The sequence below is a fragment of the Pithys albifrons genome, chromosome Z (genome assembly GCF_047495875.1).
Source record: "Pithys albifrons albifrons isolate INPA30051 chromosome Z, PitAlb_v1, whole genome shotgun sequence".
Taxonomy (NCBI): Eukaryota; Metazoa; Chordata; class Aves; order Passeriformes; family Thamnophilidae; genus Pithys; species Pithys albifrons.
The window spans coordinates 79,582,670-79,726,848 of record NC_092497.1 but is presented as its reverse complement, the minus strand read 5'-3'; the positions used below and the strand labels follow the sequence as shown (position 1 = coordinate 79,726,848).

General features: G+C 38.7%; 1 protein-coding gene across 5 annotated transcripts; it reads left to right on the top strand.

The window, feature by feature from the left end:
- The first annotated feature begins 40,603 nt into the window (after positions 1-40,603).
- Positions 40,604-95,083, top strand: ERCC6L2 (ERCC excision repair 6 like 2). Of its 5 annotated transcripts, XM_071581072.1 has the most exons (19): positions 40,604-40,846; positions 44,106-44,530; positions 48,588-48,707; positions 50,128-50,321; positions 52,625-52,786; positions 53,929-54,136; positions 55,538-55,678; positions 56,523-56,636; positions 58,123-58,242; positions 64,645-64,716; positions 65,854-65,999; positions 70,625-70,720; positions 71,915-72,014; positions 75,412-75,564; positions 76,401-76,481; positions 77,880-79,068; positions 79,766-79,920; positions 92,121-92,308; positions 92,979-95,083. In XM_071581072.1, exons 1-19 carry the CDS (start codon positions 40,825-40,827, stop codon positions 93,922-93,924), a joined length of 4,632 nt encoding a protein of 1,543 aa, XP_071437173.1. In that variant the 5' UTR covers positions 40,604-40,824; the 3' UTR covers positions 93,925-95,083. The 5 variants fall into 5 exon arrangements, with proteins under 5 accessions (XP_071437173.1, XP_071437175.1, XP_071437177.1 ...); XM_071581074.1 differs by lacking the exons at positions 79,766-79,920; positions 92,121-92,308; positions 92,979-95,083 and having other exon boundaries at positions 76,403-76,481; positions 77,880-77,961; XM_071581076.1 differs by lacking the exons at positions 76,401-76,481; positions 77,880-79,068; positions 79,766-79,920; positions 92,121-92,308; positions 92,979-95,083 and having other exon boundaries at positions 75,412-75,570.
- Positions 95,084-144,179: the final 49,096 nt, after the last annotated feature.

Genomic DNA, 144,179 nt, shown 5'->3' with positions numbered 1-144,179 from the left:
AAGTACAATTCCCTCTTGGGAGAAAAATATTAGATGCTTCCTGTCATCCACCCATGTGAAAAATATTGAAGTGGTACTGCTTACTGAGCAGATAACACTCACCTGTATTTATGCTGCACGTTTGTAATCTCTTACACACCATTACAGCTGATGAGCAGTAGCACAGCCTTCATTTGTATTATGACCAGACTGGAACTGAAATGGCAGAGAATTCATTGATCCTCCATTTGCAACCACTGAGTAAGTACTGAGCTAATACTTCAGGGCTATATTGGTCAGCTCTTTGCTGTGAAGATAAAAAAAATAATAACATGCTTCATTTAAGGGTTCATACGGCTTTGTTCAAGAGGTGGGACTCTAGGCCCATTTTACTGCTTTCAATGAGTAGTTCTAGACTGTCCTTTCCTCTATGCTTTCAAATTACTACTGCATTCTTTCCACCCTGACTAAAAAGTTGCATAGCATTTCATGTACTGTTAATCAGCAGCTTTACTCTACCCTATGAACACCTTTATTTCACTGTTAGTAAGTGATCCAACTTGTCAATTTCCCATTCTTGTGGAATTCACTTTATGAATTCTTTGAACACCATCAACTGTATCCACAGGTCAATCTTCTAGGTAAGAACTGCTACTGAATTGTATCTATCAATATTCTTATATTTAAGCTTTTCCTCCTCTCATTTTGTCACACTCCATATGACCACATATTCTTATGACATCATCTAAGAGGAAAATGCCATTTTCTGAGCCAACACTATAGCACAAGGAGTCTGGTACACAGCAGGCATACTAGTAGCTCTGAATTCATTAACTAGGAATGAGTGGTAGACCTCTGACTGTTCCCAGACTTACTTTTATTAAAACTGATTGAAACAAATTCTCAAATAATTTTGCTTTTTTCCTCTTAGTAGGTGTAAAAAAATCCCATGGGTGGCAAAATTAGAAAATAGTTATATGAACTGTGAAACTATCCTCAGTCTAGTTTGTTTTCAGTACAGATGTAAGAAGAAATTTCTTGTGCTAGTAGTCTTGATTGATTGCTTATCCAATCATAGTTAAATATCACAAGCAAGGAAGAAGAAATCAGTCTGGTTTCTTCATTGGAAATGGCAATTCACAAAAAAAAAATAGGGGCATAACAGCTGTCCACTGTTGTTTGCTGACAGGCAGTATTCTGCTGCATGGAAGTTGTAACTGCCCTTGCTTTTGCTTCAAGAAGTAGCAAGAAAGTTAATAACTCTTAAATACTTGTGGTGGTACTCTCAGCATGTTACCTTCACTGTACTGCTTTTATAGCTTGAGTTGGCAAGTTCAAGAGCTTGCTCCTACGAAGCAACCTGCACAGTGCTGAGCCACATTGTGTTGATCAACCAAGCAACTCTGAAGCAGCCAAGAATTCATAATGAATTATACACTGTTTCACATTTCAGGAAACCTAAGTAAGATATTGTATTTTAAAAATGTGACTGAGGAATTCAACTGAAATTTTGAGAAATGGTTGCAGGAAAAGTTCCTATACTTAGGCACTTGGTGAAATCATTGAGTTCCCACTAAGTGAAAGTGTATTAGGGGTTCAGGAAAGCACACAGCAAGACAAAATACAAACTTCTTCCTGTGCTATCAACTTCCTTCCCTGGCAGTGTTTTCACTTCACTTCTTCAAAACAGGTAAGCTTCTGTGGTTAGGAACATGCACTAGTTCTGGTCAGGGTGCAGGTAGCTTTCTTTTGTATTTGTGGCTAAAATTTTTCATAAAACACTAGTGTTTTGATTGTTGCTGAGCAGTGCTACAACAGTATCAAGGCTTTCTCTTTTTTCTTCTCTGTCCTCCCAGCAATAGGCCAAGGCTGGGAAAGAAGTGAGGATGCTGTGGAATCTGGACAGCTAACACAAACTAATCATAGCTTAGCTTAGCTGCTGGCTGTGGTCAACCTACCCCAGAATGCATTTATTTAAATGCATAACTTAACTCTTCTAGCTAGAAGAGATATATAAGAGGAGGTCCTGGTTTTGGCCACTGATGAAAGCATAGCTGAATTTACTTCACAGAAAAAAACGTATGTATTATTTAATCTAGCAGTTACCAGCAACATACTTTAGAGAACACTGAATAATCAAAGCTCTTGTTGTGCTAATTTGTTTAGAATCAGCACATGATACAGGTATTCTATGTTTTTCTCTGAGCTTTTCAGAGACTGGTTACTATTCCAAGGGATCTTTACTTCAGGTATTAATAGGAAATCTAATTTGTGTATGAGAGCTCCCATTGTTCTTGGACTCTGCCAGTTCATCTGATTGTTATTGCTACTGATATTGCAGACTTCTCTAGCTTTTTTTCTGTTTTCAACTGAAGTGCTTAGAAATGTGCTCAGAAAAGCTTTTTTCTTCTCCATGTACACTTTCCCATCGGCATGAGCACAGAAGCAATTCATCTTATGAGTTTTCTTCAAAGCAGTCACATTAGATATCAGAAAAGGGCAGAAGATCTATAGTTTTTATAGATAATTAAAGTACTCACCAAAACTTCAAAGTAACTCTTAATAAGTATTTTGTGTTTTTTTCCATACTTTTAATGTTTTATAAATTTTTGCCTGGGTTAACACATATTACACATTATTTGAGAACAAAAATGGTGTCAGATTTTAATACTAGAAAAAATAGCATTTAGCATAATATTTCAAAGAGATCCTGTAACTTCAAAAATATGAAGATGTTTTTATGAGGAAGACTAAGACAGGTAACTATTTGATAGTGTGGCAATTTTGAAGAAGGCAATTAATTCTCACAGCTCAATTATTAATGAATATTACCAAGCTTGGAAAAAAAAAAAAAAGCTCAGAATTGTGTTGTCATTGGTTGTCCAGTTGGGAGTCTGTAGAGGGAGAGAGGCAGAAGGAGACAGATATGGAAAGAGGACTTGATTGCTCTGATTGCTTATCATCATCTTTAGGTTTTGACTTCCCAGAGTAAAAAGACACTGCCCATATCAAGGGCAGCATCTTCAGAAGGAAAAGCTGATATTTATTTGCAACCCTTTTTGCTTTCTTTGAGAACAGACAGATGTTCATGGAACAGGAATATGCTCTTCTTTCTTCATAAATCTTATGCCCATAAAATATGTTTAGTAAAGCCTATGAGAAGTTTTTTTGAAGTATACTTGTAACAGCATCAGCATCAAAAAAGATGAAGCAGTTGTCTCATGTACAAAGATCCAACTTTTAGGGCTATTAATTTCTAAGTAGTTGGGAATAAATTAAGTAAAAGGTTATATTTCTTGCTGCAATTTTTACTTAAATGACATAGGAAATTGGCTTATTTTATTTAAATGGATGTCAGATGTTTCTAAAAGACAAGAAAACTCAGTCAGGGGAAACAGTTCCTTACTACAGCAGGGTACTCCGAAGGCTTGTCACAACTGCTGGTTAAACATGTAAGTAGTGAAGCATCCAGCCAGTGAACAGACAGAACTTTCAGCTTCCAGCTTTTCTAAAGACCCTTAATGGAGGAATGTCTTACACCTCTTGGTGATTTGTGTAATTTCTGCATAGTGAAGGTCAATGATAAAGTTCTAATGACCTGAATCAGTACTCCTTAGCAGTCAGGACAAAACTATTAGTGAAAAAATCAACATTTAGCAATAGGTCTATATACACATTATACTTCTGTTAACTTCGGACAGGCAACAAATGGCTTTCATTGTAAAGAGTTCTACAAAAACATTTTAAAACTTGATTAATTGTTGAAATTGCTAATTACGAACATGGAAGGCATTTCTCTAGGAAAAAGTTAGTAATATGTCTATGCCAGAAATGTCTGATGTTCAGTAGCAAAAAGCATTATTTTTTATTACAGAATGTAAATTTAGCTCTATGTAGACTTCAGCTATGAGAATTAATAGAAGCAGAACTAGGAGGGGACCTAAAAATGAGGACATGTGAGCTAAATTCATCAAATGGATAGAAGTTCTATTGAAGTGAGCAATATGATTCAACTTCTTGTAGGGGACCAGTGGGTGAGAGGCCATACTGAGCATTCTGTTCACCATAACACACAACAAAATCCATACTTTTAAAATCAAGAAAACCTGAGCCAAACCTAGATCTGTCTCACTTTTAACATTTATAATTATTCTACAGGCCTCTTCTGTTCTCATTTGCCCTTTAAATAGACTCATCTCTGTTCATTTTAGCAATTTGGTTTTTTTCCTATGTACCTCTAGGTTTTCTTTGTTTGTTTGTTTGTTTTTTGTTTAGTTTGGGTTGGGGTTTTTTGTTGGGGTAATGGCCACATATTGAAGTTTCACCCACATGATTTTGGTTCTGACACTGGTAAGAATTTATACTTAATTTTCAGCAGAAGTAATCCCCCATGAACAACCTTGTAGTCTCTGAGACCACTTTTGCAGTTCAATCTACATGTAAGCACTTGCAGAATACATGGTCTTTGAAAACTAGCATGCAGAGCCAGTTGTTCCCTTTTTGAACTGTCCAGCTCAACAAACATTAGTTTATACTCAAAGAGACTTAGTCCACACCACATGAACCCAGCATTTATCTCTTAATAAGAAAAGCATTATTTCTAAAGTACAAAAGCTGGTAAATTTAATTAACCCAAATTCAAAAAGACATTTACTATGAGTCTATATCAGAAATGAAATGATACATGATTAATTTAAGAATTGGAAGATGTGGAAAACACTAAATAGGAGAACACAATGAATTATGCTGAAAGTCCAAGTTCTTGACTAAAATAAAACTGTTCTGTGGAAAGGAATTCTTTCTGGAAATCCATTCTAAGGATAAAATCAATATTTTGTTTTTAGTTATTATAAGATCACCAATAGGTGTACAGCTAAAACCATTTACTGTTGTCCTGGGGAGTCATGTGGGCTGTCAAACATTCAGAAAAGAACCTGAACATGACACAAAAATTAGGGAAGTTTAAGGATAGGAGCCATGGGATGAGCTCAACAGTACAAAAATGTAAAGTCATACATTTAGCATGTGTTAATAAGAATTTCCTCTCTCCCAAAATATCATCTTTTCAAGGAACAGAAGGTCTACTATTTGTTCTGCAGTAAGATTTGAAATGTACTGATCTTTCACAAAGTGCTCCTGCATTCATGAATACAACCCATGTGCCATGCTCATTGCGATTCCTCTCTCTTCTGCTTCCCACTAGCCAGTGCCAAAAAAACTGGGATAAGAGAAGGGAAAAGAGGAGAGAGGACAAGATAGAAGGAGCATTTTCAAATAAATGTTTCATGAGCGTCTTTATTTAGTGTGACCTTAGGAATAAACAGAGCATAGCATGTGTGAACTTGACAGACTCTTGTGTGAGATATTCACTAAAATCAATGGTATTCCACAGAATTTCAGATGTGAATGTGTCTCAGCTGTAGCCAGAGGAGGCTCAATAGTCTTTCACACACAGACAGAAGAAGCAGACAGTTATACTCCACGGCTGGCATGCTCACTTTGTCTCTGATGCTAAACAAAAGATCTCTGTATGAGGTCACTGTATAATGAGCCGTAGTTCATTTTGAAATATATTTTCAAGTTTCCATCCCAGTGCAGAACAAAGAGGAATGCCCCAATTCAGGTCAACACTTTCCAACATCATCATTTGAGGTGAAAAACAATTTTTGTCATCAGTTAACTCAGCATCACTGTTTCATGGGAAGCAGACTTCCTGCTACATTTGATACTGGCATTTGATGTCAAATGCCTGTCATTGCCATCTTTAATCTTAATTGGAGACCTCTTCTTTAAGCTTTGTTGCATTTCTACACACTTAATATTATATGAATGAATCCTGTGTTGATTGTCCTTCAAAATTACACTATTTTGGTTTTCAAATACTTGCTTTCCTGGACTGCTTGCAAATATTTAAAATCTGAGGTATGAAACACCAACAAAAGACATGCTGGGCTAGGAAGATTGGTTTGTGCTTCCATAAGAAGGCAATTTTTGAAACTAGTCTACATAATTCAATCCCCTTTCAGAATGCCAGGTCAACTTTCAGGTCTACAGATTCATAATATAGTGTGTTTTCACTAATACTTTCTATGCAAACCTCATATTTTGAGTTTGAACTTGTCTCAAAGTATTTTTTCTAGTTTCTCAGTTGAAGTTTAGGATTTTAAGTGCAGCATTTTACATTTTAGGTGTGTAAATGCACTATTTTCAGACAGTATGAATAAACATATGGGTACAGAATGCCATAGGATTCCAAAATTAGAGTTGCTTTAATAAACACCATAAAAATCAGAGGAGCATTTTTTCCCTGAAGATTATAGAGGACTTCCTATGGATCATCTAATTAATGGTGTGAACTAGAAATAACAAATTTTAATTTTCAGATGGATATATTTACATCTATCTCACTGTAACTTACAGGCAAAGCAAAATGAAAAGTTATTTTAAAATTATTCAGGTTAGTTCATCACAATGGTGCTTAAAGAGGTCTCTTGCATAAAAAAATCTTAACTCAAAATCTTTGGCAGTTTTTCTTCCTTGAACAGTCCCAGGTCTCTGGCACATCTCAGTTCTGCATTTGCTCTCCACTGTTTTTGTCCCTATATATACCTTGCTCCACAAGTTTTTGGGTAGATGTACAGAAACAAGGGATTTAATGTTACAGTAAGAATTCTACACGCCTTAGTAGTACTTGGGTTTTTTCCTCCTGAAAGTGCTTACTGAATGTTTTATGTGATGCTGGTGTAAGCTTACAGTAGAAGAAAAAAATATTTTCAGGTGCCACATTCCAGTATCAGATAATTCCTTGCAACTATATTTTTTAAATAAAGCACTTGGAAAATACACCCTATTGCGTTCCTAAGTAATGAAACATACAGACAGATTTTCTTGGCAAATTCTAACTAACATACCAGCACATTAACAAGGTACTTTATAGCATTATACAGACAGTCAGGTTACTGTGCAAAGTATGTAGTTTTAGAAACACCAGTAACTTCCATTATAATTCCCGTGCTCCTTCTGTTCTGAGTGTTTTGCATGCTTTCATGTACTCTCCTCCTAGACTTCCAGAACACATGTACATCTTCCCATGGTTTTAATGTTCTAAAACCCCTGTCCTATCTCTGGTGGGAAATTCCCAGTGTCTAATGACTAAGAGTCTTTGGAATTAGTTAGATTTTTCATTCTTTAAACACAGACTTGCATTTGAAGTACACTGTTTAGACCCAGTCATAATGGTAGGGTTTCAAACCTCTCACAAGAGACTACCTCAAAAATGTGCCACCAAGCGAGGCAGAACGTGAAATATTCCTTGAGTAAACAACTCGCTAACCTTTAGCCCTGCTCACTCCTTGCAAATCAATCCGGTCTAGGTGTTCCTCATCTCTGCTTTTTCTGAACTGATAGTTTCTGATATACCAGAGCTTTTTCTAATTACTCAATAGCTCATCAACTGGCATCACATCAAAGAGCAAAAAGTTGCATGGAAGAGGCTGCAATCTGGCTCTTCTGTAGCTGAGCTTGTGTTAGAAAATGGAGGTGAGGAGTTTGGAGAATGGATGCCTTTTTCTCCCTTCCCTCCTCTGGCTGGTCAAAGCAGGGAGGCTTCTGACTTCTGTTTTCAATTGAGATTTTATTTTCTTTAACTATTGTTAAAAACAAAAAGATTCTATGTGGGGAAAACAGCTTTTAAAAAAACATGTTTGTGGCTTTTTCTTCTCTAGCTGGTGACACAGCCTACATGATTGTACTTTGAAAAAGCTTTTTGGGGAGGGGGGGAGGGCAGTGTGGTTGGGAGCCTGGATGTCTCCTGAATGTCTCTCTCCATAATCACAGCATCAGAAACAAGGTAAAATTTAAGGGTTTCAGAGATTTATAAGGACAATTCCTCATGATGCACTGTAGAGTCTAATAAGCTTCTTAGATGTATTGTTGATTCCTCTGAACTCACACTACTGTGAAGAAAATTCCAGTAACCCTCTCTCTTCCATTTACAAATCTACATCCCTTCATTTTCCTTGCCAAGGACTGCAAAAGAGTTTTAACATTTAAGCATAACTGAAAAAAAAGTTTAAGGAAAACTTCAGTCAAAAGGTCTATTTACAAGGGTCTCAGGAACTGCAGTCTTGTCACTGGGTGAACTAAAATCATCTTAATGGAATAAGGTGTAGAATTAAACCTCTCTCTTCAGGACACAGTAACACCAGAGTCGTAGAAGCCCCACACCTTTTCTATTTCTTGTGACTGTTGCTTGATTCCTAATAGAGGATCTCTAAACATCACTGGAACAGAGAAAACAGAGTAACCAGAGCAAAAACAGCCCTGAACTTCCGTGTTTCTGTATTTCTTTCAAGCATGACCTGGAACTGAAAATAGATCAGATTAATGTCTGCCCGATAGCTGCTTTTCACAGACTGTTATATTTATTATTAAACTTATTGAAAGCCTGTTTTCAAGACATTTCTTACTTTACAAACCCAACTAAACATGCAGGAAATATGGATTGGACAAAACACAGTATTTGAAGAGCAACTGAAAAATTATGCTAGAGCCAAAGCAAACAAACAAATACAATACCAAAAGCTTTGGTTTTGTTCTGCTAAATTATAAACTTATTTTGGAAGTTGGTAACTGTTTTGTAATTTTTTTGTTTTCTTGTTATGACAAAGAACAGCATTCACTGGTGATTTAATTCACTTTAACATGCTCTTATGGGATTTTTGTTTTAAAGCTGATAGTGAGAAAACAGCCTCTGCTTTTTAAAATCATTTAAATTTTTCTTTTAATTCTAAGCATTCTTATAGTATTTATTAGGCTTTGATTTGAAAAGAAGAGAAAGGGACAATACACAAACATCCATGGTTTCTAAAACAGATACCATTATTTTTATTTTTTCTTTTGAAAAATACATTGACAAATCCCACTTTCATATCTAAGACATAGTGTCAAAAAACTCCAGTGAAGTCAGTGAACTTTCTCTGGTTTTACAGGTATAACAGACTAGGCTTTACCATTATGTGCTTATGTTTTGTAAAAAGTAGTATACGTTTGAAATATGAATGTATATAAACCCTATAAACAGTGTTATCTAGATACAAAGAGTAAAATCTAATTTATGGCTAGTAAAGAATGACAAATAGAAGGGTCTTGCTCTTCAAAGGAATCTTTTGGTTTTCCTCTGACTTTAGTACTTATGTCTCAGTTTTTATTTTATAATCCTTGTGTTGAAAGGATTATAATTCCCACAAAACTACTAAAAAACCCCTTTAATATATATACAATGTCATCTGGGCTTCATTCTGCAAGATACTGTTTTGGTCCTCAAGAAAAATCCCATTCTACATTTCATCATATATCAAATACTACTCCAATTTTTGGATTACCAATTGATTTCTGACTAATAATATATAAAATCAGAGCAAGGCATTAATGTCTTAACTAAGGCATTAACACATACAGTTGCTTGGTATATTATGCTATTTTTCTATTTAGAGGCATAAAATCACAGAATGGTTTGGACTGAACACGACCTTCAAAGATCATGTAGTTCCAACTCCCCTGCCATCTGCAGGGAGAACTTCCACTAGACCAGGTTGCTCAAAATCCCATCTAACCTGGTCTTGAACACTTCCAGGATGGGGCATCACAGCTTCTCTGGGCAACGTGTCCAACCACTCTTACAGTAAAGAATTTCTTTCTTATGTCCAGTCTAAAGCTACACTCTTTCAGTGTAAAACATTGCCCCTTATCCTATCACTACAAGTCCCTCAGTTGTTCTTGTAAACCCTTTTTACATATTGAAAGGCCACAGCAATGTTTCCCTGGAGCCTTTTTTATTCCAGTCTGAACAACCTCTACTTTCTCAGCCTGACTCCACAGGAGAGGTGTTAGACTCTTACTCCAGACCCCCTCTAATATGTCCATGTCTTCCTTCAGCTGGGGACTCCAGGCATGGAGACCCCAGTACTAGATGCAGCACTCCAGGTGGGGTCTTGACAGAACAGAGCAGAAGGGCAGAATCCCCTCCCTTGACCTGCTGGACACACTGCTTTTGATGAGCCCCAGGATATGGTTGGCTTTCTGGGTCGCAAGAGCATATTGCTGGGCCATATGTAATTTTTCATCTACCATTATCCTAAATCCTTCTATGCAGGGCTGACCTCAATCCACTTATCCCTCCGACAGCAGGGATTGGGTTAGGGTTAGGGTGCAGGACCTTGAACGTGGCCTTGTTGAACTTCATGAGGTTTGCCTTCACAAAACCTTCAAGCCTAACAAAGTTCTTCTGGAGGGCATCCCTCTCTCATCTGCATTAACTGCACATGCAGCTTGGTATCAGTGCAGACTTGGTGAGAGTGCATTTAATTCCACTGCCTATGTCATAAATAAAGATATCAAGCCCACTAATTACTTCTGAGGGACAAGTTCCTGATCTCAATTTGGACATTGAGTCCCTGGTTACAACTCTTCAGATGTTGCTGGCCAATTCCTTAGCCATCAAACAGTCCATCCATCAAACACAGATCCCTCCAATTTAAGGACAAGGATGTTGAGTAGGTTTTACAGAAGTGAAGATAAAATCAGTTGCTTTTCCCTTATCCATCAATATAGTCTTTCTAGTCTAGAAAGCCTCCAAATCAGTCAGGTATGATTTTCCTTTTGTGAACCCATGTTGCCAGTCTTTCTCACCTGTCATCCATGTGCCTTGAAAAAATTTCCAGAAGGATCCCCTTCATTATTTGTACCTATGGGTACAGAGTCAAGGATGACTAGCCAATAGTTCCCAGGGTCCTTCTTTTTATGATTGTTTGATGTTTCCAATTTTATTTTCCATTTTTTCAGACCCTGGGGACTTTACCTGGCTGTCATGACTTTTGACTTTGTACAGGCTATAAGTGTGGTCTGGTTGATACAAGAGTTTTCTAAAATTTCTTCTCTATCTACACCTTACATGGAATTCTAAGAAAATCTTGTGGTTCTCTTCTATTAAAAAAAAAAAGAAAAAAAAACATAACGCAAAAGTTGTCAATGTCAGGCAAGAATAACATTTATGCTTTTTCTCCACTTAGAGCATAAATATTTCTATTCAGGCTTAAAATATTGATTTTAAGCAATACAATTCTTATCTGTGATCTTAACAATAAATATTTTTGCAATAGTTCATACTGAAACTTCAGCATTTGTAGTTATCATTCCCATTCGCTTTCCCTGCAGGTTTTATTTATTTATTTATCTATCTCTTTAAAGGTAAAATTCAGTAGGCAGGATTATACTTTGCTTATAAATGAGACTTTTATTAATATAAAAGCCAAACCTGTTTCTCACACCTTTCAGGAGAAATTCAAGGAACAATTGAACTTTATACCATGTTCCTAAAAATCAGTGAGCTTGGAATACCTCTGGGAACAAAAGGATAAAGAATAAAAACATCATCAAGATATGAAGTTACAAAGAGGAACAATTTCAGAAACTACTGCTCAGACAATACAGAATTTCTAACCTTCATGCAGTAAACTTTATGTGTATGTGAACAATTATGACTGCAACATTGGGTTTCTGAGTAGTTTGCATGTCATGGAAATGGTTTTATATTTTGATCTTGCTGTATCTCTTAAATCAATCTCATCATTCAGTCCTGGTTAAGATGATTGCAGTAAACCAAACAGGAGCTGTTACGATCAAAAGTTTCTATCAGAGATAAAAAATTATTTTTCCAAATGAAAAGGATTATGGAGGTTTTGATCATTAACTCCATGGCAGGGAACTTTGGACAACACATGTTTTAATTTATTTATTCAAAGTAACATGACATACTTCCCCCCACATAATGGGATTATATATTAGTTTAAGAACACTAAATATGCTAAATTATCAGAAGATGTTCCCTTTATAAACAGGAAATCAGTATGCAAGAGAAATCTGCAACAGGGTGAGATATTATGGAAAATGCAGTATTAGAGAGAATGTTTTCATGGTGTTAGAGACACACCTGCAAAGTCATCTACTTGTGCGAGAAAGCAAAGAGTTCATAGCACCAGCAACAGAATTTTTGGCAGTTAAGACAGACATTGGAGACAGATAGTAAGATAAAAACTGAGGCTCAATTCTCCACACTCCATTGATATAAGACAGGGCGGCAGATGATGCAACCTAGTTTTGTTGGAGGGTCTTTTGTGTACTAAAAATGTCAAGGGTGATAGGCCCTTGCTCCTTTCTCTAGATAATTCATCTCTCCTCCTTGCGTCCCTAATTGACTGCATAATGCAGTATGGTCCAAAAGCTGCAACCATAGAAGAACATGTTTAAGAATAAAAAAATAAATGTAAAGGTTTATCTAGATTAAATAATTCTACAGTACTCTTTTGGCACCATTTTAATAATTATATTTGCTATAAAAATGAAAAATAGTAATTTCAGAAACTGTATGCATACAGTAAGTACTTATTTAGTTCAGAAGAAGTAATTCGTTTAAGTATTATATATGATTGCTTGTGAAAATCAGATCAATCATTATTGATATTTCAGCTTTCTTGATGCACTGTATATATGCATTTCTGAAGTTAAAATTAGACCACAGGCCTTAGCTAGTCATGCAGTGTTTTGCTTTTGCAAGTGTAATGGGTAAAAAGCTGTTTTGCAGTCTTCATTAACAAAACTGACATTGCTCTTCTTAGTGCATTCTTTGGTTTAATGCTTACAAGATCTCTGCATTTCACTCTGAATTTCCTTAAGAAATCCACAAATCTCTTTAGGAGAGTCCCATGAAGTCCTATTAATCTTTCCATACAAGGATATGCTAAATTTTGTTTGAAACAAGTTCTCATCTTGGAATAATAATTAAAATTTCATTGATTTTTATTAAATTATTAAAATAATAATTAAAATTGGAGAAATATTAAATTTTAATTCAAGCACTATGAATAGTTTTCCTGTTACTTGCAATTTAATAATCAATGAATAAAACTACAAAACAAAGGCTCTGAAAATGGTTTTTGGGCTACTTCAACATAGGTAGATTAATTGTAAAAAGAAAATTGGATAAGGGACCTTTATCTCTTCTGTGATACACTTCAGTTCTTCACCCCAACCTCCCACTATATTCATTCCCATATTCTACCTTTTCCGGCAAAGTCAGTGTGCTATAAATTGTTACAGGTTTTAAACCAACTTGTCATATTTGGCATTAGTTTAATTAGTTTTGGCAGATGATTTTGAGTGACTCATGAGAGAGTACTTCTGGTCTCTTTACTAACAGATGTACCATTTCCTGTGCTAAAAGCAATGACAACAATGTCACATGGCTATAAAATTGTAGGAATTTGCTACTCATAGTCCAATAAAAACAACCTGATTTAAAAAAAGAAATTGAGCAGATTAGATGGAAAATATACATCAGCAGAAATGTTTGATCATAAAAGATTTAATCCTTGTGTCATTTATCTAAACTTTGTGTGTTGAACTAGAATTCCATATTATACAAATCATTAACTTGGTGGCAACCACTATTTTTTATGACAAAGAACCCCACTGCATTGCACAAAGCTGTCACTTCATGTTACACACATGGAGTAAAATGGAAACATATAAACAATTATAATTTTATTTATCAGCTCTGAAACAAGTAGTAGATGTTCTCCTGTTTATCCTAGCATGCTAAAGTGTTCTCCTAGTTAAAGATTTACCATATGGAAGACAACCTCTGTGTTGGAATACTAGAAGACCAGAGGATGCTTTGCAACAATGTTTAAATTATGATTTATTCACTTGCATGTCCTTACTCTTCTTCTCTACCTAGTATGCAGTACAGAAGCCCCTCAAAGACACAATAATAAGTTAAAGTCTAGCAACTAAGATATGGCAGCTTCTTTTAATGATCCTCCGTAATGAGAAAATGAGAAGCAGCATCCTCATTGTATAGTATATGCATTCAAATTCCAGAGATGGCCCTGGAGAAAGCTACCAGATCTTTTCTAGACTCTCCTCAAGCTTTCACAGAAATGCAATTCAAACTACCAGTAGCTGTAGAGAGGGTTTTTCTGCCACATATCTCACAACTAGTGGTTGAAGTCAAGGCTTTACCTCACAAACATGGACATATATTGCTGAGGAAGCTACCCAGTCTGACCATTCACAAGATTCCCTGGCAGTCACATTCCCAATGCCAGAGACTCACTGCTGGGACCGAAGTCTCTTCACACCATGCAGCTCCAGTGAGCCCACTATGCCCTGCTTCACTCTCTCAAGCAGTCAGATGAGGTTTCCTTAGTGGTTGGACCTGGGTTATCGATGGAAGAGTCTCAGATGTCTCCTTCCATAAAGCTGTTCCATAAAGCCATTTTTTCACCAGACTGGCAGCACCTGTTTTTATGGCCTTTGTTCTCCCAAAGGCTGGCTGTTCACAACTTCTTGGGCTCTTGTCTCTTGTCAATCTGCATTTCAATCTGCATTTCAAATGGCATCTTGGGAGCCCAGCCACCTGCCCCAGATGTATTCCTCAACAATATTTTCTAGTTATCTCAACATGTGCTTGTAAATGCTCTGAGATTTTTGCCTTTTGATTTTTTTTGATTTTTTTTTTTAAGAACAGGAAAATCCTGTGAATCTTTAAGAGACATTTCCATGTGGATGTCTGACTGACTGTTCTAAAGTGTTATCCTACGGAGAATAGACAAACCATGTGGCTTTTGCTCAGCTGTATTACACAAATAGCACTTCGAGGTGTGGAACAGATATCTGGATGCAAGTAGAAGGGAAAGACTCCCCTGCTGGTTTTAAGCTGTGATTTTTAGACCTAGCTGAAACATTTTTCAAAATTGAACAAGTAAAAAAGCGTTAAAGAAATACATTCTGGATTCCTGGAAGTGCTCAAGGCCAGGTTGGATGGGGCTCTGAACAACCTGATTCAATGGAAGGTGTTCCTGCATATGGCAGGGGGTTGGCACTAGATGCTCTTTTAAGGTCTTTTCCAAACTAAATAATTCTGTGATTCTATGAATCTACAATCTTCAATGACTTAATTCCCAAATGCAATTAATCTGTCACTTTTATCAGAGTTGAATTCAGCAAAACAAAACAAAAATGAAGGGAATGTATACATCACATAAATAAAATTAGAGGTTGAGACTTGGACAAACTGCCACAGGGAGATGCAACTTGCATTTCCTAACATCAGCCAATGCTCCTATACCAGAGGGGTCAATTTGTCACTGTAGAGGGGTTTTGTCTGTTTCATGAGAGCTCTGCTGGCAGTAGGCTCCAAGTCAAAACCTCGGTAAGATATCCCAGTCATGCCTCCTTTCTGGACAATCCTACCCACTCCTTCAGCTGTTGCTTCAGCAGCCCAGCGTACTTAGGACCCAATGTTGATATTATTTGTAATTTAACCAGCAACATGAAGCTTTCCCAAACATCAAAAGGTGTGGAGCTGTACTGGTTTGAAGGTAAACCGGTAGGAGAAATGAACCCAGCTCAGGAGAGATTATAAACCAGAGTTACAATTTAATAAAAATGTTGCAATAAATACAATGACACAAAGAGAAATTGGTTTAAACCCACAAACCCAGAGGCATAACCCAGCACCCTGGGGCACAAACACAATGGTGTTCATTAGCCCCTGTGCTGAGCCTCACATGGTTCCCCTGAGTCCAAAATAAAAGGAAGGGAAAAACCTGTTGGTGAGGATGACAGTCACAGTCTGGTTGAGAGTGGTGGTTGCAGTCCTGTCGAGGTTCTGGTCCTCCTCTGGATCTGATGAATGGTCCCAGAAGTTCCCAAACCCCAAGATTATATACCCTCAGGTCTAGGTGGGAATGCCTGTACCTCCCCCAGGGCAGGGAGTTCCACAGTGGGTGATCTAACTCTGAGTCATGGAGTATTTTTGAAATTGTTGATGGCCAATTAGCAGACACACCCCCTCAGGCTGGATGTGGAGGTGCTAACGACTTCCTAGAGGGGAGTTATCACAGGTCTTATCTCACAGGCTTCTTTCACACCCAGCTTTCAGCCTGCAGGGTCAGGTGTGCCCTGGGCAGCTGCTACAAATGGTCCATTGTTAACAGTTCATAAGAAATTACATACAGGGTGGAGAATACACTGGTCCTACCTGCTGAACTAGGACAGGGGGATAAAACTACTCAGCATTAGAAGCAAGACTTCATGTCACAAATATAAGATATCACATGCACTAATTTTTTTAATCATACATGCCTGCATATAATGAGTACAAGAAAGATTTCTTAATGAAAAGGTGGATGTAAAGACAGGACTGAAATTAAAGCTGGAATTGGAATGGTCTCAAATGTGTTTCTGGAATCACCTTCTTTTATGTTTTGGTTTTTATCAGATTCCTTCTTTTCCCTTCCATCTTTTATCATATAAAAAGCAAGTGATGAAAAAACCGTATATCTGCTGTAAGTAAGACCACATCCTGAAATATTTATTCAGGCCTCAGTTAACCAAAGTTTTTATTTCTCACATAACATTTGAATATTTTAATTACATGTTGAACATTTGATAGAATAGCCCCAGGTAACTTTGTAATGTGGAAAATATTTTCAAAATAGAATCACAGAAATTAGATGTTCAATATTAGGGATTTTTTAACACGTCTGTTTCTTTCATATGAAGTTAAGGTTAACCTTGACTTTCTCTTTTTGGAGGCACTGGATGATGTTTAACACAAAAGGAGATATTTTGCTAATAAGGAAAGCTTATTGTGACCTTTAAATTGTCTGTGATAAAAAAAAACCCTCTCCATAGCAGAAAGCAATGTCAGATTTAATTTAAATTCTTGCAATGTGAACTGTCATCAATTATAAGCTCTCCCTCATCAGCAACAGGGGAATACATGTCCTGTAGGTTGGAAAAGCATGAAAACCTTTCATGTTAATAAAAGCAAGTTGAGTATTGATTTCTAGGTTAAAAATTTTGGTTGCATAAACTGAAGATGAGTACGCATGATTTTAATATAACAGTAATATCTCATGTCAAAAGACTTAGGGCAACAAAAAAATTTCAACTGCTAATAATTAATTTCATAGTGCTAGCACAGATCAGCATAATTGCCTTCATTTGGAAGCAGATAAACAGAATGAAGATGTTATTTTCTGAGAGACACTCTCAGATAATTTTCTTGCAGGCGAACTGTTTGGAACTAAGAACCCCTTGTTGATTCCAAAGGAGGCCTGAGTGCCTCATTTAGTGTTAACAGATATTTAGATCAGTATCTAGTGGACTGACTTAAATCTTGGACAATAATTTATTCTCCATTCATGTCATCCCTGTTACCCTCTCAGAAACTCATAGCCAGGGCTGAGAAGATTACTATTGACAAAATTCCTGGCAGTAGTAGACAGTCCATGTTGTCTTCAATGGTCTTACATAAACATTCATTTCATTATGGTCTTATCACTACTTAGCAGAGAAACAAGATTCAAGCAGTTTGTCATCCCCCTGTCAAAAATCTCTATCATAATTCTTACAATTAAAGGTTCAACTTTGTAAATGCACATACTTCATGTATACATGGTTATTAAGGCATTCCTTTCATCAGTCTTTCATATCCTCTCAGTAAATGAAGCAAAGGCTAGTCACAGAAAAAGGATATGTAACTTTAGTTCAAAAATATGACTGGTATTTTCATTACTGCTTAAAAAACACATTAGATTTTATATAAAGTACATAATAAGCTTTTCTTCTTACCAGTTTTTTATATTTTTATAGCACATCTTTTAAATTTTTCTTTAGGAATGGTTTATGTTTCTGACAATACTGAAACTTGTTCAAGATGGCCAACTAATTTTTGTATAAATAGTAAAAATAATCATAAGACATCATGTTGTGAGTCTTAATTACCACCCAATGTGTATGTTATTTTCAGATGTCGTTACTCATGCATTTAGATCTTTTAGATATGCTTTTGGCTTTACTTCCAACTTTAACTACATGACTAAGATTGACTTCCCTGCCATTTTTGTATGCAAACTGAATCAAATTGCAGTCCTTGGCTCTGTCAGAGCATAGAATCATAGAACGGTTTCAATTGGAAGGGACCTTAAAGGAAAGATCATCTTGTTCAGCCCCCCCTGTCGCAGACAGGGGAGTTGGAACGTTCACCTTCCACTAGATCAGGTTGCTCAGAGCTCCATCCAATCTGGCCTTAAACACTTCAAGGTATGGGGCATTCACAACATTTTAGGCAACATTCCATTGCCTCACCTTAACATTTTGAAACTACAGCCTTGTTTCAAATGCCCTTTGGTACCCAAACCTTACTTCTACTGTTTTTAAGCAATACAAACTTGGAGCATTGAGAATGTAGAGCCAATTGACCATTTCTCCATCCCACCGAAAGTCCACCACTGCTAAGAAAATTTCTATAAAGATTTTTGGATTTTGTGTGATAACATAATTTGAGAAAGACAGAACAAGGGTAATGGTGGTAAATTCAATCCAGCAGCATTACTCACCAGTGTAAGAGAAACCAGAATTCACACCAGTTTCCTACTAGGAGTGACATTTTTCATGAGGATGAGGATTGAGTGGACAATCCATTGCAGTATTAGGCACTAGGTAGGAATATTACTGAAACACTATGCTTAATAATGATTACATACTTTAAAAAATTGAATTTGAAAGCTCAGGACAAGATATCATTCTTGATCAATATAAAGGATAAATATTTCCCTTGTATACTCAGTTAATAATGGAGAAATTTACTTTTGTGAAATTTTTGAAAACTATCTTTTTTATTTTTCAGTGTACTGTTGTTAATGGACAGGAAAGAATTTAGTGCTAATAGTCACAGAATAGTATTTTGCTCTTCTTATTGGATGATCAACTAAGTATACATCTATAGTTTTTAAAGAATCACAAATTGGGGAATGTACATTTAAGCATATGAATACATATACAGCATACACAAATCAGAGAAATTTTTCATGGTATATTTCTGTACCCAAGGATCTAGATGTGTTTACTAGGACCATGTAGCAAAAAAAAAAAAAAAAAAAAAAAAAAAAAAAAAATTTCAAAAATCATCATCCTGATAATTGTTCTCATTAATTGTCACTCACCCACATCTGGGATAGGTATGCACAGCACTCTACAATGACACTGAAGATTATAAATGTGTTTTCTGTACTCTCACTCTTGGCAGGTCACTGTGAGAACTTCTTTTTTCTTCCTGACATTTCAGCTTTTACATCTGGCCTCCACTTCTCTTACAGGCTCACATAAAACTCTGTCCCTTGGATACTCTGAATCCAAAATAAGCATAAACCCTAAAACCCTCCCACCACTTTTGGACGCAGATTCGTATTAGAGTCTTCACTGCTGATAGACTCTACAAATGCCTCTATCATGCCCAGGTTTAGGCAAGCTTAAGTTGGTTTTTGGCAACCAAATAAGGAATTATCTCCTATCAAGCTTTACCATTCCACAGGAAGCAATCTTCCTTAGGTTCTGGCAGTCAGCCAGCGCTTCTACTACCACTTTTCCCCTCACATTCTCAAAGAAAAAATCCCAAAACCCAAACAAACAAACAAACCAATTAAATCCCCCCAGTGCTAGGCTTCTCCCTCTGAATCCCCAAAGAAGTGCAGTACTGGTCTAAGCTGCTCCAATGCTAATTAAAACTTTTTGAGGCTCACCATTGTATCCCTTATGCAAGGCTGACAAATCCCACCAGAACTGACTGAATTTTGGAATGTCTAATTCAAGAAAAATAGAGCTGAAATACCTTTTATTTTTCTACAAGATGTTTCTACCAGAAGTGAAAATAAGATCACATAGTCATCCACGGCATGCTCCACAGATTTTGAGGCAAACAATTTCTAGAAGTGTCTTAAAGTGTCCTGATTCCATCTATAAAATATATACTAAAATACTGAGGGAATGTGAAAGAAAGGATGGAGGAATTGGCATTCCAAATACTTCATTGTACCAAGGAAATTACAAAGATAAACTCTACATCTTTCATTGCATGTATCTTCTGTTTCAGATAAAGCTTTTGGGTTTACCTCCCACTTTTCCTTTCTGCTCATTTTCATGTTTTGTTTACCATCTAGTATCTTTTACAAGATTAATGTGGTATGGATCCATTGACAGATTGCTATCAAACCTTTTTTCCTTATCTTCCTGTACTTGGATGCTCTCCATGTTAACTTACTGAGGATAGGAAGGCTTTCTTCTTGAACTTAGGCTTGCGCCTTCAGCACTCCACCTTACAAGTGGGAGTTGGTTATTAAGGAAAAGGAGCTGACATTTCAAACCAAAACTGAGGACTTGCTTGACAAGAAGCAGGAAAGACACACAAGGTCAGATGGTGCACTCTAGCTAAAAGGGTGTTGCCATTTCCTCTCACTCGACACCTGGGTTGCCCTCCCAGATGCTGGTGTTAAATATCAAGCGAGTGTTGAGTGATTTCTCTTGGCTGTTGAATCGGATTCTTCTGGAGGTTATGTGGCACAGAATATGAAAGATGGGTTATTTGATTCAGAAATAATCTATATGGCTGAACTTGAAATCTCAAAACCAAATCTTTGTTTGTAACACTTGGATGAACATCATCATAAACTTACACAGCCAAGTCAGTAACTGTGTATAAATTTTAGTCTAGGGCCTGATAAGGAAACATGTCTAACTGAGATCACTAGAACATGGCCTTAGGACTTCCAGGAAACTTTAGATTAAAGGATCATCCTCAGTTACTGAGGAAGTCATGAAGAACAGGAACAATGTTAATAACAAATGTTATCAATTATCAACTCTTCTCAGGCTGCTTTTAATTTTGTGTTTTAATACCACGGAGCAGCTTCAAGCCCTCTATACTAGGATGTGTATGCGTAGAGATGAGGTGTTAGACCAAAACAGTTTAGGGAACAAAATGTAAGCTGAGACAGACACAAAAGACTACAGTGGTTAGAATTGATTAAGGTAAAAGTCAGACTGTGGTAAATTGGATAAATGACTATGGAAATCATATTAGTTCTGTCTAGCTAAAGAGCGGACACATTCTTTAGTAAACTGAAGGCACTAAGGATGTACTAAGTTTTACAGACGCCAGCAAGGGGGGAAATACTTAATCCTTGGGACTGAATCTGGCACAGCACATTCTTCTCCCTCTTCTGACAGCTACTTTACTTTTGTGGCAGTGTGCCTTTTCACAGCACACAACCTTCTGTCTAGTTTATACACAGTGTAAACTTTACAAGTAGTACCCATAAGAGACTCACATAGCAGCATCTGGATCCTGAGGAAGACTGTAGCCCTTTTCCCCAATCAAAGCAAGAAAAAGTGCACAAAATACACAGAAGCTACAAGCAACCTGACTCATGTTTCAATTCTTCTACTACCCAGTTTAGTACCCTTTCTTTGCATGGCATGCCTCTACTGTCATAGAAGCTTACAGTCATTAATGTATTTCCTACAGGTATTCAGATATAAACTGTGTGGTCTTCGTGTGAACTTGGAAGGTGCATCTCTGATAATTAACAGCACCTCAGGCAGCCATGGGAAGGAAAGGTAGAGCGTTTCCTTCAACATATTCAGGCATTTCTGTAACACAACCCAAAAAGTATTCCTTAATCAAATTGCATTGAACTTTAAAGCCAACATCTCAGTTGTATCATAAACTTTTTCTTCTGGACAGCTTTCAGTTTAACTGGGAGACCAATTTTTTTGGGTTTTTTTTAAGAGCATCCTCAGCATGTCACTGGAGGATAAAATTTTAGTATCATTTATATAGAAGAGGACCCATTATCATCACAATCTGTCTTTCAAGATGTAACATTCAGATTACTTTTTACCATCAAATTGTCCTTGGTTCATAGTCTTGATAATAGCTGTCAGAGAAGGCTGACTGGTCCTGGCTACAGGTGTACAGTCAAAAGAAAAACTGGCTTAAGTCCTGAGGCATGGAATGGAAAACATGAAACAAGTTTTTATTTCTCAGAACTTGAAGTTTTCCAAAGTCATCATTATACAAAGTTATAATATCAGCTGAATCTATCAATGACTACTGGGATTCAGATCTTTTATGATTCAATTCTGAAGAGCTTGTTTAGAAAAGGTAATAGTTTCCATGTTCCGTAGTATTTCTAAGTGTTATTCTATTTAGCATCATGAGCACAAAGCCAATAGATTCATACACCCTGTTAGTTCATAAGTGATCCACTGAGATTCATTTTTGTTACTTTTAGTCACCGGGGGCACTTTGGAGGTCTACCTCACCAGACAAGGAGCACTTCCATTCTTTGAATGGTGCCAGATAAATAGACATTGGCCACAAACAGATTATCTTCTGCAGTAAGACAATTATTTACCATAGGACACAATTCAGGGACTGCAGCTTAACATTATCACCACTACAGATCATAAATTCAGCTAGAAATTATTCTCCCTGCTATTCTGGAGACCCTTTGCCTATATTTTTGACCCATAAGAATCTCTTCTTCATTCCTCTATCTGTTCTCAGTTGCTAGGTAAAATTAGCATTCTCTCAAAATGGACTGCTAGGGCCTCTAGCAGAGGATTTGTTCCCTGTATTTTGCACATAATTAATAAATCAAAGTAGACTACTGGTTAATAGAAGGATGAATAAATCAAATTTTTATTTTGCACATGATGAATACAGCAAAATAGGCTACTGGCTAATGGAAGATAACACTGAGCAAAAGGAGCCTACCTTCTTAGGCAAAGAGGTTTGACATGTGTCATTGTGTTAGGATGCAGTGCCTTGTTTCAGGGCCAAGGAGCCCAGCATCTCTCCCTAGTCTTGAAAACCCACTTGCAGGTGTGGCTAATGTAGGATTGCACTTGACTAAGATGTCCCAGCATATCAGCAAGGAACTTGCAGCTATAAATGCGTGACAAATGAACATGAAATGGATGATAAGAATAATTTTAGGACATATACATCACAAAGTCCCCTCATTCTCTTTTTTTCCTGATCAGTCAGTATGGCTAATTAAAATGCAGTGCTGAAAACTCCAGAAGCTGTGTCTGAAGTATAATATCCTTCAGGGACAGCAAACATCTTCAAGTTGAAATCAATTTCTCATGAACAAAACAAAAATGAAAGTCCCATGATCATATTCTCCCAGGGCTAGAGCTTTATGTGTTTATTAGATGTAGCAATAGAGAATATAAAGGGAGCCAAAAATGTGTTTTGGAGGGCAGAGAACCACTACAAAAGAGCATCCTGTCACGATCATGCTACAAGATTAGACCATTGATTCAGCATGGTCTTTGCTATTACTCTCAGACTACATGGACTAGAATACAACTGCCAAATCTTTCAGCCTCCATTGTCAATTCCAAAATCCCCCAAACTGCAGATATTTCATAGAAAAGGCATTGTTGGTTTTGTCCACACTCAAAATCTACCAATGCAGCTAATTCTGTTCAGATAATTAAATAATTTAGTTACATACATGACTAAGACTTGTCAGGAATATACTGTCCGTAACTGCAGCCACTTCATAGGGGGCCTCTGTCCATGGTGCCAGACCAGGCACTTTCTTATTTATTGTCTGCTAGGTAAGTGGCACAATAAAAGATCAGGAAGCCTGAGAACTTTGGTAAAAAGTATCTGAGGGGTCTGTAAGGCACAATTTAAGATGGCTCTTTAACTCTCTGGAGGACCCCATGGAAAATAAAATTGCAACCATTTGTCCTTTTTCTAAAACAAGGCTTGAGACTGTTATGCACAGAACCCCACATATGGAGAAAATGGCTTTAGTCCCAAAGTCTTCAATATGTCAGATAACAGAAAAGACAAAACAGCAAAAAGCATGCAAGAACAGTAGAACGCTACAGCAGTGTGACTGAGCCCATGTCTTTTTCTGCTTTCTTCAAATATGTTCTTCATTATTTTCTCCTTCTCTTAGCTGCTATGTTAAATAAAGGATTGAGAGAAGGAATAGGCTAAATGCATTAAATGGTTAGAAAGCATTAAATGGTTAGAAAATAAACCTCAGAAATCTCAAAGTTTGGAGTATTTTTGCATAATACACACCCTAGCAGAAGCAGTACCTTTAAAACTAGCCCTTTCTGAAAAATACTTACTCAAGGAAAAGACAAGTAAATTGGAAACACACCATAAGGCATCTAAACAAGAAGCATAGTTGTGAAGATGCCATCACTTTATTGGCTGTAAAAGAAAGCAGGCCCTTAGAAACTGCATTATAGCTCCATCTGTAGGAAGTTTGGATATAAATAATTTTGCAAAAGTCAGAAAATATACATATATATATATATATATATATATATATGTCTTTCAGCTTTAGGATTTCTTGTACTTGTTTTTGAAGGCCTGTAGTCTACAAATCATGTCTCTAATTCTTGCTACCTCCTGGTCCCAGGAATCCTTCCTGAAATCAGAAATAAAACAGGTGAATGGGAAAGTGAGGTAAAAATTCAAACCCAAAAGTGAAATCCTAACCTCTGTCTTCATCCCGGTTCACTGAACAGGTCTATGTTACTCAAAAGTTAGAAAAAGCCTTTCTGTAAGACACAGTTTTGCAATGTGATTGGAATACTTTTCAAAGTTTAGTTCCTAAACCTTGAGAATTTGAACTTTCTCTGAAGTTAGCCCATCTACAAGAAGGGTCAAAAGAAGGACTTGGGGAACTACAGGCGGGTCTGCCTGACCTTGTGCTGGGGAAGGTCAGAAGCAGATTTTCTGGAATGCCATCACATGGCACATGCAGGACAGCAAGGGGTATCAGGCTTAACCAGCATGGCTTTAGGAAAGGCAGGTCCTGTTTGACCAACCTGATCTCCTACTAAGACAAGATGACACACACAGTAAATAAGGGAAGGGCTTTGCGTGTTTTCCACCTGGATTTTAGTAAAGCCTTTGAAACTGTCTCCCACAGCATTCTCCTGGAGAAACCCTCTGCCAACAGCTTGGATGGGGGCATGGTTTGCTGTGCTCAAAGCTGGCTGGATGGCTGGGCCCACAGTGGTGGTGAGTGTGGTTACATCCAGCTGGTCACTAGTGGTGTTCCCTAAGGTTCAGTGTTGGGACCAGCTCTGTTTAATATCTTTATCAATATTCTGGATGAGGATATCGAATGCACCTCAGTCAGTTTGCAGATGACACCAAGTTGTGTTGAAGGGTTGACTGGCTGGAGGGTCAGAAAACTCTAAAGAGGGGTTTGGACAGGCTGTATTGATGGGTCAAGGTTCAACAAAGACAACTGCTGGGTCACGCTCTTTAGCCACAACAACCCAAGGCAGCACTGCAGGCTTGGGCAAAGTGGCTGAAAAGCTGCCCAGGTGAAAAGGACCTCAGAGCACTGGTCAACAGCAGCTGAACATGAGCCAGCAGTGTGCCCAGGTGGCCAAGAAGGCTGGTGGCATCTTGCCTTGTATCAGACATAGTGAGGCCAGAAGGACCAGGGCAGTGATCGTCGCTCTGTACTCAGCAGTGGTGAGGCTCCACCTGAAATCCTGTATTCAGTTCTGGGCCCCTCACTTCAAGAAAGACATTGAAGTGCTGTAGAGTTTCCAGAGAAGGGCAACATACCTGGTGAAGACTCTGGAGCACAAATTCCTATGAGGAATGGCTGAGGGAGCTGCGGTTTTCTACCCTGGAGAAAAAGCAGCCCAAAGGAGACCTCATCACTCTCTGCAGCTACCTGAAAGGAGGTTGTAGTGAGATGGGGATCAGTTTCTTCTTCCAGGTAACAAGTGACAGGATAAGAGGAAATGGCCTCAGGTTGCAGGGGAGTTTTAGATTGGATATTAGATAGAAAATTATATGTAAACTAAGTAAAACAGTACTCCATTTTCTTATTCTTGAGACACACCATTTCAAACAAAGAGTGTAAAGTCAAGTATGGAATAATATAGTATTTTCTGGTTATCTTATGGAAATGGCCACACCCACTTTAGCTGATGTACAAGAATGATTTCTGATTTATACAAGATTATTTTATTGACATGAACAATATTGTTCCACTGCAGATTTGTACATTTTTTTATTTCTGCAGGTAAGCTTGCAGCTTAGTATCTTTTGATTTCTATTTGAAACTAAATTTTTTAGTCAAAAAAACCATATTACAGTAAAAGTTGATCTTAGAATTTCAGTTCAGCAGTGCAAATCTAGAGTTTAGAAATGAGAAACTAAAAATCAAAGGTCACTGTATTCCTGACTACTGTAAAAATTCTTTTTCTTCTGTGGCAAGTGTTTCACTCAACCTAATATTCGATTGCTTAGCTGTGAAGTGCTTTGCTGTCCTCACTAGATGCTGCAATATGTTACTGATCAGGTAGCAGAGATGCTGTGACAGAAAGCATTGCTATTATTAAGTAAAATATTTGAAGAAAATTAATTAGCAACAACTTCACACAGTTTATGCCATATTTGTTTTTCAGATATAGGTTTATCCTTCCACATATTTTGCACAGCATGTTCCAAAGTTAATAATTCAGCAAAGAAGAGAATTGGGTAATCACACAATTGCTTTTATAACATACTGTAGTTTGTTTTGTGTTTACAAGTTACAATGTCTGATGACAATTTGAAAATTCCTCTAGCATTCTCCTCAGTGGCTAGGTTTGCTTCCAATAAGCAACTCAAGTGCACAAGATCTGTTTGGTTTCTCATTGCAACCTGAACAGCACATGATCACCAATCTCAATCCCTGAGAATACTGCCATCTAGATTTACCCTGCAGGAAATCCCATCTGGTGAATAGGATGAAAGCACTTCATTTCTCAGATGTAATAATTCCTCACAATCTATAAAGCAGGATCAGAATGTCAAATATGATGTATGAAGGAAATTGTACGCCAGGGATTTTGACAGACTTGAACAGATCATAACCTTTAAAGACCTCTAATAGCAATGAATTCTGGGGAATATGCAGTGAGAGCTGCATGGTTGTTCACAGAATAAGCTGATATACAGCTATGTGCACTCTGCACTTTGGATCTTTCCTTAGATAATGCACCATATGTATTATAATACTTCAAGTGATTTGACAAAGCAGATGTGATTATATTATCTCCTAGTCTCGTCTAGCTGAAGGGTCAGACAAAGTGTGTCCATGGGCAGGATGGGCTCACTAGCCATCCGGCAACCATCCTAGGAGAAGGACAACTCCAACCCCAAACCCAGGCAGATGGAGCTCGTTTAGCCCTGTAAGGCCATCCATCTAAGAGAAGGATACTCTGACCAAACCTACGTCCTGAGGTATTTGCTGTCACCATCCAAGCTCGCTAGGCCGTGGCAGATGAACTTTAGGAGTAAAGGGTGGGGCCAGTTCTGCACACACTGTGCCTCACCTAAAAAATCCATTGTGCAGGCTCGAAGGGTTCACCCACATTGCAAAGCCCTGTAGCGACAGGTGAGGGTCGAAAACAGCAGGTGATAGGAAGCAGCTGGAAGGTGCAGCCCCAACCCTGCATGCAGGCGGTTCAGGATATTGGTCATTCGAGTCTCCTCTAGTAATTCCCAAATCTTAGGGCCAATTTCAACTCAAAGGAGAAAAATCTTTAAGAAGTCTAGTCAGAAGAAGTTTTGGGTGATCATACATCCAACCTCTTGCTAAAAGCAGGACTAATTTCAAGTTAGAATATCGACATAGAAGCTGGGAGAATTTCAAGTTTGAAACCTGATTTCAAGATAGAAGTCTAATTTCAAGTTAGAAGCTCAGCATTTTTTTCAGTCAAGTTTTAAAAAAAATGTCTAAAAAAGAGATTACCTGTTTCCTTAACAATTTCTTGTTATAATTACATATCTAAATTTTAACAAAATTTGCCTTCTGGGTAGAGAGATTGATATAAGTGTAATTTCAAAGGAAAGGCATATGTAAGGCAGTTAATACACATTTTGCTTGGCTTTGGCTAGTTAGCTACTCAGCTCATAGCTGAAGTTTTTATGGTATAGAGAAACTGGCAAGAAGAAAGGTAGCAAACACAAGGATACAAATTGCTTTGTTAAGTCTCCTGTTTTCAGAGCATCTTGGAAAATAAAGATAACATGGTAAGCAGAATTTTCATTTTTCAATATTTTTTCACCCATGTAATGTAGTTCCATTTCATGAACAGCATTTTCACAGAGATTTAAAAAGCATATACACACAACTGTCTCAGATTAAGAAATTTTATTTGCAGACACCTTTCAAATAAATGCAAGCCATCTAGATGCGTATTAAGTGGAATTCAGTCTATTTTGGAAGGCTGAATTTAGAAGGGCAGGTCTGTTATGTACTGTCTAACCCTGCAATTCTTTCAGTCCATGATTTTACTTCATGTAACAGAGCTTCTCTAGAAATCCAGAATAGTAAGAGAGTACCAAACACTACAGAATGGATATCAGTAGTGTCTCAAATGAGCATGTAACACCCATAGTTCTGTAGATTTGTACAGATGGGGACTAGTAAAATACAGTCAACACTGATGTACTATGACTTGTGTATCTAACTAAACCTTGATTTATGAGAAAATGTCATGGAAGACAAATAGCAAAAAATGGCTATTTGCACTGTTTATGGTTTTCATCAGAAATAAAACATTATAAATATTATATATTCTTATAATATCTTAGTGATTTTAGACTTCTGGACCTCTGAATGTCCCAATAGGGGAAGAAAAAACATCTTTCATTCAGTGGGTGGCTGACAAACCAGTTGTCAGGCATAGAAGATAAAAGTCTTTCTTATGCAGTTTTACGTCAAAATTTTATTGCACTTGATCAGACACATTAATAAAAAACCTCTCTTAAATTATTTTATATAATTTAGTACATTACATCAGCAGCAGTAACACAGTTCAAGACCTTTACAAAGCAAACAACTTAGGCAAAATTTGTTTTTCAGACTGATTTCATTGTTGTTTAAATTGGTAACTAGCCTCTAACACTAAAGAAAAATAGCTTAAAGGGATAAAAATAAATCTCAATTTAGGGTAAAGGCTTACATTTAAACCACCCCAAGAAATTTGTTATACATAAGCATGGCAACTGTGGTTTTTGCATATCACCACTGCATCCAACAGTACTTAGTTATCTAGCAATATATATTCTTCAAAGGGAGAGTGACATCACAACCACTAAGCATTTCAGAGATCCAGTAATACAGACAGATTTCTTCTCATTTTAGATATGGAGGTTTGTTTAACTGACAAATTGAATTTTATTTCCTAGTCTACTATATCTTTCAATGACTGATCATCATTCAGCCCTGAAATAAATGTTACCTGATTAAAGCAGTAAAGGTTAAAACATTTAAAACATATGCTGTAGATCTCAGAAATCAAGTCAAGATGTGTAAGGGTATGAATTATTAGAGGATTTATGAAATCTGTACTGAACAAATTAATTCATCGGTTTAGCCAAAGACTTGTCAATGAATTCAAGAGCTTTTCAAAAAAATGAAACATCTGTTGCATATTTAAAGGTTCTGTTTGTATGTAAATGTAGTAGATTATTCTTTCCAGGGTGGAACACACAGTTTACATAACTGTATTTGGAAGTTAATTAGCAACTGCTCTCATGTTCTTAAGGATCAGGGCAAGTCATGAAGAAGGATTCCAGCAAACACTAGTCCTCAAGCCTTTGGAGTTATTAAGGCAAATTAGATCTTGAGTGAATCTGAAGGATACATTCATAAATCTGAGTAATGACATCATTGTCAAAACAACCAATTACCTCACAAGAGTTAGAAATAGGCTTCTGTTGTAGTTTGGGATTATTATGTAAATTCTCTCCCCTGCCACTAACTGCCCATGCCAGCAGTTAACAAAAGAAGTAGTTAACTGCTGATCACCTGGATGGGGGCAGGTTTGTCTCTTTGTTTTGCGGGACATCTTTCCCTTTTTATCTTGGCGGAACGGGGGAGCGGTGGCTGCCGAGGAGAGAAGTGGCTCTGCTGGCACTGCTGGGGCTTCTGGCTGAGCTGCTGCTTTTCTCCTCGCCGTGGCTGTTTTCTCCTGGTTCCTGCATCTGGGATCCCGGCCTCTGTTCCAGCCTCACCACCGCCTGCACCGTCACACCTGCCCGCCCCAGCTGGGGCAGTGACCCGGGAGAGAGAGGTTTGCAGCTGCTTTTGCAGGACACGTGGTGGTTCCCCACTTTCAGCTTTCTTTCTCCTTCATCTGGGACAAGAGACACAGAGTTCATCTGGGAGCTCACCACTCGTCTGTCTCGCTGGAGAGGGACTGGGACCTACTGGGAACTCACTCTGCAGCCAGCCGGACTGTGACATTGACACTGCTTAAGTATCACTTTCCTCCTGGAGGAAAACCTGATGGGTTTTGTTGTTTTTTTTCTTTCTCTCTTGTGGTGTTGGGGAAGCGGTTTGCACTAGTCTGTTTATATATAGCAGTTAAGAACAGTTATCCTTCTTGTATTAAATTCTTTTTTTCCTTAAATTTTATAAAGAGTGGCGTGATTATTGTGGAGAAGGCCCCTCCCCTGCTTGTGGGTAAACATTTTGGGGTTTTTCCCCTCAAACCAAGACAGCTTCCTTTCTTTTTTCTTTTTTATTTTTCCTTTAAAGGAATCAAGATCGTGTGGCTTTTTAGAAACAAGATGAAATTCTTTCTGAATTCTGCTTTCTTTCTGAGATGATGTAACAACGTAGGCTCTCACTTGTACTACAATTAATTATACAGCAATCTCATCTTGTTTTAGAAAATCATTTGAGATAAGACTTAAGGTCACTCAGCTAAAAGAATCTGTCTTTGTTTTGAAACAATGGTAGTGATCCCAAAATTTGCATTAAGCAAAAGTTTAGGACTTTTGTTTCTTCTGTAAATCCATACAAATACTGTGCTGTAAATGAACACACCAGATTCTGTAGAAAACATATTGGATTGTGAAGAAATCTGTTTAAAATAAAGTAAAAAATTAAAGTTAGGAACCAATCTCAGACTAGGGCTGAATATTTGAGGTTTTTCAGTTTCAGTTTCAAGAGATTTTTATAAAGAAGCCTACTACCTGTCTTTGAGATATATTAAGGCTAGAAAAACCAAATATGTCTTTAACAGTGATTCCTTTTCTAAGATATTTTCTTTCTTTCTGTGGTTTATAAGTAACTTATTCTGAATGTTAAATCTTGAAAAAATGTGGTCTCAACTCAGAATTTATTGGATAAAGTGAATCAGAAGATAACAGTGTACTTCAAAGTAATTGAGAATTTGCTTACAGATGAGGAAGTTACAGATGTTTGACTTGGACATTAATTATGGTGTATGAGTAAAGTTTGAAATTTTGTGATTTAGTTATGTTTTAATTACTAATATTTGCATTTGAACAGCCTTAATTACAAACTAGGAATGATTTTCAGCCTGGTTTTGGGCCACTGACACAGCATAATAAAGATATTACCTTTTACATTGATCAGATACCTAGCAGCAATTTTAAGTTACATTAATACAATAGAAGCTATGAATGGCAACTTACTTTTTAATATAGGTCTCACAATTAATTTAAATTAAAGTAACTTTTAAGATAACTGGCTTGACAAATCCTTTGATGCTCTGAAAATCATATCATGGTATTTCTCCCATCTTAATTTCATCATCTGATTTATTTATAAGCAAATACTTGGAAAAATCTACCAGTAGTTTTACTCCCTCTTACCAAAGGTTTATTTTTTTAACAGAACAGTGGACATTGGACAGGGGCTGAAATTTTTCTCAACTGAAGATACATTTTGCAGTGCAGTTACCAGTATGCTATGGAATGTTTCTGTGATTGGCTTGCTGTCTTAATACATGTTATACTGAGAATTGATTCAGCAGAAATAATCTCTGATATACTGGTCCCAGACCTTTGTGGTTTCTGGCATCAAGAGTAGTTTCCTTCCCCTAGTAAATGAGGTTAAATGACTTTGGAGTTAGGGGAAAATACCCCTAGGGATACAGCAAAAATATCCCTGCTCTCCATACAAACATGCAGCATTCTTACATGCTTTAAGGAAGCTGACTGGTGAATTGTTTGACAAGCCCCCAGTTTAGCCTGTCTCTAGTTTACATCTCTTAACATACTTGTACACAGACAGAGTATTCCCCTAAAAAGTGCCACTTCATTAAGCTACACTACTTTGCTAGACACACTGCATAGACAGAACAAAGAAGAAACATTGAAAATAACTGGTGTAAAGCACTGCATTCTACTCACAGTACCAGAATAGGGTTTTTTGTATTTGAACAGGAGTCTTATATTTAATGGAGCTTCAGTTGTTCCCTAGTATGCTTTTTTGTATGTATGTCTCTGCATGTTTCTTCTATAACACATCAGGTTACAGCTCACAGAATTAATGAGGTAAATTGCTTAAAACAGGTAAAGAAAAACCAATTTTATCTTTAAGAGAATACTACATGGAGTTTTTTTTTATTTTTGGATCATCATAGCAGCCTAGCCATTCACAGCTGGCATCACATTTCCAAGATGACACTCTGTTTTCATTTGGTTAGAGATGTTTTGGCTATGTTTGACCTGATGATAGTCAGATAGCTGATTGTGTATTTCAGGGTTTGTGATTTTAGTTATGAAGGGTGCATGTCCAAGTTTCCCCCACCAGATCACATTTTCATCTCATCTGCTTAGGAGGCCTTAAATGATGACTTTCCTCTTCTCTGGAGATTGGCTTGCCATGTTACTCCCTCCAAAAAAGAAAATAATCTGCCCAGTTTTAGTCTTTTTTTGCTTTCTTTCTGTGTGCACTGCTTTTAATTCTTTTCCCTTCAAACCCTGCTGTCAACCAAAACTCAAAAAAAAGCAAAATCAAACCTGAGGAAGCAAATACTTTTTATTTTTTCCTCAATGAAAAAGGGATTACGGGAATCAAACTCAACGGTAATCTCCATAAACCATTTCTATGACTACTACTTCAAATGGAAAGCTCTGTTCCATTTCTGAAATAATTTTTATTTGTAAAGTGTAATGTGTAACACTTAATAAAAGATCCTCTGAAGAACAATTAGGCTGACTTGGTTTGACCAGAGCCAGAGCATAACTGAGACTGGTTCACAAACCCTTCAAATGTTCACAGATTTTTCTGAAACATTCAAAGTTTCTCTGCACAAATATCTGCTACAAATCCAGTGGGGCTGACAAGTCTCATTATCCAGTTCCCACTCCAGGCAATGAAGAAATCTGAGTGTTGCTGACATGATCCATTTATATACAATATTTATTTAAGAAGAAAACTTTACATTTTCCTCAGGTCACCTTTTAGCCAGACACTCAAAGGAAATGAATCAATATGTCGCAACACTTGTGGAATCAGTCTCTCTGGTTTATTCAAGCTGAGTAACACATCATCTGGCAGACAAACTTTAAAGGACAACTTTGCAGCAGGTTATAAGAATTATACTACTCGGGCTTCTAAGAATAAGATTTAGGACTGGCCAGAAGATTTTTGAGAGAGAATGAATTAACAATACAAAGAGTAGTAGCTAACTCACTGAGTTAAACTCTCAAGGTGTTACTATTATTTTATGTGTTGTGTACATTTAAATGTTATGCAGCATTTCCAGACATCCTTAGTTAGCATTTTCAGGCTTTTATTTTTAAAGTGAGGATACAAAGAGAAGAATGACTTGAATATCTTTAAGATAAGTCCTTAAGAATAACCAGAAACTAGAAATATGCATACAGCTAAGGTAAGATTTGGTACCATGTTTTTTGGCACTGAACTACAGGACAAACCATGTTCTGGTGAAGCAATCTACCTGGTATCTGCAACTCTCAATTTTTAAATAATAGCATCAGCAGTTAGCCAGAACTCAGTTTGACCTACAAAATTCTTCAAAAAATCACAGAATAACTGAGGTTGGAAGGGTCTAGGAAATATTCAGTCCAATCTTCCCTATTCAAAGTAGGGTTACTTCAAGCAGGTTACTCAGACCTGTGTCCAGATGAGCTCTGACTCTCTCCAACGATGTGGATTCTACAAACTCTCTTAGCAAACTGTGGCAGTGTTTGACCACTTCCATAGATGAAGGGTTTTTCCTCAACCTTAAATGGAATTTTGTGTTTCAGTTTCCACCCATTTCCTCTTGTCTTCAGCACAGTTGAGAAAAGTATGGCTCTATCCTCTTTACACCCTCCCATCAGGTGTTTATGCACAGAGAGGATTTCTCCTGAGACTTATCTTATTCAAGCTACACAATCCCAACTCCAGTCTCTTAAACTTCATGGCCCTGGATTTTCTGCAGTACGTCCATATCTTCCTTGTTGTGAGGAGTCATGAACTGGACACAGCACTTCAAATGTGGCATCACCTGGACTTAATTGAGAGGAAGGCTCATCTCCCTTGTCTGCTGGGCAATGCTCTTCCTAGCACAGCCCAAGACACTGTTGGCCTTCTGTGCTGCAGCAGTGTGCTGCTGGTTCATGGCCAACTATCTGTCCACCAGGACACTTAAGTCCTTTTCTGCAAAGTTGCTTTCCAACTAGTTGACTTGCGGTCTATAATGCTGCACAGGGTTATCTGACCCCTGGTGAGGAACTTTGTTAACTTCTTGAGATTGCTACCTGCCTGTTTTTCCAGCCTATCACAGCCTCTCCTGATGGCAGCGCAAGTACCTGGTCTGTAAAGCCCTCCTCCCAACTCTGTAGCATCTCTAAACTTGCTGAGGATGCACTCTGACCCATCATCCAAGTCATTAATGGCCAGTACTAGCCTTGGCATCAGATTCCAGAATACTCCACTAGTAATGGGACTGCAGCTGAACCTTGTGCTGCTCATAACAATCATTTAAGTCCAGAAGTTCAGCCAGTATTCAGTCCATCTCTCTGTCCACTCCACTTCTCTACTCCATACTTCATCAGCCTGTGTACTGAGGATGTTATGGGAGAAAGCAGTGAAATCATTGCTGAAATCAAGATAAACAACGTATATTGGTTTCCCCTAATCCACCAAGTCAGCAAACTCCTGAAGTCCAGGGGCATGACGTTATTTGCCTTTTTCTCTTCTCTCAAGGTCATGGACTACACCACCTCATAATCACTACAGACCAGGCAGAGCTCCACGTATTCCTGCTGCTATCTGACATAAAAGACCAGATCTGCTCCCCACTGTCCTGGCCTGTCCTTCCTAAATGCCACCCGTATCTCCCTGCTCTGTGAGGTATCCTTCCACATCTCTGTGGTGTGATCTCAAGAAGGCTGCAGCCCTGCAGCTGCACACCAGGGCTCTAATGCCTTTTCTTTGTTCCCTGTGGGAGTGCATCAGTTTACAGACACTTCAGAGAAACCAGTCAGGCTCATTTCCATGAAGGAATCTGAGAGCTTCTTGAATACTGTTAATGAGTAATGTGTAAAACACTGTGGTAAATGAAATGCTGGAGAGACAAAGGTCTTCCAAAATGTTAATTTGGTGAATATCACATTAGAGTTCCTTTTTGTAGCACTTTTGATGCTGCCATACTTAATTAATACCAATTAATTGAACCACTTCTTTCTTCTAATATAGCAATAAACAACAGACATTCTAAAAAAATTTAAGTGCCTGTACTGTCTGTGGCTTTCAGTTAAGCTGTCAAATGCTGGATGCATCTGAGAATCACTGGCTTGCTTTGTTTTCAGACATACTGACATGGAGGATGCTGTAAATGTAACTAATCTGCTCTTTTTAGATGTGCATCAGTTAATTTATCTGCTCTCTCTGTCAATGAAGACTGAACAGGAAGGCCACAATGTCATATGTGAAATGCCTTCAGGGATACAGCACATATTTAAAAAGTGCTTATCCCCATTATGGTATTCATTTTAGTTGTTATGCGAGCCTAACACTTCTCTTAAGAAATCTAAACTAAGTCAAATATGAGTGCAGTTCAAATTGTGATATGGAGTTTGGATATACTGAACTTTTCAGTAATGGCAGCAGCTTTTCAAAACTAAATTATTTTATAAATATTTCCCTGAAGAAACACACAGATATTTTTGACATCCCTGCAAATAACTTCTGCTAGAAAGATTCCTGAAAGGACTCTCATATTACTATTCATATTTTAAAGATACATGACAGAGCCAAAGAATTCTCTGGACTTGGAAAACATTTTCATTATGGGTGATGCCATGAATGACCCTCCCCCAAAGCAGGACACCGAGCCACGTTAGTGTAGGGTAAGATAAAAAGTAAAGGTCCTTTAATAACACAGGGCCTACAGCCCACAGGAATACAGGATGACATGCATGTGCCCCAGTTCTTGTTTCCATGGCTTTTATAATAAGATCCCTCCAATCATTGCTTTACACATTTCTCAGTCCAGCCCCAGTCCCACCCCTGGTCCAACCCCTGGAATTGGGTCTGGGGTCGTCAAGACCCTCTGTCTTCATCAGCTCTTCTTCCTCAGGCACACAAAGATCTCTTGGAGTTCATCAAGTTCTGGCTTTTGGGTCACTCTGACCTGTGGTTATGTTTCATTCTGTGGGCCTTCTGATATCCTTCAGCTCTACCTTGGAAAGGAGTCTAAATAAGATTAATTAACTAAAGGAATTTGAGCTCCCTGTTCTGGGACAGGGGTAGTGATAGAAAGGCATTAAACTTAGACTGTTAGAAATATTAACCCTCTAAAAATCTACAACTACTGTGTTCCTAAAATCTACAAAATGTGAAAATCAGAACAAAAACCCTTTCGGCATCATGGACCCAGTCCAAGAAGAGTATCACATGAAAGAAGTCCTAACCTCAGAAGGACAGTTTGTTTTCTAACTTTTTTTTAAAGTGGAGTAGATACAGAAGCTGCTTGTAATTTGCACAAGAAATTTTAACGGCAAAAAGAAAACCACTTGCTGACATCCAGCCAAGCAGTTGTTCCTGTTAGGGGTGCTTTCTTCCCTTTGTTCTCCCTCATGAAGGGAAGAACCTCAAGAGTGTACCTAACTGTAATGGAGACTCATCCACTCATTAGGATTTTCAGGTGCAATTCTGTTTCCAGATAAGCCAGTGAGGTTTTAACACTAACATTAAAAGCACTATAGGATCGCTGGAGCGTATGCAGAGTATTGTCGCATGTTTACTAGAGAAATGGAAGTGTTTAAGAAAGAGTTTAATATGTTTATTATTTTTTCTATTGTGAAGTCCCAATACTGAATTTATGACTGCATCAGAGCTCTTGTTAAGCACAATTGATAAGAATCAAATGCAGCACAGTATTCATTAAAGACTTGGTAGCATAAACAGATACCTTCAAACATGATCCATTTTAAAAACATCCTTAGAATCAGAACCTGTATCCTTGCTCCTTTTTCTAATATGCTCTGAGGGTCAAGGTGTACTAGGTACCTGACATCATGGTACAGTTACACTGTATTTATTTTGACAGATTAAAAAATCTGACATGACACCTATTTAAGTTTTTGGGGTTTTTTTTGTTGTTGTTGTTATAGTTCTTGTCATGTTCCTTTGAAAGAAATGCAGTTAAGCGCATGATTATATTTTTAAAATACCATAATTAACTGGAACTAGTACTAAATTATGTCCTAGTGTTGAACAACTTCACGCAACTTATGTGGTGCTTGATATTCAAGTAGTTGATTGTTGCAGCAACTGTATTAGTGCTTTCATGCTCACTATTTTGCCATTAGTCTAATGTATTAGGCTGAGCAAACAACATCCATCTTTCATTACTTCTTTTAGAAGAAAATTCTGGCTAATAGCAGACAACTTAAAGAAGCAACTTAGAATCATAGAATAGAATCGATTGGGTTGGAAAAGACCTCCAAGATCGTTGAGTCCAACCCTTGGTCCAACTCTAGTCCATTTACCAGATCATGGCACTCAGTGCCACGGCCAGTCTGTGTTTAAAAATCTCTAGGGATGGTGAATTCACCACCTCTCTGGGCAGCCCATTCCAATGCCTGATTACTCTCTCTGGAAAGAATTTTTTTCTGATATCCAACTTAAATTTCCCCTGGCAGAGCTTAAGCCCATCGTGCCCCCTTGTCCTATTGCTGAGTGCCTGGGAGAAGAGACCAACCCCCACCTGGCTATAACTTCCCTTCAGGTAGTTCTAGACAGTGATGAGGTCACCTCTGAGCCTCCTCTTCTCCAGGTTAAACACCCCCAGCTCCCTCAGCCTCTCCCCATAGGGCTTGTGCTCCAGTCCCTTCACCAGCCTTGTTGCTCTTCTCTGGACTTGCTCCAGCACCTCAATATCCTTTCTGAACTGAGGGGCCCAGCACTTAACACAACACTCAAGGTGTGGCCTCACCAACGCAGAGTACAGGGGAAGGATCACTGCCCTGGTCCTGCTGGTCACGCTATTTTTGATACAGGACAGGATCCCATTGGCCTTCTTGGCCACCTGGGCACACTGTTGGCTCATGTTGAGCTTCCTGTCAATTAGTACCCCAAGGTCCCTCTGCCTGGCTGCTCTCCAGCCACTCTGTGCCCAGCCTGGAGCGCTGCAGGGGGTTGTTGTGGCCAAAGTGCAGGACCCGACACTTGGCCTTGTTGAACTTCATCCCATTGGAATCAGCCCATCTCTCAAGTCTATCCAGATCCCTCTGCAGAGCCCTCCTGCCTTCCAGCAGGTCGACACTCCCTCCCAACTTGGTGTCATCAGCAAATTTGCTGATGATGGACTCAATCCCCTCATCTAAATCATCAATAAAGATGTTAAACAGGACTGGACCCAACACAGACCCCTGGGGAACACCACTGGTGACCGGCCGCCAGCTGGATGCAGCTCCATTCACCAGCACTCTCTGGGCCCAGCCCTCCAGCCAGCTCTTAATCCAGGAGAGGGTACACTTGTCCAGGCCATGGGCTACCAGCTTTTTCAGGAGTATATTATGGGAGACAGTGTCAAAGGCCTTGCTGAAGTCCAGATAGACACATCCACAGCCTTCCCCTCACCCACCAGGTGGGTCACCTGATCGTAGAAAGAGATCAGGTTGGTCAGACAGGATTAATGCTGCTTCAGGTCGCACAAATGTTCATTATTCTTAGAGCAGAGAGGTCACTGTCTACAGAAACAGCATGAAGACCCACATATTGGAAAACTTATTGCCTTGCCTTGCTCCTAAAAACACTGTAGGATGGAGAATTACCCAGTCTCACTATCTATCTTTGTTATACACAATTACACAGCATATGCCAAAAGAATCCTGTTTTTACTGCCAATATTTAATCCTTTCTTAAAACTCACCAAAATCATTGAAGATAAATGATAATTACAAACAATGGAAAGATCATCCCAACTTTGTGGTCTTCAGAATTAACAGCAGTCATTTCAAAAATAGGGTTTGCACACTATGACCTACCCTTCAGAAGTGAAACTACTTACTATTGCACTATTAAACACGTGTGATGGTATTTTGTAAAAGTAATAGCAAGGACATGGGAAACTAGGCCCTTCATGTAATACTCTATTGCACTGCTACTGAGATATGGAGTCAATCTGGACAGATTTCTTGATGGGGCCTAATTTTTCTCAGCCAGAGCCACATGGTTGCTACTGACTGCCTTTTGAATCTGCAAAATGTTACTGCACCCAGTTAAGCTATCCTGAAAGTGAAGAGCTGCACCTTCCATTGCACTAGATCTTCTTCTCCCTTCCTCACCTGTCCAATTTTTATAAAGACAGTAATTTTACATTGCTTTCCATCCTTCCACAAAGAATCAGGATGGGCCAGGTTGGCAGGGATCACAGTGGGTCACCTGGTCCAATCCCCCTGTTCAGTCAGGGAGCAGCATATGGTGCAGGATTGCATCCAAGTGATTCCTGAATATCCCCAGTGAGGGAGATTCCACAACCTCTCTGGGTAATCTGTTCAGTGTACAGTCGCCCGCAGAGGAAGTTCTTCCTCATGTTCCAGTGGAACTTGCAGTGCAACAATTTCTGCTCACCCTGTTGCTTGGCACCACCGGGAAGAGCCTGGCTCTGTCCTCTTGTCATCCCCCGTTAGATAATTTATACACATCGATGAGGTCCCCTCTCAGTCATCTCTTCTCAAGGCTGTGCAGGCCGAGCTCCCTCAACCTTTTCTCATAAGAGAGGCGCTCCACGCCCCCCGATCATCCTCGTGGACCCACTCCAGTCCTGCGATGGACCCACTGCAGGAGCTGCACGTCTCTATTGTACAGAGAAGTCCACAGGTGGGCACGGCCCCGCACGGCACAGCACGGCACGGTCCCGCAGAGCACGGCCCCGCACGGCATGGTCCCGCAGAGCACGGCCCCGCACGGCACAGACCCGCATGGCACAGCTCAGCCCAGCACAGCCCCGCAGAGCACGGCCCCGCACGGCACGGTCCCGCAGAGCACGGCCCCGCAGAGCACGGCCCCGCAGAGCACGGTCCCGCAGAACACGGCCCCGCACGGCCCCGCACGGCACGGTCCCGCAGAGCACGGCCCCGGACGGCCCCGCACGGCACGGTCCCGCAGAGCACGGCCCCGCACGGCACGGTCCCGCAGAACACGGCTCCGCACGGCCCCGCACGGCACGGTCCCGCAGAGCACGGCCCCGCACGGCCCCGCACGGCCCTCACAGCTGTTCCCCCCCCCCCTTCCCCCCCCCAGGTCTGTCCGCGGCCGCTCCGTGCAGCACCTCCACCAAACCTCGCGATACTTCCGCCTCGCCGCCATGCCCTTTAAGCACGGGGCCCGGCGTCACCGCAATTCTCGCGATAGCCGCTCGTCCCCTGCGGCTCGGATGCGGATCTCGGACCGGGAGCGGGGCCGGGAGCGGGACCGGGAGCGGGGCCGGGAGCGGGGCCGGGAGCGGCAGCTCCTTCACTGAGCCATCTTCCGGGCTCCCTCGGCGCCGCGACCCCTCGGGCGGAGGGGCGGCGGTGGTTCCAGAGCGGCGGTGCCCGCCTGCCCCGGTGTCTCCTCCCACAGGCCCCGTTTGGGCTTTGCATGAGTGCAGGTTAAAATGTGTGATGATGGTGCCCCAGGTAAGCATCTTCTGTGTGTCTTACTTTACACTGCCCTTGAATTTTGCTTTTACGGTCATATATTGGAGTGTAAAAATACCCCCGCCGCTCTACGTTAAGTGGTCGGCCCTCGACAGTTGGAAGCATTCATGATATTTCGCCTTTTTTCTTGGTACAGGAGTAGTAGTTGAAAGGAGCTAGTGTGTGACAGGAGGCCATTAGTACCATGATTTAGCACAGTTAAAATAGACAATGGCACTTTTTTGGAGCTGTAGTAAAAGTGTAGGCAGGCACCTTAAATACCAGCTTGCTTTATTGGTGGCAGGTGTACTGTACCCATGCCAGGAGGCCATACCAGATAATTTTCTTTACTTTTAAAGACATTATTCCACATAAATTATGGTTCTAGTTCAAATCCCAAGAATTTAGTGAATCAGGCTAGTTAAAGTAGCAGCTCTTGCTTTAGTCTGTAGAGCATTATTTTCTAGGCTTTTGTAGCAATGGTGTTCTTAATACCATTATATTTATTTTTCTTTTTTTTCCTTTTTCTCGTTCCTTTTTTCTCACTAGGCTTGCAGCTTGGTAACACTAGTACTGTTGCCCAGTGTGGTTTATTCTAGTTTGCACCTGGAACTCTAGTTGTGATCAGTCATATGCAACTCGTTGACTTCAAGTAAAAAGAAAGATGCTGTCATCTTAAATCATAGTTTTGACTTGAGACTCTCTAATGTTGCATGTCACGTGAGATATTACTGTAAAGAAAGTAGTTACAGAAATGTTCTCCTGTTTTAGACTTTGGTTTGCATATTTAACAGTGTTCTGTACATAGCTCATTTCAATTTTTCAGTTTTAGTTCCTGTTTTTATGAAATTGTTGAAAGATGCTACTAGGAGAAGTTAATGTACACATCTTTTTGCATGGATTTGAGCATGTGTGAGAGACTAAAAATACCATGAACTGTAAGAATTAGTTATGTGTGATTTGTTGAATGTACTGCTCGTACTTCATCCTTTGCCTCAAAAAGCTATGTTGGAGCTTCAGCTCTCTGAGAAGGTCTGGGAATGAAGGAATGGAGCAGTGTATGTACAGGTCTGAAGGTGTGGGGCTGAACTGCTCATGTGAGGATGACGGGGCGTTAATAAAGAGACCTGCAAAGTGGTGACTCCAACGAGTGGGTTGTGGTTTATAACCCTGTTAGTGTGAGGACTAATGGGCCTTCAGTTTAGTTCTTGGGGTCAAAGTTCATATCAAGCAAGAGCGTGACAGGTATCAAGAACAGACCTGCAATATTTATAGTCAGAAGACACTGAATTCAAGAAATCTGCATATGTTGAAAGGGGAATGGAACTGCTTGGAAGAGAAAAGGCTGCTGGGGCTTGCTAGAGGGACAAATCACACACGGTCTGTGAAGTCTCTGCAGCTAAAGAAATACTTTATGGCCAAAGACTTTTAGAAGAGAGTTCTTTATGCTTGTACTATTTTTATTGTGACTTGGATGTCAACTTACAGCCAGTTCTGGTTACAGAACAGTAACTACATGGATGATTTTGTTTTCTTTTAGTATATATAGTTCAACCAATTTTAAAAAATGAATTGTAGTTATCACCAATTTAACTAATACATTGTGGAGAACAGTCCTGTGAGTGTCTGCTTCCAGGCATTCAGGACGTGGTGAGGAAAACCTGTCTTCTCTGTGGACTTTTTACACAGAAACCTAAAAGTGGGTGGCATTTCTTGCTTTCAGGGCTTCCTCTTTTCCTTACTTCTAAGAAGTCTGGGTGGGTGTGCCCAGAAATGCGTACTAGCACCGCATGAAGTATGAATAGTTGTTCTTGTGCAAGATGAAGTTGTTCTTGTTGGGATGAAGTTCAACAAGGCCAAGTGCAGGTCCTGCACTTTGGCCACAACAACCCCCTGCAGCGCTCCAGGCTGGGGACAGAGTGGCTGGAGAGCAGCCAGGCAGAGGGACCTGGGGGTACTAATTGACAGGAAGCTCAACATGAGCCAACAGTGTGCCCAGGTGGCCAAGAAGGCCAATGGGATCCTGGCCTGTATCAAAAATAGCGTGGCCAGCAGGACCAGGGCAGTGATCCTTCCCCTGTACTCTGCGTTGGTGAGGCCACACCTTGAGTGTTGTGTTCAGTTCTGGGCCCCTCAGTTCAGAAAGGATATTGAGGTGCTGGAGCGGGTCCAGAGAAGAGCAGCAAGGCTGGTGAAGGGACTGGAGCACAAGTCCTATGGGGAGAGCCTGAGGGAGCTGGGGTGGAGAAGAGGAAGCTCAGAGGTGACCTCATCACTGTCTATAACTACCTGAAGGGAAGTTCTGGCCAGGTGGGGGCTGGTCTCTTCTTCCAGGCACTCAGCAATAGGACAAGGGGGCACAGGCTTAAGCTCTGCCAGGGGAAATTTAAGTTGGATATCAGAAAACAATTCTTTCCAGAGAGAGTAATCAGGCATTGGAATGGGCTGCCCAGAGTGGTGGTGGATTCACCATCCCTAGAGATTTTTAAACACAGATTGGCCGTGGCACTGAGTGCCATGATCTGGTAAATGGACTGGAGTTGGACCAAGGGTTGGACTCGATGATCTTGGAGGTCTTTTCCAACCCAATTGATTCTATGATTCTATGATAAGATTCTCTCTGGCTTGCTCTTCCCTGGAAAAACCGTAGGTGCTTCTCAATGCTGTTGATAATAACTTTCTTAGCAAATAAGCACAACTTATTACAGCATATAGGTAAGAAACTATAAAAGTTCTGACATTAGTCATTTATCCCTTTGTGTTGGGATAGCTGATCTGGGGAACAAACTCAAAAGGATCAGTTCAGATTTGGAAAACTTTGTGTGCAAGCATTTTTTACAAGGTCTTTTTTACTGTGATGAGTGAAGGCCTTGTTTTTTCTGATGGAGGTATTTTTTGTGTTTTTCATTGTCAGTGTGACATGGGCTCTTCTGACTGGTATGCACTGCTGTGTTTGCCTGTGTGAAGCCGCTATGTAACAGTGCATCAGAATCTGGCTTTTACTTTTTTTTCATATACAGCTTCTGGTATTTATAAAATAGGAGTGTTAAAGCAAATCATAATTTTATGCCTGGCTCTGGGTTTGGTTATAAACAGGAATTGTTTTCCTCATTCTAGTGCTACCTTCAATACCTATTTTATCTTAAGTTGTTGTATGCATTTTGTCAAATAAATTTACTTGCAATGTTGTAGTAGTGAGGAAATGAATTACTTTGTATGTCAGACCAGTTTATCATTTTGTGTTTGGTTTTTTTTATAGATTGTTGGTCTGTTGGGGAGAAGTGTCTTGCCCCTTGTCTTGAAAATGGAAAACTTCAGGAAGGAGTAATAACTTCACTTGAAAAAGACAAGAATGGAAAATCATGTGCTGTTGTATTATTCTCAGAGACTGAAGAAAGGAAAATACTAGTAACTAAACTTTGCAGAGTCAAAGACAGCCAAAGACCCTGGAAAAGCATAATATTTGATGATGGTGATCTGGAAAAGCCGTATTTCCCTGACCAAAATCTTCCATTTCCTGCAGTTGCTTTTAAGTTATCTGACAACGGTGATATAATCCCATATACCATTAACAGATACCTGCGTGATTACCAAAGGGAAGGAGCCCAGTTTCTGTACAGACACTACGCTAATCAAGAGGGATGTATTCTTGGAGATGATATGGGCCTTGGAAAAACAATACAGGTATTCTGTTTGATTGTTACAATGGGAGAGTAGCATGTCTTCTGAGAACTGTAAACCTTTTAAAAAAATAATGTGTTTATGAGCTTAACCTCCCTTTGCTATTGTGGAGTTGGATGAGGCAGGACATGACCATCCAGGACAGCACTCAGAGTCAGGAGCCATTGCTTATTTAAGATTGACTCCTGACAGGTCATAAAACTGGGATGTGGCCCCTTTTAGTGTAAGCCTGGGTAATTATAGTAGTTAAAATACTATGTCGAATTTGCTTTGAGGATTGCTGTCTGTCCATCATGAAAGAAGTTTGCACAACAGTACACTAAAAGAACTTGAGGCCCTTATCTGACTCTGGCTTTTAAAATGTCTCTTTCCATTTTTCCTGAAAACAAATAATTTCACTGTTCTGGGAGTGCAAAGGAGCAGGCACATTTACTCCCACCTGTGGAAAAGGTGCTTGGGTGTTCCATGCTACTTCCATCACTCTTTTGGGAATGCAACTTGGGTTGATGAGAGGACAAACTATAGCTGGATTTTTTGTTATGCTTTGAGTCCGTGTGGCCCAACTTATATATTTATTTTGCTATAATTAGGTGGTTTTATGTGTGCAAATTCTCTGTAATCTGTCTGGTTTGAAGTCAGCAGCTTGAGTCCAGGGTTATCCAGTCTTTGTCCACCTCTCTTTTCTCTCTCTCCATGTGTGTCAGATGCAAGCTCATTCCTTCATTGACAAATATTATAGGCTGTGGTATCTCTTGCCCTTCCTTTTAGGAGAATGTTGACAAATGCCTTTCAGTGCAAAGAAGTGTTGTCCTGTAGCAAACAGGAGGAGTGGGTAAACTAAACTGACAAACCTCTGCATTGAATATTTAGAGGTACATCATGGATTTATATATATGTAGCTGATGTTGACCTGTTAACAGATGCTTATTAAAACTAAACTGCATCAGTTTTAAGTGTGGCCATGTTTCTTGTCCATAGGAGCTTAAGGACAGGGTAGTTATGGAAGACTGTTTATACACAGAACTGCAAATTAACTGATTTCCTGTGGCAAGAAGTATATACAGAAGATAATAATAAAGTGGGGGGTGGAGAGGGGAAACTGAGTTGTTTTACTTGCATTTCTTTGATTTCTTCAATCTCACAGCTGATTCTTTAGTTATGCTTATGACACAGTGACAGTGTGTTCCTACGTGGAATTCACAACTGATGGGGTTTTTTTAATGTGTGTCAAGTTTGCAGAAGGTAGAAGAATAACAAGAAGCACTTAGGTCAGAAAGGAGAGGACAAGGAGAGCAATCTGAGACAGGCAGCATGTTTTTAGTACCGGCAAATTGTGCCTGACCAATCCAGTGGCCTTCTGTGATGGAATGACAGCAGTGGATCATTTGGGAAGACCGGCAGATCCCATCTACCTAGACGCCTGTGAGGCTTTTGATTATGGTTCCCTATGACATCCCTTGCTCCAAACTGTAGAGGCATGGATTGGATGGATGGATTGGATGGATGGATAGATGGATGGATGGATGGATGGATGGATGGATGGATGGATGGATGGATGGAGCTAGAGAGTTGTGGTCAATGGCTCTGTGTCCAGGTGGAAGCTGGTGATGAGTGAAGTCCCTCAGCGCTCTGTACTGTTGTGTAGTGTTTTCATCAATGACACAGACAGTGAGATCAAGTGCAGCCCCAGAAAGGTTGCAGATGATACAAAGCTGAGCAGTGCAGTTGACACAACAAAAGGATGGGATGCCATCCAGAGGGACCTTGACAAACTTGAGAAGTGGGCCCATGAGAACCTCGTAAGGTTCAACAAGTCCAAGTGCAAGGCGCTGCACCTGGGAATCCCAGACATGAGTACAGACTGGGAGAAAAGGTTGTTGAGAGCAGTGCCGTGGAGAAGAACTTGGGGGTTCTTGTGGATGAAGAGCTGGGCATGAGCCAACAATGTGTTCTTGCAGCCCTGGACCACATCAAAAGCAGTGGCCAGCAGGTCAAAGGAAGTGATTCTGTCCCTCTGCCCTTTTCATACCCCACCTGGAGCATCCAGCTCTGGGGTCATCAGCACCAGCAATATGGAGGGCCACAAAGGTGATCTGAGGGATGGAGCACCTCTCCTACAAAGACAGGCTGAGAGAGTTGGGGCAGTTCAGTCTGGAGAAGGGAAGGCTCTGGGAACACAACATTGCAGATTTCCAGTGCCCTTTATGTTCAAGGCTAGGTTGTATGGAGGCCTGATCTAGCTAATGGCACCCTTGTCCATTGCAGTGATTGGAACTCAATGATCTTAAGATCCCTTTAGGCCCTAACCATTTTATGATTTTGTGATCTTGCGTATTTTTTTAAATACAGCATTTATGGTCAAGTTGAGTATGGAAAAGGCAGTTCAGTGGATATGAAGTAAAAGAGAAGAGTTCACTTTTTAGAAAAGGTTAGTAGATATGAAAAAATACTAGTTAAACTTTGTGAAGTAACTGATGTAGTCTTACAGAAAACTTTTCTTAATATTGTCAGTTGGCTGAACGTTATTGTTTCTGTATTATAGAATGCTTTATGAGATAAAATTTTCTAGAAACTTTCTAGAAAATGTTGTTTACTTCTGAACTAATTTTTGCTTAAATTGGCTTGACTGTAGGACTCTTTCAATTCAAGCTGAAGTTGAGATGGAGGCAAGTAGAATAATGTTGGTTTTTAGTGTGGTTACAGTAAATTAGTTTCCTATCAAGGCCTTTAGTTTGCTTCCTGCTTTATCTGGAAGAGCTGAAGGTTTCTCAGAATGAGTTGCTGTTCTACAGCATTTGCTGTTGTTAGAAATTTGTGATTCAAATTCTTCCAAAAGTGAAGTATCTGGAAGAGCTGTGGAGAATTATTGTTCAGTTGAATTTAATTCTTACTCTCAAAAGGATTAAAAAAATAATGAAGAGTTATTAATTAAGCAACATGTGCACACTTGCTGTTCCTTTTAATCTCAGCTTGTATGAAATATGTATAAAAATGTTTGGGTTACTTTTATTCTGCATATCTCTCTTCCACCCTGCAGATGGATTTCCTCTCTCTTCTGTCCATCTCACTTTACTCGTCCTAGGCAGGTATTTTTTCAGTACTTTTGCCCTCCTTACTGGCTCTTTCTCCCCATCATCACAGGGAGAAAGCTATTTTTTTTGGAAATCAGTGATTGATAGTTTTGCCTCTGCCCTGCTCTGAACAGCTGTGTAGCAGCTGGAAAAGGAAGCGTCTGGAGCTGGCTGCTCTGAACAAAAGGGGTCTGTTGAGTTTTCAAAAGAAGGGCACCTCTCTGATGATGCATCTGGTCCTTGCTGCTGCTTAGCCCCATGGATACTGTTTATCTCGAGTGGATTTTATAGGTTTGCATGTTCTGGCCAGATACCTCTCTGCCTTACTCCTGTTTTGGATTACCGTGGGAGCAGTTTGGAATCGCCCGTGCTGGGATGTTTGTCCTTGTGCCATTGTATTGTAGGAAGTGTCTTCTCATAATCACCTTCACTGGTTTGAGACAGGTGGGAGAATATGGCATAACAGAAAGAAATGGTTTTCATGTTAACAACAAGAATTTGAAGGAATGGAAAATATAGAAAAAGACATATTAGTAAAAAACAAACCTCTAGGCTGAATGTCTTCTTTTTGCAAAAGTAGCATTGGGAGCATAGTTAGTAAATGTTACTTGTGAATTCTCACCTGACATTCAAGCACCCTCAAAATGAGGACAGTTGCAAGGAATGCTTCATCTCTATTTTTTCCTTGCTCATTTGTACTCTATCACTTCTGTATTTTGGGGATTTTTTCCAATTCGAGGATAAAAGAGCAAGGTAGTGCAATTCATTGCTCTTACTGTGATTCAGGAAATTGATGCAAATCCAAGGGAAGGTGGTCCCATTGTAAAAAATGATCTAAAACCAACCAACAAAAAAAGCAACCTTCTCACCTGCCCCACTGCACCCCCAACCGCCTTACTAAGTCCCATCCAGCATTTTGTCCTAAATGTAGGTTTTCAGTGGAATTCATTTATTGTACATATTCACTGAGAATTGTGTCCTTTCTCCAGGTCATTTCATTTTTGGCTGCAGTGTTGCACAAAAAGGGAACACGTGAAGATATTGAAAATAATATGCCAGAATTTTTACTGAGGACAATGAAAAAGGGCTCAAATTGTAACCCCAAGAAGGTACAACTTTTAATGAAACAAGCTTAAGGATTTTGGTAAAATGAAATACTTGGATTTTTTTATTATGTGTAGTAATTTTTAAAATTCAGGTATTGAAGTAGGTTAGAGGTTTGTGCCTTTCTTAGTAGTGTTAGGGAAGCCTTCAGTTTTCCAAACTGTCATAGTACACAATCTTACTGTTACAGTCTAATCTGTTACTACTGTTGATCTACATTAAAACAAAAATATTTTGGAATACTTGGATTAGACTTATGGCTAGAGTATTTTGAAAAGCCTGGGCCAGTGTGTAGAAAAATTGTGTTATGTGATTGTATTTTTAAAGTAAAAAAGAAAAGGCATGTATATCTATAATAACAGGATATTTAATTAAGACAAATGCATATAGTTGGAAAAGCTGTTAGTCTTGTGATCTTCCATGTTTTCTTGATTGGCTGTCATAGTGTCAGAAGTCTGACTGATAATCTAAGTAATCCAATACAGCAACAGCAAATAAAAGATACATGTGAAAGTTCTGTGTAAATAAGATAAATCTCAAGATCATTGTAATTTTGCCCATCACAGAACAATGTGATTTCTGTTTTCTGTTGTATTCTTATGTTATTGGAATAATTGGAGAACTTGACTGGCATAATGGGTCATGTGACTATAGCTCTGTGAAAATGGATACATGTTTCTCAGGAAATACAGGCAGAGAGAAAGAGATAAACGGTTAGCACTTCATGTGCAAAGAAACAGGAATGCTTCTGACTAGGAATATGAGAAGAATGCCACTTTGAGGGCATTTAATGTTGAAACAGGTCACATGATGGACTCCACCTATCCTTTTGGGGTTTTGAAGTCCTGAGTTGGGAAGGTCCCAGTTTGAATATAGTTTTGCCCCAACTTTGACTATAAAGTTGGACTTAAAACTTCACTTCCTACTCAGTGATTTTATTATACTATGATATTAGTTGAATTTTTTGAGCTATCAAGTTTTTAAACCCTTTTCAGGTCTTTCTCTTTTGAAGTTATATGATGACTAGACTTGAGGATTGGAGGCAGCTGCTTACCCTCTTCATCCTTTTGTTTTCTCCATCTCTAAAACATTTTGTGGTATACAGATGCTATAACAAAGCAAAATGATAATGTTTCATGTCTTACTGCAGTTGTTAGAGTATAATTTGAGTAAGTAGCACTACTTGGTATTTAATTTTAGGTTTTTTTTTTCTTCTGTGCTATTTATGTACTTGGGATAAACTGATTACTTTGGAATTTATATTAACTGTTCAAATATTTTCCATACTGTGCTTTAAAGCGACAGAATTAAAGAGTTCAAACTGTTCAAAGCAGTAAAATAAATGTCAAGATTTTAGCTTTTTTTATTGAGAAAGAGCTATGTTGTGGTTTTTCAAGTAATACTGTAATATGTATGTGTTTTCAGACTTTCCTCATCGTGGCCCCTCTTTCAGTGCTGTACAACTGGAAGGATGAGTTGGACACATGGGGATACTTTAAGGTCTCTGTCTTACATGGCAGTAAGAAAGATGATGACATGAGTCGCATCAAGCAAGGGAAATGTGAAGTTGCACTTACCACATATGAGATACTTCGCCTGTATTTGGATGAATTTAACAGGTAATGGTTTTAATGTGTTTTTTTACACACAGAATTTTAACTGTCTAATTGTTCATTGTTCTTTGTGAATACTTCTTCTGTGTAATGTATTTATTGTTAAATTAATATTGTTAAAATAATGTATTGTTGTTAAATCCATGACTCGCTGTGCTGAACAGAAGAATCTCATTTAGCTATGATTGTGGAGTTTAGTTCATGCTATCTTTGTAGTGGGATACTTAGTAGCAGTAAGAGTTTGAATAGTTTCCATAAAGCTAGTCTGCACTGTTAGCATGCTTAGGGCATCTGGTCTGAAAGATGCAGGAATTGCCTGCCTGAAAACAAAAACTAGAAGACATTTCTGTCTTTCAGTACTGTGTAAGGAGACTAAAAACCTGGAATTTTTAGCAAATGTTCAAAAAGGTATTTTCCTTGTTAGTTGCACTTTGCACGAGCTTGATGAAATTGAATACTTTGTGATTTAAAACCACACATTTCTCATCCGAACTTAGAGATCCTTTTCTCTTATGTTATCTTGTAAGTGGCAATTAAATGCCTCCCTGACATCCGATCCCATCAGATCTCGGAAGCTGAGCAGGGTCAGCCTCGGTTAGTACTTGGATGGGAGACCTCCTGGGAATACTGGAGGCTGTAGGTTCTAGTCCTGAGGACCTCCCTGTCACCATCTAAGCTCACTTGGCCGTGGCAGATGAACCTCAGGACTTAAACGGTGGAGCCAGTTCTGCACATGCTGTGCCTCACCTAAAAAATCCACTGCACAGGCTGGAAGGGCACACCCACGTGGGGAGAGCCCTGCCCAAATCTGCGTTAGCAAAGCCTGGCCATACATCTTGTAAGTAGAGTACAGGTTGTATCAATGGCTGGTAGCAGCAGCCTGCCCTCTGCAGCTGGATCTGGAGATGTTGTTTCAGGTGTTGGGAAAGGTTCAAGCCCAGGGATGTGCCTTAGTCATCTGGACAGCCGTCACCAAAACAATCAGGTCTTCATTTCTGTGCTCAGGTTTGAGAAGTGCAGAGAAGAGTAAAGTAGTTTTGTCAGCAGAACCCTAACTCTTTGTGTTTTCTTTCTAAGGGGCTCTTCAGGCTTGGTCACGAAATATACAGTGGTCAGGAAACATAGGTGCATGTGCAGAGCAGATCTGATGTGTGACTGCTTGCAAATACTTTGCTTCAGCAAGCAGATGTACTAAACTGTTTCAGCAGAACATGTGACTGAATGGGCCTGTGGTCTTGACACCAGAAGAAGCTATGCATGTTGATAGATTGACCTCAAAAAGGAGTCTTAATTAGCTGTCACTAATAAGAATACATATGCTCAGTTATGCATGTAAATCAGCATAATGAGAGATTAAGTGGAAGGAGCTGGCATACGGACATCTGTTAGGCTCCTTTCAGAAACTCCAATTTTTAGCATATTTTAGGAATGTAAGGAACATTGATATAAATGAATGTATTTAGTGGTTATCAAAAATTTCACAACATCAGCCTTCAGATTATTGAACTAAATGCAGCCTTCTCAGGATAGAGGCTTTCTACTAAACATGTCTACTTCAACTTTTTATAGCTTGAAGTATCATCAAACTGGATATTCTGTTCTGAAATATTCATATATATAAAGTGAATTCATAATAAATCCATTCCTAGGACTTGATGACTTCAATTAGCATCACTGTATACAGGTCACTCTACCCTTGAGTTTTGTGTTTGAACTGACTGCAAAATACCTGTTGGTCACTACTTCTAGGTATGTTCTCTCTAGTCACAATTACAGCATATTAAAATCCCTCTGTCATATTGGTATTGTTTATTTTTGAGTGATGCTTTCTTGTAGAAAACCATGCAGATTGAAACATTTTCAGCCCACTGCTAGTTGCACTGGATAGTTTTTGCTAGGAAGATGAAGCATACCTATATTAAGCATGTTTCAGTCGTTTACTTTCAGAGACTTACTTATTTTTTGTAAATCATAATTATAAGTGGAGTTAATGTTGGTGAGATCTGCTGGATTCATTGGCCCAGAGGTTAAAAGCTCTTGCTTCACAGAAAGCATTTGACATGGTTATCAGAAGTTCATTTATTGGGCTGTGTAGTTCAGCAGTTATTTCTGCCATGTTCAACTATGGCAATCGGATTTACTAAAAAGAATGTAAAAAAACTGAGTAGTATAATACAATGTAAAACAGAAAAATCAAAAAATAGTAGTGTATTGCAAAAATCACAGCCACTTGTGTGGCTGACTTCACTTTTATGTATGTGGGATGAAAGGTTGAGTAATGTCAATTAAAATGTTTTTTTGATCTGCAGTGTAGAATGGTCTGCTGTGATAGTGGATGAAGCACATAGAATCAAGAATCCAAAGGCTCAAATAACTCAAACTATGAAGTCATTAAAATGCAGTGTTCGCATAGGTCTCACTGGAACCATTCTTCAAAACAATATGAAGGAACTTTGGTGTGTTATGGACTGGTAAATAAAATATATTATTTTTTTATGATTAAACACCTCTATATGTTAACCATGCACTGGGACTGGGGTAGAACTGAACGATATGGACCCATCTGTGTCATAAAAACAACAAAAGCAAACTACTAAGCTGATGTTTTGCAAGAATATAAGTATGGTTTTTTAATGAATCTCTGAAGTTGGGCTCCTGATATGAATTTTTCATTTTTTTAATACATTTGTAGCTCCTTAAAACTGCCTTCTTTAGGAAATTTGGGAAGCAGTTAAAATGATTCTTCCCCCACCCTTCCATATTTACCTTCTTTTTTTTTCTAAGGACACTTTATTTCTTCTGTCCTTTGCCCAGTAGACAGGGAATCATTACACAGCCTTGACCAACATTGTGACTTTTCTCTCTCCAATATGTGTGGGGCATTCTGACTTGAAGGATGAAAGGAGTATTTTGTGGTGTTTCAACATGCGCAACTGCACGTACTTGCAAAGCAAAGTCTTGGCCAGAAAAACTTTTAATGGAGAAGGAGAAGTGCAACTAACTGTACATAAAAATTTGAACATAGAAAACTTACTGGAATGCTTTTCAGAGAAGGAACAAAGCAAACGTACTTTAAATATAAGGATATACTGAACAGAAATAGCAGGAAAAATGCTTTAAACTTGGGTGTTGTGTCTGGTCCACTGAAGCTAAGCTATTGGATTCTTCCAATGCGTAGTGTTGCCAATGATTACAATATTCTTTTTACTGTTGAGTTTCTCAAGATTTTATTTAATAAGTTGTAGTATCTGCATAATCTGATTTAATAAAAACAGTAATATTTGAAAACTTGACCTATGAGCTTCCAGATTAGCCTCCTGATGGTAGCAACCTTGTAGATTAGAGTTTCTATATACTTGTGACTTCTGTTGGTTGTGACTTCTGGAGGTTACAAACCTTTTTCTAAGGGATATTTCTTAGCATTTGAGAGTCACAGAAAGCAAATGAAAAATGGCATGTCTGAAAGTCGTATATGCTTCTACTGGTACATACAATTTTCAGTGGCTTCTCAGGTAATTTTTAATTTAAGATCTCTTGCTGTTAGCCAGAAAAAAAATCAGGGTATGCTTTGAATCACTGAATCAACCCCACACCTCCTACTGTTTTTTAATAGGGCTGTACCAGGACTTTTAGGTAGCAGAGTGGATTTCAAGAAGAAATTTTCTGATCCAGTGGAGCATGGCCAGAGGCATACTGCAACTAAAAGAGAGCTAGCAACAGGTCGTAAAGCCATGGTGAAGCTAGCGAGAAAAATGTCGGGCTGGTTTCTGAGACGTACCAAAGCGCTTATCAGTGATCAGCTGCCGAAGAAGGAAGACCGAGTAAGAGTGCCTTTATGTTTCAAATAGAATACTAATGAACATATCTCTTATTTTTAATTTTCTTGTTTTATTTTCTCTCTTTTGTTATGGCTGTACTAGTTTATGCTTTTCTCTTTGTCTTACGAACTTAAGAAGAATCCATAACTTTGGAAAAACACACTTTGGGAAAGTGTGCTTTGTTCACATAATTACTATGATTGCATGTTGAAATGGAGTTAATCAAGCCTGAAAATGCTCAGCTAGTGTTCTGACTAGTGATTTATACATCTGTTTTGTGTGTGTTTTTGTACTTATATGTGCAAATGCAAAGCAATGTGTGTAAATCTCTTGAAATTTTGTGTAGAACTTCTGAATTTGCAGCTTGACGCTTTGTGTATCGAACAGGATGCTTTTAACTCTCTCATTTTTGGTCCCCAAATAAAAGAAAAACCTCAGACATAAAGCTGGTTCTATGATAAATCTGTAATCCTGTTCATCTAGTGCAATTGTAAATATTATGTGAACTGATAATGCTTTATTAATATAGCCAAGAGTTCTGATAAATCTTTCCTTCTACATAGACAAATACATAAATTTGCAGCTGGTTTCGTTTTCAAAATTTGGTATTTATTCTTCATTCTTAGTTTATAATAATGTCATCTAAGCTGTCTTCTGAAGGAAAGATTAACACAAACATCACTCAATTGCTTTTCTGAATCTAGCAGGTTTTATTCTTTTCATTATCTTGTTAATGTGAATATATGTTCAAGTTACTGCTGTATTGCTACAGCTCAGCATGGTGCTGCTGCTGTGTGGGTAGCATAGGTTAAGGAATGATCTTGGGATTTCTGTCTCCTGCTGCTTAAGACTAAAGATGTCATGGAGATGCCGCCCATGGATTCTAAGAAGAGGGATCAGGGTTGTGGCCATAGCACTATGCAGATCCTTGCCTTCTCATTGCTTATTCTGTTTGTCCTGCTTGTGGTAGTGCCCTGTGATAACTAGTCCCTAAGAAAAAGGAAAGAAAGGGCAAATTATGCACCTGCAAAGTAGAGGGGAATTCTGTAATTAAAATGATGCCTATATTTCTCTCACTTTTCCTTTCTCTTCCTATGGCTCCACAAAAGCTATAATGAAAGATTTTGCAAAAATGAACAGTAGGTTCTGGTAGCTTGACACTGATAACTCTTTGTAGAATTTTGTGATAGGATAAAATAAGTATACATTTTGGCTGCAATCTGTGCTCTTTTTACTGTCAAGATCCACATTTTACATTTGGTGGTAATTTTCTGTAACTATTTGAACATACAAATTTCTACTTTATTTTTAGTGATCTGTGATTTGTATGTTTTGATGCAGTGCTTTTTTGCTTTTCATTGTTTGTTGCCCATAATAGTGTTTCTTGGGTTTTCTCTTTGGTAGATGGTGTATTGTTCCCTGACGGAGTTCCAGAAAGCTGTGTACCAGGCTGTGCTAGAGACTGATGATGTAACCTTAGTGTTACGAGCAGGAGAGCCTTGTAGCTGCAACAGTGGCCGGAAAAGGAAGAACTGTTGCTACAAAGTAAGAACTTGAAATGTTTGGATTTTACAGCACAGTCTTCTGGAATTCTTGAGAGACTCTGTTGATGAAGAGCTGGTTGAACTGTCTGGCTTGTTCTGGGTCCTGAGACAGCTTATAAAAATTGTAGAATCCATATACCAACATGTGTGTCAACATAGTTTGTTTACCTGAAAAGCACTTTAGTAAAGAGCTATTCCTCTACCTTACCCAGATTGTCTTGGAAGGCTTTTTCAAAACTATATTGACACACATGTCAGTATATGGATTCTGCGATTTTTACATCGCTACTTAATTTTCCTATCTAAAGGTTACATCCAATCTAAAGAACTGTCCATCCCAGAAATGCCCCAATTCCTCCCCTAACACGCCTTCTCTGAAATTAAGTAAGATGTCTCAGAACAAGCTTTTTTCAGCCCTGAATTAAGGCAGCAGAGGTGCTTATAAAGCTTTTTACGTTTTTGCTGTAGAGAAAAGTGAAGTTAGCAGTTGTAGAGTGAGAAGTCATTCAGACAATGCTGGTTTGATTTACATTTCAGTCAGTTGTAAAGTTACTGACTTCTTGTTTACTGAGCAGTTCTTGGTTATCTTAGTGTGGTATCTACAGAAATTACTATCTGAAGTATTTAGCAATCTATGAACATAGCTGTAGGTGTTCTCTTATTGAGATGATGTTTCTATTAATAGGATCACAAAGGTGAGGGGAAAAAACCAAACTTGGTTCATACATCTCTTTGGGATCAATTATAGTACTGCTTAGAACTGTGCATGCGCTAAACCTGGTAAGAATAGCATTTATTGTAGATTATTTTAAGGAGTATTTGTTTGCATTAACTTTTTTCTGTAGGAAAACGCATATGGTGAAACAGTTAAGTCTCTGCGCTTCAGTTATCTAACAATCCTACGGAAAGTTGCAAATCATGCTGCACTGCTGCAGACAGACAACACTAGCAAGCAGCAGGTTAGTTTCAGAAGTATTTAAAAAAACGGTCTTGTGAAAAATGGGATGAAAACTCTTGAATGAAAATTGCTACTTGGCCTTCTTAAGTCTTAACTAACTACAATTAAGATACTTTGCAAAATTCCTTTTCCTTTCCGTAGTGCAGAATGCAGGCATTATAAAGACGTTATAGAAAACAGTGTGTTCATTTAGTGGTGCATATCTGAAAATAAGGGTTATGGAAACATTGGAGAGATTTAGGAGGGAGAGTAATTTTTAGTGATTTCTAGTAATGCTATTTCCTGTTACATTTATGAGGAGTACTTACAAGGCGAATGTCTTTGCCTAAATAAATAAATAATAGGCAATTAGAATGTGCATTTTTCCTATAGTACCTATAGTACTTTTTCCTATAGTACCTTTTTTCCTGTAGTTCCTATATTAAGAGCTAATTTTGGTTAAATGATGGTAAACATGTTGTAGGAGAAAATGCTCAATGAGAGATCACTATCAGTTTGTTTTGTTACTTGGCATGTCACCTACAACACCCACAGGCAGAGTTTTTAGAAATGCTTCTGTATGATCCTTAAGATCCAGGAATGAGCAAGGGAATTTAGGATGTTACCACTTCTTCTCAGAAACCACCGAGGAAGGGAAATAATCAGAGTATCCCAGCTAATTTGGTAAATTAGTTCCATTAAATCAGTTTTGCTTTTTAGGAAATACTACTCTTACCATCCAGGGCCTTATATGCAGCATATACCCAACTGTTTTCAGTGGACTTTTTTCTGTATGTCATATGTATTTTCTTTTTGTAATAACATTTGAGGTTTAAATAACCACTGAAATAACACAAAATGAGTACTTTGGACTTACTGTGTCTGACGCCGTGCAGAATTAACTTTGCCAAAATCCACTGAAGAAACGGATACTTTGTAGTATTTCTTGGTTCTAGTGTTAAAGTCCATTACGTGTGTTAGATGAGAGATGTGATCTTTTCATTTTCTCTGGGAAAGTGGACTTAAAGTGTGAGGTAATGTTCAAGTTCAGAGCTAAATTCTAGCAGTGGAACATTATGTGGCTCTTGAGAAGTTTTGTTGTATCAGTGGAACAATATTCCCACACTGGCTTGTTATGCCAGTGGGTCAAGGGAAATTCTGGTACAAAACTGCTGGGTAACAGCAACAAGGCAACAGAATTTTTTTTTAGACTGACGTTCTGGCCAGTCCTATTGCAGCTTTTGGCCAGGAGAAGATATTTTGAGCATCTCTTACTCTAGTAGCTGCAATCCATGGTTTCAGAGTAAGAATCTTGTTTTTAAATGAAGCAAATCAAAACACACAGAAGGTCTTTATCCAGCAGTTTTGTAGTGAACTGAATAGAAAACCACATAACTGCATGAGATCCATTGGCAAACACATTTCAATCTGTTCCTTGTATGGCTTACTGGTCTCCCAGTATAGCTCTGATTTTTAATACCTATTCAATCTTTGTGCTTTTTTTCCAGGAAGTGCATATCAAACGAGTTTGCAGCCAGGTATTTCACCGTTTTCCAGATTTTGTTCAGTTAAGCAAAGATGCAGCCTTTGAAACAATTTCAGATCCAAAATACAGTGGAAAAATGAAGGTAAACCCGTTCCTTAGAAGGAAAATAAATATTAGTAATAATAATAGATCTACTGTTACAGTATACAGGTGTAAGAAAATGCACCCCTAATACTTGTGGGGTTTTTAATCATTCTGTTTATGGTTGATTATATCACAGCAGGTATCTCCTGTCATGAATCAGGGTACATCTGGGCATAGACTGGATAAGAGTGATCTGTGATGCTGAGATACTGTGAGATGTTGGCTTCCTGTGTACTGGTGAACATTGAAATGACCCTTACAGTCAACAGAATTTTGTTTCATGAAACCATGAACTCTAGTCACAGTTGGAAATGTTTGGAAAAGAGAGCAAAACAAAATCATTATGGTCTTAAGGATTTGTGCATGCCTTCAATATTGTGTGTACTTCCAGTCCCTCCCCTCAAAAAGCATATGTTAGACCTTGAAAAGGTTTAGAGGAAGGTTCAGAGAAGGGCCACAGACATGATTAGTAAGTGTGGGTCAGAAGCAGCCAAGTAGGCTGAGATTGCATCCTTGAAAGAATGTGTTAGGATGAATGTGAGAAGGACCTACAAAATCATAAGCAGCATTGAGCTAGTGAATTTGTCCTGACTTTTCAAACCCTTTGGACATTAAATGAAGATAATAGAAGTCATGCTGAAGATGAGGAAAATAAATGTGTTAAGTATGAATTTGTAAAACTCTTTACCTTGAAAACTGTCTTTGGTTTCAGAGTGGAACAAAAGATATTTAATGATGTCTAATGCAGCTGAAAAAGTAGTCTAAGGTAGCTAATGAAAAAGGAAAACATACGAGTTCCAGGAGTGTTCCTGAGCTGGAAGTAACTGGAGGGACAGAAGCAATGCAGGATTTTTGCTTTCTATAAGCCTAGGTATTCACAGGTTCTGGCTGGAACTGAAGGCAGTGGGAGGACCACATTGTTGTGCCAGTAATGGCTATTACCATTTCATTGATTCGGTATTATGCAAGCAACATCTTTCTTTACTGTTATGATATGTGTGTGAGATACCTGCCTAATAACTTTGTTGTACACACTTCATAATAACATGAAAGGGAACTTAATTGTTAAAGTAGTTACCAGCAAATATTTAATACATAGCCCTAAAAAGTCCATGATCCTAAGCAGTGCCTATGAAGCAATTCTGTTACTGGTTATTTTCCCATGGTATATTCATGTTATTATTTTATATTTTTATTATTATTTTCCTATGTCTTTGGCCTGGAAAAGTTGGCAGCCCATGGCTTGGACAGTTGCACTGTTGGCTGGGTCAAAAACTGACTGGATGGCTGGGCCCAGAGAGTGGTGGTGAATGGAGCTACGTACAGTTAATGTCTAGTCACTAGTGGTGTTCCCCAGGGGTCAATGTTGGGCCCAGTTGTGTTTCATGTCTTTAATGATGATCTGGATGAGGGATCTGAGTGCACCCCCTGGAAGGTTTAAGACTTTAGTTGAGAGGAAATGTTGATGTGCAGGAGAGGCACTTGGACAGACTGGATCAATGGGCCTAGATCAATGATGCAAGGTTCAACAAGACCAACTGCTGGGTTCTACACTTTGGCCACAAGAGCCTCATGCAGCACTACAGGCCTGGGGAAGAGTCTGGAAAGGTACCTGTCAGAAAAGGACCTGAGCATGCTGGTCAAAAGCGGCTGAACATGAGCCAGCAGTGTGCCCAGGTGACAAAGAAGGGCAGTGACATCCTTGCTTGTATCAGAACTAGTGTGCCCAGCAGGACCAGGAAAGTGATTCTTTTCCTGTCCATGGTGCTGCTGAGGCCACACCTTGAGTTCTGTGCTCAGTTCTGGGCCCATCATGATAACAAAGACACTGAGGTGCTGGAGTGTGTCCAGAGGGACCTAGACAAGCTTGAGAAGTGGGCCAGGTGAAATCTCATGAGTTTTAACAAGGCCAAGCACAAGGTGTTGCACTTGGGTCAGCACAGCCCCTGGCACCAACACAGGCAGGGAGATGAACAGATTAAGAGCACCCCTGCTGAGAAGGACTTGGGGCTGTTGGTGAATTAGAGGCTGGACATGAACCAGCAATGTGAAATTGCAGCAGCGTGGAAAGACAAATATGGCTGCATCAAAGGAGGTGTGGTCAGCAGGTCAGGGTAGGAGATTCTCTCCTGCTCCACTCTTGTGGTCTGCTGCATTCCACTTCACAGGTACATGGACCTGTTGGAGTGAATCCAGAGGAGGGCCATGAAGATACTTTGGGGAATGGAACAGCTGTCCAGTGAGGAAAGGCTGAATGAGTTGAGGGTGCTCAATATGGAGAAGCTAAGGCTCTGAGGTGACCTTATTGCTGCTTTTCTGTACCTGAAGGTAACAAAGATAGCTGGAGGGAGACTTTCTACAGTGATAGGGAAAGGGATAATGGCTTTGAACTGGAAGAAAGCAGATTTAGATTAGATATTAGAAAGAAATGCTATATTCCAAAAGTGTTGAAGCACTGCAACAGGTTTCCCAGAAAGGTTGTGGACACCCCATCCCTGGAAGTATTCAAGGCCAGGTTGGATGGAACCCTGGGTCTAGTAGGTGGGGTTTGAAACTAGATGATCTTTAAGATCCCTTCCAACCCAAACTATTCTATGATCCTGTGATCTCTGTTTCTGGAAGGAGGAGTTTTAAGTAGTGGGCTGTATAGCCATTGTTGAAAAGTGAACTGGGTTTTAGTCAATTAATTTTGAATTCAAAATAATTATGATGCCAAAAACACACCAGACATGTCTGGTGTGGTGACTTGCTTTTTTGTTTTCTATTCTAAATTTTAGAATGAAAGCTGTTTGTGATGATTTTGGGTTTTATGCTGTGAAAGCAGAGTCATTCAGGAAGTATTTAATGTCCTCTTGCCATAAGAAATAATCACAGGAGAGTGAACAGACACTGGAGCTTAAAAACTACTTTTTCAATTTTTAACGTGTTTATTTGGAAATAAGTGAAACAAACAATAATAAAATGTTTTTAAATAACCTTGTCACATGTAGTACTTCACATCTTCTGTTTCATAAATGAATTCTAGCAACTAATTGAAATTCCCCTCTAACTTTCATCTGGTAACATAGACTGAATAGGTATTACTTAGTCTTTAAAATTTAGTAAAGACTACACAGAAATTTTAATACAGGTGATTACTCTTTCGTAAATAAGCATAATTGCAAAGGAAGAGTTTTTGACATTTTTTGAAGATTTACTCAAGGAAAGGTTGGGATTTTTTAATGAAGTTTACTAGTTAAGCTGCTGTAACTGTTTTGCAGAGTTGAAAAGGTTAATCTGGCTGCTTTAAGTATCTGTTATTCTCCAACTAAGCAGAGAGACAACACATAGGGAAACAGATTTTTCTTTTATGGGATATAAATTATTTCCTCCAGTAAAACTAGAATGGCAAGGGTGGAAGAGTGGCCTGTGTGTGGTGTTTGTGTCCTACCTTGTGCTGTGGCTGCAGTCACCTTTTGTGTTCTGCAAGCTGTAGCATTTATAACATGCCCCCAGGATTTCTGTTCTGAATTGATGATTATAACAAGAGCCTGGAAAAAAACAGTCCCTACAATCCAAATGTATAATGTGTATAGACATTGATGGTATTCCTAATATGGTAAAATGAGGATTCTAATATGTCCCTGGTATGGTGGGAGGTGGATAATACACAGTGACCTATCTGAAAGAGCTTCTACTTTTTTGGGGAAATTTTCAGTCAATATATAAAGTTTTCAAACTGCACTTGCACTTTGTATTTCAAGGTAAATTTCATGCTTAGATTTTTAAATAGAAATAGTTTAATATCTGAGACTAGAATGAAAGGAGTGTCCTGCTTTGTTTGGAAACCACAGTTTTTCTATCATGATATAAGACAGTGGGGACCTGCAAAGTGTAAGGACAAGTGGTTCATTGTTTTAGAAACATAAAGATTTCAAATTGTCCACACAGAAGTATTGGGTATTGCTTGGAAAAGAAGATGAATGAGTGTAGCTTTACAAGCCAGTGGTATTTCTCATTACTACCTGTTTCTACAGTTTTGTTAAAATTCTGGCTCAGAGAGACTCTGTAAGGTTTCTAAGTGGGTGGCTGTTGACTGTAAGGGTTTGAGTGCTCTCTACCATGCAAGTGACAAGGGCATAAAAAGCAATTTATTGAGGGGAAACTTGGTTTTATATAGGGATCTGAGGAGAAGATTCCAGAACTGGGATGGGATTGGGTGGAATGCATAACTAGGGTAATGAGGGAGCCAACGGGACAATGGTCGCCAGAGGTGGGAAAGTTCACCAGTGAGGGGACAGGGTTCAGGGCAAAGGCAGGAAAATGATCTGAGGAGAAGATGACAATATGGAGGGAATGACTCAAAGGAAAAACAAGGGAAGCCATTTTGAAAATGGAGAGAGGGTAACACTGTAACATCAGAACTGTAACAACTGAAAACAGTACAATTGAAACGCAACAATCAAACTTCTATAACATCAGTTTTAAAGTCCTTTAAAGCTTCAGGCATCTCCATCTCATCACCGTACTCATAGATCCATTTCTTGTGCTTTGTCTTCCAATCTTTATACATTAGGTGCTCTCCAACACTTAAGTGTAAAGGGCTATTAAATATCCGGGCATTTGAAATAATGTTGTTTTTTTTTAAACTGAACATGTAATATTTCCACAAACATCATCTATGGAGTTTTGGACTACTGTTCTTAATACGAATCTCTTAGGAATAACTGTTGAGTTCATTTAATTATTTTAGCTTGGCATATTATCATTAGCTCAGTAAGAAAGTGAAAATCTATTGGAACACTTTGCAAATAATGATAACTTCCTCCATTAAATGTAAGCCTCACCCAGGCAGGCATGGCTTTAAAGGCTTAAAATACTGTAGAATAATGTGAACATCTGTATACAAAAAAGATATTCTTAAAAGCAAGAGGTAGAATGCCATCACATAAAGATGACTCACAATGTGTAGCAATCCATGTGAAGTCTTAGAAAGACCTCTTACTTTTGTTTATGACCACATATTTCTGTTTTAGACTTGTAAAATGCAGGATAATACTCTGGTGCGCAAGTGTAGATTTTTTTTTTTTTTTGTGCAAAAGCATTCATTACTTTTCCCTGTTAGAGCTGTTCTTTACTCCAGAATACCTAAATACCCAAAATGGGGATGAAATTTATCCATTTTATTTAAGCAAAACTATGTAGACTTGTTTGTGTGTTCTCCTAGAGGAAATTCATTAGTTTACCTGTACTTGAATAATAACAAGAATAACATAACTAGCCAATTCCTTCTGCTTTAAAAGAATGTCACTGATTTTGTTCTGTGTTCTTTTCTTAATGTGGCTAAATAAAATGCAAATCTAAGTAGTATAGCTCTTGTTAAATTGCCCGTTGTGGATTTTTTTCTCAAGTAAAGTAAGTCCTAATTTATATGTTCATGTAAAATGAAACCAAGCAAAAAACTTCTTGTTTGTACATTGTTTTCGCTTGCAACAGGTTGACAAACATACTAAATGATGTACAATTATTGTTTTTTGTTCTAGGTATTATCCAGAATTGTAAAGTTAATATAAACCTTCATCATTTGGTTGTCAAAAATTTGTTAGGCTTTTAGTGAAGTCAGTGTTGATTCACAGTTTATGTATTTATCTGTGAAAAATACAATTTTTAAAATATTTATTGCCCACTGGGAGAAAGCTACAGTCAATCATGTTACAGAAAATTCCTCTTTTCCCCATTGTGTATGGCTTCTGCGCTGTACTCTGGAGCTGCCATTGCCAGATGTGGACATGCTTCTTTTGAAAATAACAATATCACTATTATATACAAGGCTCTGGATTATTTGCTTCCCCATCAGAAGAACATTGTGTGTGGGCGGATTATTGGCATTTCAAGGTCTGTGCAGAGTCTGGGAAGCTGAATCCTACTGTAAACAAAGCAAAAGATGAGAGTGGGAGTGGGGAGGGGCATACATCTCACTGATTATTTTAAGAAGACAAGTTCCAAGAAGTTCTGAACTCAGATCTAGGACAGAAAATTTAAACAGACCTTTTAGTTTTCAGAGTAAATGTGTATGTTTTTTAAATACAAAACCTCACAGTCTGAGCTAGTGTGTGACATGAGTAACTTTGTTGCAGTCTGTGTACTGATACACGTACCTTCCAAATGTATCTCTTAGTGGTCTCATGACCTTTTCACAGCAGGATTTCTATGTAGATCACTGAAAAATGGGAAGGTCCAGCATCTCCATCGCCTTTGGCAAGTTTGTTATGTTAGTAATGATTCTTGTTATGCCTCTGTTTGGCTTTGCAAATAATTTACTGCAGTGTAGCCTTTTTAGAGGTTGAAAACATGAGTAAGTGTGCGTGACATGACCTGTAGATAAAAATCTCTTCATTTGTGTGCTGTGGGTTGTTTACAGGTCCTTCAACAGCTTTTAAATCACTTCCGAAAAAATAAGGATAAAATTCTTCTATTCTCCTTTTCCACGAAGGTGAGCTCCATGAGATTTTTATGAATTAACTGCAACAGTAATTTAGAAGCATGAAGCACTGCAGTGACCTCATTTCCTTACTGCCTATATTGTGGGAAGTAGTTATGAGGACAGTGTGCTGTACTCCAGAGGCATATTGAAACCTTATGTTATCTCATGATAACAGTGGTGATGGCAAAACAAATACAACACCCTTCTGTCTTCCTCAAGGCTTTTGAAAATTGTTTCGTTACTTTAGGTGTAGAAAGCTGAGTGCAGCTTGTGTGCCTTAAGAGCAGTGTTAAGAGCACAGTATGACTGAAGTGTCATAAAACCTTTGTATTAGCACTGGAAGTTGTTAAACTTCCTCTGTTCTGCTGGCTTTTGACCACCAGCATCAAGGAAACTTCAATCCTGGGACTTGATTTGAACTTAAAACTATGTTTAATTGGAGCAAGAGGTATATGTACATTTCACTTTTAAGGGACTTGCTCCTTGATTTTCTTGTTAGAGAGTAATGTGTTTCCTGAAATGGTGCACTCAATAGTATAATATCCTTTATTTAAATATTTGTAATTATGCACTAAAAAGTGTCTTAAAAATAGTAGTTTGAATAATAGTTCTTAAATATTTTTTTTTGCTTTGTGAAAGAATGCAAGTTTCATGTTTAGATGCAGTAGTAAGGTACTCGTGTGTCTTAGGCTGTGCTTTATTGTATTGTGTACCAGACTGAATCCTGGTTACTGCAGTTTATTTCACTCCATGCCCCTGAACGCTCACTGTGCACTCTGTGCTGGCGCCAGTGCTCATTTACTGTGTTTCAAGTAATTGCAACTTGCTGAGATGGGAGGAAACTGTTTGTTGCCTGCCTGCTTATTGGGTTGAATTAACTGAGTGACAGAGGTGAAAGAGGCAACCAGGGCTGGAGGATGGAGTGAGATCACAGCAGACTAATATTAATCACCTTGACTGCTATAGAGTCATGTCTAAAGAGAGTCATGAATGCTGATATCAAAATCGTGACGATTTAGTCTCATTTGCAATGCTTGGTCTGTTGAAAATATATTTGATAAACATGACCTCTGTGATCATGTTTCATTAAAAATATAGTATTAAGTATTTCATTTCCTCCCCCTGCCCCTTCATTTTTCCACCCAGTTGCTAGATGTGCTGGAACAGTACTGCATGGCATCTGGGCTAGATTACCGAAGACTTGATGGAAATACGAAATCAGAAGATAGGATCAGAATTGTGAGAGAATTCAACAGCGTTCAAGAGTTTAACATATGTCTTGTATCTACAATGTAAGAAAATTCAACTTGTAGTTTGTTTTAATCTTTCTAGTGTTTAATAAATGGTTACTCTGCATTTTTCTTGAGGACATTGTGAGAGATTACTTTTTGAGCAAGTGAATTGTTCTCTTGTGTTTTAGTGAGTATAGACCTACTGCTGTGGTCTAAAGCTTCTTAAAATACGTGGAGACTTGTTCCTTTCCTCTCTTCTCTGCTTTGTGTGGATTGCTAAGGTCTGAAAGAAATGTGTCTTCTGAATCCTAGTTTTAAATTTCCAGTTGCTGTAGGATGCAGGAAACAGTTTTAAACACTTCTATTGCATTATTTTTATGTCATTATCCATTAAAGATTTTCTGTTTTATTGTATTATAATGGTAGAACTAGCAACTGAATATGAAATGCTATATTGAACTGAAAAATTATCTCTTGCTCTTAATTTATTAACCACACTAATTAGCATGTCTTTAAAAATACTTCGGCAAATCCTTGATTGTCTTTTAGTAATGTATTTACCTGTCAGATTTGCTTGTCAGTTTATGATGGATAGTGAATTCTTGTGAAACAGATTAATATGTTCAACTGAAATTCTTGTTATGATAATGGCTATTTGTTTTATTCTGGTTTCTTCCATGCTTTATCTTGGTTTTAAGTTTTTTACTGGGCAAGGACAGAAAGGAAACAAGAAAGGCTTTCATTGTCCTGCCCAAAGGTGAAAGAGTAGTGAAACTTGATGGAACATTCTTGACTATACAGTCACTTCAGTTCTTCTTTACTGAAAGTGTGCATGTTGGATTTAGATAGAAGTATCCACGTCCCTCTGTTAAATTGGAAGTTGGGCATAATTTTAAAAACTCTTGCAAGGGCATGTCAGAGCAGTCTGCATATGCTCTGAAGCCTATGCATAGGGTTGTGAAGAGATTTGTGGTGTGGCTATGCACATTGATTTCTCATCTGTCCCACTGTGGAATCTGGCTGTCAGCTTCTCATAAGACCTTCATGAGTCCCTGCTCCTTGTCTCTGAAAATCAAAGGGAATTACTGCATCTGTAGCACTAGGAAAGACTAATTTTTGCTTCTATCAGTCTCAGTTCTGTAATCCATACCTTTTCAGTTCTTTTCCATTAATTTACAGAGAAATGAAAAGGCAAACTAAACATGGAGGGACTTTCTCCTCTCTGTTAGGAGAGGAGAGCTTGTGAGTATGGAGACTTCTGAGCCTTTGCAGCCTGCTGATGGTGCTGGAGGCAAGAGTCTTGGTTCCACTGGTCTTGTTGTTACTCATCTTAAGAAGCAACTGAAAGGAGGAAACCTGTGAAAGAATTGCAGTTAACGTAACCAGCCTGTACTAGGCAAAACAGGAGGTGCAATTCTTTGTCTAGTTTACCACAGCTAACAGGAAGTGATCCTTTTGCTTGTTTGATACACAATAATGGAAGCAGCTTTACATTTGTAATCCTTTGGAAGTCAGAAAGTGGTTTTTCTGTTTCTACTCTGCAAGAGATTAATTTTTTGTCTTACTCAGATTTCAGGTGCATATGCAATAATAATATACAGTATATTCTGTATCTTTCCATACGTCGTATGTTGACAGAATTGAGTCATGCTCTTCTGTCTATACTCTCCTGCAAAGTTTTTGGCTGAACTGTTCTGTGCAGTCAACTTGTGTGTTTTCTGAAAGTCCCATTGCTCAGAGCACCAAGTGCTGATTTTCTCTGAAAATACTTGCACAGTTTTGGCTGTAGAAGTGAGTTCTACAAAGGATGAATTTGCCATTATGTTCACTGGCACAATAAACATGCAGCTTTTAAAACAGAAAGCACCAGTCTGTAAGTCAGCTTGACCTCAAGTCTTGCAGTTAATGCAGGTACCAAGCATAGTCATATGGCTACTCCTAATGCTTTCATTGATAGCTATGACAAATATAACTCTATAAATAAATATATATTTCGTAGGTGTTGTGAGAATATATAATTGATTTCTTCAGAGCTCATAAATTCCATCAAACCATTAGATACACATCATGAATTTCAGATGAGCACTGGAGAAAAATGCAATACATCTCTTGGAACTTCTAAGTCTCATGAAGTGATATCTGTTTGTGAATACTTCAGTCCTTTCCTGGCATTGCTGGGGAAAATGTGTGTTTACTTGGAAGAAGAAAAGGGGATTTTCGGGCATGCTTAAAAACATTAAAATAGTTGCTGGAGTTACTGTAACTTGATAGGAAGTTGTCAGAGCTTGCCACTCCAATTATGCTGCTTAGCCTGGGGAAGGGAAACTCTGTGTGTACAATACCACAGTCAACACAGTTCTGTTCCACGTTTCTGGAAGAAATAAGAACAGCAAGTATTCCTGCCTTTAAATCACTGTTTCTGGATTTTCCATGCCAGTATTTTGCTAGATTAATTCCTTCAGAATACTTGTTAATGAAAATCTATTTTTGCTGCTCAGTTATCTTTGTTATGTAAAGAGAAGAGCTTAGAGAAATCTGTAGGTAGTTTTTATTGTGAAAGGTTACATATGCACTTCCCTTCTACCTGCAGCAACATTCACAGTTACTCTCCATTACTAGACTGCTGATCATTACTTTTTACTTTTACAGGGCTTCCTTTAACTTGAATTCTTCATGCCTATGTTGCAAATAACTTTTAATGCACGTATGATAACAGTCAAAGAACTTTGAACCACAAGATCTCACTGAAAAAGAGAACGTAGAAATTATGAAAAACTTCCCTAGGTAAACAGAATTACATAGTCAAAGCTTTCATAGAAACTTTCCTAATGCAGTGTTGTTCTGTAACTTCTGAACATTGAGGTATTAAGTTGTACATTTTTAAATAAGATGATAGATATTTTGAAAGCTGTTCTTTGTAACAAAGCTCTTTATTTGAGCCATATTGTATATAGTAGTTTGCATGGACCAAATTGCAGGAGTGACTAACAGCTGGTTAAAATGATAGTTAAAATGGAAGATATGCTTTACAGTGCCCAAACTACTGTATGCATTCTGTCCATCAAGGATATAGGTGCCATTTTTTTTCAGCTTTGGAGTACCTGAATTTTTGTTTCATGCCTAAAACTACAGAAAGGTAAAAAGTATTATAAAGCTAAGAATCCTGTTTAATTTTTATGGACTGTTTTACATGTTGACTTATGTTTCAGTCCAACTGTAGGGTTGGTTTGGGAAGACAAGAGGCTAAATTCTGTTTTCACTAAAAAGAAAGACACTAAATTTTCAAAATACCACAATGTATCCTGAAAAAAATACAAGGATTTTTTTCAGCATTTCAAACTTTGCGAGCATGCATCTTTCAGAAACATCTGTTAATATTGGCAGGTTCCCATATCCTCTCCCTTTCCAGATTTAACTACCCCAGCACCACATCACACCTGGAAGGGTAAGGCCACAATTGTGTTTACATTGACATGGATTCCATGAAAACCAAAAAGTGATGGGCCTCCACAAGTTTTTGGTTTCTATCTCATTCAGTCTTATACCTGGAAACTTTACCTTTTCTGTCTCCATTAAACAGGCATAATCTAAAGTAAACCATTAAACTAGTTGCTTAGTAAGTTAAATGGGATTGACTTTTTGCAATTTCACAGTACCTCCTTCAGGAAAATAACACACTTGAAATTAGTGATGGCTACATCAATGTGAATAATTGTTTTAATATTTTAATAGTAGTATTTAGCCTGTGCTTGTATAGGAACTTGTCTCTTTTGTGCTTTGGTTGGTTGAGCCAGTTAAAAAGAATATTCAGTATTTTCTTGCTTTGCAGCTGCATGACAAGTGGTTTTTTCCTCCCTTTTTTTCCTGTCAAATCATTCAGCTATGCACATGTCAAACTCTAAAAACTGAGCAGTTTTGTAGGATGCAGTAGTTAGCTGTCTCACGTTCAGCACATGCTCAGATTGCTGGCTTCCAGGTTTTACCTGAGAGCACACCCCAGCTGTTGAGTGTTTTAGTGTGTAACTGGTACACCTGGGACTCCTAACCCCCAGAGCAGACAATTTTCTGACAGGGACTTTTTCTTGTGTATTGACTGGTATGAATATTGCTCATATGCAGCTGTGTGGACAACTGTGCTTTTAATAGCTGAGAGACTTAGTGTACAAATACACTTGTGACAGTTGTTAATTTTTACAGGTATAACTTACCCTAGGTTGTGACCATTTTAGTGGAAGCTGTTTAGCGTTACTGTTGAAACTATGTACTGGGATTAGAGGAACTAAAATTTCACTTCTAATTTTCCTGCTCCTATAAAGTTAACTGGCATAAAAATGATTATGAATTTCAATATATTCACTGGGGGACTTGGCCTGTGCAGGACTTAGTGGGAACAAAGTAGCAACCAGGACTTTGACTAAGTAAGCTGATAGCAGTTGGTTATCACTGAGCTTGTAACAATCATGATATTTAGGTGGAAGACTGCATTTTGTAGAAGTGGTTATTTGAGTACTTGGTGGTTGTTAACAAGACAGTAAGACAAAGCTATGCTGCATTGTTTTCAGTATCTTTATTGTGTTCTTTTTGTATATCATGGAAGGGTATGCCAACATGGACCTAATACAGAAAATTTTTTTCAGTGTTGTTTTTGTTGTAATGTAGTTCTATTTTTTTTCCTTTGTTTTTAGGGCTGGTGGACTGGGTCTTAATTTTGTTGGTGCCAATGTTGTTATACTGTTTGATCCTACATGGAATCCAGCAAATGATCTTCAAGCAATTGACAGGTACACTCTCAAAATACAGAACTTGATCCATGTTGGGCTCTTCTTTTGCTTTCATTCCACAATCTGATTGCCTAACTAAAACTTTCCTCAAGGAAGAGATTTTTAGTATAACTTTATGTATGATCATCACAGAGTGTCTGTGTGTAGCTGACGTTTTTCTTGTTTTTCGTGACAAATTGCATTGTAGTTGACCCTGGTTCAAGTGATGTTTTGAATTCCAGAATCGCTAAAGACAACCTTTATGTTCTTTTCTGCTTCACCCATGTGGATATTAGTGTCTTTTCAGCTCTCAGTTCTAGCTCTGATATTAGCTGCTGAAGTGTTTAATAATACAGATTTTTCTTTCAAGGCTTTTTGACTGTGGGATATTTCCGTAGGAATTCAGGACAGACCTTTGGCTGTCCGAAGTACAGAATATTGAAAGCTTTAAAGAATCAGTAGATTTATATATTTTTAGGAGCAGAAATAAAATTATTCCTATTATCTCAAGCAATTATTTAATTCCATTTTAAGGGTCTTTCTGATTTCTAATATGTGTTTATGTGCACCTGTTCTAGAGAAATATGTGTGTCAGAAACATGTACTGGGGTCTATCTTTAAAGAATCTTTGTAAGATCATGTTTTTATGAATTGGTTCAGCCTCTCATGAGTTTTGTGGAATATAGTCTATTACAAGTCTCAGAATTTGCCATTTGGATAGAACACTGCTGTTTTATTACCTGTTTTTATGATGTTGTAACTTGTAAAGTGCTTGAGAAAGTTAAGGAAGAACAGACTGTTCCGAGTAATCCATGAGCTAATTTCTATATGTAATTTAAATAGAATACCTTGAACAAGACTAGATGGAGACAGGGAGGAGAGAAAAGAAACCGAAAACAAACCTGAAATAAACAAAGTGAAAGATGTGTTTTCAGAAGAGATGGGAGACTATTCTTGTAATACAAAATGAGGAAAAAACTTTTTAAACTGGATAGGCCTGGGAAGAAACATGGAATACTAAAGGTAAAGGAAAAGGAAATTAATTACTGAGGAAAATTGGGAAAACTAGGAAAAACAGCCCAACCAACCATGATGTAGAGTAGTTCTGTTTTAATAGAATCCTTTAATTTATCTATAGTTTTGTTTATTTATTTATTTCCCCTAAGAGTTCTCTTATCTCTTAAAATACATTTTGATGTACCACTGTTCTTGCAGAGCTTACAGAATTGGCCAGCACCGAGCTGTTAAAGTGTTTAGATTGATATCCTTGGGAACCGTGGAAGAGATAATGTACTTGCGACAGGTTTATAAACAGGTACAGTTCACAAACTGTTTAAATTGGGAGCTCTTTTAAGCAGTTTTGGTCACTGAAAGCTGATCTAGCCTGTAACAAAACTGTAGTTTGACTCGGGTTTATGATATGTGTTATTAACTTAACTTACAAAACAGAGATGCATCGTTTAGCAATTGTCAGAAGAATGGAACAGAATTTTTTTTGTATTCCAGTTTTTCTGTAACTACTGACAGTTTAATTATGCAATATACATTTTTCAGCTTATATAAAGAACTGATTTTTATTTGAAGACTTGTAAAATTCTTCAGTGATAGTTGTAGTTAGTGTCTGCAGTGGCCTGATTCAGGCAGCTTTTACTTACAAAAGTCTGGAGAAAGTAAAGCAAAAATCTGAATGGTGCTATAGAATAAAAATAAGAGGTATCACAATTTTCGTGGCTCTGAAAACTTGCTTGTAAAAGAGGATGGAAATGGCTTATAGTTGCTGCTGTTACAAAGACAAGAATTCATACTGCATGCCAGAATACTCAGCCTGCATCACTTAACTCTCTAAATTTTTTGACTTGCATTGTAGGCTTTGTCCTGGTTCTAGCCAGGACAGGGTTAATTTTCACAGTGGCCTGGAGGGGTCATGACCAGGACCCCAAGGTTATTCCATGACACCTCACATCATTTTCTGGGCTCAGGGAAAGGCATCCCCTCTAGGTCACTTAGCATGATGCAGGGAGTGGTTGGGTATTGTTGGGGGTTTCCATGTGGTGAATCACCACATGTGAATTGTTCACCTCTTTCTTGTACACTTCAACCTGCCACAGGGGGAGGAGAAGGGGAAAGGACGATTGAACAAGCAGGATGTGATTTGCAGTTTCAGTGGGAACACTAAACTGGAGAATACCATTCTTAAACCACGATAAACACCAAAGATTCAGAAAAGTGCATGGTTTGGGGAACACATAATCTAGCAACTGTTTCCTGATGAGAGCAGAATTAAAAGGAAAAATAAGCAAACTGAAACATGATCAGCAAAGAGCAGGATTTAGAATAATAAGAAACTAGAAGACAGGAACATGTTTTTCTGAAGAAAAGTTGCAAGTTATGAATAAGATGATTGAATTGAAGGTTCTGACATTAGAGACACATAAACTGGGAGAAAGCTAAAAAACAGCGGGATGCAGTTGTCCTGAAGAATGTATTGAATAGAAAATGTAGAACTAGGTCACCTCAGTGAGAGAGTCGTGCTATGTATTGAGGAAGACTTCATTAGATTTAAGGAATTAACCTAATAATTTTAATTTTTCGCCTTAAATAATAGAAAGGTGATAAGGACTCTTCAGTTACAAGCACTTATAGCTAGATTATTTACAAGAAGGAAGTTGGAGGCTGAAGAGTGGGAAATGGAGTAGTAAACAGATTGTTGTTGCTCTCCTTGGATTTAAGTAAGTGGCAAATAAGAATTCTGAGATTGTCTGATTTTTAGAGAACAGATAGAAAATCCACAGGGGGGAAATCCAATCTTGAACTGCTCCCAGCAATGTGTACAGCTTGCTTTAAAAATGCGACTTTCAAAAGTGTAACAGTGACTTTTATCTCACTTTATCTCACTTAAATTCAGTGTTTTGTAGAAAGCTAAAAAGTTGTTATAGTTCTGCTTAATTTTGACAAAAAGATGTAAATAAAAAAGAGGAAACTCGTTAAGGAGAAGTCAAAATAAGTAGATGATGGGCTAAAGTGCTAACAGGTAATTGCACAAATATCAGAAGCTCAGAATTAAGAAGATTTATTGCTACTTGAAATCATATACTAGTAAGGCAAGTTAAATATAAAGCATGGCAAGTCCAGAAACTATTTTTGAGAGATGATGGTCTCAAAGCATAAAAGCTAATAATTTAGGTTTTTAACATATCAGGAGTATGAATTGTACTGCTCTGTGGCCATTACTTTAGCAAGATTTAAAACAGTGTTCATTGCAAAAAAGAAAAACTTGATTTATTCTTTACATCCCCCTTCATGGGAAAGCTTAGAGAGGACCCTGTTCCAAAGTTTCTCATGTGCAAAGTACTTTTGAGGATTCATTTCAACAGCAAGTATCAGTAGAAGTCTCAGAAAGGTTGACGAAAAGAGCAACAGCAGATCACAACCAACTCTGTTCATGAAAATCCTGAAGGAGGGGCAGCCAGCTTCACAGAGGCCTTGGGAGCTGGTGGTCTTGTAGGAAAAGGAGACCTGGATATTGTCTGTTTGGATTTCCAAAATCCATGTATAAAACTTCTTGAAAGGCTCATGTGCTTTTTGTTTTGGTTTGGTTTGTTTTTTTTCTCCCAAGTTGACTTGTATTTTCCAACTTGAATAAGCAGCAATAAACAGAGGAATTATAAATCTGAGAGTAGGTGGGGGGTTTTTTGGCTACACTTGTATTCCATTCCCTTACCAAGTAAGCATACAGTGGAAAGGACTGTAAAAAAATAGTAATAATTTAGTATTGAAAGTTGAGCAGTCAAGCTATGGAGGAGTGCCACTAGTGTGTATAATAGGTGTCTAATATTAGGCAATGTGCTGGTTTAAAGGTGAACCAGCAGGGGAAATGAACTCACCACGAGAGAGATTATAAGTCAGAGCTAAAATTTAATAATAATATTACAATAAATGCACTGACACACAAGGGAAATTGCTTTCAACTCACAAAACCCCAGCAGTATAACCCAGTGTCCTGGGGCACAAACCCAAAGGGGTTTATTTGCCCTTGTGCTGAGACCCCTGTGGTTCCCCCAAGTCCAGAGCAAAAGGAAAAGAAAAACCTGTTGGTGCAGGCGAGGGCTGTGGTCTGGGCAAGAGCGGTGATCTCCTCCTGTCGAGGTCCTGCTGCTCCTCTGGATCCAACAAGAAGTTCCCAAGATCTTCTTACCCACCACTTATGTACCCTCAGGGAGCACCCAGTCCCTCCCCCTGGGCGGGGACTCACACAATGGGTGATTCACTCTGGGAGCCAGGGGGTGTTGAACTGTTGATGGCCCATTAGCAGCTCCGCCCCCTCAGGCTGGGTGTGAAGGTGATAATGGCTCCCTGGGCAGCTGCTGCTAATGGCCCATTGACCTTGGGGAATGAATAGAGGGGGTAGAATACACAGCTTTGATTACCCCCACACAGGGTTAGCTGGTCCCTCCTGCTGAACTAGGACAGGCAACAATGCAGTAAAAGAAATTAAATATTTAATTTTTTAAAAATTCAGTAAAACCAAACAGGTGCATATTATATCACAATCTATTATACCAGCATCTGCCAAGGAAATTAAAACAAAATATCCACTCTTAGGAATTTCAGCCTACTCCAGCTAAAGCTGTGTATATAATGTGGATGCCAGGAAATTCTGACGTGTTGTTGCAACAAACACTTCTGAAATCTCTTGTGTTGTTCTGTTTTAGCAACTTCACTGTGCAGTGATTGGAAGTGAAAATGCCAAGCGGTATTTCGAGGCAGTGCAAGGATCAAAGGAACATCAGGGAGAGCTTTTTGGGATTTGTAACCTTTTCAAACTTCGGATTCATGGGTCCTGTCTTACCAAAGAAATCCTGGAGGTGTGAAGTGCTAATTTTTTAATTTTAGATCTTAGTTCTATATTTTTCCTGTCCTTATGAGATGTTCTAGTTATTGTTTTGAATGCAAAAACTATAAAACAGAATAGTGAAATGGTACTTGTCTATCCAGTGACTTAATTGAAATGGGCATGTTAAATTCTCACTTTGATGTAGACCAGATAAATTTTTTTAAATCAAAGAACAGAAATATTTTTATTTTCATAAATGTGTTGATAAATTTCTTAATAAAAATTACTTATGTTTTGATACTTTCACATATTGTCAGCTTCATGCATAGATACCTTTGATTCATCAGTAGCTCAGGCTGACCTTTTAAGCCAGGGTTCTGATCATTAAAACAATTTTTATGATCCTAGTAACCTTTTTATAGTACATTTTGAGATGCCAAAAAGTGCTTAATGGAATGTATTTTCTAATGCTGTATTTTAAAATGTTACAGTAAATAACTGAGGCTTCATATTTTAAAATTAATTTCTTAGTTACTCTTCAGACTTGGCCCGATTCCATAGTGTAAACTGATATTAAGTATATGCAGAATTATACCTTTTTGTATCCAGCATGTTTGCTGCAGCTAGCTTGCATCTTGAAACTTAACTGTAGCTTTATTCCAGGTTTCTTTCTATCCTTCCCTCAATTTTATTATTTTGCACATGTTAGGAATTTAGTCTTCACTTTGCTGATTGTACTTCTGGTGCTTACGACTCTGTAGAATGAAAAAAAAACCTTAACCCACTTTTTTTTTTGTATTCCTGGGCTTGTCTTTTATATGTATTAAAAACTGGATCTTTTTATGTTAACATATTTGATTATTTTAGAGGGAAGGGAAAGTAGAAGCAGGAGTCATGACAGCAACTACATGGCTAAAGGAAGAGAATGCTTCCTGCAGCTCAGAAGAGGTAAGATGAGTTTGTGGACTATGGACCAGAGCATGACAGTCCCTTTAGTTCCTGATACTGCAGTGGGAAATGGGAACAATGTGTTGTTAGGCTGATAATCCTTTTACCCTGTTGTTCAGAAGATTTCATTTAGGGAATTGTGGAAAGGAGTGTAGTTGGTTTAGACTATTGAAAGTTTCAGTTTCTATGGAACTCTGGCAGACATGGCTATTTACTTTTAGTCAGACAATCAGACAATGATTCCCACCAAATCATTGGTCTGTTCAATACTGTTTTCTTTTTGAATGTATGTAATTGTGTAACGGTTTTCCTCTGGAACTAGATTATTTTTTTTTTCCTGAAAAAGTTGGTTTCAGTAGGAGTATTGCATTTATAGGAATGTTTATGACTGAACACTGCGTTCAGGTGCTTAGGGAAGCAAGCAGTTAGGTCTATAATATGGCCTGGAAGTGTAAAGATATCATTAAACCACACAGAATAATATTAAAAATTAACTGCTACCTCTTACGTCTCCAGGATATTTCTGTGAATAAATGTCAGTATTAATTTGACATGTGCCCACACATTGGTCATAACTCATAGGTTATACATCATTATATGATCATGATCTCACATTGGACTTGGTCATAAACAGTAACTTTTTGAGCTTAGATTAAGTACTTTTTGATGAGCAGGATGATATCAGGATTAATATATTAATTTTAAAACATCTCTTCATGTGTAAAATTTCAGTAATTACCCTTCTGACTTTGCATTTATGTGTTGTCATAATCTTTGTCTCACTAGTATGCAGTTTTGTGGCTGTGTTGTGGACTTTCATATCTTCAAAATGTTTTAAGTTTGGCTAGGTATAATTTTGTTTGATTATCTTAGGCCTCAACTAATTTTAGGGTCGACTGTTACATGCTTATGACTCTTCTAATGTTAGTCCCTGTATACAAGGAGGCTACACCATCTGCAGTGAATTCTGGTGGGTTTTTTTCATGAATGTCATTACACAAGATGAAGGTTTGAATCATGAAGTCACCTGTCAAACTACCATTGAAAGAGGAAAAGTAGCAATGAGATTAATACAAACTTGAAAACTGTGGGTGTAGATTGTGAAGACATTGGTTGTTTTATCAGTGTGGAACGTATATTGTCTCAAATATATAATGTTTATTGGTTATTTTCATTGTTGTTCCTCTAAAAATTTTCTGCTGTCAGAGACTTTAATAATTTCTCATTAGGATTTGTTTTGTATTTGCTTTCTGTTTGCATTTTGTAGTACTATTTTGTATATTTTTTGCTGGAGTAACATATTGAAAATCCATTTTGTTTACACTGCTTTGAATTAAGTGTGTGCCATATACCTACCATTAATATTAAATACCTTTGTGTAATATTTTTTTTTTTTAGTATAAACAACAAGACTGTGAAGAAGATGGAGATCCCCCAACCTCTCAGGCACAATTACACAGAGAAGAAACTGATTTTTGGGATGACTTTAGTGATGATGATATTCTGGAAACTTCTGTGACAAAATGTGGCACAAGGAAGCCTTGCAATGCAAATAATTTCATGGTAACAAAGGGACAGCTTTCTTTAATGCAGTGTGGATTCTCTAAGTTGTTGCAGAAAAAAATTGAAACTACCAAAGAAGGTGGTGATATTTGTAACTTACATCAATTGCATTCTGATGATCAGGCTAAAAGAAAAAGCATAAATAGCAAGCACAGTGATTTTCAGAAATGTCAAAGCAGTGTGCCTCTTTTGGAGCATGGGAAAACTGTTCTGTCAAGAGATGGAACTGATAAACAAGATACAGATTGGCTTTGTTTACCGGGTTCTGAGGAGGAAGAGGACAGAGAAGATGAGGATCAAGGCATTTCAAAGCAATGTGATACGGTCATGGACACTGAAAGTAGTTCTGAAGAGGATGACAATGTCATCTTTCCTACCCAAGTTCAAACATGCCAGCAACCAGTGCTTACTAAAAAAGTTGAAATACACAGGTCAACATTTGAAAATTGTCAAGAGTTAGCAAAAGAAAAAGATGGGCTTGTATTTAAGGGAGACAGTAGTAGGCAATTTGGATTCCGTGGTAGTGATTCAAATTTCAGCAAAGTCATGTCTTTTGAAGACATCAAGGATGACACAGATTTGAAAGAAGCAAGTGATGTAAGTGATGAGTCTGATGATATTGAACTTCCCCATAACTCTAACTCCAGAAAGCTAGGGTCTTTCAGCATTCCAAAACGGAAGGAAAAATATGCCTTGAACAATGAACTAGGTAATATTTCCAGATCTCTGCTACAAGCAAAAAAGCCCAATAGAAAAGAAAAGGAAAGTGATTCCCAGAATATAGATGAATTTTCATCCTCTGAAGATAACTTTCCAGTTGAGAAAACTCAGGCCCAACAGCAAAGCTGTAAGTGCAAAAGACAGAGACGCAGAGTTCAGTTTGGGACTAAAATGCTGTGTCCTATTCAAGATACCTCTGTTGCACAAATGAAGTATAGCAATTATGCTGTGCATGGAACATCTGCAAATAAGACTGAATTTGAGCATCAAGAGAGACAAACGGAATCATTGGACAGATATTTGGGTAACTAGTAAATTAATTTCGATTTTATTTCAACTGTAGTAATTACATACATTTGATATACCCTTGTCAGCAGGTTCTAAGTTCTTGCTATACATGTTTCTTGTTACAGGATACTAGTAAATGCTTTGCTAAATTAGTAATATCTTCTTGTACCTTTCTTTTTATCTGTTATAGTCTTACTTTCCCATCTTCTGTGGTGACAGACTGCTTTGTAATATTATGTTAAACACTAACCAGCTTTTGAAAGATGCTAAGATTGAAGATGTATTGGGAATTCACAAACCAAATATTTGAATTGTGAAACCTTGAAAGTCTTTACAGGGCTGTTAAATAAAAACTTATGTATATGAAAAATAATGTGATCTGGGAGGTTGAAATAGCATGTAGAAGACTTCATTCTGTAAGACTTAATTTTCAGCATTAATATTGCAGCATTTGAACCATAGATGCTTTGAAACTTTTGTTCATCTGAAAAAAGGCCACACTGAAATTTTAGTATTAAACTGTCCAGATAAATCCAAGTAAGTCTAATGATGGTTGTTCATTGCATAGAGCTGAGAAACTTGGTGCTGAATAAAATCATAACAAATTTGACAACTGTCATGTAAATTTTAATTTTTTTTAAATTACAACTGTGTACCATCAGAGTTTTGGAATAACCAGCCTTTTTTATTGTATCTTTCTCCTAATGTATCAGATGGTGTTCAAGAAGTGGCATATATTCATTCAAATCAGAATGTGGTTGGATCCAGCAAGGCTGAAAATCACTTAAGTCGGTGGGCTGTGCGAGACGTGTTTGAGTTGAAGCAGTTTTCCCAGCTTCCTGCTAATGTAGCTGTCTGTAGTGCCAAGGTAAAAAGAAATATTTTAAAATGTTGTTTTAACTCTTTTTTTTTAATCCTCATTTTTCATCTTAAAAGCTGTAAAAGACTTGTTTTTCTGTTAATGGCCACCATGAATGATCAAAGCCACTGAGCATGAGAGGAGGAGAGGGTTCAATTGGAAGTCTGATGAATTACTTCTGGGGCTTGGGGTGGCGGCCAGCTTTGAAAGAGTTGGGAATTAAGCAGCACAGCACCCTCTGGGATTTTTCTGTGAGAGAAATGGTAAAATTAAAGACCGGGTGTTTGAAATTCAATTCTGTTCCATGTTTTTCTGATTTGAGCCTTGAAAAATCTTCAGTTTGTCCTGGGTCCAGTTAACAAAAATTCAGTTACTGCAGTACATTTTATAAACTCAGCAGCATAGAAAGTCAGGACTCTTCTGAGGAGGTGAACATATGCAGTTGCTATAATGAATCAAATTTTCTATTTTTAATGTCTGAAACATACAACTAGAGTTTACTGGGAGTGCTTTTTTGCAGCAACATATGTTTTATGCTTTTTGTTGGTTATGCATCTTGTTTAATTGCATTTGGAATACATAGAAATCTGGAATAATTTCAGGTACAGCTTCCAGATTTCTGTTCTCTTTACACAGTTTTAATCTACTCAGATTATCTGGATACATTATTGGTTCTTTTTGTAATAAACATTTGCAGTTTTCTAGACTGATTCTTAAGATAGACCACAAACATAGAGTAAGTAATTGGTGAATGTGCAGTTTGGTCATTACAGACACGTTAGCAGTCATTACAGAAACTGTAGACATACAACTATGTTGTTTTGGGGTATTGAACATCCACAGTGGCTGGAAGAGTTTCTTCAAGTGTTGTTGTACTGTATTTAATTAAGCCACTAGCACAGTTGCCAAAGAATTTTTATATTGGGAAGATCAAACCAGCCAAACCAGTAGAAGTGACGCCTTTTTAATTCTAACACATTTGCTCAGGAAAAGAAAAGTTGGTTAAAAGTACTCAGAAGTACTGTAGAAAGGTACTTACTAATTGTCACTGGCCAACAACATTATTAAACCCAAATAAAAATGAAACAAAACTTTGAAGAGAGGACTTTGACTAAATGTCTGTTGATCCACCACTGTTCAAGAGTAGTTTGTGTTGTTCCTGTAACTTAGAGCTTATATTGTAGTTGTGTGACTTCAAGTATTACAAATGAACTTCTCTTGATTAATTTGTCAACTTTTGTAAGGTAAGCATTTTTCACTCAGAAGATACAGTAGTATCACTTCTCTTGGAGATTTATGTAGGAAGAAAACCTTCAAAAATTATGGAGAAGTTAGCCTCTTCTTTCACTGCCTGTTACTTCTTTTAGTCTAGAGGCACAAATCCAGAAATAATCCCTAGGTGACGGTGTATTCTTAAATGTGGCTCTCTGAATATTTCTGCTCTGCTTAAGAACACAGCTGCTAGAACTTCATAGACAACTTTAAAAGATTCTTCAATACTTTGTTTTACTTCAGAAGGGCTTTTGTGGAAAACGTTATTGTGATTCTGGCCACCAGTCTTTGCTGGTCATTTTTCACTTTTTTACCATCAATTTAAGTTCATTTTCAGAACAACTACTTGTGTTATCATAAAAAGAATGCTGCTTTTATATAAAATTTAAATAAAAAGCTTTTTTAACAGATTAAGGTAGCATCATATGTAATAAAAAATACAGCTTAATCATTTAAATTTTCATAGTTGTTTTAAGTAAAATTACAGTTTTGAATGCTGGAATGTTAGTTGGAAACTGATAGTTATTTAAAAAGAGGCAAACTTTTATCAGCTGAAATTTCCCACTTACATAGTTTTCTGGCATCATTGGTCAAGGAGTTTCTCAGAAACTGTTGGGTAACTGTTATCAGTGATCATATCCTTAACTAGAAGCTTTTTTACAGTGTATTTATATTGAAGCTTTATTAGATATCATCATGAAGGCTCCTGAATAAAATTTATTCCCTGATAATATTTATGTCCCTTCTTAAACACACTTGATCAAACTGATTCATTTCTAAGTAGAAGTGATCAAGAAAGGTTATTTCATAGATAGATCTGCTTGGGACCAAAAAGTAAAATGTCCTTTGTGCTGTTCATTTTAGCTATGCTAACGTGGTCTTCGTGCTTTACAACTTCACTCAGGAAGTTGTCTGTAGTAATGCATTTCTGGTTTAATAAATTTTAAATACATTTTTTAACTAATGACTAATATCTCTGTGAAAGGGGCTCAAGAATTCTTAAAAACTAAAATACTCTATTGAAGTGGATGAGTTGTAAGTTGAGAAATACAAATTCTGACAAATCTTGGTTGAAGACTGAGCGAAACATTTTTTTGTATCATGGTTACATGTGAATCGGTTTGACATGAAAATAAATAATGTTATAAAAAGCAAAAGCAATCAATAAAGAGAACCCCTTGTAAGAACATTGACATGCTGTATTTTGCTATTGATGAGTCATTAATTACATTTTTGCTTCTCTAAATTCACATGACCTTTTATATCCTAGGTTAAGTTCTATAGTTTCAGTGGCTAATTTATGGAAATTAGGTGGGTGGGTAAGGAAAAATTAAGTTGCTGGAAAGCCATAGAAAACAATGTATTCTTCCAGGTTTTCTACCGTAGTAGCTAAAAGAAATATCAATTAGGTTTGTTAGTGCTTCATTTATTGCTGAAGCATGAGAGCCCTCTCACAACTTAGCATCTGTGAAAGGTGAGATAAAATCCAAAAGTAGTAAATGGAGCAATATAAAGTATGCACTAATTTTGCAAGCAAGAGAATAAACCATATTTTGATAGAATATCATTAGTTGAAATAAATCCTGTCCAGCATCTGAATTAAAGAAAGATAACTGAAGATAGTTTGTATATGACAATAGTAGAAGGAAACAACTGTGAAAAGGGTTTTTTTATCACCTGATACCTAGGAAAGGAAAATAAATTATGGACTATGTTCCTTTTATCACTGAAGTCCATGGGATTGCATAAAAGTAGATGATGATGCTCTAGCTGTAGATGAGTTCGGGTAGCATTCTCAGTGAAGAAAAACATTGTTATCTTGTTATAGAACAGGCTTCTTTTGTAAATAGTCATCTACCATAGTGGAGATTTGCTTTTCATTTATTTTGCAAGTATGATCAGGGTGGTAGTTAAAAATACTGGGGTCACCTGGGGTTTTTTTGACAGACTGGCATAATATTGCTTAAATGTAGAAAGCTGACAATTATAGTCAAAATACTGTAATACCTACTGTTCCTGAATTGTACGTGTTATCCTTTTTCTGAAGATTGTCTGTGTTCTGACAATTGCCCACAACTGTCAGTGTTGGATTGCTGTAGATTTTGAGAAGAAAATATATAAGAGCTATAGAAGAATATGACCCCTAAAGGTCATCTAGTCCAAACTCCCTGCAATGATTAGGAACATCTTCAACTAGATCAGGTTGCTTAGACCCCTGCCCAACCTGACCTTGAATGTTTTCAGGGATGGGTCATCCACCACCAGTCTGGGCAACCTGCCTCCAGTGTTTTACGACCCTCATTGTAAAAACCCTTCTTCCTTATGTCTAAATCAACAACAGGCCCTGATAAAAAGTATGGCCCTGTCTTTGTTATAGATGCCCTTTAAATACTGAAACATCACAGTAAGGTGTCCCCGAAGTCTTCTCTTCTCTGAGCTAAATAACCCCATTTCGTTCAGCATTTCCTGACAGGAGAGGTGTTCCATCCCTCCAGTCACTTTTGTGGTCTTCCTCTGGACCAAGAGCAGAGTGGCAGAATCACCTGCCTTGACCTATAGCCACACTTCTTTTGATGCAGCCCAGAACAGTATGATAATCTTCCATCAAAGAGTTGGTATTTATGATAGTGCTGCTTATGTGGAAGGCACTGATGTGTCAATAATTGGAGGTGTTTAGAGCCTCAGTAATCAAATCAAAGCCAGGGATTTTTGTTCCATGCACAAGTGTGGCAGACAGCTGTTTCTGAAGAAATTTCGGAGATGCAGATTACACAATAATAAGTACTCTTAATAAGTTAAGAGTACATCTCATCTTCCTTTATAATTTAAAAAACTCATTGCACATCCCAGAACCTGGGAGTCTCAGAAATTAGTCAGGTGTGTCTGTGTGCAATCCAAGATCTTGTACTACTTGTAATCTTTCGTAAGAAACCTTAGATGTTAAAGCATGAATTACAGTTAGATTTGTGATGCCATGTTGCAAGGGGAATGATGCCAGGCTTCAGTATTGTAAACACGTTGAGGGTAGAAAATGCACATCATTTAGTGTTGGCAGATTGCCACTCCAGTAAAAATTGAGAGCTGTTCCTCTTTTCTTCCTTACGCATATGACAACAAAATCCACTTGATGTGCTGTTTCTGAAAACAGTATTCATAAGAAGGGTCTACGTTTTTGTCTGTTATGTAGAAGTGTGAAGGAAGAAGGTTGTATTGAAAGTTAATCTACTGGAGTAAATAACTTGGTTTTTCCTGCATTATTTTGTTGAGCTTAGCCTGATTTGATGACATTGAGAAATCTGTGTTCTGCATTTGAGTTTAAATTCAAATCTTGTACAAATAAACTTTGTTAAATTAATTGCATTTTCTTTTTAAAATTAAATATTACTGTCTCTATTACCACATCATCATCTGTTAAGAACACAGCTGAAAACAAAAAAGATCTTGTGTAACCACAGAAAGAGACATATGGAAAACAAAAGCTTCTAAAAGTAAATATGTGAAATGAACCTGTGGACTGGACATGATAGACTTAAAAAGTTTTCAGAGCAGACCTACAGTTATTTCAGACTTTCAGAGAAAAAAAATGTCTTCAGTAATTCATATATTTTGCTCAAAATTATTCTGATAATGTTAATTTGAGGAGGAAAAAATGAGTGTTCACAACATCTCTTAGTCATCTATTGAGGTTTTTTTTAAGTTTTGATTTATCTTTTTTTTTTTTTTTTGTGGTGAGCTCCAGGTTCCAAAGCCACCTGGCTGATTTTCATCGCAGAAGTTTTTTACTTACTGAAGTTTTTTGGTAACTTGCACTGTTATTTGTGCAACTTCTTCTCAGCTACCATAAGAAAGAGAAACCTCCTAAAATCTTCTCCTAATGTTTCCAGTCTATTCTGAATTAAATTACTGCATTCCATAATGAATTTCCTAATTAATTTCTGTGTTAACTGCTAATAAAACAGCCTGTAGGAAATGTTTGACACTAGTACAGAAGTCTGGGGCAGGCTTTCTCCAGTTCCTATAAAGGCAAAATTGTATGGTATTTCTTCAGTAGAAATCCAGGGCAGTGGGGGATTCTTTGGAGAAGTCTTGGAGGTTTCACAAAAAGGACAGAAAATGGGAACAGGACATAATAATTTGAAAAACTGATGATGTCGCACATTAGAGCTAATTTTCATTTTTTAATATGTGGAGAAGTATTCATCACAAGAGCTTGAGCTGTACCTGTTGAATATGTGGAGTCTGTTTTTCACTCAACTGCATGTTTTCAACTTAAGTTTACTAAAAGTTTTACTGAATAGAAATGTACAAAGGCATCCATTCAATTGAGGATTAATCACTGTGGCAACAGAAATGTGGTGACTGAAAAGGGAGAGGATATATTCTTCCCTCAGCTTCCTGCCAGCTGTCATATTCAACCTTTGCGGCATGAATTTAGGCCAAAGTATAGACTGTGACCAGCTCTAAGAAACTTTATCTATATTTTTATAAATTCATACAAGAATTGAAGTATAAAGGAAGACTTAATCCTCTAAATTGGATGACAGACATTTGGCACTATTGCCAGTGTTTGACAGAGAAATAACGAGATGCTTTGTAGTAAAACCTGGATTAATAGTAAACCCCTCTTTATGTTATTGCAATGTGGTATAAATGGAAAAACTAAGCATGCTGTCAGCCTAGGAAAAAAATGTGTCCTTTGTATCTCTAGTGCAGATGTAAGTACTGTTGAGAATACTGTAAATACAAAAGTTGTGTCATTAAGAACTCCTCTTATTTGTATTACATCGACATTTTGTAGATTGTTTAAACAAAGACTTTTCTATCAGTTTTAGGAACTCTGCATTGAGTTTGCACAGCTTTCAGATTCAACAAGTTTAGGTAGTTGTTTACAACGAGTAAGCTTTTGGGAGATAACATGCCTTTATCCTTGCTCTTCTAGGATAACCAACTGTTCAACTTTAAAAGAATTGTTCCACATGGTTGGCCTGCAATGCTGCTTTATTAACTTTTTCAGTTTATAATTAAATTAACCATTCCAGGATGGCTTTTGGTTGTATTTTTTAAATGTAATCAATTCATAAGTGGCATTCTGTGAAGCATGCAGTTGCATCTTCATTATGGTGTACATGTATGGCCTTTGAGAAGGTGAAAGAAGATAGGTGTAAGTCCACAGACTTCTGCTGGTATAAGCAATTACCTTAAGCTTTGAATTCTGAGACAGGCTATTTCCTCTCATTCTCAACAATAATATAACTATGGCTACATATTACTTGAAAATTTCTTAATTTTACTAATCTCTTTGTGTTGGCAAAGTACTTTGGAGGAATAATTTAGACCCATAAATATTATAGATTATCTTCCTTGCCATGCAGAATAATTTAGAAAGAAATTCTTGTGTGACATGTACATGTAGTAGATGACCTTTAAAGTGTCTTTTTCAATTCAAACTGCTCTATGATTCTGTGCAGAAGAGATAGGGGAAAAACATCAAGAAGGGAACAGTCAGATATCAAAACGTTTCATGGTACTTTATGTATGTCTTAACAAGCAGAGAAAACATAGGTAAAACAAAAATAATATCTAGGAATAGCGTATGTTCAAGAAAAGCATATAGAAAGATCATAGTTCACACATATTATCAGAAAAACTCCTAGGAGAAAACAAAAAAAAACCCAAAAAAGATTATCTGAAATAATTTAGAATTGTTGTTTGGGTAGATAAAGAGACTGGTATGCAGTATCAAATGATCACATTAACATCCATTAAGCATCCAAAACCAAGTGCAACTCATGAGTGTATCTGTGAAGTCATGTGAGTTTTGGGGGTTTGAGGAGAGTAGGAAAACAGGAAGTATGGTAATGACCTAAGAATTTGTTACTTGCTTGTAAGATGTGTTTTAAGAGGTCAGTCATACTGAATTCACTGGTTTCCATGTTTTTGTATTATTTTGGGTGACTGCAAGGCAACTAGACATTTGAGGAGGCTGTTGTTTGGTTTAGAGGTTAAAACAAACAATGAAACTGCAATTTTATGAGTATCCTGGGTATCTGACAGCAGTGGTCTCATGCATACTTAAAGAGAAGAGCCTCATAACACTGTTTCAGCTGTGAGTCAGGAAGTCAGGGGATGATTGCTGACTGGCAGCGAGGTCTGGCAAGGTACTTATTGTAGGGATGCTTCAGGGAGGTAGGCAGCAAAAGAGAGGAGGATGCTCAGACATGGTGCAGCTATGGCTGAAGAAGAATTATTCAAACCAGTTTGCACCATCAGATTGAGGCTGTTGGACGTTCATTATCCGCCAGGTCTGGTGACTGATGAATTGCCACAGATAGGAGACAGCTTGAAAAACAAGTATCTTTGAGTCTCTGTTTTTTCTCTACTCATCTTACTCCCAGCCTCTGCTCACATACTCTCCCATACCTTTTCATCTTACTGTATTTAGAAAGGTGAAGTGTTGTCTTTTGCCTTGCTAGAAGGAAGTGAAGAAAGGGAGGGAAGTCAGTGGCTTAAGGTAGCCAGTAATTTCAGTCATGTCTTAGACCTGCTTCTTTATGCCTATTATAGGAAGAACAGACACTTAAGTTTTGTACTGGCAAAGATAGACAAAAATTGGTTTTGGTAGGTGCATACTATTTTTAAGACTTCTGTAAGTAGGTGTCAGAAGACAGATTGTCACATGGAGCTAACAGATCCAAGATTATAGATTCGAGATAGAACCTTGAAGAAGAAGTTACTGCTGCACCTAAATTTTTGCTTGATGCATATCTTCATTTATCTTGCAAAGTGTTACTCTGTGCTGGTTTGGAGGTAAACTGGTAGGAGAAACGAACCCGACACAAAAGAATTATAAGTTAATAATTTAATAAAATATTACAATAAATGCAATAATACAAAGGGAAATTAATTTTAACACACAAACCCCAGAAGTATAACACAGCACCCTGGGGCACAAACACAATGATGTTTGTTGGCCCCTGTGCTGAGACCCATGTGGTTCCTCTGAGTCCAAAGTAAAAGGAAGGGAAAAACCTGTTGGTGAGGATGACAGTCACAGTCTGGTCAAGAGTGGTGGTCACAGTCCTGTCGAGGTTCTGGTCCTTCTCTGGATCTGATGAATGGTCCCAGAAGTCCCCAAACCCCAAGATTATATACCCTCAGATTCAGGTGCAAATGCCCAGTACCTCCCCCAGGGCAGGGATTTCCACAGTGGGTGATTTAATTCTGTGAGTCATGGGGTATTTTTGGAATCGTTGATGGCCCATTGGCAGACATGACCCCTCAGGCTGGATGTGGAGGTGCTAATGACTCCCCAGAGTCACAGCTCTTATCTCACAGGCTTCTTTAACACCCAACTTACATCCTGCAGGGTCAGGTGTGCCCTGGGCAGCTGCTGCAAGTGGTCCATTGTTAGCAGTTCATGAGAAATGACGTAGAGGGTTTAGAATACACAGCTTTGGTCGCACCCACGCAGTGATAAACTGGTTCCAGCTGCTGAACTGGGACATAGCCTTAAATGTGAATTGGTGTATGACTAAATGTGTGGATACTACCATTTTTGCTGAACTCTTGATTATTGCATCCTGTATGTAATATGTAACTCAAAGAAATCAAAACTCATTATTGATATCCAAAATTCAGTATATACTTATAAGACACATACATAGCGAAAGAAGGCGGCATTGAAAACATCATAGACTAAATGGAACATGAAAGATGTAAGTAAATGTTTATTTTTGAGGTGCAGAAAGAATCCTTGGGTTTTCTAAGTACTTTAGAAACCATTTTCTTCATAATTGCATAATAATCCCTCTTCTTTCCCATTGCCATATATAAGAAGTGTCTTAAGAGTAAGTGCAATAGATGGAGGGAAAATAGGAGCAGAAAACAAGACAGGATGTACTGACTGCAGTTCTACATGTTTTATTCTCTAGTTCACAATAGAACTTCACAATTTCCTTCTACTAGACTTCGATTAACTTTGTGCCTTTGCATTTACTGGGATATTTTCTGGAGTGTTACTTTTTGTAATGCAATTTCTTCAATTAAGATTACATTGCCTTCCACTAAACAACTTGCATTGTCTTTGTCTTATATGTATGCCTTTGAAAGTAAATGTTTATTTCTTTTGAACTTTGTGTGAAGATTTTTGTGACAAAATGGAAGTGCATTAAGTTGAATAAAGTAGTAAATATCACTTGTTCATTAATTCAGTCAAAATGTATCTTTGACATCAATATTTTTCTGCACCTTCCTCCACTGCCCCCAGAGATTTTTGCTGAAAGGCAAAAATGTGGATACAAAAATATTTAACAGTTTTACAGATAATTCAGTTTAGGCACACTTGCCAATAAATATGTGGTCAGGTTAAAATGAAACTTTTCCACTTCGAACAGCTGGAATTTCTTTACATGCACTGCAAAGGCTTATTGGCTTTAATGTATTTAAATATTTAGTAAAGACAACTGCTTTCATGATGACTGTCATTCTTGCTGTCAAAATTCTTTTAAAATACATGTAGCAGACACTGTATGCTATAGCATACAGCAAAGGATTTAATTTCCTTTATTACTCCATTCTTTTGGTCATAGCATTTATTGATTCATAAAGTATATCACATTCAATATTATAAATAGATTAAATGTGTGAGTATCGGTAGTGTTAGAACAAGAGTCAGAGGTTCCTAGCTGACTGAAATTGTCTTACTGCATGTGATATACCTGGTAATTCAGGTGCTGTACAGTCAACATGGGACTTCATGTAGAAGTGAATAATGGGGACACAGTAGTTTGTTAGAGAAAGTGCTTGAGGAAAGAAAATATAGAAAGCTGTTAAAAAAAATTTTCATCATGCGATCAGTGAATTAGAAGGCAAACATGGAAAGATAACTGGAGAGAGAGCAGACATGAGGCCAGTGAATTAAGGAGAGTAATGCATGACATCAAAAGAAAGCAAAAGAGTGGAATGTTCACAATGCTGGAACACTGACTGAAGTTTTCACTTTTTTAATGGTAACACTGACAGAAGGGTAGAGGAAATATTTTCATCTCAGTGTGCAAAGCTTACCTTTACCTAGACCCTGTCATCCATATGTTTGTTCTCCAGAGTAACAAACTTCAGACTCAAACTTTAGCAAACATGAAGACATCTTAAGAAAAACTGAAATAAGTGATTTAGGTTTACTGAAGAAGTGTTTCTTGGGTTTTTTTAAGATCCAGTAATTACTGGATCTGGGAGTTGAGTTGGGCTTTCACCAGTTCAGCTGAGCCAGTTCGTGTTTTAGCCTAACTGGGTACCATTTAACCACTTGCCTTTGCTCAAGAAGACTGAGATAAGTTTCTCAGGAGCAACTGGCCACAGGCTTCCACAGGCATTAGCTCCTTCACCTCTTGTGGTTACGTTTTTATGGTAACTTTTCCTGCCTTAAGGAAAAAAAAATCTTTGAGCACCTTATTTAGGTAGAAGAGGAGGTCTTTGTGTTTACATGGTCCTTTTTTGATGTTATTTTGGATGTGGCAATGTGGGTCACTGTACTTAAAATTTTGTGCCTCTTGAAATAAATATGCCTTTTGTGCATTTATTTGCAATTAGCAATAGTTCTGACATTAATTCTAGTTCTCTGCAAAGACAAGCAATTTTATGACTTACAGTGTTTACAACATTGGCTTTATTCCCAAAGATGTTGAAAATCTTCTGTGTTTGTACAGATGTGTAAACCAAAGTATTACTGCCTCATATACTTTAGTCTTGTTTAAAGAGGTAGATGGATACACATTTATGGGGATTTAAAATACCTTTAAGACAGGTATTGACATGATTAGTCTTGTATTCTATGTGAGTTATACTTTCTTGAATTATCCAGCCCTGATTTTCTGACAGTGAAAAATATGCTGTCTTATCATAGTGAGATCTGAATACAATGAATATTTCTCATGCAAAATTTTCATCAAAATGACTGTATTTTAAAACTGTAATTGCTTTTCTCTTTTAAAATACACTTTTCAAGTAAAGTTCTGTATTATCCATGCATACATTTAAAAAAATTACTATTGTTAACAACTGTATACAAAACTAGGAAGAGACTTGCAGAATATTTATGCTCTAGGTAATGTTTACATCTAACATTATACTATTATTGGAAGAATAGGAGCTTTGTCTTAGGGCTTGCTTTCAGTATAGTATAGTGTAACTTGTAACAGCACAGTAAAATTTTTAGCTTTGTGGTTGTGCATGTGTCTTAAAGGGAAAACTTATGCCTGTAGGTTCCATAATAATCACATCTCTCTGTATGCTGGTTCGAGGTTACTTACCAAAGTAAAGCTGAGAACAGATGTGAGATCCTAAAGCTCAAAACATTGTGAACAGCCCATGGAAATACATGAAATGGACATGGATCAAGTAGAAACACACTGGGAAGAATCACTGTAAATCTGAAACCAAATTTTGAGCTGCAGGTGACAAGGTGTGAACACAGTTTGTGTTTTCATCTTTAAAGTAATGTTAGTAGGGAGACTGAGCACATCACTAAGCAGCTATTCTTTCCCATGATCTCATTTGAAAAAGAAGAAATGAAAAGGTACTGTTGGTTTTTTCTTTCGTTTTTCTATACTTCTCAAACACATTATTGAATTTTCTTATTTCCTTTGGCTTGCCTTTTGACAAAGGAGAAATTTTTATGACAATGTGTAAGAATTTCTGAAAAATAACTTGGGTGTAAATAGGATCCTGTTTTTGTATAAGATATCAGAGAACCAAGACTTTCCTTCAGTGTCCCTGGAAGTTTGTGACAGAGTAGGGAATCTACATTGCAACCGTGAATCCCAGTCTTAGCATTCAGTACACTCAGTGCTAGCTAGGAGTGGCAGAATTAGGTGCAGGAGAAACTCATCATTATGCAGAGACACAGACATCTTAACGATTTCAATGTTTCATTTTACTAGAAAAATGGTGAAAACCCACAACACAACACTGCAGAGAAGAACATTATTAAGGGAAGGCAAGAAATGGTGATGAAGAGTAAGCAACATCATCTATATGTTACACATCCTGTGACTCAGAGAAAGAAAAAAATATGCAAAGTAGGTTCAACCACCTTCTTGATTGGAAAAACACCCAAAGAAATATGCAGGTGAGACTGTTTGGTGAGTTGGAAGTAAAATTCTTAAAATTGAAACAAACTTCCCCTCTGGGTAGTTGCTTTTGTATTTATTTCAGCCCTACTCAGGGAATACTGATTGTTTTCTATGGCAAGAGTGGAACTAGTGTGAAACTCCTACTCACACTACACTAAGAGTACTGCAATTGATTAATAAAAATCATTGAACAGACAAATCACTTGAACGTGTTGATTCAGTAGTCATGTAATACATAACTGTGCAGATGTCATCACCATGAAGCAACTGTTTCCTCCTCACTCCTTCCCTCCCTGAAACAAACCCAACACCCCCCCCCCCAAAAACATTCCACTATCTGTCCACCCTTTTTGGTACTAAATACCTTCTGAAATCTGGCCCTTTGGTGTGATATCTTACCTATACTGACAGTCAGTAGGTCTTTGAATTGTAAGCTGAGGAAATCACAATGTAGTTTGGGATTCAAAAGTAATTTCAGTTCTTCTAAAGTCATTATTCTTTCTTCTCTTTGCTAATAAAAACAAGCAATCCTTCAAATAAGGAAATTACTTTTCATGATAATTTTCTGGATTATGTGAAGTGAACTAAATTAATTGCTTGAAAGCTGCCTTGGTTTCTAGTTAATGGTGTCAGAAATAACACATTTTTCCTTCTTGATAATTACAGGAGACAATTTGAGGAAATGGTGTCCCACTTTAATATGGGATCAGTGAAACACCTTGCAGAACATATTGCAAAAGCTACATCAGAAACAAGACAGAAAATGTTGAAGGAATTCCATGTTTCCAAGCATCCAGAGATGGAGTCTTTCTTCTCAGTTGAAATACCAACACAATCTTCATGTGACTATGATGAAAGAGAACTGGGTACAACACACTCTAGAAAAAGGAAATCCATTGTTAATTGTGGAAGATCCAAGTGTAGACCTTCATCAGCTAAAGGACTACTTCTGAGTGGAACTGCAGTAACACAGACCCAGCAGAACGATAAAGGAAAAGCAGAGAGGTTTCACAATGCCTCCTGCTTGCAAGATGTGTTTGTTGATGCAGTTGCTACTCAGCATACTGAAAGCAGAAACAGACAGGCATTTGAGGATTTTATGGCATCTGGCTCATTAAACTGTAAATCAAAGGTGCTACCTCTAAAAGGTTGTGAAGGACAGCATGACTCAGAAGGAACACAGCTGTCAAAAAAAAGATCCCTGTCTCAGTCAGAAAAAGGAGAGAGGAAAGCTGAGATTTACAAGAAAAAGTCTTTTGTGGACTTACTTGGAGATACCTCTATTCTCAATGACCTCTTTAGAAATGATGCAGATGGACCTACAGGATCATCAAAGAGGTTCTTTTCAGGGCAAGTAGAAAAATCAAAGGGGAGACCAAAAGATTTCTGGGATTTACTGAATGAGCAGGGTGAGGAGAGCCTCAGAAAGCTCACAGACATAGCAGTCACAGAGAAGCTGTGTGAAAGAGTGCCTCATTCCACATTGACAGAAGAGGGAGAAGCATGTGAAGGTTCCCTTTGGAAAACAAATGAAAATTTTCTATGGAAAAAATACAGTGCAGGTGATTCAGATGAACCATCCACTGCTAAATCTTTTAACACAGTAAAATGAGAGTTTTCTATATGAGCTGCACTTTAATTATTGTTGTTGAACATCAAAGAACTTAAGCAGGATGCAATGAAGTATTTTAACTCCGTGAAATGAAAGCAAAAATGATGAATTCATATTTATAGTGATAGAGAATTACACTTTACAGGTGTGAATATGTATGTAATTACATATGCAATTTATACTGTATATGTGCATAGTAATGCATATAGACTATATATTGTAAGCCATGATATATTCATTTTAAATTAAACTTTTACAATTTTCTAAGTTTTTTGCATTACTTTTGCTTTCTTTAATTCTGGTTATATTCCTAGGCTCAGTAGCCATACTTAGGAATTTTTTTCTCTTATATTTAGACACCCTCAGTCATCTCAACACAATCTAACAATAACAGAATTTGACAATGATATTCCACATATTTGCTGAGGTACTAGAGACTGGGGGACTTCCTGAGACAGGGATGTCTTGGTGTCCAATAGTTTTTGATGGGTTCCCGCCCTCCATGATTTTGTTCCATCTCTGAAGCTGTGGAACTTCTAGATCTCCAGTATCCTATGACAGTTTGTTTCTCAGCTTGTTTGATGTGAAGAACTGCCAGTTTTTGTTTGTTTGGTCTTTTTCATTAAATTATGCCAGATGTTGAACTTCATCAGTCATTATACCTTAATCTCCCTTTTTATTTTTATAGACTTACGTCTTTGTCAGTTGTTGGGAATATGCAGTACAGTATATATGGAGTAAGGTTATTATCTTACTTCTGGGATGCTGGATGTAATAAAGATTCCAAATAAAAACTGTTCTTCACAGATTGGAGGAGTGACGATAGAGTACACAGTGTTGTATGTCATTTGCCAAATAGTCTATCACATTTTTTAATACTTATGGGTTCATGTGAAGAGTACCTTGCAACACATAACCAGAAGAGACCAGGTGTCCTAGCTCAGCAGGTGGGACCAGCTAACCCTGTGTGGGGGTGATCAAAGCTGTGAATTCTACCCCCTCTATTCATTCCCCAAGGTCAATGGGCCATTAGCAGCAGCTGCCCAGGGAGCCATTATCACCTTCACACCCAGCCTGAGGGGGGCGGAGCTGCTAATGGGCCATCAAGAGTTCAACACCCCCTGGCTCCCAGAGTTAATCACCCATTGTGTGAGTCCCTGCCCAGGGGGAGGGACTGGGTGCTCCCTGAGGGTACATAAGTGGTGGGTAAGACCTCAAGAGGCGCTTGTTGAATCCAGAGGAGCAGCAGGACCTCGACAGGAGGAGATCACTGCTCTCTACCAGACTACAGCCATCACCTGCACCAACAGGTTTCTCACTTCTTTTTACTTTGGACTTGAGGGGGAACCACGCGGGTCTCAGCACAAGGGCAAAGAAACCCCTTTGTGTTTGTGCCCCAGGACACTGGGTTATACTGCTGGGTTTTGTGAGCTGAAAGCAATTTCCCTTGTGTGTCAGTGTTGTTATTGTAATATTATTATTAAATTTTAGCTCTGACTTATAATCTCTCTCATGGTGAGTTCATTTCCCCTGCTGGTTCACCTTTAAACCAGCACACCAGGTCTTCATGTTGCTCTGCTGATCTTGATGCTAGTCATTGATTTTTGTAAATTTCAGGTGTAATGCTGTATTAGTATAGGGGTTTACATTGAGTATACTGTATAAATTGGTTTATGACAGTTGGGTGGTATGCAATTTTGTAACCTTGAACACTGAACCTACACAGCAGCGCTCTGAATGGCTGTAGTTTTTGTGGTGAGGAAGACTGTCCACTGGAAAATAAGCTTAAATTTGATCTGAAGCACCTTCTGCTTTAGGTCATGGAAAGTATTGTAGACTGCACTATATCTCTGTGTTAAGCTTTGTGTCTGTTTTTTAAGTGGAAGCCACCAAAAATCCTGATTAGGAAATTTGACTTAACTACCAGAAACATGGTATTTATTTAGCATAAATGTTAAAGTAATAAAAGCCTTGGTATTTACAGGTAGCTAACGTAAGTACGACTAATGTGTTCCCTAACTTTTTCTCTCTCTGAATCTATGCTGTTACCACTTTACTGAAGATAAAACTGTAGTTTATGATAGTCAGTTGGAGCAGCTTTTCAAAAAAGTATGAACTCAGGAAATAAGAAGCTGTAAAGTGTTAGGTGTTTGTACATCTGAATTATATACAGCTGAAGGAAGTCATCTTAAGTCGGGATATCTATACCCTTCTTATTGATGTTAATAAATAGAACATAAATTAAGGCCTTTTGTGGGTGGCTTGAGTATTGGTTTTCATTACAGATTAGCATGCTTGTGCTTAGGGGGGCAAGATAAGAAAGAGACTTTGGTGAAATAAAGAATATGGTCATAAAATATGTAAAAAACCTACATAAAGAAAGGGAATAGTTCCTTTGTGTCTATAGCAAAAGAAGGAATTAAGTGGCTTAAATGGCACCAAAGATAACTGAAGTTAGATAATAGGTGAAGAAACTCAGTGAGGGTAAATATTAGTAGGTTGTATAATGCCAGTATCATATATAATCAAGAATAGGAAAGGAAAACACCTATTAAAACTTGCATAGATAAAACTGTCTTTTTTTTTAGGCCTGAAGAAGGGACTGATAAAGTCTCAATTTGAGGGCTAGAACGGGCTGAAAAACATTGTTGATTTCAGCTGATAGCAGTGCATTTAAGAGTGGGTTTACCTGAGCACCACGTTGGTTATGGTCTGAATCAGTACACACTAGGGAGGGCAAAATCTGACTGAGTGCTCTTCTATATGGTGATGATATGCATAAATCAAAATTTCCATAGCCCGATACTGATGGTATGTTTGTGGCAATATATTTGTTATCTGCAATTGAATGGAGCTGTGGGAAGATGTCTTGAGATTTATGGCACTCCATAACTTCCTGTGCAAATGTAGTGTATTTTACAAAAAAGTATCACCTAAGCTATAAATACTGCAATTTAATGCCCTAGGAATCTGTTTGCAAAATATTTTTGACATGAAACAGATGGCTGTATGATTTAAAAAGAAGTTGAACAAATTAAAAGAAGAATTTTACCTACATTTGGAGACACATCCTTCAAATATTAAAACTGAAGAGATCAATTCTGTCGTCTTAAAAATCTGTGATTATCATTTTTTTGGCTTTGAAAATGAAGGAGCCCTTGGGGGTGCTGTCTTTAGGATTATGGTACTGTGGAGTTTATACAGTTTCTGTGTGCAGGTTCCTGCAGAGTTGCAAGGAGTCATGGGCTACAGGAAGACTCTTAGCAGCTTCCTAGCATATGGAAATAGCTTCATGGTAGTTGTCACTTGATCTTAATATAAATCATCCAGTAGGAGTCATTGCTTTCAGGTGGAAATGCCTTGTTAGGTTTTTACTGTTCCCTATTGCAGTTCCCATGTTCTTTTACGCAGGGAGGGTTGTATGAGTGTGACACTGGGTCCCTGACAAAGCAGGTGATACCAATGGTTCTTGTTGCCTTCAGTGAAAATTTTTTGACTAGAAATAAAATGGGTTGCCAGTGAAATAGTAAGAAATCTGGCCCTGCCTATGTTAACAAATGCAGCTATCTCAGCTAAACTGTCACCAGACCTAGTTTAAAACACTGTTGTGTGTTCTGAGTGTGGTTTGCAGTGTAGTTTGGATCTTAAATGTGTTTTGCAAATGGGGGCTATGCTTAGAACTGCATTTGGGGATAGCTATGTGGTATACAGACTTCGTATTTGATCTGGGGAAGGGAGACTGAATAATTTCAAGTTTGAAATATGTTTGAGAGAGTCAGGGCGTGCATGCAAACATTTTGTGAACATATTGAGGCAGTTTGAAAGGATGTGATTGCTCACCTTCAGCAGGTCATGACTTCAAGCACTGTAAGGCAGACTGATATCAGTGCCCTGGCTTCAGCACAGTAGGTAAAAACAGCATTAATAGGAGGAAAGAGTAATTGGTAATAGCATGATCAAAGTATCACAGGGTGCTTTGAAGGTAATAATTATAGTTACTACATAAGAAAAAGATGATTTAAGTTACATCCTTAGGAATCTCAACTGCAGAAGGGGGAGAGGATTCTCTTCTTCCAAGAACATATTTAACTGCCTTTGCTGCTACATATTTTCTGTTTGTGCTGTGCCCTGTGTGTCTTATTCACTGCATACAATCCAGTTTATGCAACAAATGAGGTCATGTGAAAACTCTCTCTCTGTGAACTCTTTGCATGTTCCCCAATTCAGTACATTTTTGACTTGCATTCTGTAGAAAAAGAGTGATGGCCACCTATGCAGATTTCATGCCAGAAACTACCTTTCTGAAAAAGGCACCTGAAAAGTAGATAAGTGGCTTACAATAACAAAGGAAATGCAATTTCTGCTTTTGAAAGTGGGTCACAGATGAGAGAGATGGGCAGTGATTCAGAACATTGAAGAGGTGTGCCTGTTGCCTTGTAGATCATGTGTGGATCATAGTAGTGTACTAGATGACAGTCTGTATCCTTTGTGTGATTCTGCCTACTAGTTCTGAAAGAGGAAGAAAGTACATCCAAACAAAATGACTGAAGGGCTTTAGAGTTGGCTTTGGCTTGTTTGAATTTCCTTTTTCAAAGACCAAGTGAATATGGTGCTCTAAAATAAAAGACATAATTGAATGTAGGCATGATGTATATGCGTGATACTTGAGGACAGATTTCTCAGTTCTCTTGAGTTTGCTTGAGCTGAGAGGGTGGAATTGTGTGGTCAGAACCCGACCTTGTGTGTATGTTGACAGTCAATATGACTAATGGGATCCTGTCCTGTATCAAAAATAGCGTGACCAGCAGGACCAGGGCAGTGATCCTTCCCCTGTACTCTGCATTGGTGAGGCCACACCTTGAGTGTTGTGTTCAGTTCTGGGCCCCTCAGTTCAGAAAGGATATTGAGGTGCTGGAGCGGGTCCAGAGAAGAGCAACGAGGCTGGAGAAGGGACTGGAGCACAAGCCCTATGGGGAGAGGCTGAGGGAGCTGGGGGTGTTTAGCCTGGAGAAGAGGAGGCTCAGAGGTGACCTCATCACTGTCTATAACTACCTGAAGGGAAGTTCTAGCCAGGTGGGGGCTGGTCTCTTCTCCCAGGCACTCAGCAATAGGACAAGGGGGCACGATGGGCTCAAGCTCTGCCAGGGGAAATTTAAGTTGGAGATCAGAAAAAAAATCTTTCCAGAGAGAGTGCTCAGGCATTGGAATGGGCTGCCCAGAGAGGTGGTGGATTCACCATCCCTAGAGATTTTTAAACACAGATTGGACGTGGTGCTGGGTGCCATGATCTGGTAAATGAACTAGAGTTGGACCAAGGGTTGGACTCGATGATCTTGGAGGTCTTTTCCAACCCAATCGATTCTATGATTCTAATTGGACTGCACGCATAGCTTCCACTGACTGGAGCATAAACAGGCCTGCTGAGCTAAAACATTGTTTTCTGAAAATGCATTTAGCGGTCTGATTGCCTTACAATTTGCATTGGTCTGTTGTAGTATGTTACATGGCTACACATTGGTTGTATATTTGATGTCAGCATTCTCAATCCCTGATGTTGCACCCATTAAAGGCAATGGCAAAGCAGTGGGGATACATGGGGTGCTAAATGAATCCATACTCAACTCAAAATGAATCTGTATTTTACTTCAACAGAACTGTTTACACTTAGGGGGATTTTATTCACCTTTGGTTTGATATTGTTTCCATCAAGTGAATGCTTGTGTAAACATGATCTCCCATATCACCCTGAAAGTCATTCTATGCTAGTTATTAAAAAAAAAAAACAAAACAAAAAAACCAACAAAACAAAAAACAAACAGAAACCAGATGTCTATATTTTCGAGGTAACTGGTCACAACTGTCACCAGCACTTGCCTCTCTGTGATTCAGGCTATGATGGAAGTTCTGTCACAGTTAATGGTTGTTGTGGTTTATAATTCTATGGCAAAGAAAACAAATTCCTACTGTGATCTCATTGGAAATGTAATTTAAGTACCCCTAAGAAATCTGTTTTGTTAAAACTTTTTTTACTTTGGTCTCATCATCTCCAGAGTAGACTCAGAGATTAACTTGTCTTGGTCCTTCTATATGCAGATAACCTAATAGTGTAGCTAGAGGAATTTGTGCTCCTCTTGCCTCTCTCTCTCTGCCACCCACTGTTTTGTAGTTGTGGTTATATAAATTGCTGTAATTAGAATAAGCTAATTCCAATTTAAGAGTCTTATACTTGGATGGAGTATCAAGGAATATCTTGTCATTGGTCAAATGTTGAGGTTCTGCTCTGATTCTGATGCACCACTCTGCAGTATTTAGGACAAACAGACTCTACTTCCTTGTAATGGACCTTATTACATTAGTGCATGCCCTAATCATTAGAGGTAGATAATATGTATGTTATATATATATACTTACATATATGTACAATGTTTATATACCATACATATATATGTATGCATAAATCAGAATTATAACACTAAGGGAAATTATGAGTGTATGAAATAGGTAATTTAGGCCTGTGAGATAAAAATAATAGGGATTTTACCTTTGTACTTTACATAATGTTGATTGAACCTCAGGAACATAGCATAATTTTGTTGTTTAGAATTTTGTGGTGTTATGAAGTTGTTGTATTGGCATAATTTACCATCTCACAGGCTTTTATTTCAAACTCAGAAAGCTTAGGTTCCTGAGAAACCACTAAGAAAATTTTACCTTGCATCCATCTCAATTCAGTAGCATTCATCTCTCTGATTCTTTGTAAGCTGAACAGAAGACACTATGTAGTCTCTTACTTTGTTCTTAAACTGTACAGTCTTCTGTTTAGTTTGAGAAGAAACTAAATAGGAAAGTGTGCTTGAACTAAACTATGGTATTTCTCTTGAAACATTTCTGGATATATATTAAGGAATTCTCATTGTAAATTCCACCTCAGTGAAAGAAATAGAAGCAGTAGGAAGACACTCAAAGGTGAAAGTTGGACTTACTGTTGCTTATGTAATGGAAAAGGTAGAATAATAGTAATATAATATTTAATCATTAAATATTTCTCTCTAATAATGAGGAAAACTGTTTAAAATGGTGTTTCCATTTACCCCTTGATTCAGGCACTCTACATACTAACACTCCTGAATGCCTGTAAAAGGAAGAGTAACCTAGCTAGTGCCTGAAAATATCAAAGACGTGGAACCTGTTTGCACCTGGAGACTCTGGTGTTCAGAATGTCAAACTGTTCTGCCACCCTTACCCCAAGAAAGGTAATGGTTTAGGCCTTTTTGCAATGCTGCAGGGTTTACTCTGCATGGTTAGGTCTTTAGGCTGCAGTGGTAAGTTCAGTGTGGTTATAGTTTTTCATCTCATACATGAAGTCTTCTACCATGAGAAGAAACAGCTGTGTCCTGGTAGTCTTGAGGATGATGTGTCTCAAAAAATTGTGGTAAGGAAATAATTACAGAAATTTTAAATGTGTTTAAAAAATATAACAAGATGCTTTTATTTTACTTTCCTCACCATGGAAATCCCAATGGTCATCTTAGCAGACTTTGTGTTTAAGACTTAGAGTGCCCAATAAAACCCTCTGTAATTCCCAATGGGGTGTCCCAGGAGTGTGGAACAGGGCAGAACTGTGGGGTGGCAGAATGGGGATTGAATGGAAATTATTCTAAAAATCAGATCCAGGGTCAGAGGGTGTGTGCATGGATATGTATTCCTAGAGCCTGAAAACTCATTAAAGCTTCTGCTCTTTTATCTCCTACTGAATTGGCCTAGAGGTTTTTTTTCTCCACAGCCTTTAAGGCAACGGAATGACTAATAGCAGTAGGTTATGGTCTCTTTTGTGAACCAGCCAGTTAGGGGAAGAAAGGATGTAGTTGTTAGTAGATGTCACAGAAACTGGTTGAAAACTAAAGAGTGCAGACAGTTGTGAAATCTTGGTTCTATTTTGCAGTCTGGAGACAGTGTTTGTGTATTAACAGAATGGATCTTTGTGCCCTGCCTATGTGGCATCTGTCTCTTGCAGCCTGCTCTGCTTTTGTATTTCTTTCTTGTCAGCCCAAACCCTTGGGCTTGTTTCCAAGCTAACGAGCTTCCTCAACTGCACTGCATGGGCACCATCAATGAGTATTGATGGAATAAAAGGCAGAACTTCTCTACTCTCAGTTCTGGTGCCACAGCAGCTTCTGTGGGCCAGGATCATAAACTGCCTGAAGAGACCCAAATGGCTGAATAAATCCTTTTGTAATTGTGAGGACACTCAATTCATCTGTGGGAAGGATGTGCACATAATCTAGTGGTGGAGGAGGTGGGTGAGTTCAAGGTAGTCTTCTGTTTTTGTAGAGTGTTCAGAAAATAATGGTGCTTCTCTCTAGGAGATTTATATGGAACATGGATAAGCCCTAGTGTTTAGAACTTAGCTAAAATCTGGCAGGCTTTCAGAAGGCTAGTATTGGGCATGACCCTCACAGTCTGATTCCTTACAGTAAGGTAACTCCTTTTCCCACCAACAATATCTCTCCCAAAACATGCAGACAAAAGAGATTCTCTCTGAAATGGCTGTTGAAAAGGGAAAAGGAGATTACTCCACTCTAGCTCCCTTTTCAGAACAGCTGTGCTGTTCAGTTGAAACTTATCAGAAAAATTCAGCATGACACAGTCACCATGGACAATTTCAGCTTAAACACTTAGCCTTTGGCAAAGATATAAATAACTAAATGCAAGGTCCTATAACAAAGTGTTAAGCAACTTAACTATTGGTGGAAGTACCAGCAATGCATATTATATGAGTATAGAAGTATGTTTGTATGCATAAGCAGATAGTATCAATGGCACAGTTGTGATCATATTACTGACCAGGTACAAAGCAATGAAGGTGGTACAGGAGTCGACCTGTAAGTACCTTTGCTTGTTCGTTTTAAGCTCTGCAGGGGCAGTTCAGCAGTGGTGCTACAATTGTAATGCTGGACAACTTACATGTTGAATGCAATAGAGCTGCTTTTTTTAGTCCAGCATAAAGGAAATATTTAAGGAGAGCTGGGGTTTGACCACTGTCTCATTGCACTCACTTTGTCTAAGGCTGTGGAGAATTAAACTTAGGAGGATGTATTGAAGCAATGGAGTAACATCTGTGGAAAAGTTTGTCCTTTGCCCCTTCTGTGTGTAGTTTGTTCTCGTGATCCGTGCAGTATAGTTTGTGTGCTTAGGAGAGCAAAGGGTGTGATTTTTTTGATATACAATAAAGTTACCTGCCTGTTTTACTTCTCTGGACTATAATGGAAAATAATATTTGAAACGCTCAGTGATTTTAGCTTAACTAAACAAGGAGTGACAGAACCAACATTGGTCTTTAGGAAAATTGTGGGGAGGACTTTTCCTCATCTCCCTATGCAGTAAAAATAGCTTTATTATGTTTGCATTAGCAGTTTCTCCTCTTGAAAGCTGTGTTTAGATGGCATAGGCTTTTTGCTATTTCTCTTTGGCATGGTATGCACATACTGTACTAATCCATTTTTTCATCGCTTTTTGCTAATAATGAGCCACCTAAGCTCTGAAAACCTCCCTCTGCTCTTAGCTGTAAAAGAATGCTTAAAGGATTTAGGGATGTCAGTCATCATCTGGTTTTTTAGTAGGGGTGTGTGTATATGTATGCAGGGACGAGGGGAAGAGAGCACCCAAGCTGGAGTTCAGAAATTACACTCTGTGTGTGGTCTGAGGTTATTTCTCATTTCATGAAATGCACGCTTCATTCCTGGCTCAGACAAACTTGCATGTCACTGAATAAATCCCTTATCCAGTTTCCAAAACACCAAAGTGATTTGAAAAGGCTCTGTGGGTGGACTGCTACTATCAGCAAAAGCAAATAAGCTAACCTATTTAGCTAAGCATTTTTAATCCTTCAGCAGAATAACCTTCAGCAACACTTGAAAAGTTCTGGCCAGCCAAGGAAAGAGAAGAGAGGGGGGGAAATGCAGAAGTTTCAGCAGTCATACCTTAATTAACATTAAACTCTGCATTATAGCTCTTGGTTTGTCATGGTGCTGTCTGATCCGCCCAGGGAGAACGCTGGGGAATGATTAAATGAACTGACTGCCCTGTTAAAAGTCTCCTGTGGTGTTCTGGTCACAGTTTATTCATTCACTTTGTTATAATCCAAAGTGAGGTAAACACTAGAGTAACCCCCAAAAAGACAAATCCAAAGACACCTTGTCTCAAGCTGTGTTGGTGTCCAAAATAAGTAAATGGCTCTACTCTAGAACACTATGAATGTCACCAGCAAAGCATTATTGTAGCAAATTCTATCTCTGTGATAACAATCTCAGTATTCAAAATAAATAATGGTTTATTTCATGCATAAAGAAAACAAACCAAACAAAATATTACTATTTCATTTAATTGGAAATTATTTGGCCAGAACAGGGTTGAGTACTCGAAATCCTGTTTTCAGTCCAGTATTCGGTGATTAGAATATCTCTGGTCTTGATAGATTTGCTCCAAATTAGCAGTGTAGCCAACTCTACAATGGCTCTGCACTGGGGCAGCCTCACCTTGCATATTGTGTGCAGTTTTGAGCACCACAATACAGGAGAGATATTAACCTTTCAGAGAGTGTCCAAAGGAGGGTAGTGAAGATGGTGAAGGGCCTTGAGGGGAAGCTGTATGAGGAGCAGCTGAGGTCATTTGATCTGTGCAGCCTGGAGAAGAGGAGACTGAGGGGAGACCTCATTGCAGTTACAGCTTCATCGTGAGGAACAGAGGAGGGGCAGGCACTGATCTCTGTGGTGACCAGTGACAGGATCTGAGAGAATGGCCTGAAGTTGTGTCAGGGAGGTTTGGGTTGGAGACTAGAAAAAGGTTCTGTACCCAGAGGGTGGCTGGGCACTGGAACAGACTCCCTGGGGAAGTGGTCACAGCACCAAGCCTGACAGAGTTCAAGAAGCATTTGGATGATACTCTCAGGCATGTGGTGTGACTCTTGGGGATGGTCCTGTGCAGAGCCAGGAGCAGGACTTGATGATCCTTGCAGGTCCCTTCCAACCTGCCATATTTTGTGGCCCTGTGCATGACCCATGTATTTACAGAATTAACTTCATTACATCTCTGACCTGAATCAAGATGGAATAATCTCTTTCAAAGTGAATCTCAGAGGAGATGTTGGATCCTGAGAGATCAGGATCTGTGAAAGCCCAGGTGGGGCAAAGTGCAGTAACATAATTTGGTGAAGGCATTCTGTTATGGGTGTGAACAATTATCTCCTTGCCCCAGTTAGCACAGGGTGGGCCCACACCTCTTAGAGGTCTAGCAGACTTCTTTGCCTGAGGAGTGAGTTTCCTGCTTCATTGTCGCATGAAAGAGGAAATCTTCCAGTTGAAGGGGGTTTTACCAAGATGTTTCCAACCCAGAATGCAGTTTCAAATACTTGTCACCTCCCAGTGCCAATGTTAAATTAGGTCCCAAGGGTATCCCATTTTGAATAAATAGTGGAGAAATGAACATTGATTGAACTACAAGGGAGAAGGAAGAGGCATTTGATTGTTTTGTGTCCTTCAATGACATTAACAATTCTTACTTGCCTAGGACAGGACAGAGACTGATGAGTTTCCAAGTCAGGTTTCATGTTGTCTTTTCAGGATGCATGGATCTGGAAAGAGCAGGGGACTTTGTGCAGTTCTTGTCTGTGTCCCCAGGCCAGTGCTCCATCACATCTTCTGTGTGAGGAGGGGAGTAGGCTTAGCCTACTAACTTGACTGAGGATCTGCATCTGTCCCTAGTTACCTTCTTGCCACAGGAAAAGTGAGGCACAAGGCAGGTAAACTGCACATGCAAATGTGATGGACCTATGTTAACGTACAGCTGAGCTGTGAAACTGTTCTACATTTCTTAGATTGTGTAGTGTGTGATCTGCCTGCAGCAGATCTCACACTGTACTGCTTGACAGACCTGCACTGGAGGGGGTTGTGACATGGAGCACTTAGTGCGGTCAAGGATGGGAATTGCTAAAGCATGTGCAGTTACTGTCTGCACAGGTTAGACAGCATAGACAGAGAAAAGATACATTTGTTGGGGCATCCATAACTAAAAAGGGTAAACAAATCTGCACAGTGAAACAACTTAGCTAAAGAAGAAAGGTGAGATTTGGAGAAATTTTTAGGGTTTACTCTAGTGACCTATTGCAATGGGTCCAGAGAGTTCAGAATACCAAGACATTACAAGTCATTACGTTTTCCCTGCCCTTGGATGACAGCAGTTGATGTTGAACACCTCCAAATTTTCACAAGCTCCAAAGCTGAATTTTTGTGTGTGTGTGTTTTTGTTGTTTATTTAGTCTAACTAGTTAAGGACAAGGTGTTAGCCTGTCATTCCTTTGTGTTCAAAGCACAGCAGCAAGTCCAGCTGCTGAATATGGAGCTTTTCTCAGCAGTTGTCTGCGTTAGTATCTGGCTACTAAGACTAAGTTGTGCTGCCAGACCTCAACAACACTGTCCAGACAAGGCTTTCCCAGAGCTGGATGAGCCTAGGAAAAAAACCCCACCAAAACCCGCATAGAGAATCAATGCCAATTTCAAATACCACACTTCAAAATGCTTCTCCTTATAAGCTAGCAATCAGAAAACCTCTGCCTGAAAGAGGGCTCTGAACCAATTCCTATTATAGGACTTGATACTTAGTTCTTGGTGGTAAATGGCCACATTACCCTTAGGGGCCTGTGGGTGTCAAAGAAAAAATGGATGTGAGAAAAGTCACTGGCTGAAAGCATGGACATGTTTTGAACGCTAGAGGTAGTTTAGTAGCCCAAGCCTGTTTCTGATTAAAATAAGAGTCCTTCAGATGAATGGAATGTAAACCACATACCAATTATTGGAATCCCATAAAGGAAACTCCCTTTTCCGTCTGTCTATCTATCTATTCGCCCACCCACAAAAGTACAGTGTCTCAGAAATATCCCTCTGCAGAATTGATGGAAAAATTCAGTCCTTGCTTCCTTTTTCCTTACCTCCCAGGTGCTGGATGACGACTAAAGAGATGAAATTGCAGTGAAGCCACTTAAGCAGTTATCAAAGAAATGAACCTCCTAATTAAAAGGATAGTATTTCCTGGCACCAAGAGAAAACACACAAAATTGGATCTCAAGGCTTTCCTCAAGCAAACTTCTGTGGGATTGTGACTGTGTGAGGGCTGCAGAGGGTTTTAAGAGTAAAACCTGCTTAAAGTGAAAACATTAAATCAGTGCACTCATTAGAAAAAACCCTAAGGCGTGCATATATCTGTTTCATTTGGCAAATCTCTCACTCATTGCACTTTAAATTGGGGCTTTTCCAGATTGCAGAAATTAATGTTCCCATTGCATACTTCTATGAGGCAGAAGGTGTTTCTTCCAGGTCAGCTGTGCATTCTAAGTATTGCAGTATCTCTTTTACACATATGGTAAAATTAAGACACAAAATTCAGAAACAGCAAATCAGTGCTGAAGTGTGTTGGAGTCCCATTCCTGTTTCTGACCACAATAAACCCTGCTTGTCCTAAGTATGCACTAATCTCAACACACTGCTTAAATGGTCAGATCTTCCCTATATGAATGAAGGCAATATGTCTGTTTTGGTGAGCACTCTCTAACATCCCTGACCTCATGTAAGGAATCCAAATCCATGGTAAAGGTAATGCTATGGCATGCTTTTTACGTTCCTACTGTAACTGCAGGACAGTTTAGTCTCAATGCAAAAGGCAGCCTTTGAACAGCTGGAAGAATTCTTAAATGTTAATAACTTGGACAAGAGTTCGGTCTATAGTAGTATTATGGTCTAGTTCCTGGTGACTGTTTTTTGATACTCTGCTGGCCTCTAGAGGGATAGTTTATATCTAGGCTGAAGCAGAAACCAAGGGATTTTAAGCAATACCGCCTGCTCTTCAACCTTTTTGCCAGGTAATACTTTTCTCTTTTGCAAGCCCTTTATGTAATGAAGCTTTGCAGCTCCTTGGAAACACATCTTTCATGATTTTCTTTCTCTCTGGACAGTTACATGCAAGGTGTACTTCTCCTGTTTGATTGCATTTCTTCTGTTTGAATAAATATGGATAGAATATCCTGACAATAAATGCCTCTCAACTGCTGGAGTCAGAAACTGAGAAAAATGTCAGAGAGGTGAGTGAGAAAGAAACGCAGAAAAGCGAAAGTAGCATTTTGTGAATAACATTTATCCATAATTTAAAGACTCTTAAATGCTGGGAATTATTCTCATGAATCTTGTCATGCCCACTGAAAATAGTACCTACATCATGACAAAAACCAAAAAACATGGCTTTGAAGTTCACAATAGACAACATATCTTCCATGCGTTTTTCTGCTTTCTTCTTCTCTACTCATTGCAAGGATTTACTGTATTCTCCACTTCATTCCCAGACTCCATCTTTATTTTTTGAGAATACATGTGTTAAATCTGAAAGAAACACCAAACAGAAAGGGTGAAAATTTTCTGCAGAGAGCAAATTATGGTCTGTAAGCAGTAACTGCTCTCAGGAAATGTTTTGTTTGTTAAGTATATATATTCTAATGCTTAAAGTGTACTTCTCTGTAACTTCAGAGTATAGTAGGCATCTTGGTACATCTGTGTGAAAGCTTCAGTTATTGTTCCAAAGTCATCTTATACCCTTTAACCAACAGCATATGTCCTTCTGGTCCTCAGCTCTGCCCTGACCCCTTGCTTCCATTCATTATGTCCAATCTCTCAACATTGAAACGTCTCTTGTCCCTTCAGGATATTCCCATTACCAGCTTCTTGACAGTTTTCCTCTTGAAGTCAGCTTGATGGACCCCAACCCAAAGTAATTTTTAATTCTTCCATGCCTAATGGTATGATACTTGTAGGATGTTTATATTAACTTCTCCTTTTCTCTTTGAGGTAACTATCAGGATGTTTCAGTGTAGAGAGGAGCCTTGTCTAGAGATCATCCTGATGTCAAATGCTATTTCAATGTTTAAGTTGACTGTCCTAGTTCAGCAAGTAGGACCAGTTTATCACTGTGTGGGGGTGATCAAAGCTGTGCATTCTATCCCCTCTATTCATTTCCCAAGAACAATGGACCATTTGCAGCAGCCCAAGGCACAGCAGACTCCTGTGCCACTTGAGAAGCTGGACAGGTTAGCCCATATAAAACTAATCTTCATGAGGCTATGTATTTACTAAGTACAATTGTCAAAGACCACGATGTATCTATGTAGTTTGTATGTACTATTAGTAAAAAATGTGTCTCCAAATGGAGAGCAAATGAAACGCAGGAAGTTCTGACTCTTTGATCCAATTAAGGATGTTAATGGACCTGTGAGAGCTGCACAGTTTCAATGTTGTTTGCAGCCTTGCTTAGGGTGTGGTATGCAAAATGAGGCAATCAAAAAACATGATTGGCTGATATGGCCCTAAAATGTATGCTAGAAATTACTGGATTAGTGGCAATGGTAGCTACAAATGGCAGGGAACTGCAACAGCAACATGTCATCTGCACAGCAAATAATGATGCTCAAAGAGAAAACACAAAGAACACATTCAGAAACTGTGTCCTTTTGTTGTGGGAAACAGTCTCAAATGCAAATTCTTACTCATTTGGACAAACCTTCAGCATCAGCTGTTGGAAATTGAAACATACTAAGAAAATATGCAGGTCAGTGCCAAGCTTTCAGGAAGAAAATGATACAGTGTTTTTTCACCTGTGTCCTGGTTCAGCAACCAGGACCACTGTGTGGGTGTGACCAAAGCTGTGTATTCTCCACTCTTTGTGTAATCTCTCACAAGCTGTTGTTAACAATGGACCATTTGCAGCAGCTACCCAACCCCTCAGGACTGAAGCTGGGTGTTAAAGAAGTCTGTGAGATAGGAGCTGTGATAACTCCCCTCCAGGAAGTTGTTAGCACCTTAACACCCAGCCTGAGGGTCATGTCTGCTAATGGGCCATCAACGATTCCAAAAATACCCCATGACTCGGAGTTCCACCCACTGCAGCACTCCTGCCCTGAGGGAGGTACTGGGTGCTCCCACCTGAACCTGCGCATATACAGTCTTGGGGCTTGGGGACTTCTGGTACTGCTTGTCAGATCCAGGGAGGACCAGAACCTCAGCAGGAGGAGACCACCACTCTTGGCCAGACTGCAACCGTCATGTGCACCAACAGGTTTTTCACCTCCTTTTACTTTGGACTCGGAGGAACCACGTTGGTCTCAGCACAGGGGCCAATGAACACCATTGTGTTTGTGCCCCAGGGGACTGTGTTATACTTCTGGGTTTTGTGGGTTAAAACCAATTTCTCTTTGTGCCATTGCATTTATTGTAATATCGTTACTACATTGTAACTCTGACTTATAATCTCTTTTGTGTTGGGTTTATTTCTCCTACCAGTTTACCTTTAAACCAGCACAGTCTGGTTGCAGGTGACAGCACAGAACTAGCTGAAAATGTTGCAGTTCTATAGCTGCCATGTGACACAACAATAATCAACATGCTGTTAAACGAGAGTTAAACCAGAACTTGATATAGCCTTAATGCTTCCTCTAGCTTCCCAGCTAGACTGCCACAGGCAACCTAGCAAAATGAATGTACAAAAACATCTAGATGCTGTGAGAGCTTCAACAGAGAAAATCCATCTCTTTCTCTTGGGTGTTATAACAATAAAGTTCTCACATAGTTGTAAATAGCTGACACTAAAACTGTGTTTTGAAGTACTGGAGTGCTGCGTTCTTTGGCAGAAGTGGAAAAGGGTATTCTTCTGATCTGCAGAAGTACAGAATATGCAGGTAACTTAGTACAGAACCTGTATTATGTGCTGAATCTCACTGCCTTCCTTCACTCAAGCTTTGGTTTGAATCACTCATTTTGCTCTTGAATTTGGAAGCCGTAACAATGTCAGTGAATATCACCAAAGAGCCTGAGGACTTAGAAAGAAAGGAGAAAAAAAAATCCTGCCTAAATGAAAATGGAACTTCAGTTTCAGGTATCTCAGTGTTGTATCAAAACTGCTGGGAAGTCCAAGAAGGTTTTTCCACAGGGTGTAAATTCATATCATGTGCAGGAAGGTCTTCCTGTTCTTGCATTTCAGTCTCCTACATCAGCACAATGTCACAGTGCTTGACAGAGGAACTTAGCAGCTACTGAGAGCTGCTGGGTAACAAATTATTTTCTCATATTGCAAATAACCAGTTTCTAAATCTTGCTGGAGGTGTACATGTGAATACATGTGAAAGTCTTACGAGAATGACAGAGAAATGTGGTCACTTACATCACCAGCTGTTATGATGCTCTGTCTGAGCTATCAGTCAAGTTGCAAGTGTTGGTTGCTTGCCAGTGAAAGGAGGAAGCAGCAATAGTGGCAAGGACCTGAAGACAGTAATTTTGTGGCATAGTCAAATATGATGAGGTTGAGATCTAACACAATCCCACACTGACTAAACAGTAGTGCATTGTGGCAGAAAGATTGACTTGTATACACAAACAACTGTTTGTAGCCTTATTTAGTTGAAAACAAGTTAGAATAGCTAGTTTGTTTTTTCAGGTGATTGTTCCCATGAGTTGTGGGTCTTCCATGCTTCAGGTAACATCAGATTCTTGGGAAGATGCTTCATCAGAAGTCTTTGAAAGAAGTAACCAGACATTCCTATAGAACCAAGAGGGATAATGCCACTGTGATTTTTTAACATCTTTTTATACATTCACAACAGGTTAAAACCAGAAGGGACCATTAGCTTCTTTCACAACTATTGAATTTCATTTGCTGCATGTTATGTCATTAAGCATACTTACAGTACAGGAATGTTAAACATAGATAGTCTCCAGATGTTCACTGTAATTAGCACATCTTAGTATCTGAAAGCCAATCAAGTTTTCTACATTACTGTGCTATATCAAGAACACAAGATTATATGTTGAGCTATCCTATCATCCATTCTTACTCATTGGCCTACAGTATCAAAACCAGTAAAACTGATTTTCAGTAAACCATTTTTGGTCTTGGGTTTTGGTTTGGTTTGGGGTTTTTTTCTGAAAACAAGAATACAGGGATCCATGATGGCTTTGTATTTTCCAGACTCCATTCTACTGTCTTGCTTGGGTTAGAAATTGCTGAACAGCATTTCCAATGGAAACTCTAACATGGAGCTCACCTTTCATTACTGAACACTTTTTTCTCTCAGTGAGATTTTAGAAATTTTCCAAGAAAGGAAAGAAACTCATTGGAATATTAGGAGAAAATTTTGACTTTCAGTTTGCATAGGAGACTCTGAAAACCATCTGAGTGTGCCAGTTCAGACACTGAACTGCACTAGCACAAAAAGCAGGAGTCATTAATGAAAGACTTCATTATCTGGGCATTTTTTTCAGTCTTCATTGTTGAGAAAACTGGAAGTTGTTTACTGAATCATGGAGAGCTCAGGTGGTGAAATCCTGTCACTGACAACTGAATTCTCTCTCTTAGCATCTTTAATGTGCATCATATTATGAAGAATTTAACAGGTAATTGTTTTCAGAACTGCAGAGCACTCACAAGTGCCATGAAAATCAGTAGAAGTGTCATCTAAAAATTGTAAAGTGCCTGCTTGTGCCAAAAAGTGTGAAGAAAAAGAGAAAGTAAAAATTCTAGGAACTCAGGTTAGAGACTCTAAAGAGGTGGGTTTCGTAGATGTTAATCAGCTGTGCTTCAATTTCTATCTTTTGTAGTAGTCCCTCATTTTATAGGCTTGTATGCAGTATGTGAAGCACTCAAGTATTATAATGAGAAGGAAAATGGAGACATGCAAGAAACTCAGTACATCTGTCCTCAAAATTGTCTCTGAATTACACTGAAGACACATGCTGGACATTGGGGGTAGGACACAGTGATGACTAGCAGCCCTGTCTGTAAGCCCTCACCACATCCTAAGACACATGCACAGGTGAGCCCAAGGAAGGCTTTATGGGCAAGGGAATTTCTGGTATTCTGGATTTTAAAGAATTCAATCTGCAGCTCCATTGTGTATTTTTAGTTCTACATGTGTGCACTACACATGCAAAATACTGCATCCCTAGTAGCTTTTCATGATCCTTATAGTCCTAACCCTAACTGGAGTTTCCTAAAATATTCTATATATTTCTAGGCTTGTCCATAGCTAGAAAACTACTTGTGGGTCTTCTACATCATATCATCTTTTATGTCCAAACCAGAGACATAAATATTTATTTGTTCACAAACTTACTCAACCTCTGACCCTCCAGAATCAGAAAGAAAATACAGATTTTTGTGTTCTATAGGAATGTCCTGTCCTTACCAGCTTTAGTTCTCAGTTCTGTAAGTGACCATTCACAGTAAAATATTCTTCACCCAAAGGATGGTTGAGCACTAAAACTGTCTGAATTCAAGAAACATTTGGACAATGCTCTCAGGTCCATGGTGTGATTCTTGGGGTGTGCTGTGCCAGGCCAAGAGTTGGACTCAATGATCCTAATGAGTCCCTTCCAACTCATATTCTATGATTCTGTGATAGAGCTGACAACTATTTGGCTTTCTTTCTACCTCTCTACTCCCTGTCCTGTCCTGTCCTTTCTGAGGATGTCCTGTCTGGTACTTCAATGAAAGGATGTCTCTGATAATATTAGCATGCACAAAATTGCCTTGTACTGCACACAAGACAGTACATTCTTTTCCCAACACAGTATGAGTTGCAATCTCATCTTTTTTTTTGTAAGAGGTACTTAAATTTGCAGTAAGTCTCACTGCAGGTCTATCAAATACCACAGGGCTTGGTCTTACCAGTATAAAAAACCCTATAAATTTTTAATGGTATCATTCAGTATATTCCTTACTTCAAAGGCACTGTTATGACCTTACTGGAATTTCCTTTCTTGAAGTTACATCTATCAAAATTGTCATTGCATATAATCATCACTAGGGAAAATAAAAGGCTGAGCAAATACAATATACGTTTGCAGTAACTGTAGGGACATGTGAAAGATCACAGTTATGGATATAAGCTTCAGGGTGTAGGATCTCCTTCCAGTGTCTATCCATATAACAAAGGAATTTTGCAGTATAGAGCTCTCACAGCCCAAGTCAGTGGGACATTTCTCATTGATCCATTGAAAATGGATTCATTTGTAATGAAGTCAACATGTCTCAAGTTCATGCATGTACCATGTTTGTGATGTTCTATGCTTCCTTTTGTACCTGTTCTGTACCTAGTTCATAGTGTCCTTAGGTGAAACATTAGACCAGAGGACTGCTGGGTTCTTCAGGATTTGCAACTTCCAGATGTTTTTGCACAACTGTTCGAAATTGAGATGTTAAGTGTATGGCTTTCATTTTGTTTTTCTATGGTGTGCCTTTTTGGTCCCTTTTACCCCTTTCTTTTCTGTGGTATTTGAGATGGTTTAAAGTAAGGGCATGTATGGCTATCCATTTTTATTGAGTCTCTGGATCCAATCAGTGCTACTAGTCATTCAATGAACTTCTCTGTCTACTAGCTTTTTACAAGCTTCTTTATGCAGTCTGAGTAGTTGTGTCTTTTCTTTAACGAAAATGTTTGACACTGCTGGATTGAATGAAATAGAAATTTTCAAATTAATTTCTGAAATCTGCTAATGAAAAGAAGTAATGGAGAAAAAAAAGTATCACTGCTTTGGAAAGACTCCTGTGTTGTGTCTCATAAAAGAGCCTTCTGATGTTCTCTAGTAGGAACTGTATTTATTTTTATTACTCTTCCTAATATCTCATAATGAAACCTTGTATTTATGTGCTGTATCTTCAAAGTGCCTTGAAAACATTTGTTATCTGAACATGTGCAGGATTCAATGTCCTTGTACTATTCAATGTCTCTCCCTACAACACAAGATAATCATAAATGAGTAAAGTACAACTTTACCATGTGCAAGACTTTGGGAGGCTGATTTTGTTTCAGCTTTAACCTTTTCTCTCCTTTGCCCAAAGGTTTACAGCATGTTTTAGACAGTCCTAGCTGTAGACTAAAATATGCTATAGCAAAATAATACATTTCTCTATGACACAAAAACTGAATTGAGTTTCTTTGGCATATGGAATTTTATAATATATGCTACTTGGTAGCCTTAATCTTAAAATCCTGTGAAATTCTTGTGCAAACCAAACATGTATTAAGATCTTTCATTCCATCTGGGCTTTTTTACCATGTTCTTCCTTCACTATGACAATTTGGTTTTTTAATGTTAGTTTAATTTTCCCATCACATTCTAGTTACAAGAATTTAATGGCTTTCCTTTTGTGTGAGCTGGTCACATTCCAATCTTCTACAGGAGTCAGATTTGGCTTTTGGGGGTATTGAAGGGCAGTTTCAAGCAAGATAAGTGAGCACAACTGATTGACTTAGTTGTAAAATGTTCCCTCTCCAAACAAAGGGTGGGTGCTTAAGGCTGCAGGAGAAATGTTTAGTATCTAACAGGGCTACTCTCTGCTACCATTTGTGATTAGCCTGTGATTATCACCTCCCAGCATTAGAGAGAGAATGATAACAGAGTGCCCCCTGATTCCCTGCCTAGCAGGCCATTAGGGTGATCTTCTCTGGTTTGTAGCTAATAGCATAATATTATCAGGCAGCAAAGCTGCTCAAGAAGTCCATAGTCTTCTCCACAGCATCTCCAGTAGATCCCTGTACAGCAGTGATGCTCAGGAATAGTATTCTGCATCAGTGAGATCGAGATCACATGGCTTAAAAAACATTTGATTGAACTGGTAATCAAGTGAATGCTTTTTTTTCTGGGACTTTGAATTCGCTGGGATCTCACATTAATCTTAACACAGTGTGTGAGTCTAGTTTGTTCAATGAAACAAACAAACAAATAAAAACCCTGTCCAAACCCTAAATTTTTTGCACAGATTTTTCAAATAAGAGTGTAATGCTTCAGCAAACACAAATTTGGAGCTGAACTTTCATCTCGTGCTCCTAAACAGTCATGCAGGACCTGTTTGCCCTGCTTGAACTTACTTCATTTTTCTCTTTTCACTTTGGTCCTTTGGTAGTTGAGATTAGGAAATGGCAGATGAATGTGTTTTCTGGGAAAGTGTAAAGGAAGGAGTTCATGCACAGCATGTTATCAGTCATGTCTCCTGAATATGATTACTGCATTTACACTCCTTCACATCAAAAGCCAAATGTTATGTTGTGTTTCCACCATCGTAAACGTTAAGGAAACTTTTTTTAAAGGCACCATAAGCATTGAAAGCAGCAGCGCTCTGAGCTGAAAGAGCTGGTAGCAGGAGTTGCAAATAGCAAGCTGTCCATCAACGGTGTGGCTGCCTAGAGAGGAACCAGAGATGTGCTGTGACTTGCTCCAGCTGCAGTGAGGAAGTTAGCATCTCTCCAGCTGCACCTGTAATGAAATCAATACAGATGTCTTGCTACAGCATCTCTAGAGTCATCCGTCATTAACCACTGCCTCCCATTATCATAGTGACACTAACTTTTGTTAATCTCATAGGGTGTTTTGTTGATATAACTTGGTCTCTCTTTTTACTCAAATTTTACAATGATTACAATTTTTTTGATATTTTTATGAGGACAGAACAAAATTGTTTTCACATTATGGCTGGGGACAAAGATGTGAACAGAAAGATGGTCTGAATTTTCCACTTGTTATTGAGATGAAATTAAGGGCAACTATTTCTGCTTTACATTTTTATCTATTGCCAATATCACCTATTGTGTGCATCTGGCCATTAACTGTTAGCAAGAAAAGATCTTGACTTTCAGGAGCACAGGAACTGAAAACAATTTTTTCTTCACTTATTAACTACTTATCACCTCCCTTGTCAAGGATTCTGGGTAATGTAGTCCACAGGGGATTCTCCTAGGGGTAAACAGTGCTAGATGGTTAATATTTGTGCTGTGAGTGGTTATTCTACAAAGAGCCCTAGGCACAGGAACCCAGCACAATACAATTGCTCTCCAAAGAATGGGCTGTGTGCCCATGCTGCCTGCAGAGACTGTTTCCCAAAAAGAGAGTCTCTGCACAGCAGAACTTAGGGGTATGGGGAGGTGGAACAAGGATATGCACTGGAAAAGAAGTTTAACCTCTGGGTGCTGGGATCTGGGATGCAGGAACAATGGGAACAAAAATGGCTGAGAACTGGGATTTTTGTTCTAAAAGAAATTCCAATGATTTCAGACAAAGCTTGTTCCAAACCAGAACAAAATGCTAACATGCATTTAACAAAAGTCCGAAGGGTTTGATTACTGTGGTAATATTTAAAAAAAATAGTTTCAATATTAGTTGTAGTTCTATGGAACTTTGAAAAATTAAATTAGCCTATGTTATACATAATGTCCATAATATGTAACTATTTTGCATTGTCTGAATATGAATTCCAGTGTTATATAAACTTGATGTTTGTCACAGTTTGAGCAACTAAAAATTAACCAAAATGGAGAAATAGAAGTTGCATATTTCAAACACTTCCTGATGAATTTGTGAAAGCTAACCCATTCCCATAAAGCTTTCTCATAATGACAAACAGGATATTTTTAGGTGATGTAAGTGGGGCCATTAGCACCTATTGTGTGCAGTTGTGACCTGGTGGAAGCAGTTCCTTCACCACCACCTGCAGGAGATCAAGACCTGTTCTGATAGCCCCATCTAGCATAATTGTGCTAAGCCCAGATATTCAGGCCTATAGGTCAGAATTTAATATATTAGCAGGTTTTGTATGAATTTCCTTTTTCACTTCAGTTTGCAAAACCAAATTGTTGAGTTCTAGGCAATTTCTGTGGCACTGCTGCGTAATCACATCATTACAGCAGGGAGCAGTGGCCTTTTCTGATCAGTGTGTTTCTAGGTACAACCAGTATTAGACTTACTGTAGATAGCACCAACACTATCCTAACATAGGAAAACAAAGTTATCATAACTTTCAATTTTTGAAAATTATTTAGGATAGCAATTTAGTTGTCCCTGATAGATTTTTAAATTATGTTGTACAATTCATTATGAGAGTTTCCTGTAAAGCATAGTACTTCCTTGAGTTGCTCAGAGGCATCTCAGTGCAGTTCTTTGGGGGGTCCTGACCTCTTTGGCAGTCTATGAAATGCAGTCCAACAGCAGAGGTGAACGATAACTCTGTTGCCAAAATGTATGAGTTGCCAGAGTGCTTTAGACAATGTCTTACTACGTGTCCTGCTCCATATCTGTCCAGCACCTCTCTGAGACTTATCAGACCACGAATACTCAGGCTGATCTGTATAATTCTGGCAACTGTATTATCTCTTTCATCACTCAACTACTCTGCTTATTGCTAACAACCAAAAAAATGAGGCTAAAGCAGAGGTGGGTATGATGGCACAAGAGACCTTGTCAAAAGGTTCAGCAACTTCACCTGTCAGTAGATAAACAGGGCATTTTGTAGCTTGAGAATTCATCTAGATTTGTCACTGCTTCATTATACTTGGGAAACATCATTCCATTTCCATATGCTACAGTATTTTTTGGTTTAACCTTCTTTTTGCTTTTCTTTGACATAATGTGATAAATTCAGCTACTCTACTGTGGGTGGCTAGACTCCTTTCTGATGCTATTACAAATCACATCTTACCAACAGCTATGGTCTTAGCTGAACTACAGAGCTCCCATGAGCCCTTTACAAGGGTTTCAGGTGTCTGAGTGTGTCTCAAACCACAGTAGCCTCCTGCACCCATGCAACTGGCAGCTGGCGTTGCAGTTGGTCAATGTATCCCAGGAGGTACCTTAGTTATAACACCCCTGCTATGGTTTGGAGTAGTAGCTCTTGTTTTTTACCATTCCCAAGCATTTATTAAGAAGGTGAAATTGATGTATTATTGCACAGAATGAAAAGACCAACAAAGACACATTACATATTTCCCTGTGCTTTTAGCCAATATTTGAGGAAGAAATTACTTTGAAGCACTTCACATGGAGATTGTTCAGCCTTGAGCTCCAAGTATTTATTACCCAGCTTTTTGAGGTCCATGATGTTTAATCCCACTGCAAACTTCATCTGCCATGTCACTAAAGCCCCACTCTTGCCTCTTGGTAGATCTTGCTGATCCCTTGAGGTCTACCATCATCTTTTTCCTAGGTTCCAGCCTACAGTACACCCATACTGCTCAGTGCTATCAACCCTGCTTTTACTAGCCAGAAATTGCAATGAGTCAGATTTTGGGGGGGCTGCCACCAGCGAGGTTCCCATGTAACCAGATTTGCGCAGGTGCTGCTGACTCTCTCCGTACTTGCTGTGAAGTCAGCTCCACATCATGGTTGTGGCTCCTCTCTGTGCTTGACACACACTCTCCCAGCTGGGACCTCAAAGCAAAACAAAGTCCTATGCTACCTCTGGCTAAGATTTTTAACTTTGTTGCTAAGGCAATAGCTATCACTTGTAAATTTGGTGTCCTTCTCTAAGTATACTTACAGTAATAATCTGTTAACAATCAAAACATAAACAAGTTTCAATGAAACATGCAAAACTCAGCAAGTGAATTTATCAGTAAGCATGTAAATGAAGACCTCCAGAATTGTGTTTTATCCTTCCTTAGGAATTAAAACTCTCCTGCACCTGAAAATAAACCTTTACCTCTCTAATTCCTTTAAACCCTTCACTTCAGACAATGTTTACACTTTTCTCATTGTTCCTGTCTTGAACTGCTCTCTTCTGCCATGCTTTCTGTTTGTGATGCTTGATGTGGATTTAAATTCTTTGGGACAGGGGAAATATCTGTATTTGTAAAATGCCTAGGAAATTTATGGTGCTGTATAATTTATGACTGTAAGTGCAGGACCTGTGTCAATTTGACATTCCAATTTAAATTTTCAAAGCCATAAATAAAGTATTTAAGAGCAAGATCCTGAACGTTTTACTTTTAACATGTTATACTTGAATGTTTAATTCAAGGATGGATACATATTGAAATTATGTGGGGAGAACATAGTCCCCACTTTCTCCTTCTTCAGGCAATATTGAGGGGTCAATGCCCTCTTTACTACCAGAAAAGGAACATTTTGTTCTGCTCACGAGGATGCAGTGTACTGTGCATCACCAGAGGAGAGTGAGCCATGATGGCTCCAGCTAAAAATGGCTTTGGAAAGGACAATGGCTCCCTTTCAAAAGCACTTGTGAACTATGCTAATATACATATTAGCATATTTTTATACAGCACAGAGTGAGTATGGATGTTCATCTCAAGAAAATATTTGAGTGCAGCTGTTGTTCTCTTGTTCTATATGGTTATGCTTTTAAGCATGGCTTGAACTTGAAGCATTTTTCATTTATAAAAAAGAAAAATGCTTTAACAAAATCATTTTTCAAAAACTAATATTCACTTGTGAGTCTGTTTCTGATATTTTTCTAATCAGTTAATCTCTTGTTCTAAGTTCCCTTGCCTCCTTCCTCTGTTCCATATGCACTTTATACCCACAGTTCTGGAATCTTCCTAACTGGTTCAAGAGTGTGGAAAGGTTAGACTGCTTTGCTTTTACTCCAGAGGATCTTAAGTTACCTGCTATGACAGTGTGTAAAGTCTCACAGACCAGGTGTACCCCTTCTTTATTCCAGGCTTAAACCAATCCTCCTATGTTAATGTGCTCACTGACAAGGTTTCCTGCTGCCTCTGTGAGACTGTCCTAAGCTCAGCCCTCAGCATGGGTGGATGCAGTGGTAATGTATTGCTTATATCATTATGAAGAAAGATCCCTTTAGACACAGCAATTTGTTTATGCAAGGTACGTAGGGCCACCTGGTGATACAGCTGAAATTGTACGTAAGGAACTAGACTCAGATCTGTACTGACACTGGAAGCACAGCTGTAGCCAGGTCATTTTTTTTTCTAAGGATAATGTTCTGCAGGGGATGTTAAACAGACACTTTTTTCAGTAGCCATGCAGATGGAAACAAAATTGTGCTGAGCCTCCTAAGAATGACTGGTAGACTCTAAATGTCACAGTCAAGGCAATAGACTGGAAGGTTGGTTGTTTATTAAATGTCTTTCAGGAATACCTCTTTTGAGCATCACATTATTTTAATGAATCATGAAAAAAAGCAGTTTGTCTAACTGCTCTTACTGGCTGAGCCATTAAGACACAATGTCTTTCTACATCTGCTTCTGTATTGGATTTGTATAAGGGAGATAATAACAGAGCCCTTTATGTTACTGGGAAATGCTGAAATGGCTATGGTACATGATTGATAAATTAGACCATAATCTGAATTTCTCAATTTCTGCTGTGCAAGAAACACATATGTTCTAAAATTGGACAGTGAATTTTATTGTCCTCTGAATGTCCTGTATGAATTATCTGTGGTAGGTTAATAAACCCAAATTAATGTATCTTTAACCCAGCACTACACACTGCTTCTAACCTTTGCATTTCCTGCATGAGCTTGGGAGCTGTTGACACTTCGAGGCTCATGATAATATTTATCTTTTACCGAATTGCAATATAAAATGGCTTGTGGTCAGTCAGCTACTGCAAATTATTTCCTTTTTTTGGGGGTTGGTTGGTTGGTTTGTTGGTTTTTGGAGAGGGGAGGGGGGCGGGGGTTGGGTTTTTTCCTTTTGCAAGTGTTCCCTGCATTGGTTAACTCTGGTTAAGTCTATACCTTTTTGCAAAAGCTTAAGGCCTATAGATTCTACTGCTGGCATGACAGATTTAGCATTCAGCATGCAATTTGAAAGCCACCTTGAGAAGATGTGAAGAGAAAGAAATGCTTAATATTAGCTGAAAGATATACTTGGCATGATATTATTTAGAATGAGTAGTTAGGGAACACTTACTACTAGCATTGCTGAGGACAAGGACTAGGCAATAGTAGTGTAGAAAACAAATTATGGGTTTCACTAGTTCCAAAAATTAAATTATAATGGAACAAGGCTTGAAAATTTGTGAAACTGCTTTAAGTCAACAGTTTAAAAATATATGATCGTGAAAGTCATATTCTTTTTCTGTTTGTTTCTTTCTTCTTTAAGGCTTACGCCTGCACTTCAGTTTTCAAAGTTTTGCTTAGGGTATCCAACACTAGTCACATGACAGCTTGATTCAGCAGTTTAGCGTCTCTAAGAAACAGAACATGAGAAAATACAGGGCATTTAGGGTAATTTTTGTTTGTGTTTTGCCTATTCCTTTTCACCCTGCAACTGATTCACAGGTGGTGTTCAGCTAGAGAAGTGAGGTCTTGTTTCAAGTCTGGGACTATTTAGAACTTCCTCTTTCATTATGTTTTATTCAGAGGGAGATTTCGTAATAGCTTGCCTTCAAACATTGAGTACAATATAAAGGCATGTAAAATATATATCCAACTGGAACATTATATAATTTAAGGCTGAAAGTGAGTACAACCAAGATTTAAAATGTGACGCTGAAGAGTCAGAAACAATATATAACTGAAAAATAATATAAAATCAACATGAATGGGAACCTTCAGTATTCAGCTGTATATGACGAAAGTCCGGTGACAGAGTTTTATCTTAGAAGCTCCATTCTCGCTGGTTAACAGTGGACTTCCATGCATATTTTAAGCTCCACAGTGGTTCTTCCAACTTCCTAGGGACTAAGCAGGTGTTAACTTTCTTCATATGTATGAGGACTTTCCTGAGTTTGTAACGCAGCCATGCTACTCCTTGCCACTCACAGATAGACTGGGACACTAGTGATGTGTCTGAACACTGTTTAGTGTGTAGATGAACAATCTCCGCCTCTCACCTCTGTTATGATCTGGTTCTTAAAATTATTAGAGAGATGCCTTTGTCCAAATTAAGGTGCAAATGAGAGCACATGCCAAAGTCAAAAGTCTGGATTTTATTTATCAGTAAATGTGAGGTAGAGATAGAAAGAAATAGGGAAAAGAGCGGCAGGGGAGAGACAAAGAGTGTGACAGAGAGCAAGATTGAGTAGAAGAAATATCACTACTCTGTGGATTTCAACGGTGTCTGGTTGATCTTCTACTTTTGGTCTTCTCAGTTATGAGAATCCCAGTCTTGTCAAAGTGATGGCTGCAGTCTGAATCCGTTGAAGGGAAGCCCAGGGTGGTGAGGAGAGAAACCTGTGTGGTAAGGGAAGTCCCATGGGTTTTGATTATGTTTAGGCTGGGCAGAAACACGCCCCCATCCCTGCCCCATCCCCCCCCCCATCCCGCCTCATCCCCCGCTATCTGCTGTCCTCAAGGAGTTTTACAATGGATGATGGGACGTTTCATGAGTGTTTGACACCTTCTAAGAGATTAAAGCTCCCATGTATATCCGTGCAATTGAGTCTGTTGTGGGCCATTGTGGCCCATCAGCAGAGATGAATACCTTGAGCCCTTGTGTGAATGCTCAGTAATTCTCTGGAGGAAGTTATCACTGCTGAGTCATTTGTGTAAGGATAAAGAAACTCTGCTGTTACCTTGTTCAACACCCAACTTGTTGCCTGACCTGTGAGGTGTGCATCCCCTGAGCTCCTGGGTGGTTACTTTGCTTTTATGATCAGCTTGCACCTTGATTGTCTGATCCATCAGCATTCCAGTCTCTCACAGGTGTGGATACATTCTTCTGGGATAATTGGAGAATAGCACCGCCTTTACCTTATCTCAGGTTCCCAACGTGGACCAAGTTAGTAGGCATATTCAGGAGGAGTGAGCTTTGGTGAGCAATTGATTCTTTTCACAGTTTGCTACACTGGACAAAACCATTTCAATGATTTTAACAAAGTTTAAGCCATTAACTATTTCAGTCTCTCACAGCTTCTATGCAGATTTTTTCTGTTTGACTAGCTGACAGGCCAAATAGTAAGCAAAGTGTCTAGATTGTTGCAGATGGGGCTACAGAGGCGTATTGCAGTCTCATATAAATGGGCAGTTTTGTTCCCACCAGCTGCTGTGGGAAGGCAGCTCACGAAACCAGTGCTTAGCTTCTGGTCTTCAAAATTCTAAATTTCTGAAATCTAAATCATAGAAAACCTGTAATAAAATGCTATGAGTGTTATTGATACTTCCATAAGAACTAAGATCATGGTCTGTGGAGCATCACAATGTTCTTTAGCTTTCCAGATACCATAGTCCAATAGCTTTCAGTATAGCTTCCTGTTAATCCTAATTTTGATCAGTGTTAGAACAGTGGTTGCATATGCCTTCAAATCCGTTATGCATATTTTATGATACGTATTAATATGCATTATATTATATCCCACTTTAGGCATGGACTCATCTCTACTGTTTAAAAGTAGTATCAATTGTGTTGTTTTTTAAAGCCCCTGTCTATCATTGTTCCTCTCTCTTCTCTTTTTCTCTGCTTTCTTCTCTGACCCCTGATTGTTCAGCCACAGCAGCTGTATGTAATGTGTGTTTAAATGTCCAGGAAAAGAGCAATTTGTACCCTCGAGACTGATTAATGTGTTTCTGAAGAAACTTCATTTAGTCTTCTCATAGATATTGATGTATATACTTTACTAAATTCTGAATTTATATATTTGGGTCTTTAAAATCTCTGTAAGAATTAGATCTATGAAGCCAAACGAGGTATTTTTCCCTGTTGCTATTTGATCAGATTTGAACTGAATTTAAGTCTGGATGTCTGTGAATCTTTGGTATTTGCTGACTGCAAATACTGAATGTTCAAGCTTGAGAAGAACAATTTCTTACCACTTATGAGATGAAGGGAAAGAATTTTAAATGAGCACTTGAATGCTTATAGAATAAAAAGTCTTCTGTGTACTTGGCTGTGACGTGCAGCTCAAGGCTCCTTCTCACCAGTACTTTGGTTTAACTGTGATAAGCTGCTGTGTGAAAGTGCCATACAAAACAGTTGCAATGCCAGCCAACAGAGTACCTGTGGACTCAGCAAGTGTCTTTCCAAACTGCCAAATGTTTAATAAGGATGGTGTATATCACCTCAGACAATGCAAGGAGCTTGTACAATTAAAAGCCTGCTGCTTCACTGCAGAGAGCATCTGAGCATACTTCAAAGTCAACAGAAGTAAAAGGTATTCAGTGCCTTGATGTTAAGCATGGAAAGGTGTGTGAGTAAAGAGCTACTTCATGTTGCCATCACTTTGCCCTCTGTAAGTGACTTTGGCACCAGAGTTGGGTGACCACAGACACTGAGTGCTGTCCACAAAGTTTTACACAGAACACTGGCAGAACCAAGAAACAAAGGCATGATTCCTTACAGGCTTTTCAGGTGTAACAGCCACCATAAAATATTAGGCCTCTTAAGTGAGAGGAAAGATCACAGGCTTGGATTCTTTCTTGAGCTTGCCCAGCAACAGTCATTGTCTGACTGACCTAACCATACAATGAGTAACTTAGATAAAAAAGCAAGCCATGTTTACTGTCCTCTCACATAAAGGCAGACTAAGAAAGAGCTATTTATGTACTTCTAAGGCTAAAGCAGCACAAAGATAATTTAATCTAACATCAGAAAAAAATCTGTCAGGAAAAAATTCCTCTCTCAGGAAAGGATATTATCCTTATTCCTAGTTCAAAGCTCAGGAACACTAATGTATTTCAGCAGCTAATAAAATTACTCTTTGGTATTTTTCAAATTTGCAATTCTTTGTGCTTATACAATCCAGGGATAAAAAGGGGAATGCATCAATGGTCTGAAGAAATGCTGTCTAAAATGGAGTCATTCCATCTGAAAACAAATCAACTGTAATATTACAAATACTTAGGTGTGATACAGTAGACACTGAGGTGGTTCACAAAGAAGTCATTATACATGTGGGGCAGTTGCAGCATAGTGTAGGGAAGTGAAGGTTACCTGGAACAAACCTGATTTCAGAAGTGAAGAGCAAGGAAGTGTGTCCAGCGATGCCCTCACTTACCAAGTTGCTTTAAGTGTGAAGATTTCCTTTCCTGCACAGCTAAAGATGGGAAAGATGAACACGGAGCAACACCTGACCATCTAAGTGGGCTTTTAAAGACTGACAGCCCTAGGCTAATGAAAAATACAAGATTCAATCCAAGTCTTCTGAGCCTGTCATGTCCATCAGCACATAATTGGTACCCCTGTTCTCAACCAGTAAATCCACAGATCCTGTAGTGGAAAAGAGCATGGATTTTTAACTTAGCAAGGAAAATGTGATGGATCTTTTGAGATAAAGCATGACCTTTTAGTGTGAAGCTTTTGCTAAAATGGCAGACAACTTTCGACAGGCAAGGGAGAGAAGAGGAAAAGGCGCACTGATAGAGAGGAGGGCGGAACACCAAGGTACACTTCTGAAATAAAAACCTAAACCACCAGTGGTTCTGGAGCATGCTAGTGTACTTCCTACTGAGCTGCCCGAAGTAGGCAGTTGACTATTTTTGTGATGCTTTTTGGATAAGAGGAAAGTAGATGCTCCTTTATTTTCTTGTTTATATTTTTATGTCTTTGAGATTTCCAGATGCTGTAGCTTAGGGACCTCCTGTGCTACCAGAGCAGGAATGTAGAAGTGATGGGGAATCTCCAATTTCTTTTTAACTGCTGTCTTGGTAACATGGCCACCTTTCTATACTTAACCCCTCTTTGTCCCTGGTCTTTTTTTCCTACATTTGCCCCTGTTGGGCCCTTCCCAGAGGAAGGGACTTGCCTCTCAAGAACTGTTTCACTTTTCACAAATAGCTATTGCTCCTGCAGCTGTTATTTCCTCCCCTTTTGTCTGTACTGAACAAATAATATGCCCCAGGGAGTAAAAAGGCCCTTCTTACAACTACATATTTTGGTCACACTGTCATGAGACGAACAGGAGAAATGTCTGACTACTGACCACCCCAGGTGTTATGCAGGAGGGTGGCTGCTGTTGTTTCTCTTAGTGTTGCTACAGCTGTTGTTCCCCAAGAAGGATATGCTGCCAATATTTTAACTCCATCAGTTACACAAGTGTCACTTCCTCTGCAAAATGTACATACGTGCATATACACACATAAACATATAATTCCCGCAGCTGGCCTTTCTTCCTGTCCCTTGTCAGATCCCATGGTACTTTACCCAGCTAAAGCTTGTTTTATTGGTCCTCAGCTTAGCAATAGCATTTGTGGAGAGCAGCTTTCTGGCTGGCCTGGGGAGTAACTTGCCCTTGGAGAAGCTGCTATACTCATGGTGGATAAACTGGCTATACTGCTGGCTTGCTGGCAGGGTTGGGAGTCAGCCCTCCTCCTGTGCCTGCTCTCTGGACTTGGGTGCCATTTCAGGGGAGACAAAAGCCACTAGGGAGAAGGTGGACAGTGAGCAGCACAGCTTTCAGTTTCAGGTCTGGTTAACTTGTAAATATGGCTGCGTGCAATGAATGCTGATTAAGGAAACATTGAGGTTTAAAAATTAGCACAGCAAGACAGGGTGAATGTAGTGTCATTGACAAATCAAGGTGAAAGTATTATTTACAGCATGCACACATGTGGCTTTAAGAGAAAAAGACATCACTAAATCTTCCTTCACACCCTGCTATTTATTGTTTTGTTGCTTTATTGCATTGTGTTTTACATTTTTTTGCAGAGGACTTTGATATGGAGTCTCTACATGGATTATTGTGAGAGTGAGAGTAACAGCACTTTGTTAATTATTAAGATTGTTTGCAGTAATCCTTTTTCTTGCTCCTTTTTAAAGTTTTTAGGGCTTTGCTACCTAATATGCTTTTATTTGTTTTTGTATGAGTAGCACCATATAAATATGCCACAACCAGCCTGGCAAGAGCCGTAATTTGCTATTTGAATGTAAAAGCATATTCAAATTGATAGCAATTCCCCACCCTTTAGCTTGCTTCTGCATGCTTGTTGAAATTTTGCTTTGACTGGGAACCAGAGTTTGATGAAAAAGTCTTCACTTCCCATGTTTGCATCCTGCAAATGTTATGTCTTAAATCCCTTTTTTCCACATGACTTCATGTGCTAGCAATTTGAATTAACTAGCAGTTACAATAAATGTACAGTATGGAAATATTCTTGTAAGTCTGCTAGAGCATTCCCATGCTTAAACAAAGTGTTGTGTTGAAAGAGATGTAAAATATATAATTATACTGAAGCCTTGAACAAAATCTATGTTCTTATTTCATTCTTACCCTTTTTTGAACAATGTGAGTAGTCCTTGTTTATGTCTTCTTTTTGAACAATACTGCTGAGCTGCTAAGCATCAGAGCTTTCCTTTCTCTATCATCATCCATGGATACTATTAAAATAAATAGGTCTCCTTATGTATTGTTTATTATATTTTAAGGTCTGCCACATTCCTTATGTACTGATGTCATTTAAAAAACTCTCAGATATGCCCATTGGTAATTTTATCTGGAAATTTAATTTACTTGGGGCAACAAACAAACTGAGCCTAGAATTATATGCAATGAGATTTCCTCTTTGTTGTATTTACAAATATTAAACAAGTTAAATCTGCCTTCTCTTCTGCTTCAGAACCAGCCTGCTCCCAGTCGGGTTTTGCTTGCCCACAAGGTCACAAGTCATGAATGCAAGTATACATTCCATAGATGAGGACTCAGATTTTTAATTTTTTTCTCCAGTTCCTTTGCAAGAGAGGTCTTTCAAAGACTAAGGAAATAAGTTAATGCTAACCTAAAAACTACCAGATCCAGATCCAGTTTGTCTTGTCCCTATCCTCCAGGCTTTGGAGAAGTTTGTGTTTCCTGTATTTCAGACGGTACCAGCGTGTCATTTGCAGGTCTCTACCTCTGGTTTGGTAATCTGCCACACTCTCACTCTCTTTGTCTTCCAATGACTGGCCAATGCTAGCAAGGATTTCTCACCTGAACATGATCTCTCTCTATGAGCCATGTTTTCTCTCCTGCATCACATCCTTCTCTCTTTCTGAGACACAATGTAAGCATTAAAACAAGCATTAAAACTCCCAGGCTATAGAGTGTCATAGGAGACTAAACATGGCAGGGGAGTCCTGTCCCATGAGCCATGAACCAAGTGCCTTTCAACCCTCATGCTGTCAACAGCATTTCCAGAATAGGAATGCTTCCTGTTGACCCACATGTTTTGGTTTGTCAGGCAGATATTTTCATTATTTCTAATGAAATTCAACAGTTTCTGCTGGAAGAAGCCATTTTTTTTGGTTGAGACTTCATTTTTCCTTTGAAAGGGCTTTGAGTACAAGTCCTCTAAGCTAATGCTGCTCAGATCCCCCACCTATTTAGTTTTAAATGCTGCCCTTGAGTTTTGTGCTCAGCTACCACTTTTATCTCTGGGCTAGGGAGCTCATATCAGCTTTTATCATTACTAACATGTTAGTATGCTTCAGGAAAATGTCTCCTCTAAACATTAATGTTGTGGGGAGGCCCAGGCAGTCTACAAAAGGGAAGTGGGACATTTTGCATCAGTACTGAAAAACAGTTAGTTAAATGGTCCTTGCTCTTGGCACTTTAGTTCACCTTTGTAAAACTGAAATAACAGTTATTCTTGCAAAATATCAGTTTTCTGTTATGCCAAAAGATGAGGAAGGGTTGAAAATCCCACAAGAAAAGTTGGTAAGCCCCAGCCTAATACTGGTCCAACCTGCAGTGACGAATGCAGCATTGCACTGGGTCCTGGTTCATGCACACCTCTCTTGAGCAGACATGCACTGCTCTGAGATCTCCTGCTCTGCTTTACATGACTCAGCATCACACACTTTCTCTCCTGAGCAGCTTCTGAGAATATTTTGAGAAACTTACTTGAAACTCTATTTTAAGCAGTCTGTAGTGCCCACACAATAATAGCTCTATCACTGTGTTTCACAAGGCCATAATTTGGTTCCCTCTCTGGCATAAACCAGGAGAACTTAAGTCTGGCAGTTTCTTCACTTGGTGACTGGCTTACTGCCTTATAAAACAGCATGATGGGACTATTACTACTGGTAGAAGGGACAGACATTAGGAGAGCCAATTGGTTGACACCTCTTTTTCATTTAGCATAATATTTTTCTTCTTGGAAATAGCATATAAACCAAAATGTTTGCAACTGTAGCACCTCATAATTTACTTTTCCCCTGCAATGCAAAATCAATTTTAATATAGTTTGCTTAGTTTATAACCAATCCACCTATACTATTATTCAATGCACCATAAACAGGGAGAATACGCCCACCACCACCTGACAACAGGCAGGAGCACTTGCATCAGACAGAGAGGTGGCTGGTGGGAGGGTGGCAGCACCCTGGTTTCTTCCTGCAAGTCTGTGCTGCCTGGAAAGGCACAGGACATTTCATAACTTACAGTGTTTTTCTAAGTACCCTCACGACTCCTTCTGAAAAGTTTGTTTATTTACACCTGCAGAGCTTCTACGTGGTAGGGAAATACTTACTGTTCCTGTTTTACATATGAGCATTTGTGGCAGAGGGGGGCAAACTGTGTATAGACTGGCATTTGGCCACCACCACCACTACAGATTCCATAGCCCAGCCCTTTGCCATCAAATCTGCTTTGTCAAATTTGTAGCACATGAGTTCCTCTCTGAGTCCCTCTCCCCACATGCCAGAGGGAACCCAGGATGCTACAAGGGGCTCTGAGCATTAAAAAGGGTGGCCTGTAATGCCTGACCACGGAGAGAAGCGCTGTGCTACTGCTGCAGCACAAGTTCTTCCATGACCCCTTTGCTTCCTTTAAAACTAGACGTATTTTGTGATAAAATGCCTCAAAAAAAAAAAACTAAAAAAAAGGAAATTTAAAAATTGCTTTAAGGATCTCAGAGCCAGTGCCTCTGTGTATGTAAAATTTCTCATTATTCTCTTCTGCTTTTGCACAGTTTAACACACGCAGTTGAAGCAATGAATTGTCAACCCAAAGCTGATTTATCTGTAGGAAAAAGAAGTTGCCTCTGAAATAATTAAACCTAGGCTTAGTTCCTGGCTGACGTGATCCTGATTGGCTTTGTCTCTTCATACCAGACCCAGTTTCTGTTAAGAACATAAGGCATGGCACTGTTAAAATTATGACTTTTGTTAAATCTGAATTCTGAGAACATCTGCCCAGGACAAGGTCAGGCTACTGCTGCTACCACTCAGACAGTGGGCAGTGTTTTTCAAGAAAATTCTCAGGAACTTGGATGGTGTGGAAATCCTCTGCAGACATGAAGGCTGCTTATTAAGTTTCACTTCCTTCTTCCATGCATCCTCTGGGACAAGGGGCCTTTAGGGGGTAGGTCAGCATTATTTCAACACCAGGACATACCTGGCTATCACTGGAAACCAGCAGGCTACAGGGAGCTGTAACAAAACTGAAAGTCTACAGGCTGCCAAGCAAGGCGAGGTCAGATCAGCTAATTAGCTCCTTTCTGCACCCTTAAGCTGGCCTTGTACAATTAATGGATAATACAGTTACACATGCATTCTGATGAACAGCATTTTCTCTTCTAACCATGCAATTGCACATCTCCTTGCAAACTTGTCAAGTTTCTTCCTGGCCCTCTGAACTGCTGTCAAAATTACTGCCTTCAGGTTCTCTTACTCCAGGATGGCATTGAGCTGCCTAAACATTGCCTTGAAGCCAGGTCCAGGCACACTTGTGAAAACCTGTCATTAGAGTGGGACTGATCTCCTCAGTTCTCTTTTCTACATTTTCACCTCTGGTTTGGGTTGCTAAGGAGCATTATTGCATTGAACACCAACTGTTTTGAGGCCAGATTCTGTCCTGCCAATCCCTGCTGTGCCTAGGCTGATGCTCCCTTGCCTGATTTTGCAGTGGTAGGATATGGCTCGGCTGACACCACCATGTCTCACCTGCCTGCTGCCATTCCTGCTGTGAAGGAGCAGAGTGAGATGTGTGAACCACTGTGATTCACATCCCAGCCTGGTCTTGCAAACCCAATTAATGAGCTTATTGCAGAAAACACGAATACTTGGGCTTCAAACAATGGCAGTTGAGAAGCAGGTTGGGTCATCCAGACTGATCTCAGCAGCAAGAGCAGTAACCTGCAGCTTGGAGCAGTAACTGGAGGTTGTTCCCACATTAACTTCAGTCAGATCCCTTAAAGGGATGGTATGCTAATACATTTCAAGCAGATCAAGACAAATGTATCAGCAAAAAGCATGTGTATACATTTGGTCCTGAAAATGCCTTGGTAGCTGTACAGCAGTAATTTAAGTCCTTTCCAGAACCCACGGGTAAGTTTCCCTGTTAAACCTGACCTGCTCAGCATCTACCCACTGTGAATCTGCTGAAGACATACAAAGTGTGGTCCATACTGTGGACCTTGGGGTGGAAAGAAAGGGACTCAGGCTGTGCTGTTCCCATTCTCCATCAACAGAGTAGGAGTCTGTTCTGCCTGCCCGTGCAGCTTACTGCTGCCCCAGTGGTATCGGCAGGCCCTGGCCACAGTGATGTCTGCCCTGCCAGCTGCAGGGCAGCTGGAGGGGTCCTGTGGGAGGATTCTGGGTCATGCTGTCGATGTCAATATTTTTACAAGAAAATTGAGCTTTTTTTTTTTTTTAAATTGTAGAATCCATTTCTCTGAGGGAAAGCATGGAAAAGGTGATATAAGCTCACAGAAGCATTAATTTATTCAAATTTCAGGTCGGTTTTTTTTAGAATTTTTTTTTTAATTGAAGAGCAAATTTTGTACTGACAGGACAGTCTAGTTCCCGCATGGTAATGTTCCCAACCCGTTGCCTGCATCTTGGCTTTGTCTCAGAGTGACTCTTCAAAGTGCTGCTGACAGGATTTAAAGCTCCCTGGAAGCACTGGGCTGAGTTTAAAGTTTGGTCTTTAAAGCCAGTAGCCGTGGGGCCTGTCTTTGTTTGCATGCATAGTTAATCAGACATTGATTAACATCTTTAGCACAACAAATCCCTGTGGATCAGAATTTAGTGGATCTGTTCTGGGTCCCACAAAGAAAACGAAGCTTAGTGCAGTCCATGGCAGCTTGTAGAAAACTGGCTTCTGAACTGTGAAATGGTCTTGTTTCTGACCATATCACCAGTGCTTCAGACAAGTTTCCTGCTTTTGTAAACACATTTGAGAGAGAGATGTTTCATTTAGAAACCAGCCTCCTCCCATTTCCTGTCCCCTGATGCGAACGAATACTGCTAACAATTTTTTCCTTTTTCTTTTTCTTCAAAGTTTTCAGTTTAAACCACAACTGATCATTTTGTTGGCCCAGTGTTCCTATTCTGAGAGATTGCACACCTGGAGATTTTTACATAAGTTTGGTTTTGGTCTAATTCCCATGGGGTTTTGTCCCCCTCTCTTAACAAGAATCAGAATAGCTTACATTCCTGCACCATGCCTTTCCTCCCAAAGGATCCTAAAACCATTTACAAACTATAAAAGCTGCTTTTTCTCTAAACAGAAATCACTTTACCCATCAGTGAAGTGCAGCCACCTGGAGGGGAAGGAGAGTGGAAAGCGGCAGCTGCTTGAAAACACCCAACACTGTTACATTTTAAGCTGGAAAGTGATAAGTACTGTATCCAGCTGAATGTATGGCTGGTATTTCAGAAGGTAGGATGTCATTTTTCAAACTGTAATTTGACCTAGAGAACACTGCCTGCTTTTGCCCTAAGTGCAAAGAGGCATTTAATTTTAGCATGCAGTCAAACTAGCAGCTTATGATTTATCGTAAAGAAACCCAGGACCTTTGGCAGGAAATTATCCTGAAGTTATGTAGAAAGAAAGAAAAGAATGAAGTGAATAATAAGCTCCCAGGCACAACCGTGTAGTATTATTTCATGAAGGACTAAGTGCTGAGCAACCTCGGGATGCTTTGTTTTTCAAGTCTTAGAAAATTGCAACCCAGGGGGATATGCAACAACGCCCTAAATGGCACACACAAAAATCATCTGTCTCATCATTGTCAGAATGTTCTAACAATAACTGTAATAATGATAATGATGATAATAATGATAATAAGAAGAATAAAAATGAACAACCTAAACTAATATTGACGATACAAGTGAAACCATGTTCATGTGAACATGCTTGAGACTGGTTTTGTTAGTTTTCAAAGATGTTTCTTTTTGATAGCTCAGTATTACTAAGCTCTGCTATGGTAATTTTGTAACATGCACATGAAAAGTACAGAAAAATCACAAGTTTGGAGTTATCTTGTCCTTCTTCCCCAGTTATGCATAATGTGCCTAGGGAGAAACCTAGGTGCATTTTAAAACACTGCAGCATGAGTAAAGATATTAAATGAGCACTCTACTGAATAAGTTTCACTCAAGACATTAACAGCTACTGAGGTTGCAGCTGTATGGCCATCATAGTAAGAATAATTGCTGCTTATTTAGCAATCCTCATCTGGAGGTCTCCAAATGATCCTAAGGGACTGCAACAGAGACAGAAAGGGCTGTTACTCACACCAAAGTGACAAAAAGGCACCATTCCTAGTTTAATGAAAAAAATCAGATTTTTAAAACTCAGAATAGACTGCTGTGCTGGTTTAAAAGTAAACCGGCTGAAGATTTGAACTCAACACAAAAGAGATTATAAGTCAGAGTTACAATTTAATAAAAATATTTAATAAGTGCAATGATTCAAAAAGAAAACGGTTTTAACCCACAAAATCCAGAAGTGTAACACAGCACCCTGGAGCACAAACACAGTGATGTTCATTAGCCCCTGTGCTGAGACCCACCCTGTGGTTTCCCTGAGTCCAAAGTAAAAGGAAGGCAATAAATCTGTTGGTGCAGATGATGGTTGCAGTCTGGTCGAGAGTGGTAGTCACAGTCCTGTCAAGGTTCTGGTCCTCCTCTGGATCAGATGAGTGGTTCCAGAAGTCCCAAAACCCCAAGATTATATACCCTCACGTTCGGGTGGGAACACCCAGTACCTCCTCCAGGGCAGGGAGTTCCACAGTGGGTGATCTAACTCTGTGAGTCATGGGGTATTTTTGGAATCGTTGATGGCCCATTAGCAAACATGACCCCTCAGGCTGGATGTGAAGGTGCTAATGACTTCCTGGAGGGGAGTTATCACAGCTCTTATCTCGTGGGCTTCTTTAATACTCAGTTTAAATCCTGAGCAGTCAGGTGTGCCCTGGGCAGCTGCTGCAAATGGTCCATTGTTAACAGTTCATGAGAAATTACATGGAGGGTGGAGACTACACAGCTTTGGTCACACCCACTGGTCCTGGATTGCTAAACTGGGACAACTGTTAAAGGACATATGGTATTTTCAGGCTATCACAAACCATGCAATTCTTATGACTTTCTCCCTTTGCCAAGCCTGGGGCTTGGACTTGCTCCAGAAAGCATCATTTCTTTTGTTGACCATTGGAAGCACAGGAGTGTGCACTTCTTTCCTTCATAATATTATTCTTCATTTTCCTAGAACAAAATGGTGTTAAAGCACAAGGGAAGAACTGAAAAAGGACTGAGTGGCCTGAGATGGCTTGTGGGCAAAAGGGAGTGACTTGACTCCAAAATGGCAAAATGAACCTGTGTTATTCCCTCTGCCTTTGTCCTGGAGATATCTGGACTCTACATATGACTCCTGTGTCCTGCCACAAACCAAACTTGCATCCTTCTCTACTCTCTTCTGTGCTATTGAAATGCCAGTTTTACTACGCTTTGACCATGGTGTTCATTGCTGTTCTGAAATCCTGTTGTCAGAGTATGAAGAAAATGACACTTATTTTTCATAGATAGAAGATCCACAGGCAAAATGTAATACAATTAATTCCTACTGAATTTCTAAACATACCATAATTGCAGAAGTGAAAAGAATTTTAAAAAGAGTAATTTTGCTCTGTAGCTCATTTTGTTCCTCATACTGGTGAAGTCCACACTGACGTCAGAGCAGTGTCATCACAGCAGAATGCCCATACACAAACATCTAGCTAGCAGGTTTTCTGTAGCTTGATTTTTCTTGATCTCAACTTTGTGGCTTAGTTAACATCTTCTCTATAAATTTATACTTTTGTTCAAAGGTGTCCTAGTTACAGCAGCTGGTACCGGTTTATCATTGTGTGGGTGTAACTAAAACTGTGTATTCTATACCCTCATAGAATCATAGGATCGATTGGGTTGGAAAAAACCTCTGAGATCATCAAGTCCAACCCTTGGTCCAACTCCAGTCCATTTACTAGATCATGGCACTCAGTGCCATGTCCAATCTGCGTTTAAAAGTCTCCAGAGATGGTGAATCCACCACCTCTCTGGGCAGCCCATTCCAATGCCTGATGACTCTCTCTGTAAAGAATTTTTTTCCTGATATCCAACTTAAATTTCCCCTGGCAGAGCTTGAGCCTGTGCCCCCTTGTCCTATTGCTGAGTGCCTGGGAGAAGAGACCAACCCCCTCTGTGTCATTTCTGATGAAGTGTTAATAATAGTACATTTGCAGCAGCTGCCCAGGGCACACCTGACCCCTCAGGCTACAAGCTGGGTGTTAAGGAACCATGTGAGGCTTGGGAATGTTTCTGTCTTCACACCAGTGACTCAGCTGTGAAAACTCCTCTCTGGGGGGCCACAAGCACCTTCACACCCAGCCTGAGGGGTCATGTCTACTAATGGGCTATTAGGGACTGGCACAACAGCCAGCTGCAACAACCAAGACCATCAAAGATTCCAAAAATATCCCATGACTCACAGAGTTACATCACCCATTGTGAAACTCATGGCCATGGGTGAGGTATTGGGAATTCCCACTTGAACCTAAACATATATAATCTTGGGGGTTTGGGACTTTTAGTACCACTCATCAGATCCAGAGCAGGACCAGAACTTCAACAGGACTGTAACTGCCACTCTTGACCAGACTGTGACCATCATCCTCACCAATAGGTTTTCCTGTCCTTTCACTTTGGACTCAGGGGGACCATGTGGTGCTCAGCATAGGGGCTAATGAACACCATTCTGGTTGTGCCCCACAGTGCTGGGTTATACCTCTGTTTTTTGTAGGTTAAAACCAGTTTTTCTCTGTATCATTGTATTTATTGTAATCTTTTTAAGTCAATTGTAAATCTTGACTTGTAATCTCTCTTGAGTCAGGTTCATTTCTCCTGCTGGTTTGCCTTTAAACCAGCACAAAAGGTAAATTAGATTTTTCTGAGTACAACGACTTCTTCCGAATAAAAGACATACTACATGGTAAAGGTATAGTTAAGGCAAGTTGCCTGCAGCAGTTGGTACATCCAATTTATTCTCTTTCATTAGCATTAATTGGAGATAAATCTTTTAATTCCATTTGCTTCCCATATACTGTTTTCATGCTAGAAGGTCATTTACAAGGTAGAAGTCATAACTGGGTTCACTTAATGGAAAGACAGAGCATGTAATTCTTGCAAGGTGATTGACTGATATTTCATCCCTCGGAGATAAGAGCTCACAACAGGTTCAAGATAACATCATTGAGGGAAAGAGTAACTGTACCTGCAAAATACATCATGATCCAACCTGTAAAGTATGTCTGCAGGAAACCTTAGAAGGCCTCAATGTTTTTATCAACTCTATCTAAAAAGTACTGAAATGATACAGAAGAAGGGGAAAAAGATTATAGAACTTTAATTTCTTTGCAGTATTTATTTCAAAGGTCAAGTGTCAAGTAAAAATAAAACAGAAATAACACTGGTCAAATTTATTTGAAAAGTATAAGTACAAGCAAATCTTAGGAAGCTGAGGAGACACGTTACTTTAAAAGTGAAATGTAAGTTTCTTATCCAACAAACATACTATCTGATTTTGAGAGCATCCCATCAAGTTCAACAAGCCTAATAGTTTGCATAATACTAAGCATTGTTAAATCTTTAAAGATATTTTTATAGCTACTTAGCTCTGTTCAGCAGATCATATTTTGTGTATATACATAGGAGTTTATCATGCTTTGAGAAGCCTGCCTAAAAATGTCAATGTCTATAATAGAGAATAAAGAATTTATACCTTGGAAATATGAGTGAGATATGTATGCTCTAGTATGAGGAGAATCACAGTCTTGTAATGGAGGAATAAAGGTCTCATAATGAATTTACACATTAGCCTGCAATTTTTGTAACTTAGGTAGAGGAGGTATCTGGGCAGCTATTGTTCATGTTATCAAAGTTGTTTTCTGAATATGTTTGAAAGATTTAATTTTTTGCAGTGATGTGACCTTGATTAAATTACAGCATTAACATAGATAATTCTGGTGTAGATAAGTATGGTGATTTAAATATGCATCTAAGTTATATAGCTTGAGGGTAAAAATAGAGCCAAAAAGATCTGTTTTCCTAGGAAATGATCTATGGCATCTACACTTTGTTTTTCTGCTAAATATGAAAGAAAGTTTGTGAATATGAGAAAAAGGTTTGACTTCGTTAGAAAACTCGCTCAAAGAGTAATAATTAAATGTATTTCACTTACAATTTGTGTAAGTAGTATTTATTGTTCAAGTATTTAGTGTCTTCAGTGATAACTTTAGTATGTCTCTGTGATTGTTCAGTAGTGTGTACCAAATGAAAGGGATATTTAACAAGCCTATTTTTATCATTGCTTCTACCTAATGATCTACCACACATGCATACCATGTGGGAGACATGGACACCAAATAAACAAACTTGGAGTATGTTCAGGACTATACTTTAGGCAAAATCAGAGCTTGAGTTCAGAGGTAGGTTCAAGGTCAGCCTGAAATCAGCTGTTCTGCTGTTGCAAGATATCAGATTGGCATGGCAGGCAAAAGGCATGAGAGAACTGTTCTTGTCACTAATACTGGAAATTTCACTTATTAACTGTGCCTGTTGCTTGTCCCCAGAATTCCAGAAGTAAAGATATTCTCTCTGCATTTTTGCGCCATGCAGAAGAAGAAACACTTTTGGATTTCACGTATTGTCCAAAACTGTGGAGGAGTTTCTGATATGAAAAATCACCCAACTCTTTCACTTCGACTCCATGACAGAAGCAATTTTTTGTGCTGAGTATGACCTTGATTCTGTAGTAATGTGATATGATTTTATGGAAAGGGATAATATCCTTTCAAAAAACTGCTGAATCTTCCTATTTTGTAATGAGATTATAATCCCCTGTTACCAGAAGCCTCTGTAACATTTTACATACATATAGAAAGGCATCTGTTGCATTTTACAAAGGAGCTTTTGGTGAAGATGTGTTCTCTTTCCTCCTTTCCTCTGCAAAAATGCACTATGACTACAAATTTATTCCATCCCTCAGACTGTTAAAAATTAATTGGATGAGCTTGATGACCTGCAGTGGTATATGGTACCTTCAATTAAATTTGACCTAGAACAGGAGGAAAGAGCCATCCATTTCCCAAAATGCAAGCTTTTCTTGTGGCCATCACAAGGCTCTTAAATACTTTAAATCCTCGTCTAGGGAGACTAATGCCACTTACAGTAACAAGTGGGTCCCTTTTCCAGGGGAAATTCTACTTCTCTAGAGCCTGTAATGCATTTTTCATGATTTATTGGTGTTTTGCATAATTTTAAAGAGACCTGAGTTCACAGAATTCTGTGAAGTCTAAACCAGATTTTCCAATGGTTAGAGGAAAGGTATCGGCACAAATTCTTATATGGACTGTGATCATCTTCAACCAAACCCAGAGCTCAGAACTGAATATCCAGACCTATGAAGATTGCTTGGTTGCCATCAAGGTTTTGGAGTGGTATTGAGTTGGCTTGGAGGCTTTTCTTGGGTTCTACTTTTCTGCTGTCTGGAGAAGCAGAATCTGTCCTTTATCAGTTTATGAGTATTGTTTTAATTCCTCAGAACTGAGAGATGTAGTTGGCATTAGGTTGCTCTGAGTATAGGAAATCCTAATGTAACTGAAACAGGAAAGGGATTAGGATGATGGAAAAAAGGAAGGGACAGAACCACAACCCTAAACCAGTCCCTACTGTGTGCAATTCAACCCATGCCTATTGTGCTTTGCTGCCTTTTCTCATGCACTTGTTTTTGATCTACAACACTCCACGGTGGTAACTACTAAAACGTAGGGAACATTTGCAAACTATCAAAGGAGGTGGAGTCACTCAGGCAACTGGAAAGAGAAACTCTGCTATTTCTCAGGATATTTATAGAAGGGTACCCCCACTGCCATTTGTGCTTCAGGGAGGTCCTTCCGTTGATTACTGGTAGTGTGTACTTTAGCCATGTGTGGTGTAGCAGATTGGGCTCAGCACTGTGAGCCACAGTTCCCCTTTCCCAGAGATTCCTTTGAACTTTGCAGCCCTATGCAATAAACTTATGTGTGGTGCTGGGCTGGCCCACCCAGGGAGTAAGATATTTCTTGGAAGCTGTCTTACACTTCCCTATGGCAAGCTACTGTGAAAACACAATGGTAGGATCTCTGTCAATGCTGCTTCTCCCTCCCCTCCTCATTCCAGCCTGCCCACTGGAGGCAGACCAGGACTAGCCCAGCTGGAGCAGCACCTTTTGCTCAGTGTTGTTTCTGATTTCGGACCTTTCATTACTGTCCCACTCCATGTGGATTGCTGGCAAAGCAGGATGCTCACTGACAACATCACATTTGCCCAAAGCTATTGTTTCAGCTTTTGTTTTTAATTGCAGCATTCTCAATAGCTGGCCTCCTTTCCTCTTTTTGATTATGAAACAGGGCTATGTTCCATGTGTTTTGTTAGTGATGGTGCCTTTCCAATCTCTATCCCATTCTCAAAACAACAGTTGGAAAATACTTTTCAAGTCCTTCTACCCAATAACAGCTGGTGCATTTTTAAAGATTTTTGTTTAAGATGAGAGGAGGGAAGGGAATACCAGAAGGGCCAAGCAAGTCCATCAACTCTCTTGTCCAAACACACTGTCATTCCCATGATTGATGGAGGCCTTGGCCACATTCTGGAAAGCTTTCAAACACACTGTTATGGGGTGGTGTGAGTTTTAGAGTCATTCTGGCAGGTGTGACTAAACACAAATTAAGTGTTAGCTCCCCATATAAATACTGACTCCGGAAACATAAAACATACAGTTTTCACAACTCACAACTTTTGAACAAAGCAAATTTTCTTAGAACTTAGGAATATTCAGGAAAAACACAGAACATTACAGTTCATTAAGCAGTGTGCATTAAGTTTAATAATTTAATACTTCTGTGAGGAAATACATGTTTCACAACCAAAAGTGTGAATGTGTGGCTTTACTCTGTGGCTTTAAAAAAAAGCCCAATGATCAACAACCAAACAAACCCACCACCATGACCCCCAAAAACCAACAAAACAAAACAACCCATCCTCCCAACCCTCACCATATATTCAAAGTAAAATTTTAGTCTGATGTCCAGGAAAAGTGTCCTGTTTGCTCCAACCATCTTCAAGGACTAGCTTATCAGCAGGAAGAAGCTTGTGATGCAGCTCTCTTTTCACTGAGAAGTAAAAGACCCTAACTTCAAATAGCTTTAAAAGAATCCCAGTCTTGAAGGGAAACAGCCTTATCTCCTTGTATGTATTGTTGATATCCTTACGGTATATGGATATGTTGATATCCTTATCCTGTTGTACTGATATGTGTTGTTGATATAGGACAAGTATTTAATACAATACAAAGTTAAATCCAAATGTGACTCAATTTGGCAATTTCAAATGCACTGTCAAAATGGGAAGGTCAAATAAGTATGCACATCTTTTAAACAGAACTCTTGAATTTTTATGCCCAAATACCAGAAAGACATTTTTCAAGTTTTTTCTTCTACTGTGAATTATGACGAGAAATGTCTATCAGCTTGTAATTGCCTTGCCCTGACACTGTTTTAATGTCAAACAATATGACTTTTGCTTCCAGAAAGTGAATTACCCATGTTTTCTTTTATAAATAATAAACTGCACATAGAGCACCTTCCACCAAATTTCCAGAAGTGGGAAAAGTGTCTCTTTGGGAGACTGGAAAGTGTGAACATGAGAGAATTTGTTGGGTTCCCACAATGTAGGGAAAGTCAGAGCAGATATAAGGAATCAATTCCAGTTCATCCCTCTGTTAATGTGTTGCTGTAACTATTAAACCTTACCCTTTGCATACTAATAGTAGTAAGTCATTGGAGACTTACCTGGCCAGCTCATGGATCTACTTTTTCTATGTTTTCCCAGGCTTTTCTAGAGAGCCATAGACTCACTGGTTTTCTTTGGATTGGCAATCACAGGTTAAAAGAAGTAACCTCAAATACTGTATAATATTCATGAGTCTATACAATCAGTGAGGCTCTTGGTTTTGCCAGCAGGCAGATTGGTATAAATAAAAGACTCCATACTGTCACTATGTGAACTTTGCAACTGCTTCTGGATGAAATAGTCAGTAACTTGCCTTTAAAACAGAAAATGCTGGAATTCATTTTGCAATAGCACTAACTATGGTTAGTGCTTCATCCCCTGACACTGAAGGACAAGAGAAGGTTTCTGCCATGTATGCATCAGATTTGTCATGTGCAAAAATCTTTCTCTTGGCAGGTCTTCATAATCAAGCCCATGGATGCTGCTGTGTGATTTCCTCCTATTTCCCCAGCTGCCTCAGATCCCTGCCCCTTTAAAAGTTCCAACTAACATATCTCAAAGGCCCAAACTCCTGCATATGTCTAAGACTGAAATATTTTAGCACATTGCATCCTAGTCAAATTGGGTCACTGTGCATGTGCCTTCCAGTCTGCCCTGGCACATGAATCACCCTTTAAATGAGAAATCTTATTTACCATGATATCACTTTAATGCTACAAAGACAACTAGATGTTTCATTTACAACTGTGTTCTGAATCCTGGCTTTGAGAATTTCATTCTGGTTTTAATTTCTTGGATACTTTTTTTTAATATATTGTCAATGATTGAAAGGTTATAGAGGGTGGGAAGGGGAGAGTCACCACATTACATAACTTGTGAAAGGCTGAGACAGAACGGCTGCTGTAGAACAATGCACATTTAGAAAGGCACAGAGCCTGTGCTGGCAACTTTAGAGAGCTTTAAAGTAATCTGGATATAATATGTCCCCAGCATGAGTCTGCATAACTCTGCCAAGAGAACTGCAATGGAGAAGTACTGCCAAAGGATAAGTGCAGAAAAGTTCCCAGAATCACACAGAATACTGAAGCTATGGAAAGCAGTCATAGGAGGTGCTTTGTTGTTTCTAATAGAGGTGGAGTAAGGCTTCCACCACCTTTGTCCCCATCTATGTGGATGTCTCTATAGCTATTTTACAGATAATGGGGATAAATCGTCCCTCTGTGGCTAATACTAGACTATTGCAGAAACTACTTTAAAAAGGAATCATTCTTTCCCTACAACTCAATGTATACTGACTTGATACCTACTGGCTGTAGAAAGACAGACGTGACTACCTCATAGGAAGTTATCTACATTATAAACTTTACCTGGCTGTTGTTAGGCAGACACAATACCACTCAAAACAACTCAGCACTTCCAACATTCATATGCCCTTTGACCTTCTTGAGTTTTTTTGTAGAGAGATCCTGTGGTGCCAGCATGGCAAATAGCACTTGCATTGCTTGAGGTCTTAGAGCTGGGCATGGCCTTTCTATTGGTCTTCATGACCAGATACCTCAGTGGCAGAGACTGAATGAGGAAAATATTTTATAGAATACACACACATGTGTATGTGTACAGACATGTAGATAAAATATCAGCTTTTTGTTCTGAGTTTGGAAAAAAGGATGTAAATGTGTAGGCACTTGATTAAAAGAGCTCATTTAACCCTTACTAGTCATTACTGGTGTCATTACCTCAGTGAGGTGGCACAATGTTAGCACTGCATGATAACACATGGACCCAGTGTGAATCAAGGGTCACAAAAAGCAAGAAGAGCAGATTCATACTGTGTGCTTTGTATGCAAAATTAATAAAACTCAAGAGCTGTTTCTTGTCACTTTACATACATGGCTACCAAATTCCTGCCAAACTTGTTCCTTATGTGAAGCATAATGCTTTCTGACACTGAATATGGTTTGGTCATGAGTTACCATTTTAGAGTTCATCATGCTGTATTTTAAGCACTTGTTAATTTACTGTAAAGATCTAACTATGTTATACTCCTAGTTTACTTCAAAAAAACCCCAAACAACCAAGTAACAAAAACACCTCAAAAAGCCACCAAACAAAAACCAAGCCAAAACAAAACCAAACCAAACCAAACCAAAACAACCTCAATCAAAACAAAATGAAAAGAAAACAGGAAAAGAATCACCTTATATCACCTCCCCTCATAACCCCCAAGCAAATAAGAATGGGCAAATTCAATTTCTTAGATATGAAAGATCAATTAAATGATAGCAGCACTATGGATATTCTTTTCTACTGTGTTAGGAAGTTGTTGCTCTGAAGGTTATTCCCAAATACTGATTTTGATCTGTTACAGAAAACCAAACTAAACTTATTTGTGTTTCTAGTAATGTGTTACTACACTAATTAGTTAACATGGAAATATGTTACCTAAACTTGTTATGCCCTTCAAAGCTAAGCT

Excerpts from the sequence above, each read along its gene's own strand:
- ERCC6L2 (XM_071581072.1), top strand. The coding sequence starts at position 40,825 with ATGTGTGATGATGGTGCCCCAG. Across the intron at positions 58,243-64,644 it reads AATACAGTGGAAAAATGAAG|GTCCTTCAACAGCTTTTAAA; the intron begins GTAAACCCGTTC and ends GGTTGTTTACAG. Across the intron at positions 64,717-65,853 it reads TATTCTCCTTTTCCACGAAG|TTGCTAGATGTGCTGGAACA; the intron begins GTGAGCTCCATG and ends TTTTCCACCCAG.